Raw genomic sequence first — 144,179 nt, 5'->3', positions numbered from 1 at the left:
TTCCTTACAGTGAATGCTCTGTGAATTGTATACAAACTTGGTCAAATTGGCATGACATTTGAAGCGCTCCTTGCCATATTAAGTATGACATTGTGTCAAGCTTCCCAAAATTCCAATGTTTTGTCTAAAAAATAAATCACTTATTCTGAAGAACCTTCCTTGTCTTGGAGTCTTGTAAAATAATAAGGTTCTGGTAAGCAAATTACCAACACCGCCCAGTGCCATTCTAAGGCGCATGTGTAATCCCCAGTGCTCCAGTGGGTACCGGCGCATGCTCACATATGCACGTGCGATCGCAATGTTGACTGGTGGGTGCCATGACCCTGTGGCCTAGGGTGGGTCAAATTGTAAATCATAATCCACGAGTGGGAGATTGGAGCATGTGAGCTATGTGAGCAGGACGGAGGCGTGATTACAGCTTTTTCAGATGTGTGAGTAAAGTACCAGGTGCAGCTGCATTCCCTTGCCTTTGCAGAGCAGAGGCAGAAGAGTGATTTCTCCTGACAATGTCCTAAAATGGCTGCCATACAAGACCCTTAAGCTCCCCATAGGCGCGACGATTCTTCTTGCCGAACAACCCGACCCGACCGATCCTTCGAAATTATCGTGCGGTTAGTGGGATTCGAACGATCGTACATCTTACGATTTTTCGTCCGACATCTGTCAGGAAATTGATCGGCCAGGTCAAAAAATCTTTGTCGGCCCCAGTTCAATCTATCTATGTTTGCAGGGCCAAGCAGGCAGCTCCCCTTTGTTTTCCTGGCAAATTGGTCTTTTTAGTTGATGGAAAATTCGTACGATCGTTCTGAGAAGATCTTGGTCTCACGATCAGGATCTGATCTTTTAAAAATCACAACATCTATGGCCAGCTTTAATACAGTTCCAAGCCTCACTTTATCACAATGCAAGCACAGGAAGTGTGATCAGAGAAGCACGCATGAGGGCACTAGAGACTTAAGGACCGTCCCTGTAGTGGATAGGAAAAAGATGATTCATATGGCAGTGAGCTAGTTTATATCCCTAGAAAGGATCTCTAGTGGTGAGGTACCAGGAAAGGATAGGAATTAGTCCAGTGTAGAATGACAAAGCTAAATGCCATCCAGTACAAGGACCTTCAAATTAAGGCCCCAAATAAGGATAGAATTTAGTCTGTTTCAACAGAGCTAGCTATTTCCAATCCTCATAAAGGCCCTAACAATATATTAAAGGGGACCTGTCATCCTAAGAATTAACTCCAGATTCTTCTCTAGCATGTTAGTTGAGCAACATAAACTTTATTTACACTATATTTATTATTTAAATTTTGTTTCCTTCAGTCTTGGAATTACACATTCACAGCAAGCAGGCAGGAGACATTTTGTGGGAGGGGGATGAGTGGAAGACTGCATTTAACACCAGGGACGACCACTACGAATATCTTGTAATGCCCTTTGGTCTCTGTAATGCACCCGCAGTGTTCCAGGAATTTGTCAATGACATCTTTCGGGACCTGCTGGGGATATTCGTAGTGGTCTATCTTAATGATATGTTAATTTTCTCCTCTAACTTGGGTGAACATAGAAATCATGTTCGTGAGGTCTTGTGCAGACTCAGGGAGAATAATCTTTATGCAAACCTGGAGAAATGTATCTTTGAGGTTACTTCAGTTCAGTTTTTGGGGTTTAATAATTCCAGCAAGGGTCTTGAGATGGATCCAGGCAAAGTGAGAGCAGTACTGGATTGGACCCAACCCCAATCGTTGCTTGCAACCCAAAGGTTCCTAGGGTTTGCAAACTATTATCGTCAGTTTATTAAAAAAATTTCCCTAATTGTGGCCCCCATTACTGATTTGATTAAGAAGGGAGCTGACCCCAGCATTTGGCCTCCCGAAGCTGTACAAGCTTTTGACTTCCTCAAAAAGGAATTCAGTTCTGCCCCCATTCTTCGACACCCCGACACTGCACTTTCGTTTATAGTAGAGGTAGATGCTTCTGAAGTTGGGGCAGTCCTTTCTTAAAGGCATCCGATAACCAACAAAGTGCATCCCTGTGCTTTCAAGTGATTTCCCTACCCGCCCCTAATTTACATATGCAAATTAGGATTTGATTCTGCCAGGCACAAGGATTCGGTGCATCCCAAGTTCCAATTGACATAATGGGAAGCAACTTGCACATGTGTTTTTGTTGTCCATTGTGCCATATTCATAACAGGACCTGTGCACAACACTGACTTTCACTGTAAATGGAACAAAAATCCTTTACCTTAATCGTGGTTTCCAGTACACAGTCCAGTCTGCAATGGCTATTTTTTGACAGTGCCCGTACATGGTCAAATTGAAGCTTCAAGCCCAGTTCACTTGGTATCAATCAAACTGGTTTGAAAATACCATCAGACTTTGATTCAGCCCTTATTCAGTGGGCCTCCAGTTTGGCCACCTTTAGTCATGGTCCAAACTGTCCCCTGCTGCTACCATATTGTCCTTGACATGATTATGTTTAGTGAGACCAAAGCTAAACTTTAAATAGGTCAAGTGGTAACAACAGTGCCCTTTAGCACCAGAGCTCTGAAAACAAAAACAAAAAAACTACAAAAAAATACTACAAAAAAACAAACCCCCCAAAAAAACTACAAAAAAAATTATTTGGGGGCAAAGTAATTTGTAAAGGGCCTCTGGGAGCGGGACTGTGCAAAACTGTAATAACTGAAAAAAAACACCGAAATGTGTTCATAACATGCCAGATTTTGTAAAATGAACATGGTAATTAGGGGATGTGGCCACAAAAATCGTCGTGGTCAAAAAAAAATTGCCGTGCTAAGCGTGCCAACTTTTTTTTAGCCCTCTTTCTGTTTCTAAAATGTTGGGAGGTATGTGCTAGCATGGCTGATCACTTCTTGGGTGTAGAGCCAGTATAACCTCTCTGGCCCTGATTGGTGTTTCTTAGATGAAACTGTGCCGTAACATGTCTTTCCCCATTCAGTGCATCTATATAGAAGGCGCATAGCTCCTCTGTGCAATGCCACCAAGTCCCTCTTTACAGAACAGGATATAGAGCTAACTGAGCGCCCGAAACGCTAATCCTCACCCTACTATTTGCTCTCTCAACCCAGTAATGCTGTATTCCAGCTCAATGCATGGGGGGGAGGGGCGCCCAGTTTTAAATTTCCGTACCAGGGCCCTTAGGGGTCTAGTTACGCCACTGATCAGAATGTGTATTTTCCAAAAATATATGGTCTTTATGCTGTTAGGAGGCAAATCAGCAGCAGAGAAAATTCATTCATTCATATGCACTATTTATATTTGAGGTCCACACGTTCGCTGCTTTGGTATATATAGGAATATTGGGCATCAAACTGTTCAGTAGACCCTTGGCATAAATATTTAGTGTGTTATGCAATTGTATGTAAGAAATTGGGTGTAAGAACATGGTTCCTGTGTCCCCCTAATGACTGGAGAGAAAAGGATTTAAAGGTGAGAACATACATCTTCCTACATACATGCGGCCAATTGCAATATTGCAAGATTTTCAGAAATGTCGTAAAAAACGCTGCTTTTAGCATAGCTTTGCAGTATGCTAGTTTGGAGTAGAAAGGAAGATGTATGTACTCACAGGGGCGATCCTGGCCCCTCCACCGCCTGAGGCAGCAGCAGTTGCTGCCGCCCCCGTGCATTTACCTTTTTGCACCTGAGGGGATCCAGGAGGGCATCAGAGAGGGCCAGTACGTTAGCGCATAGAGCCTAACTGCCCTCTCTGTGCTAGAAGAGCCGAATTTCCGGTTTGAGAACTGGAAATCCGGCTCTTAAAGTACCAGGAGCGGAATTTTTGCTGCCCCTGGTACCTAGTGAGGCGCTGCCACCTGAGGCGACAGCCTCAACTCGCCTCATTGGCGAAGGGCCCCTGTGTACTCACCTTTAAATCCTTTTCTCTCCAGTCATTAGGGGGTCACAGGAACCATGGGGTAAAGGGCCCCTCCTACCAGGAGGCAGGACACTGCAGTGACATCAGAATTGCAGACCCTCCCACTACCCTTATACCTCTGTACTCAGCCAACCGTGCTTAGTTGTTCACAAAGAACTCAAACAAAGAACGGTACAGCTGAATTATTCAAAAACATGGCTGATAATGGAAAAGAGCTCCTGGGGGGGGAGTCCTGTGTCCCCTAACGACTGGAGAGAAAAGGATTTAATAGACAGTACATAAATCTTCCTTTCTCTCACGTCTAGGGGGACACAGGAACCATGGGGACATACCAACGATGCCTCTAACCAAGGGAGGAACTCATGAGGAAACCGCCGATTGGAGGATTTTTCGGCCAACGGCCACCTCTGCGGAAAGTGTTAAATTGTAAAAATTTTGTAAAGGTGTGTAAGGAGGTCCAGGTACCCACCTTGCAAACCTGATCCGCTGATGCAAAGTTCCTGTGGGCCCACAAAGCCCCAAAGCCCTAGTGGAATGGGCTCTCAATCGTAGAGGAGGTGTCCTCTTCTGCGCCAAGTAAGACCGTCTCACGGTTTCCTTGATTCAGCGGGCAAGTGTGGTTTTGGTAGCAGGGAGACCTTTTCCGGGAGCCCGAGGTAAGTCTCAGTTTTCCTGAAAGGTTTGATACAAGAAACATAACTTAAGTGCCCGGACAACATCCAAGCGATGGAGCCTTGCTTCCTTCTCATTCTTGGGATTGTTACAGAAGGAGGGCAAGACTATCTCAGCATTGATATGGAACAAGGTGGCCACCTTAGGGAGAAAGGTACCGTGCGGAGCACTGCTATGTCTTCCTTATTATTATGAGGAAGGGCAGTGAGCGGAGATCCGTCAAATGGATGTGATGGCCACCAAGAACACAGTCTTCCATGTGAGAAGGCAGAGGTCAATCAAGTCATGAAGTTCGAATGGAGGGTCCAGTATGGCATTAAGGACCAGATTGAGGTTCCACGGAGGAACGGGAATGCTGGAAGGGGGGAGCAACACGAGAGACCCCCTGTAAGAAGGTGCGAACATCCTCATTCAAGGCCAAGCGCTCCTGAAAGAGCACAGAGAGGGCTGAAATCTGCAATTTCACGGACCCAAGACAGAGTCCCTTGGACAACCCAGATTGTAGGAACTGTAGGACCGAGGGGATGTGGAACTCCTGAAAACAGAGGTTCTGTTGTGTGCACCAGGAGCGATAACAGTCCCACATTCTGTGGTAGATCTTGGAGGTGGCTGGCTTGTGAGCCTTGATCATGGTTATGATCACGTCCTCCGAAAGGCCTTTTTTTTTAGGATAGTGGCCTCAAGAGGCATCCTATTAAGGTGAAGAGCTGAGGGTCGTGGTTCCCGAATGGGCCCCTGTTGGAGAAGGTCATCTCACAGAGGCAGCACCACTGGAGGTTCCAGGGACAAAGCCAGGAGATCAGAGTACCAGGATCTCATGGGCCAGCACAGATCGACTACAATGGCTGTGGATGCTTCTCTGTGCATCTTTTTGAAAACTCATGGAAGCATAGGAAGCGGAGGGAAAACATAGGCTAGACGAAAGTACCAAGGGATGGTCATGGCATCTGCCCCATCTGCCAGAGGGTCCCTGTACCTTGTGAGGAACCGAGGGACCTTGCGATTGTGCCTAGTGGCCATGAGCTCTATCTGCGGCCCCCACCTGCGAGTCAGGAGACGAAAGGCATCCTGATGAAGTTCACATTCTCCGGGATCCACCGAGTGTATGCTGAGAAAATATGCCTCCCAGTTTGACATGCTGGGGAATCTCGAGAAGGTTTATCGGGAGTAGGTATTCTTCCGTATTCTTCCGCAGACCACCTGCCCTGAGAATGTCTGGCCTTGTGAGAGGCGGTTGGGAGTCAGCAACCAATCCAAGGACCTTCTGACTCGGTTGATAGTGAGATCCGTTGGAGTAGGGAGGTTCTGCGCCAATGTCTGAGAATCGTTGTTTGAAGCTGGCGGAGATGAAATTGAGCGAATGGCACAGCCTACATGGAGGAGATCAGGCCCAATTCTCTGATACAGAATTGCACTGTGGGAGATGGTCATGTCTTGAGTCATTGGATCATCAGTGGTAATTGTCGCACGAGAAATGTCGTATTCAAATTTACGTATAATATAATATATATTGTCGCTTGTCTATCGATATGATTCTCCACTAGGGATATATGATTCTCACCCACAATGAGTAAGTCTCTCTTGGATTTAAATAAATACTTACTCAAATCGAGCCTGGCCCCGAAGTTCCCCCTGGTCCTGACTTGAATCATTCAGATTCACTCAGGATTTTAACCAGACAGCTTTATTTGAGGTATACATTAATACAGAGTAATATAATACAGAGTATTAAATAATAGCTCATACGTCCTGAAAGCTTGTGAGGACATTGAGGGAACAATTAACAATACAACAGATGACCATTTTAACCATTTGTTCTTCCATGAGGCTGATCCAGAGGCATCCAATCATCATTCTTGTTTTAGCATAACTGAGTCACTATTTCCATCTTAGGGACAGACTCACAGTCTCAGTAGAATAGCCAAATAAGTGGCAAGTACTGTGTCAGCACAGTGTCCAGAATGGTATCTATGCTGTAGTTTCTGAAACTATATGTGTCTTTCTTGGCCTACTTGTGACATGAGACAACAGATGTATTCCTAGTTCTGTGCAAACATTCTACATTCTAATAACAGAATGGCCTTTAACCTTGAGCTTCTTCTACAACACAGCAATTCTGTACTAGTGTCATATTCTATAATCTTTGTTGTTTGATAACAACCACTTATGGCTTAAAAGTAAAGGTGGTGTATCTACAAAGAATCTACAAATAAACAAAAATATAGAAGATATGAGTACACAAATAAAGAAATAGTTTATATTAAAACAGGATGATGACTGGGGTGTATGTTATTGAAAATACAATAATAAATATTTCGAAAATGTATAACATTTATCATATAATTTATATATAGGCTGTCTGATTTATTTTTTTTTGTAAATATTTAGCATGCACACATATACACAATTATAAACATAAAAAGTTACACATAAGTAATTGCTGAGTAAGTAGAATTGTTATTTTCAACAGAATACTTTTATATGACTAGAAGAAGTTAACATTACCCTGGTAATGGTCTGCTTGTGTTTCACAATTACTGTGAGCACAAGGATTCCATCTTGAAGCAGTGGTATACAACCCACTTCTTCAGCTTCTTGAGTGTAATGGAATCTACTTCTGGTCTTCAAGATGGCGTCCAAGATGGCGACCGTCTGCCTCACCACATGGCTCCTGCTGGGCACAGGTCTATGACCTCACCTTGTTCCCACTCCAGGATTGGTCGTCGGCGACGGAACGGACGCCGGCGTCAGAATCGGGCGCCGGCGTCGAGACGTCAACGTGAGGACGCTGGCGTCTGCGTCTGACGCAAGCGCGTCAAAATTTGGCGCCAACTCAGAGACTATTTAAACGTACTTCCCCTGCCAATCCTTGCCCAACTATAGGTTCCTGCTACTGAGTTCCTGGGTGTTATTATCTATTTGATTCCTGTGTACCGATTCCTGCCTGTTCTTCGATTTTGCTTGTCTTCTGCCTGGTCTGACCATTTGCCTGTATTTTTTGACGATTCTTTGGATAAACCCTTTTGTACCTCGAACCTGGTCTGGTCTCCTCTTTGGTCTACACTATTACTGTGCCTTCGGGCCCGTTACAGTATAGTTGGGCCATGGACCCTTCGGAGGAGACTCCAGCTCCACCTGATGTCGGTGGCGCTATCCGCGGTTTGGCTTCCCGCATGCAGTCATACGAAGCCCAGCAGTCACACTTCGGTCAGGCTCTGGAAGCTATCCTAGACAAGTTGTCGGCATTGTCACCTGTGGCCCCGGTCCCTGTGGCCGTTTCTGCAAGCCCACTTCAGCCTTCGGAACCTCGCATTCCTGCGCCTCCCCTCTACAGCGGTGATCCTGATGCGTGCAGAGGTTTCATCAACCAGTGCCCTGCTGCCAGGTCAGTTTGCATCCGAACAAGCTAAAGTGGGGTACATGATTACTCGCCTGCAGGGGAAGGCTTTGGAGTGGGCATCACCTCTGTGGGAGAAGAGGGACACTTTGATTGACAACGCCAGTGCCTTCATCCGTGAACTTCGGGTTGTCTTTGATGCCCCTGGCCGAGCTACGGCATCCTCTGCTCGCCTGTTCCAGATTCAGCAAGGCACTCGCTCTGTTCCAGAGTACGCTATTGAGTTCCGCACCCTAGTGGCGGAGACCACCTGGAACAATGATGGGTACCATGCAGCCTTCTACAACGGCCTAGCCATGCGGATCAAAAACGACTTGGTCTCCCGGGAAATTCCTTCTCGGTGGGAGGATCTGGTGGCGCTGGCTATAAAAGTTGACACCCGACAGAGGGAATTTCAACTCGAGCTCGACAGAGAGCGTTCGAAGAAGTTTCCCCGGTTCCAACCCACCTTGGCTCCTCGCTTCCAGAGACCCCTACTCTTCAATCCGGCTTCTGCTTTCCCCTCTCCTACTCCTGCGGCTTCTGCTCCCTCTGTTCCATCTACTGAGGAACCCATGCAGATTGGACGGGCTCGTCTTTCCGAACAGGAGAAGCTACGGAGAAGGGCTGCCGGCCTATGCCTGTATTGTGGGGGCAAATCGCACTTCGCCCATGAGTGTCCTGTGAAGCCGGGAAACGCCAGCACCTAGGTAGGTTTGGGGAGACCTATCTGGGTGGTGTTTGTCATTCTCCCCAACCCTCTACTCAACGTTTCCTTCTTCCGGCACAGATCCAATTCGGTTCCCAGAAGATCCCAGTGCAAGCTTTCCTGGACTCTGGTGCTGCCGGAAATTTCATGGACAGAGTTTTTGCTGCTCGTTATGCGGTCCCCCTACAACCCTTGGCCTCTCCTCTGCGAGTCTTAGCTATTGATGACCGCCCTCTGTCTTCGGCCATTATTTCTCAAACCACCGCTGAACTTTCCCTTAGAGTGGGCACCATGCATCTGGAGAGATTGGCCTTTCTACTCATTGACTGCCCTTCAACTCCACTCGTTTTGGGGCTCCCCTGGTTGTGCACCCATAATCCAGTCATTGACTGGTCCTCCACTCAAGTCTCCCGCTGGAGCCCCTACTGCCAACGGAACTGTTTGCCTGCTGTACCCCTTATCAAAGTTTCTTCTGTTTCTTCCAAGTTGTTCCTTCCTTCCACCTATCAAGATTTTGCTGATGTCTTCAACAAGGGCTCAGCAGAGACCCTTCCTCCTCATCGACCCTATGACTGTCCGGTCGAACTTCTTCCTGGTTCCATGCCTCCCCGGGGTCGCACCTATCCTCTTTCCCCCCTCTGAGACGGCTGCCATGAAGACCTACATTCGGGAGAATCTCCAAAGAGGCTTCATCCGCCCTTCTTCCTCCCCTGCTGGTGCTGGATTTTTCTTTGTCGAAAAGAAGGACGGGGGTCTGCGACCATGCATCGACTATAGGGGGTTAAACAAAATCACCATTAAAAAACCGTTACCCTCTCCCCCTAATCTCCGAACTCTTCGATCAGTTAAGAGGGGCCAAGATCTTCACCAAGCTGGATCTTCGGGGTGCCTATAACCTCATTAGAGTTCGTGAAGGGGACGAATGGAAGACCGCCTTCAATACCCGAGATGGGCATTATGAATATCTAGTCATGCCATTTGGACTATGTAATGCCCCCGCGGTCTTCCAAGAGTTCGTGAATGATATATTCAGAGACCTGTTGGGGCAAAGTGTTGTTGTCTATCTGGATGACATTCTTGTCTTTTCCAAAAATCTCCACGAGCATCGCTCCCAAGTGAAGGAAGTTCTTCTTCGTCTAAGAAAGAATAATCTCTTCGCTAAATTGGAAAAGTGTTCGTTTGAAGTGTCCTCCTTCCCTTTTCTTGCGTACATCATCTCCCAGCAGGGTTTCGAGATGGATCCAGCCAAGGTTTCTGCAATTCTTGATTGGCCCCTCCCCACAAGTGTCAAGGCTATCCAGAGATTTATTGGCTTTGCCAATTACTACAGACAATTTATTAAAGGCTTCTCTTCCAAGATCTCTCCTATCCTGGCCCTCATCCGCAAAGGGGGTAAACCACAGCACTGGCCTCCTCTTGCCCTGGAAGCCTTTGAATCCCTGAAAACTGCCTTTTCTTCTGCACCTATTCTCAGACACCCTGATCTTCTTCTTCCCTTCTTCCTCGAAGTCGACGCCTCAGATGTGGGAGCTGGAGCTGTCTTGTCACAGAGATCATCCTTGGACGGGAAGTTACATCCCTGTGCATTCTTCTCTAAGAAGTTTTCCTCCTCCGAGCAGAACTACGATGTGGGGAATCGTGAGTTATTAGCAGTGAAACTCGCCCTGGAGGAGTGGAGACATTTACTGGAAGGATCCTCCATTCCCGTGACCATCTTTACAGACCATAAGAACCTTGAATTTATCCAGTCCCCCAAACGTTTGAATCCTCGACAAGCCAGATGGTCACTGTTCTTCTCCCGTTTTAACTTCGTCATCACCTTTCGTCCTGGCTCTAGAAATAGAAAGGCTGATGCTTTGTCTAGAAGTTTTGTTCCTGAAGCTCCCTGCTCCGAAGATCCTGAACCCATTGTGCCTTCCTCCAAGATCATCGCTGCCCTATTTCCCTCCTTGGCCTCGCAAATCTTTTCCGCCCAGGCTTCCGCCCCTGACAATATTCCTCTAGGGGTTGCCTTTGTTCCACCTGATTGTCGCCAGTCTATTCTATCCCAGGCTCACAGTTCTAAACAGGCCAGCCATCCCGGAGTGGAGAAGACCACCGAACTCCTTTCTCGCCTGGTATGGTTGCCATCCATGAGAAAGGATGTCAAAGACTTTGTTTCTTCTTGTACCATCTGTGCCATTTCCAAGTCTGGACATTCTCCTCCCAAAGGACTCCTTCTTCCATTACCCATTCCATCTCGTCCTTGGACTCATCTTGCCATGGATTTATTGTAGACCTGCCTTGTCTCCTCCGGTCACACTGTTATCTGGGTTGTCGTTGACAGGTTCAGTAAAATGGCTCATTTCATTCCCCTTCGCAAGCTTCCCTCTGCTCCTGAACTTTCCAAGCTTTCATCCAACATATTTTTCGTCTCCATGGGTTTCCTGCCGAGATCGTCTCTGACCGTGGCTCACAATTCGTATCCAGATTCTGGAGATCCTTGTGCAAAGCTCTCAACATTTCTTTACAATTCTCTTCTGCCTATCACCCACAGTCCAATGGAGCCGCTGAGAGAGTGAACCAGGCTTTGGAACAGTTTCTTCGCTGTCATGTTTCCCTGTGCCAAGACGACTGGTCAGATCTCCTTCCCTGGGCCGAGTTCGCCCATAATAACGCCTTGCATTCTTCCTCGCATCGGTCCCCTTTCTTCTGTGTCTACGGTCAGAACCCATTGGCATTTCCTCAGGATCTTCTCCTCACCAATGTTCCTGCCGCCAACGATCAGGCTGCCCACATGATGGCTATCTGGGCCGCTGTTGCCTCTAATCTGCAGAAGAGCTCTCTGGTCCAGAAGAGGTTTGCCGACAAGAAAAGGATTTCCGCTCCACCCTATGCTCCTGGTGACAAAGTTTGGCTTTCCACCCGTAACATCCGCCTGAAGATTCCTACCCCAAAACTTGGCCCCAGATTCATCGGTCCCTTTCCTGTCATTGAAATCATCAATCCGGTGGCGGTTCGTCTTCAACTCCCTCCAGAGATGCGGATCCCGAATGCCTTCCATGTCTCTCTCCTTAAACCTGCTGTGTCTTTTTCTTCTTCTTCTCCCCCAGCTCCAGTCCTGGTTGACGATCACCAGGAATTCGAGGTGAAGAGGATTTTGGACTCTCGTCTTTCCAGGGGCACTCTTCAATATCTCATCGAGTGGAAGGGGTTCGGTCCCGAGGAGTGCTCCTGGGTCAGGAGCTCAGATGTCCATGCGCCCATCTTGGTTCGCAGATTCCATAAGCTTTTCCCTCTCTCCCCTAGACTCGGTGGTCCTGAGGCCCCCCCTAAGGAGGGGGGTACTGTAATGGAATCTACTTCTGGTCTTCAAGATGGCGTCCAAGATGGCGTCCAAGATGGCGACCGTCTGCCTCACCACATGGCTCCTGCTGGGCACAGGTCTATGACCTCTCCTTGTTCCCACTCCACGATTGGTCGTCGGCGACGGAACGGACGCCGGCGTCAGAATCGGGCGCCGGCGTCGAGACGTCAACGTGAGGACGCTGGCGTCTGCGTCTGACGCAAGCGCGTCAAAATTTGGCGCCAACTCAGAGACTATTTAAACGTACTTCCCCTGCCAATCCTTGCCCAACTATAGGTTCCTGCTACTGAGTTCCTGGGTGTTATTATCTATTTGATTCCTGTGTACCGATTCCTGCCTGTTCTTCGATTTTGCTTGTCTTCTGCCTGGTCTGACCTTTTGCCTGTATTTTTTGACGATTCTTTGGATAAACCCTTTTGTACCTCGAACCTGGTCTGGTCTCCTCTTTGGTCTACACTATTACTGTGCCTTCGGGCCCGTTACATTGAGGTCCAACACCAGCCGGTATGACCCATACCTTTTGGGCACAATAAAAAGATTCAAATAGAATCAGTGAAAAAGTTGTGATGGTGGGACTGGAACAATCACCCCTGCTTCTCTCAAGGAATACGATTTCTAGCAAGGCTTTCCTATAGATGGGTTGTGTTAGGATTCTTGACATGAAAAAATGTTGCAGGGGAGGGGAAGACCACAGAATTCAAGCTGGTGCCCGAAATAAATGGTTTTGAGGACCAGGCGTCGTTGGTTTAACAGGCCCAGGTGTCTGCAAAAAGAAGGCGAGATGGTCTTGTAACTGCGTGCTCCCTGATTGTGAAAGGAGCGGCCTCTCCTGGGAGCGAATGCCCACTCCTCCTTTAATGCCGATTTTGGCTGGGGAAGCAGTGCTCTTTCTTCCCGTTTCCTGTGAGATAATCTTTTCTAGTTCCTCTGCAGATAGCTTGGATCCCTTAAAGGGAATGAAAATCAGTGACTTTTTAGAACTGAGGTCTGCTGACCATAATTTTAACCAGAGGGATCTGAGAGCGGCCACGGAGAGGGCAGAAGAATGCGAGACTAACTTGACTGCATCCAAGACCGCCTCCCCTACAAAGGCATTGGCCTCCAGTATATATGAGACCAGCTGGGAGACTTGAGGTGACACATCATCATCCTTAACAGTTGGAGGAGGGCATTGGTCCATGTGTCATGGCCCTGCTCAACCATGGGGATGCCAGGATCGGGAGAAACACTGAGCCGGAGGCTGAGAAGGTGGCCCTGAGCAAACAGAGTTTTTTATTGGTGGGGTCTTAAAGCGATACCGACACATTCCTATAAAAATCATAGGAACCTGTCCGTATCAAGTAAATGATGCACCTGTAATCATTCCCCTCAAAGCCACCCCAGCCCCTGCAAACCTGCACTAACCCAACCCTCCTACATTGCTAAAAGACCTTTTGAGCCGTTTCAATGATGCTGGGGCTGGGGCAGTGCGATCCTTCCATAGGCTGATTACCAATGAAAACAGGAATTCAGCCTATGGAATGATTGCTCCGCCCCCAGACCAGCTTCACTGAAGCAACCAGGAAAATCTGTTTGTAGTGTGAGCGGGTCGGCAGCACACAGGTTTGTAGGGCTGGGGGCGGCTTATACTTATACCTGTTTATACTGACACGTTCCTATGATTTTTGTAGGAACGTGTCAGTATCGCTTTAAACACGAAGCGTCAGCACCGGCAATGTTGTGGCTTTGGAAAGTCTAGATAACGGGACGGGAGGAGTGCTCCATTTGTCAATAAACTCCCTGGAAAAAGAGATACTGTTTTGATTTGCTCGAGGGCCAGGAAGGTAGCCGAGGAATTTGCGTGTTACTTAGAGATACGGACAGTCGGACACAAGAAATTAAACTCTTTTTTACATCATAATATTGCCTTTGAAAGCTACTTATAGCTTTGCCATAAAGTATTTGCAAAATGTTTTTACATTACCTGTCTGATGCCCCATGTTCCTGTATGAGGGGGCTGCCATATTTGTGCAGCAGGAGTCTGTTAATATTAGAAACTCTAACTGACAGGCTGAGATGGGACAGACAGGTTGGCAAAACAGTCAGGTTTAGAAACTTATATTAACAATTTTACAAAAATAAACCTCAGCAAAAAAACGATGAACATGACCTTTAGGTAACTTTTAATGTACATTCATATTTTAAAGAGTAGTTTTTTAGAGTCAGTATCACTTTAAAAGACAATCCAACCATAAATTAAAAAAAAAACCTACCCCCCTACCCTACATAGACCCCCTCCCCCGCCCAGCCTAGCTGCTTCTCCAGGCAAATGCCCCTGGTCTTTACTTACCTCTCTGTGCAGATTCTGTGCAGTGGCAGTCATCTTTCAACTCTTCAGTAATCTTCGGAATGAGAGCGGCATATCGGCAATTTCCATGACTTTCAACGCATGTACAGTTGTCGTGAAGCGGAAGATTGCTCCAACTGCACATGCACCGATATGCCGCCCTCATTCCGAAGCTTACTGAAGAGAAGATGGCTGCCGTGAACTCAGATGGACAGAATCTGCAACGAGAGGTAAGTAAAGGGGCATTTAACCGGGGTAGCAGCTAGGGAGGATCTATGTAGGTTAGGGTTTTTTACTTTAGGGCTGAATTTTCCTTTAAAGAGGTTTTTAGATGTGCTCTGTACAGAGTTCAGTTTGTAATACCTCCAAAACCAACCAAATGAGGTGGTCGACATTGAAAGGGGACTCAAAGGAGCTCTCACCCCCAGAGTCAGAGTCTGAATGGGCCAAAGAAACCACCTCCCCTTCACTGATCTCATCTTCAGAAGGGGAAGGACTGAGGGAAGGGGACTTAGGAATGGTGTCCTTTCTACCAGCATCACTTTTGCGTTTGTTGGAATTGTGGAATACACTGCAGACCTGACAGGGATTGAGAAAGTGAGACTGCCCATGCAGGCGCATCTGAGGAGGCCTGATCCAAAGAGGGCCCTGCTTGGGAAGCACATGCAGTGGGCTGGTCTGTAGTACCCACTGAAGGGGACTGGTCTGTTTGGCACTTGGGCTACAAGTTAAGCAAAATGGGTTAGCTTGGCCGTCCTTAAATTTGATTAGGCATTTCGAGCTCGCAAAAAAAGTAACCACCTGTGCAGGTTGCTACCTACCTTGGTGAATAAATACCCCCTGCCTTCAGCCATGTTGCAGAACAATGTACCCTACCTAGATAGTGTGTCTGCAATTCAACCCATCTAACATTGCTGAAGGGATGGGAGAGGGAGAGGCTGCAATCTGGTGCCTTCACCTGGAGTGAGTTGCAGATGGATCATTGCCCCTCAGAGGCACAGTAATCCCCCCCCCAACTCAAAAAAAAAATTCAGAGGCACAGTGATCCCCCCAACTCCACAGAAATTCAGAGGCACAGTGATCCCCCCAACGACACAGATTCAGAGGCGCAATGATCCTCCCCCCAGCTCCACAGAAATTCAGAGGGACAGTGACCCCCCCCAGCTCCACAGAAATTCTGAGGCACAGTGATCCCCCACCCCATCTCCACAGAAATTCAGTGGCACAGTAATCCCCCCCAACTCAACAGAAATTCAGAGGCACAGTGATCCCCCCCAATTCCACGGAAATTCAGAGGCACAGTGATCCCCCCCAACGCCACAGATTCAAAGGCACAGTGATCCCCCCCTCACCTACAGAGATTCAGAGGCACAGTTATCCCCCCCCCCAACTCCACAGAAATTCAGAGGCACAGGGATCCCCCCCAAACCCACAGAAATTAAGAGGCACAGTGATCCCCCCCAACTCCACAGAAATTCAGATTCACAGTGACCCCCCCAACTCCACAGAAATTCAGAAGCTCAGAAATCCCCCCAACATCACAGAAAATCAGAGGCACAGTGATCCCCCCAACACAACAGACTCAGAGGCACAGTGATCCCTCCTCACCCCGCAGAGATTCAGTGGCACAGTGACCCCCCCCCAACGCCACAGATTCAGAGGCACAGTGATCCCCACCAACTCCACAAAAATTCAGAGGCACAGTGGACCCCCCCAACTCCACAGAGATTCAGAGGCACAGTGATCCCCACCCCATCTCCACAGAAATTCAGTGGCACAGTAATCCCCCCCGAACTCAACAGAAATTCAGAGGCAAAGTGATCCCCCCCAATTCCAAAGAAATTCAGAGGCACAGTGATCCCCCAACGCCACAGATTCAGAGGCACAGTGACCCCCCCAACACCACAGAGATTCAGTGGCACAGTGATCCCCCCCAACTCCACAGAAATTCAGAGGCACAGTGATCCCCCCCAACTCCACAGAAATTCAGGGGCACAGTAATATCCCCCCCCAACTCAAAAGAAATTCAGAGGCACAGTGATCCCCCCAACTCCACAGAAATTCAGAGGCACAGTGATCCCCCCAACAACACAGATTCAGAGACGCAATGATCCTCCCCCCAGCTTCACAGAAATTCAGAGGCACATTGACCTCTCCCCAGCTCCACAGAAATTCTGAGGCACAGTGATCCACCCCCACCAACTCCACAGAAATTCAGAGGCACAGTGATCCCTCCTAACTCCACAGATTCAAAGACAAAGTGATCCCCCCCAACTCCACAGAAATTCAGAGGCACAGTGATCCCCCCAAACCCACAGAAATTAAGAGGCACAGTGATCCCCCCCAACTCCACAGATATTCAGATTCACAGTGACCCCCCCAACTCCACAGAAGTTCAGAAGCACAGTAATCCCCCCAACATCACAGAAATTCAGAGGCACAGTGATCCCCCCAACAACACAGATTCAGAGACGCAATGATCCTCCCCCCAGCTTCACAGAAATTCAGAGGCACATTGACCTCTCCCCAGCGCCACAGAAATTCTGAGGCACAGTGATCCACCCCCCCAACTCCACATAAATTCAGAGGCACAGTGATCCCTCCTAACTCCACAGATTCAAAGACACAGTGATCCCCCCCAACTCCACAGAAATTCAGAGGCACAGTGATCCCCCCAAACCCACAGAAATTAAGAGGCACAGTGATCCCCCCCAACTCCACAGATATTCAGATTCACAGTGACCCCCCCAACTCCACAGAAGTTCAGAAGCACAGTAATCCCCCCAACATCACAGAAATTCAGAGGCACAGTGATCCCCCAATGCAACAGATTCAGAGGCACAGTGATCCCCCCTCACCTACAGAGATTCAGAGGCACAGTTATCCCCCCCAACTCCACAGAAATTCAGAGGTACAGTGATCCCCCCCAAACCCACAGAAATTAAGAGGCAGAGTGATCCCCCCCAACTCCACAGAAATTCAGATTCACAGTGACCCCCCCAACTCCACAGAAATTCAGAAGCACAGTAATACCCCCAACATCACAGAAATTCAGAGGCATAGTGATCCCCCCAACGCAACAGATTCAGAGGCACAGTGATCCCTCCTCACCCCGCAGAGATTCAGTAGCACAGTGACCCCCCAGCTCCATAAAGATTCAGAGGCAGAGTGACCCCCCTAATGCCACAGATCTTCAGAAGCACAGTGAACCCCCCAACGCCACAGATTCAGAGGCACAGTGACCCCTCCAACTCCACAGAAATTCAGAGGCACAGTAATCCCCCCTCAACTCCACAGAAATTCAGAGGCACAGTGACCCCCACAACTCCACAGAAATTCAGAAGCTCAGTAATCCCCCAACATCACAGAAAATCAGAGGCACAGTGATCCCCCCAACGCAACAGATTCAGAGGCACAGTGATCCCTCCTCACCCCGCAGAGATTCAGTGGCACAGTGACCCCCCAACTCCACAGAGATTCAGAGGCAGAGTGACCCCCCCTAACGCCACAGAAATTCAGAAGCACAGTGACCCCCCCAACGCCACAGATTCAGAGGCACAGTGATCCCTACCAACTCCACAGAGATTCAGAGGCACAGTGATCCCCCACCCCATCTCCACAGAAATTCAGTGGCACAGTAATCCCCCCAACACAACAGAAATTCAGAGGCACAGTGATCCCCCCAATTCCACAGAAATTCAGGGGCACACTGATCCCCCCAACGCCACAGATTCAGATTCACAGTGACCCCCCCCCAACACCACAGAGATTCAGTGGCACAGTGATCCCCCCAACTCCACAGAAATTCAAAGGCACAGTAATCCCCCCCCAACTCAAAAGAAATTCAGAGGCACAGTGATCCCCCCCAACTCCACAGAAATTCAGAGGCACATTGATCACCCCAACGACACAGATTCAGAGGCGCAATGATCCTCCCCCCAGCTTCACAGAAATTCAGAGGCACATTGACCTCTCCCCAGCTCCACAAAAATTCTGAGGCACACTGATCCACCCCCCCCCCCCCAACTCCACAGAAATTCAGAGGCACAGTGATCCCTCCTAACTCCACAGATTCAAAGACACAGTGATCCCCCCCAACTCCACAGAAATTCAGAGGCACAGTGATCCCCCCAAACCCTCAGAAATTAAGAGGCACAGTGATCCCCCCCAACTCCACAGATATTCAGATTCACAGTGACCCCCCCAACTCCACAGAAATTCAGAAGCACAGTGACCCCCCCAACGCCACAGATTCAGAGGCACAGTGATCCCCAGCAACTCCACAAAAATTCAGAGGCACAGTGGACCCCCCCAACTCCACAGAGATTCAGAGGCACAGTGATCCCCCACCCCATCTCCACAGAAATTCAGAGGCACAGTGACCCCTCCAACTCCACAGAAATTCAGAGGCACAGTAATCCCCCCTCAACTCCACAGAAATTCAGAGGCACAGTGACCCCCACAACTCCACAGAAATTCAGAAGCTCAGTAATCCCCCAACATCACAGAAAATCAGAGGCACAGTGATCCCCCCAACGCAACAGATTCAGAGGCACAGTGATCCCTCCTCACCCCGCAGAGATTCAGTGGCACAGTGACCCCCCAACTCCACAGAGATTCAGAGGCAGAGTGACCCCCCCTAACGCCACAGAAATTCAGAAGCACAGTGACCCCCCCAACGCCACAGATTCAGAGGCACAGTGATCCCTACCAACTCCACAGAGATTCAGAGGCACAGTGATCCCCCACCCCATCTCCACAGAAATTCAGTGGCACAGTAATCCCCCCCAACTCAACAGAAATTCAGAGGCACAGTGATCCCCCCAATTCCACAGAAATTCAGGGGCACAGTGATCCCCCCAACACCACAGATTCAGATTCACAGTGACCCCCCCCCCCCAACACCACAGAGATTCAGTGGCACAGTGATCCCCCCAACTCCACAGAAATTCAAAGGCACAGTAATCCCCCCCCCCAACTCAAAAGAAATTCAGAGGCACAGTGATCCCCCCCAACTCCACAGAAATTCAGAGGCACATTGATCACCCCAACGACACAGATTCAGAGGCGCAATGATCCTCCCCCCAGCTTCACAGAAATTCAGAGGCACATTGACCTCTCCCCAGCTCCACAAAAATTCTGAGGCACACTGATCCACCCCCCCCCAACTCCACAGAAATTCAGAGGCACAGTGATCCCTCCTAACTCCACAGATTCAAAGACACAGTGATCCCCCCCAACTCCACAGAAATTCAGAGGCACAGTGATCCCCCCAAACCCTCAGAAATTAAGAGGCACAGTGATCCCCCCCAACTCCACAGATATTCAGATTCACAGTGACCCCCCAACTCCACAGAAATTCAGAAGCACAGTGACCCCCCCAACGCCACAGATTCAGAGGCACAGTGATCCCCAGCAACTCCACAAAAATTCAGAGGCACAGTGGACCCCCCCAACTCCACAGAGATTCAGAGGCACAGTGATCCCCCACCCCATCTCCACAGAAATTCAGTGGCACAGTAATCCCCCCCAACTCAACAGAAATTCAGAGGCACAGTGTTCCCCCCCAATTCCACAGAAATTCAGAGGCACAGTGATCCCCCCCAATGCCACAGATTCAGAGGCACAGTGACCCCCCCAACACCACAGAGATTCAGATTCACAGTGACCCCCCCAACTCCACAGAAATTCAGAAGCACAGTAATCAACCCAACATCACAGAAATTCAGAGGCGTAGTGATCCCCCCAACACAACAGATTCAGAGGAACAGTGATCCCTCCTCACCCCGCAGAGATTCAGTGGCACAGTGACCCCCCAACTCCACAGAGATTCAGAGGCAGAGTGACCCCCCTAACGCCACAGAAATTCAGAAGCACAGTGACCCCCCCAACTCCACAGAAATTCAGAGGCACATTGATCACCCCAACGACACAGATTCAGAGGCGCAATGATCCTCCCCCCAGCTTCACAGAAATTCAGAGGCACATTGACCTCTCCCCAGCTCCACAAAAATTCTGAGGCACACTGATCCACCCCCCCCCAACTCCACAGAAATTCAGAGGCACAGTGATCCCTCCTAACTCCACAGATTCAAAGACACAGTGATCCCCCCCAACTCCACAGAAATTCAGAGGCACAGTGATCCCCCCAAACCCTCAGAAATTAAGAGGCACAGTGATCCCCCCCAACTCCACAGATATTCAGATTCACAGTGACCCCCCCAACTCCACAGAAATTCAGAAGCACAGTGACCCCCCCAACGCCACAGATTCAGAGGCACAGTGATCCCCAGCAACTCCACAAAAATTCAGAGGCACAGTGGACCCCCCCAACTCCACAGAGATTCAGAGGCACAGTGATCCCCCACCCCATCTCCACAGAAATTCAGTGGCACAGTAATCCCCCCCAACTCAACAGAAATTCAGAGGCACAGTGTTCCCCCCCAATTCCACAGAAATTCAGAGGCACAGTGATCCCCCCCAATGCCACAGATTCAGAGGCACAGTGACCCCCCCAACACCACAGAGATTCAGATTCACAGTGACCCCCCCAACTCCACAGAAATTCAGAAGCACAGTAATCAACCCAACATCACAGAAATTCAGAGGCGTAGTGATCCCCCCAACACAACAGATTCAGAGGAACAGTGATCCCTCCTCACCCCGCAGAGATTCAGTGGCACAGTGACCCCCCAACTCCACAGAGATTCAGAGGCAGAGTGACCCCCCCTAACGCCACAGAAATTCAGAAGCACAGTGACCCCCCCAACGCCACAGATTCAGAGGCACAGTGATCCCCAGCAACTCCACAAAAATTCAGAGGCACAGTGGACCCCCCAACTCCATAGAGATTCAGAGGCACAGTGATCCCCCACCCCATCTCCACAGAAATTCAGTGGCACAGTAATCCCCCCCAACTCAACAGAAATTCAGAGGCACAGTGTTCCCCCCCAATTCCACAGAAATTCAGAGGCACAGTGATCCCCCCCAACGCCACAGATTCAGAGGCACAGTGACCCCCCCCAACTCCACAGAAATTCAGAGGCACAGTGATCCCCCCAACGACACAGATTCAGAGGCGCAATGATCCTCCCCCCAGCTTCACAGAAATTCAGAGGCACATTGACCTCTCCCCAGCTCCACAGAAATTCTGAGGCACAGTGATCCACCCCCCCAACTCCACAGAAATTCAGAGGCACAGTGATCCCTCCTAACTCCACAGATTCAAAGACACAGTGATCCCCCCAACTCCACAGAAATTCAGAGGCACAGTGATCCCCCCAAACCCACAGAAATTAAGAGGCACAGTGATCCCCCCCAACTCCACAGATATTCAGATTCACAGTGACCCCCCCCCAACTCCACATAAGTTCAGAAGCACAGTAATCCCCCCAAGATCACAGAAATTCAGAGGCACAGTGACCCCCCAACGCAAAAGATTCAGAGGCACAGTGATCCCCCCTCACCTACAGAGATTCAGAGGCACAGTTATCCCCCCCAACTCCACAGAAATTCAGAGGTACAGTGATCCCCCCAAACCCACAGAAATTAAGAGGCACAGTGATCCCCCCCAACTCCACAGAAATTCAGATTCACAATGACCCCCCCCCCAACTCCACAGAAATTCAGAAGCACAGTAATCCCCCCAACATCACAGAAATTCAGAGGCATAGTGATCCCCCCAATGCAACAGATTCAGAGGCACAGTGATCCCTCCTCACCCCGCAGAGATTCAGAGGCACAGTGACCCCCCAACTCCACAAAGATTCAGAGGCAGAGTGACCCCCCTAATGCCACAGAAATTCAGAAGCACAGTGACCCCCCCAACGCCACAGATTCAAAGGCACAGTGATCCCCCCCCAACTCCACAGAAATTCAGAGGTACAGTAATCCCCCCCTCAACTCCACAGAAATTCAGAGCCACAGTGACCCCCACAACTCCACAGAAAATCAGAGGCACAGTGATCCCCCCAACGCAACAGATTCAGAGGCACAGTGATCCCTCCTCACCCCGCAGAGATTCAGTGGCACAGTGACCCCCTAACTCCATAGAGATTCAAAGGCACAGTGACCCCCCTAACGCCACAGAAATTCAGAAGCACAGTGACCCCCCCAACGCCACAGATTCAGAGACACAGTGATTCCCACCAACTCCACAGAAATTCAGAGGCACAGTGGACCCCCCCAACTCCACAGAGATTCAGAGGCACAGTGATCCCCCACCCCATCTCCACAGAAATTCAGTGACACAGTAATCCCCCCCAACTCAACAGAAATTCAGAGGCACAGTGATCCCCCCAATTCTGCGGAAATTCAGAGGCATAGTGATCCCCCCAACGCCACAGATTCAAAGGTACAGTGATCCCCCCTCACCTACAGAGATTCAGAGGCTCAGTGATCCCCCCCAACTCCACAGAAATTCAGAGGCACAATGATCCCCCCCAAATCCACAGAAATTAGGAGGCACAGTTGTGACAAATACTGAGTGTGACCAAAATCGCCATCTACTGGTCCCATTTTATCCATAGCTAATTGACTAGTACACATCTAATCCAAGATGATGTTTCTTCTTTGTTCTACTTTCCCACCAAAAAGCTTTAAACAAAGGAGCTCCCAGGATAGCCCTCCAGAAGAGCTGGGCAAACCCCTCCAAGCAGAGCCGGGCCACACTGGGCGCCCTAGGCAACCTGGGCCGACGCTGCGCCGGCTGTGTGCGCGCATGCGCAAGTTGACGCTGGTGCGCATGCGCAAATTAACGCCGGCGCGCATGCGCGTGTTAACGCCGGCGCGCATGCTCAGAAGCATCAATCGACGTGCGCACATGCGCAGAAGCATCAATCGCCCACAGGAAGACGGAGAGTGAGAGGACCGGACATGGGGTAGGCGACAGAGCAGGTACGTGCCTGGCGCCCCCCCAGCTTTGCACCCTAGGCACGTGCCTACTCTGCCTACCCCTAGTTCCGGCCCTGCCTCCAAGGTATTTCCCCCTCCCCTAATGATGCAGCAGGGCCCCTGCCAATCAGACCTGCTTTGGTGGGGTTAACCAGAAGCAAGGCCGGCCTCCCAGCCAATCAACCCTAGGGGGTGGGAAAAGGCCAGATATACCAGAGGGGAGGTGTAACCTGGCCGCGGCAGGGCACCCTCCTCTGCAGTTCCTTGGAATTTATCCTAGCGGAGGCAGGAAGACTCCTTCCAACAGTTTTGATTTCCCTACCTCCCAGAGGACTGTTTATACCTGGATCCCCTTGAGTATCATTATTCTGTGGATTTACCCAAAGGCACTTTGCTCCTTACCCCTTTGAAATTGCCCAAAGGAACTGCCTGACTTTGTGTTTGGATATGCCTGGAGGGAGTGTGCATCTTGGTGTGGATTGCTCCAAGAGAAGCTCTTTATTTCTGACCGGGAGTGTTTTGGACTTGGGGATTTCACATGCTAATTCCGTGTTCTTGATCTACTGCTGTGTAAACCCTTCATACAAGTGTGGTATTTCCCTGTGTGTGCTAGTTGGTCATACGTCACACGTTTATGTGACAACAGTGATCCACCCCAACTCCACAGAAATTCAGATTCATAGTGACCCCCCCAACTCCACAGAAATTCAGAAGCACAGTAATACCCCCAACATCACAGAAATTCAGAGGCACAGTGATCCCTCCTCACCCCGCAGAGATTCAGTGGCACAGTGACCCCCCAACTCCACAGAGATTCAGAGGCAGAGTGACCCCCCTAACGCCACAGAAATTCAGAAGCACAGTGACCCCCCCAACGCCACAGATTCAGAGGCACAGTGATGCCCACCAACTCCACAAAAATTCAGAGGCACAGTGGACCCCCCAACTCCACAGAGATTCAGAGGCACAGTGATCCCCACCCCATCTCCACAGAAATTCAGTGGCACAGTAATCCCCCCCAACTCAACAGAAATTCAGAGGCACAGTGTTCCCCCCCAACTCCACAGAAATTCAGAAGGCAACAGTGATCCCCCAACGACACAGATTCAGAGGCTCAATGATCCTCCCCAGCTTCACAGAAATTCAGAGGCGCATTGACCTCTCCCCAGCTCCACAGAAATTCTGAGGCACAGTGATCCACCCCCCCCCCAACTCCACAGAAATTCAGAGGCACAGTGATCCCTCCTAACTCCACAGATTCAAAGACACAGTGATCCCCCCAACTCCACAGAAATTTAGAGGCACAGTGATCCCCCAAACCCACAGAAATTAAGAGGCACAGTGATCCCCCCCAACTCCACAGATATTCAGATTCACAGTGACCCCCCCAACTCCACAGAAGTTCAGAAGCACAGTAATCCCCCCAACATCACAGAAATTCAGAAGCACAGTGATCCCCCAACGCAACAGATTCAGAGGCACAGTTATCCCCCCCAACTCCACAGAAATTCAGAGGTACAGTGATCCCCCCCAAACCCACAGAAATTAAGAGGCACCAGTGATCCCCCCCAACTCCACAGAAATTCAGATTCACAGTGGACCCCCCCAACTCCACAGAAGTTCAGAAGCACAGTAATCCCCCCCAACATCACAGAAAATTCAGAAAGCACAGTGATCCCCCAACGCAACAGATTCAGAGGCACAGTTATCCCCCCCAACTCCACAGAAATTCAGAGGTACAGTGATCCCCCCGCCCGAACCCACAGAAATTAAGAGGCACAGTGATCCCCCCCAACTCCACAGAAATTCAGATTCACAGTGACCCCCCCCAACTCCACAGAAATTCAGAAACACAGTAATCAACCCAACATCACAGAAATTCAGAGGCATAGTGATCCCCCCAACGCAATAGATTCATAGGCACAGTGATCCCTCCTCACCCCGCAGAGATTCAGTGGCACAGTCACCCCCCCAACTCCACAGAGATTCAGAGGCTGAGTGACCCCCCCTAACGCCACAGAAATTCAGAAGCACAGTGACCCCCCCAACGCCACAGATTCAGAGGCACAGTGATCCCCACCAACTCCACAAAAAATTCAAGGCATCAGTGGAACCCCCCCAACTCCACAGAGATTCAGAGGCGCACGAGTGATCCTCCACCCCCACCCTTCTCCACAGAACATTCAGTGGCACAGTAATTCCCCCCCAACTCAACAGAAATTCAGAGGCACAGGTGTTCCCCCCATTCCACAGAAATTCAGAGGCACAGTGATACCCCCCAACCGCCACAGATTCAAGCAGGCACATGTGGACCCCTACCCCAACCACCAAGAGATTCAGTGGGCACAGTGAATCCCACCCAACTTCCACAGAATATCAGATTCAGGCAGGTGATCCCCCCAACTCCACAGAAATTCAGAGGGCACAGTAATCCCCCCCCAACTTCAAAAGAAATTCAGAGGCACAGTGATCCCCCCAGATTCAGAGGCACAATGATCCTCCCCCCAGCTTCACAGAAATTCAGAGGCACATTGACCTCTCCCCAGCTCCACAGAAATTCTGAGGCACAGTGATCCACCCCCCCAAACTCCACAGAAATTCAGATGCACAGTGATCCCTCCTAACTCCACAGATTCAAAGACACAGTGATCCCCCCCAACTCCACAGAAATTCAGAGGCACAGTGATCCCCCCAAACCCACAGAAATTAAGAGGCAACAGTGATCCCCCCAACTCCACAGATATTCAGATTCACAGTGACCCCCCAACTCCACAGAAGTTCAGAAGCACAGTAATCCCCCCAACATCACAGAAATTCAGAGGCACAGTGATCCCCCAATGCTACAGATTAAGAGGCACAGTGATCCCCCCTCACCTACAGAGATTCTGAGGCACAGTAATCCCCCCCTCAACTCCACAGAAATTCAGAGGCACAGTGACCCCCACAACTCCACAGAAATTCAGAGGCACAGTGATCCCCCCAATGCCACAGATTCAGAGGCAAGGTGATTCCCTCCTCACCCCACAGAGATTCAGAGGCACAGTGACCCCCACCCCCCCCCAACACCAAAGAAATTCAGAGGCACAGTGAGCCCCCCTATATCCACAGATTCAGAGGAACAGTGACCCCCCCCACCCTCACAGATTCAGAAGCACATTCCCCCCAATACCACAGAAAGAAGTGGCACAGTGATCCCACCAACCCACAGAAATTAGATTCACAGTGACCCCCCACTCCACAGAAATTCAGAAGGCACAGTAATCCTCCCAACATCACAGAAAATCAGAAGGCAATCATGTGACCCCCAACGCAACAGATGCAGAGCTAACAGCGATCATTCAACCCCGCAGAAGATTCAAGTGGCACAGCTGACCCCCAACTCCATAGAGATTCGAGGCACAGTGACCCCCCTAAGCGCACAGCAGAAATTCAAGAAGCACAGTGACCCCCCAACGCCACAGATTAGAGACAACATGTTCCCACGCAAAACTCCAACAAAAAATTCAGAGGCAACAGTGGACCCCCCCCAACTACCACAGAGATTCAGAGGCACAGTGATCCCCACCGCCACCAAACAGAAAATTCAGTGACACGTAAATCCCCCAACTCACAGAAATTCAGAGCCACAGTGATCCCACCCAATTCAGAAATTCAGAGGCATATGTGACCCCCCCAATGCCACAGGATCAAAAGGTACAGTGCCTCCCCCTCACCGATAAGAGAATCTCAGGAGGGCCAGATGATCCCCCCCAACTCCACAAGAAATTCAGAGAAGCACAAATGAATCCCCCCCTCAAATCCACAGAAACTTAGGAAAGGCACGTTTGTGACAAATACGAGTGTGACAATACCGAGTGCTGACCAAAAACCAAAAAATCCCATTTTAGTCCATAGGCTAATTGACTAGTTACAGACATCTAATGCCAAAGATGGTGTTCTTCTTTTTTGTCTACTTTCTCCACCAAAAAGCTTTAAACAAAGAGCTCCCAGATAGCCCTCCAGAAGAAAGCTGGGCAAACCCTCCAAGCAGAGCCGGGCCACACTGGTGCGCCCTAAGGGCAACCTGGCCGACCGCTTGCCCCGGCTGTGTAGCGCGCAGCGCAAGTTGAGCGCTGGCGCAGCATGCGCAAATTAACAGCCCGGCGAGCGCCCATGCCGCGTGTTAACGGCGCAAGCGTGCATGCTCCGAAGCACATCAAATCGACGTCGCACCATGCGCAGAGCATCAATCGCCTACAGGAAGAACGAAGAGTGAGAGGAACCGGACATGGGTAGGCGCAAGAGCAGGTACGTGCCTGGCGACCCCAGCTTGCGCCCTAGTACGTGCCTACTCTGCTACCCATAGTTCCGGCCCTAGCTCCACAGGGTACTTTCCCTCCCCTTAATGTGCAGCAGGGCCCCTGCCATCAGACCTCTTGGTGGGGCTAAACCAGAAGCAGGCGGCCTCGCCCAGCCAATCATAACGTAGGGGTGAGAAAAAGGCCAGATATACCAGAGGAGGAGGGATAGAGAGTTGTTGTTGTTCGTCTGGGTTAACCTGGCGCGGCAGGGCCCCTCCTCTGCGGTTCCTGGAATTTATCCTCACGCGGAGGCAGGAAAGTTCCTCCTTCCAACAGTTATGGATTTCCCTACCATTCCAAGAGGACTGTTTATAACCCTGATCTCCTTGAGTACGTTATTCTGGTGGAATTTAACCCAAAGGCAACTTTGCTCTTACCCCTTTGAAAAATTGCCCAAAAGGAATCTGACTTGGTGTTTGGGATATGCCTGGAGGAGTGTGCATCTTGTGTGGATTGCTCCAAAGAGAACATCTTTATTCTGACGCGGGTGGAGTGTTGGACATTGGGATTTCACATGCCTAATTCCGTGTTCTTGATTTCAACTGCTGTTTTTATACTAATATGAAATAAACTCCTGTGTAAACCCCTTCATAAGAGAGGGATTCCACCCCGCAAGTAGGATTCAGTTGGCAACAGTGACCCGCAAATCCAAACAGAGATTCAGAGGCTGAGTGACCCCCCTAAGCAAGCCGAAATTCAGAAGCATCAGTTGACCCCCCAACCGCCCACAGATTCAGAAGGGCACAGATGATCCCACGCAACTCCACAAAAATTCGAGCACAGTGGACCCCCACTCCACAGAGATTCAGAGGCAACAGTGATCCCCCACCCATCCTCCACTTCAGCGCCGTATACCATCACTAGAAATTCAGAGGCGATGTTCCCCCCATTCACAGATCAGAGGCACAGTGAATCCCAACGCACAGATTCAAGCAGCGCACAGTGACCCCCAAACCATGCAGAGATTCAGTGGCACAGTGGATCCCCAACTCCACAGAAATTATGATTCTAACAGTACGATCCCCCAACTCCACCAGCATTCAGCAGCACAGTATCCCCCCAACTCAAGACTCGAGGCACGTGATCCCCCCGATTCCAGAGGCCATGATCCCTCACCTCCCAGCTTAACAGAATTCAGCAGGCACATTTGACCTCATCCCAGCTCCACAGAATATTCTGCACGCGCCGTAGATCCACCCCCCAAACTCACAGTAAATTCGATGCACCAGTGAACCCTCTCTCCACAGATTCAAAGTACCACAGTGATCCCCAACTCCTAAGATAATCAGAGCACAGTGATCCCCAAAACCATCAGAAATTAAGAGGCATACAGTGATCCCGTCCCCAATCTCCCACATGATATTCAAGATCACAGTTTGACCCCAACTCACAGAATTCAGTAAGCGACAGGTAATCCCCCCAATCATCACAGTTAGAAATTCAAGCACATTCAGTTGATCCCCCCAATCTAATCAGATTAGAGTGCACAGTGATCCCCCTCTCTACCTTACAGAGATTTCCGAGGTCATACAGTAATCCCCCCTCAATCTCCAACATGAAATTCATAGGCACATGTGACCCCCAACTCACAGAAATTCAGAGGCACAGTGATCCCCTCCAATGCCAACAGATTCAAGAGGAAGGTGATTCCCTCCTCCACCCCACTAGAGATTCTAGAGGCACAGTGATCCACCACCCCCCCGAACACAAAAGAAATCTACGAGGCCCAATCGACAGCCTATCTCCATCAGATTTCAGCAGGAACAGTGACCCCCGCCTACAACTTACCACAGATTCATGAAGCACAGTGTTCCCTCCCCAATCCACAGAAAAGTAGTGGCACAGTGATCCCCCCTCCACCTCCACAGAAATTCAGATTCAACATGTGACCTTCTCCACTCCACAGAAATTCAGAGGCCCACACGTAAATCCTCCCAAATCACATGAAAATTAAGCACAGTGATCTCCTCGCCAACGCACACAGATGCAGAGGCAACAGTCGATCCCGTCTCACCCCAGAGATCAGGGCACCTGACCCCTTTCAACTCCATAGAGATTCAAAGGCACCAGTGGACCCCTAACGCCGACAGAAATTCAGAAGCACAGTGGACCCCCCAACGTCCACAGATTTCAGAGAGCCACAGTGATTCCCACCAACTCCACAAAATTTCAGAGGCACAGTGGACCCCCCCCAACTCCACAGAGATTCAGAGGCACAGTGATCCCCCACCCCATCTCAACAGAAATTCAGTGACACAGTAATCCCCCCCAACTCAACAGAAATTCAGAGGCACAGTGATCCCCCCAATTCCACGGAAATTCAGAGGCATAGTGGATCCCCCCCAATGCCACAGATTCAAAGGTACAGTGATCCCCCCTCACATACAGAGATTCAGAGGCTCAGTGATCCCCCCCAACTCCACAGAAATTCAGAGGCACAATGATCCCCCCCCAAATCCACAGAAATTAGGAGGCACAGTTGTGACAAATACTGAGTTGTGACAAATACTGAGTGTGACCAAAACCAAAATCCCATTTTATCCATAGCTAATTGACTAGTACACATCTAATCCAAGATGGTGTTTCTTCTTTGTTCTACTTTCCCACCAAAAAGCTTTAAACAAAGGAGCTCCCAGGATAGCCCTCCAGAAGAGCTGGGCAAACCCCTCCAAGCAGAGCCGGGCCACACTGGGTGGGCGCCCTAGGCAACCTGGGCCGACGCTGCGCCGGCTGTGTGCGCGCATGCGCAAGTTGACGCTGGCGCGCATGCGCAAATTAACGCCGGCGCGCATGCGCGTGTTAACGCCAGCGTGCATGCTCAGAAGCATCAATCGACGTGCGCACATGCGCAGAAGCATCAATCGCCTACAGGAAGACGGAGAGTGAGAGGACCGGACATGGGGTAGGCGACAGAGCAGGTACGTGCCTGGCGACCCCCAGCTTTGCGCCCTAGGTACGTGCCTACTCTGCCTACCCATAGTTCCGGCCCTGCCTCCAAGGTATTTCCCCCTCCCCTAATGATGCAGCAGGGCCCCTGCCAATCAGACCTGCTTTGGTGGGGCTAACCAGAAGCAAGGCCGGCCTCCCAGCCAATCAAACCTAGGGGGTGAGAAAAGGCCAGATATACCAGAGGGGAGGGATAGAGAGTTGTTGTTGTTCGTCTGGGGTGTAACCTGGCCGCGGCAGGGCACCCTCCTCTGCGGTTCCTTGGAATTTATCCTAGCGGAGGCAGGAAGTCTCCTTCCAACAGTTTGGATTTCCCTACCTCCCAGAGGACTGTTTATACCTGGATCTCCTTGAGTATCGTTATTCTGTGGATTTACCCAAAGGCACTTTGCTCCTTACCCCTTTGAAATTGCCCAAAGGAACTGCCTGACTTTGTGTTTGGATATGCCTGGAGGGAGTGTGCATCTTGGTGTGGATTGCTCCAAGAGAAGCTCTTTATTTCTGACCGGGAGTGTTTTGGACTTGGGGATTTCACATGCTAATTCCGTGTTCTTGATCAACTGCTTGTTTTATACAGTATATGAAATAAACTCCTGTGTAAACCCTTCATACAAGTGTGGTATTTCCCTGTGTGTGCTAGTTGGTCATACGTCACACGTTGATGTGACAACAGTGATCCACCCCAACTCCACAGAAATTCAGATTCATAGTGACCCCCCCAACTCCACAGAAATTCAGAAGCACAGTAATACCCCCAACATCACAGAAATTCAGAGGCACAGTGATCCCCCCAACGCAACAGATTTAGAGGCACAGTGATCCCTCCTCACCCCGCAGAGATTCAGTGGCACAATGACCCCCCAACTCCACAGAGATTCAGAGGCAGAGTGACCCCCCCTAACGCCACAGAAATTCAGAAGCACAGTGACCCCCCAACGCCACAGATTCAGAGGCACAGTGATCCCCACCAACTCCACAAAAATTCAGAGGCACAGTGGACCCCCCCCCCAACTCCACAGAGATTCAGAGGCACAGTGATCCCCCACCCCATCTCCACAGAAATTCAGTGGCACAGTAATCCCCCCCAACTCAACAGAAATTCAGAGGCACAGTGATCCCCCCCAATGCCACAGATTCAGATTCACAGTGCCCCCCCCAACACCACAGAGATTCAGTGGCACAGTGATCCCCCCCAACTCCACAGAAATTCAGAGGCACAGTGATCCCCCCCAACTCCACAGAAATTCAGAGGCACAGTAATCCCCCCCCAACTCAAAAGAAATTCAGAGGCACAGTGATCCCCCCAACTCCACAGAAATTCAGAGGCACAGTGATCCCCCCAACGACACAGATTCAGAGGAGCAATGATCCTCCCCCCAGCTTCACAGAAATTCAGAGGCACATTGACCTCTCCCCAGCTCCACAGAAATTCTGAGGCACAGTGATCCACCCCCCCAACTCCACAGAAATTCAGAGGCACAGTGATCCCTCCTAACTCCACAGATTCAAAGACACAGTGATCCCCCCCAACTCCACAGAAATTCAGAGGCACAGTGATCCCCCCAAACCCACAGAAATTAAGAGGCACAGTGATCCCCCCCCAACTCCACAGATATTCAGATTCACAGTGAACCCCCCCCAACTCCACAGAAGTTTAGAAGCACAGTAATCCCCCCAACATCACAGAAATTCAGAGGCACAGTGATCCCCCAACGCAACAGATTCAGAGGCACAATGATCCCCCCTCACCTACAGAGATTCAGAGGCACAGTTATCCCCCCAACTCCACAGAAATTCAGAGGTACAGTGATCCCCCCCCCACAGAAATTAAGATGCACAGTGATCCCCCCCAACTCCACAGAAATTCAGATTCACAGTGACCCCCCCCCAACTGCACAGAAATTCAGAAGCACAGTAATCAACCCAACATCACAGAAATTCAGAGGCATAGTGATCCCCCCAATGCAACAGATTCAGAGGCACAGTGATCCCTCCTCACCCTGCAGAGATTCAGTGGCACAGTGACCCCCCAACTCCACAGAGATTCAGAGGCAGAGTGACCCCCCCTAACGCCACAGAAATTCAGAAGTACAGTGATCCCCCCAATGCTACAAAAATTCAGAGGCACAGTGGTTCCCCACAACTACACAGAAATTCAGAGGCACAGTGATCCCCCCCCCAAGTCCACAGAAATCTGCCTCTTAATTTCTGTGGAGTTGAGAGGGGTAACTGTGCCTGTTAATGTTTGTGGTGTGAGGGGGGATCACTGTGCCTCTGAATCTGTGGAGTTGAGGGGGGGTCACTGTGCCTCTGAATTTCTGTGGAGTTGGGGGGATCACTGTGCCTATGAATTTCTGTGGAGTTGGGGGGATCACTGTGCCTAAGAATTCCTGTGGAGTTAGGGGTGGGGTCACTGTGCCTCCTAATCCCTGTGGAGTTGAGGGAGGGGATCACTGAATTTTTTGTGGGGTGAGGGGGGGATCACTGTGCCTCTAAATCAGTTGATTTGGCGGGAATCACTGTGCCTCTGAATTTCTGTGTAGTTGGGGGGAACCACTGTGCCTCTGAATTTCTGTGGAGATAGGGGGGGTCACTGTGCCTCAAAATTTCTTTGGTGTTCGGGTGGGAATCACGTTGCCTCTGACTCACCAATGCCACAGATTCAGAGGCAAGGTGATTCCTTCCTCACCTCACAGAGATTCAGTAGCACAGTGACCCCCCCCCACATCACTGTGCCTCTGTATATCTGTGGAGTTGGGGGGATCACTGTGCCTCTGAATTTCTTTTGAGTTGGGGTGGGGGATCACTGTGCCTCTGAATTTCTGTGGAGTTGGGGGGATCACTGTGCCTCTGAATTTCTGTGGAGTTGGGGGGGATCACTGTGCCACTGAATCTCTGTGGTGTTGGGGGGGATCACTGTGAATCTGAATCTGTGGCGTTGGGGGGGGATTACTGTGCCTCTGAATTTCTGTGGAGTTGGGGGGAATCACTGTGTCTCTGAATTTCTGTGGAGTTGGGGAGGTCACTGTGCCTCTGAATTTCTCTGTAGTTGGGGGGGATTACTGTGCCTCTGAATTTCTGTGAAGTTGGGGGGAATCACTGTGCCTCTGAATCTGTTGCATTGGGGGGGATCACTGTGCCTCTGAATTTCTGTGGAGTTGGGGGAATCACTGTGCCACTGGACAGTGACCCCTCAACTCCACAGAGATTCAGAGGTACAGTGACCTCCCCCCCCCAGAGATTCAGAGGCACAGTGACCCCCCCCAACTCCACAGGAATTCAGAGGAACAGCGATTTCCCCCAACTCCACAGATTCAGAGGCACAATGATCCCCCCTCACACCACAAACATTAACAGGCACAGTTACCCCTCCCCCCAACTTCACAGAGATTCAGAGGCACAGTGATCCCCCCCAACACCACAGATTCAGAAGCACAGAGACCCCCACAAAGCCACCGATTCAGAAGCACAGTGACCCCCCAACGCCTCAGATTCAGAGGCACAGTGATCCCCCCAAAATCTGCCTCTTAATTTCTATGGAGTTGGGGGGAATTTCTATGGAGTTGGGGGGAGGATCATTGTGACTCTGAATCTGTTTCGTTGGGGGGAGTCACTGTGCCTCTTAATTTCTGTGGTGTTGGGGGGGATCACTGTGCCTCTAAATTTCTGTGGAGTTGGGGGGGGATTACTGTGCCTCTGTATTTCTGTGGAGTTTGGGGAATCACTGTGCTTCTTAATTTCTGTGGAGTTGGGGGGATCACTGTGCCACTGAATCTCTGTGGTGTTGAGGGGGGTCACTGTGCCTCTGAATTTCTGTGGAGTTGGGGGGGATCACTGTGCCTCTGAATTTCTGTTGAGTTGGGGGGGATTACTGTGCCACTGAATTTCTGTGGAGATGGGGTGGGGGATCACTGTGCCTCTGAATCTCTGTGGAGTTGGGGGGGTCCACTGTGCCTCTGAATTTTTGTGGAGTTGGTGGGGATCACTGTGCCTCTGAATCTGTGGCGTTGGGGGGGTCACTTTGCTTCTGAATTTCTGTGGCGTTAGGGGGGGGTCACTCTGCCTCTGAATCTCTGTGGAGTTGGGGGATCACTGTGCCACTGAATCTCTGCGGGGTGAGGAGGGATCACTGTGCCTCTGAATCTGTTGCGTTGGGGGGATCACTGTGCCTCTGAATTTCTGTGATGTTGGGTTGATTACTGTGCTTCTGAATTTCTGTGGAGTTGGGGGGGTAAGTATGAATCTGAATTTCTGTGGAGTTGGGGTGGATCACTGTTGTCACGTAAACGTGTGACGTATGACCAACTAGTACACACAGGGAAATACCACACTTGTATGAAGGGTTTACACAGGAGTTTATTTCATATATAAAACAAGCAGTAGATCAAGAACATGGAATTAGCATGTGAAATCCCCAAGTCCAAACACTCCGGTCAGAAATAAAGAGCTTCTCTTGGAGCAATCCACACCAAGATGCACACTCCCTCCAGGCATATCCAAACACAAAGTCAGGCAGTTTCTTTGGGCAATTTCAAAGGGGTAAGGAGCAAAGTGCCTTTGGGTAAATCCACAGAATAACGATACTCAAGGGGATCCAGGTATAAACAGTCCTCTGGGAGGTAGGGAAATCAAAACTGTTGGAAGGAGTCTTCCTGCCTCCGCCAGGATAAATTCCAAGGAACCGCAGAGGAGGGTGCCCTGCCGCAGCCAGGTTACACCCCAGATGAACAACAACAACTCTCTATCCCTCCCCTCTGGTATATCTGGCCTTTTCCCACCCCCTAGGGTTGATTGGCTGGGAGGCCGGCCTTGCTTCTGGTTAACCCCACCCAAGCAGGTTTGATTGGCAGGGGCCCTGCTGCATCATTAGGGGAGGGGGAAATACCTTGGAGGGATTTGCCCAGCTCTTCTGGAGGGCTATCCTGGGAGCTCCTTTGTTTAAAGCTTTTTGGTGGGAAAGTAGAACAAAGAAGAAACACCATCTTGGATTAGATGTTACTAGTCAATTAGCTATGGATAAAATGGGACCTAGTAGAAGGCGATTTTGGTCACACTCAGTATTTGTCACAACTGTGCCTCCTAATTTCTGTGGATTTGGGGGGGGGGATCATTGTGCCTCTGAATTTCTGTGGAGTTGGGGGGGATCACTGAGCCTCTGAATCTCTGTAGGTGAGGGGGGATCACTGTACATTTGAATCTGTGGCATTGGCGGGGATCACTATGCCTCTGAATTTCCGTGGAATTGGGGGGATCACTGTGCCTCTGAATTTCTGTTGAGTTGGGGGGGGATTACTGTGTCACTGAATTTCTGTGGAGATGGGGTGGGGGATCACTGTGCCTCTGAATCTCCTGTGGAGTTGGGGGGGGGTCCACTGTGCCTCTGAATTTTTTGTGGAGTTGGTGGGAATCACTGTGTCTCTGAAATCTTGTGGCGTTGGGGGGTCACTGTGCTTCTGAATTTCTGTGGCGTTAGGGGGGTCACTGTGCCTTTGAATCTCTATGGAGTTGGTGGGTCACTGTGTCACTGAATCTCTGTGGGGTGAGGAGGGATCACTGTGCCTCTGAATCTGTTGCGTTGGGGGGATCACTGTGCCTCTGATTTTCTGTGATGTTGGGGGGATTACTGTGCCTCTGAATCTCTGTGGAGTTGGGGGGGGGTCCACTGTGCCTCTGAATTTTTGTGGAGTTGGTGGGAATCACTGTGTTTCTGAATCTGTGGCGTTGGGGGGGTCACTGTGCTTCTGAATTTCTGTGGCATTAGGGGGGTCACTCTGCCTCTGAATCTTTGTGGAGTTGGGGGGTCACTGTGCTACTGAATCTCTGCGGGGTGAGGAGGGATCACTGTGCCTCTGAATCTGTTGCGTTGGGGGGATCACTATGCCTCTGAATTTCTGTGATGTTGGGGGGATTACTGTGCTTCTGAACTTCTGTGGAGTTGGGGGGGGGTCACTGTGAATCTGAATATCTGTGGAGTTGGGGGGTCACTGAGCCTCTGAATCTCTGTAGGTGAGGGGGGATCACTGTACATTTGAATCTGTGGCATTGGCGGGGATCACTATGCCTCTGAATTTCCGTGGAATTGGGGGGATCACTGTGCCTCTGAATTTCTGTTGAGTTGGGGGGGATTACTGTGTCACTGAATTTCTGTGGAGATGGGGTGGGGGATCACTGTGCCTCTGAATCTCTGTGGAGTTGGGGGGGGGTCCACTGTGCCTCTGAATTTTTGTGGAGTTGGTGGGAATCACTGTGTCTCTGAATCTGTGGCGTTGGGGGGGTCACTGTGCTTCTGAATTTCTGTGGCGTTAGGGGGGTCACTGTGCCTTTGAATCTCTATGGAGTTGGTGGGTCACTGTGTCACTGAATCTCTGTGGGGTGAGGAGGGATCACTGTGCCTCTGAATCTGTTGCGTTGGGGAGATCACTGTGCCTCTGATTTTCTGTGATGTTGGGGGGATTACTGTGCCTCTGAATTTCTGTGGAGTTGGGGGGGTCACTGTGAATCTGAATTTCTGTGGAGTTGGGGGGGATAACTGTGCCACTTACTTTCTGTGGATTTGGGGGGGACCACTGTGCCTCTGAATCTGTGGTGTTGGGTGGTCACTGTGCTTCTGAATCTGTGGCTTTGGGGGGGTCACTGTTCCTCTGAATCTGTGGAGATAGGGGGGCTCACTGTGCCTCTGAATTTCTTTTGTGTTGGGGGGGCTGGGGGTCACTGTGTCTCTGAATCTCTGTGGGGTGAGGAGGGAATCACCTTGCCTCTGAATCTGTGGCATTGGGGGGATCACTGTACCTCTGAATTTCTGTGGAGTTGTGGGGGTCACTGTACCTCTGAATTTCTGTGGAGTTGAGGGGGGGATTACTGTGCCTCTGAATTTCTGTGGAGTTGGGGGGGATCACTGTGCCTCTGAATCTGTGGCGTTGGGGGGGTCACTGTGCTTCTGAATTTCTGTGGCATTAGGGGGGTCACTCTGCCTCTGAATCTTTGTGGAGTTGGGGGGTCACTGTGCTACTGAATCTCTGCGGGGTGAGGAGGGATCACTGTGCCTCTGAATCTGTTGCGTTGGGGGGATCACTATGCCTCTGAATTTCTGTGATGTTGGGGGGATTACTGTGCTTCTGAACTTCTGTGGAGTTGGGGGGGGGGGTCACTGTGAATCTGAATATCTGTGGAGTTGGGGGGTCACTGTGCCACTGAATCTCTGCTAGGTGAGGAGGGATCACTGTGCCTCTGAATCTGTTGCGTTGGGGGGATCACTGTGCCTCTGAATTTCTGTGATGTTGGGTTGATTACTGTGCTTCTGAATTTCTGTGGAGTTGGGGGGGTAAGTATGAATCTGAATTTCTGTGGAGTTGGGGTGGATCACTGTTGTCACGTAAACGTGTGACGTATGACCAACTAGCACACACAGGGAAATACCACACTTGTATGAAGGGTTTACACAGGAGTTTATTTCATATATAAAACAAGCAGTAGATCAAGAACACGGAATTAGCATGTGAAATCCCCAAGTCCAAAACACTCCCGGTCAGAAATAAAGAGCTTCTCTTGGAGCAATCCACACCAAGATGCACACTCCCTCCAGGCATATCCAAACACAAAGTCAGGCAGTTTCTTTGGGCAATTTCAAAGGGGTAAGGAGCAAAGTGTCTTTGGGTAAATCCACAGAATAACGATACTCAAGGGGATCCAGGTATAAACAGTCCTCTGGGAGGTAGGGAAATCAAAACTGTTGGAAGGAGTCTTCCTGCCTCCGCCAGGATAAATTCCAAGGAACCGCAGAGGAGGGTGCCCTGCCGCAGCCAGGTTACACCCCAGATGAACAACAACAACTCTCTATCCCTCCCCTCTGGTATATCTGGCCTTTTCCCACCCCCTAGGGTTGATTGGCTGGGAGGCCGGCCTTGCTTCTGGTTAACCCCACCCAAGCAGGTTTGATTGGCAGGGGCCCTGCTGCATCATTAGGGGAGGGGGAAATACCTTGGAGGGATTTGCCCAGCTCTTCTGGAGGGCTATCCTGGGAGCTCCTTTGTTTAAAGCTTTTTGGTGGGAAAGTAGAACAAAGAAGAAACACCATCTTGGATTAGATGTGTACTAGTCAATTAGCTATGGATAAAATGGGACCAGTAGAAGGCGATTTTGGTCACACTCAGTATTTGTCACAACTGTGCCTCCTAATTTCTGTGGATTTGGGGGGGGGATCATTGTGCCTCTGAATTTCTGTGGAGTTGGGGGGGATCACTGAGCCTCTGAATCTCTGTAGGTGAGGGGGGATCACTGTGCCTCTGAATTTCTGTGGAGTCGGGGGGGATTACTGTGCCTCTGAATTTCTGTAGAGTTGGGTGGGGGGATCACTGTGCCTCTGAATTTCTGTGGACTTGGGGGGGGATCACTGTGCCTCTGAATTTCTGTGTAGTTGGGGGGAACCACTGTGCCTCTGAATTTTTGTAGCATTGGGGGGATCACTGTACCTCTTAATTTCTGTGTAGTTGGGAGGGATCACTGTGCCTCTGAATTTCTGTGGAGTTGGGGGGGATTACTGTGCCTCTGAATTTCTATGGAGTTGGGGGAGGATCATTGTGCCTCTGAATCTGTTTCGTTGGGGGGATCACTGTGCCTCTTAATTTCGGTGGAGTTGGAGGGGATCACTGTGCCTCTGAATTTCTGTGGAGTTGGGGGGGGGATTACTGTGCCTCTGTATTTCTGTGGATTTGGGGGGATCACTGTGCCTCTTAATTTCTGTGGAGTTGGGGGGGATCACTGTGCCTCTGATCTCTGTGGGTGAGGGGGGGATCACTGTGCCTCTGAATCTGTGGCATTGGGGGGGGTCACTGTGCCTCTGAATTTCTGTGGAGTTGGGGGGGGGGATTAGTGTGCCTCTGAATTTCTGTGGTGTTGGGATGGATTACTGTGCTTCTGAATTTCTGTGGAGTTGGGAGGGATCACTGTGCCTCTGAATTTCTGTGGAGCTGGGGGGATCACTGTGCCTCTGAATTTCTGTGGAGTTGGGGTGGGATTACTGTGCCTCTGAATTTTTGTGGAGTTGGGGGGATCACTGTGCCTCTAAATTTCTGTGGAGTTGGGGGATCACTGTGCCTCTGAATTTCTGTGGTGTTGTGGGGGATCACAGTGCCTTTTAATTTCTGTGGAGTTGGGGGGGGGGGTTGCTGTGCCTTTGAATATCTGTGGAGTTGAGGGGGGATAACTGTGCCTCTAAATTTCTGTTGTGTTGAGGGGGATAACTGTGCCACTGAATTTCTGTGGAGATGGGGTGGGGGATCACTGTGCCTCTGAATCTCTGTGGAGTTGGGGGGGTCCACTTTGCCTCAGAATTTTTGTGACGTTGGAGGGATCTCTGTGCCTTTGAATTTCTGTGGAGTTGAGGGGGGATAACTGTGCCTATGAATTTCTGTGGAGTTGGGGGGGGATCACTGTGCCTCTGAATTTCTGTGTTGTTGTAGGGGGATCACGGTTCCTTTTAATTCATGTGGAGATTGGGGGGATTGCTGTGCTTTGAATTTCTGTGGAGTTGAGGGGGGATAACTGTGCCTCTGAATTTCTGTGGAGTTGGGGGGGATCACTGTGCCTCTGAATCTCTGTGGGGTGAGGGGGGATCACTGTGCCTTTGAATCTGTGTGCGTTGATTGGGGATCACTGTGGCTCTGAGTCTGTGGTGTTGGGGGGATCACTGTGCCACTGAATCTCTGTGGAGTTGGGGGGGTGGATCACTGTGCCTCTGGATCTCTGGCGGGGGTCACTGTGCCTCTGAATTTCTGTGGGGTGGGGGGGATCATAGTGCCTCTGAATCTGTGGAGTTGGGGGAAACCTTTGTTCCTCTTAATTTCTGTGGAGTTAGGGGGGTCACTGTGCCTCTGAATCTCTGGGGGGGAGGTCACTGTGTCTCTGAATTTCTGTGGGGTAAAGGGGGATCACTGTGCCTCTGAATCTGTGGAGTTGGGGGAAATCACTGTTCCTCTGAATTTCTGTGGAGTTGGGGGGAATCACTGTGCCTCTGAATCTGTTTAGTTGGGGGGATCACTGTGCCTCTGAATTTCTCTGGAGTTGGGGGGGGTCACTGTGCCTCTGAATTTCTGTGGAGTTGGGGGGGATCACTGTGGCTCTGAATCTCTGTGGATGAGGGGGGGGGATCACTGTGCCTCTGAATCTGTGGCGTTGGGGGGATCACTGTGCCTCTGAATTTCTGTGGAATTGGGGGGGATCACTGTGCCTCTGAATTTCTGTTGAGTTGGGGGGGATTACTGTGCCACTGAATTTCTGTGGAGATGGGATGGGGGATCACTGTGCCTCTGAATCTCTGTGGAGTTGGGGGGGTCCACTGTGCCTATGAATTTTTGTGGAGTTTGTGGGGATCACTGTGCCTCTGAATCTGTGGCGTTGGCGGGGGGCCACTGTGCCTCTGAATCTCTGTGGAGTTGAGGGGTCACTGTGCCACTGAATCTCTGCGGGGTGAGGAGGGATCACTGTGCCTCTGAATCTGTTGCTTGGGGGGACCACTGTGCCACTGAATTTCAGTGATGTTGGGGGAATTACTGTGCCTCTGAATTTCTGTGGATTTCGGGGGGATCACTGTGCCTCTGAATCTGAGGCGTTGGGGGGTCACTGTGCTTCTGAATCTATGGCTTTGTGGGGGTCACTGTGCTTCTGAATCTGTGGTGTTGGGGGGGATCACTGTGCCTCTGATTCTCTGTGAAGTTGGGGGGAGGGGTATTTGTGCCTGTAAATGTTTGTGGTGTGAGGGGGGATCACTGTGCCTCTGAATCTGTGGAGTTGGGGGGAGGGGTAACTGTGCCTGTTAATGTTTGTGGTGTGAGGGGGGATCACTGTGCCTCTGAATCTGTGGAGTTGGGGGGGGGTCACTGTGCCTCTGAATTTCTGTGGAGTTTGGGGGATCACTGTGCCTATGAATTTCTGTCGAATTGGGGTGAGGGGGGATCACTGTGCCTCTGAATCTGTGGATTTGGCGGGAATCACTGTGCCTCTGAATTTCTGTGTAGTTGGGGGGAACCACTGTGCCTCTGAATTTCTGTGGAGATAGGCGGGGATCACTGTGCCTCTGAATTTCTGTGGTGTTGTGGGGGATCACAGTGCCTTTTAATTTCTGTGGAGTTGGGGGGGTTGCTGTGCCTTTGAATATCTGTGGAGTTGAGGGGGGATAACTGTGCCTCTAAATTTCTGTTGTGTTGAGGGGGATAACTGTGCCACTGAATTTCTGTGGAGATGGGGTGGGGGATCACTGTGCCTCTGAATCTCTGTGGAGTTGGGGGGGTCCACTTTGCCTCAGAATTTTTGTGACGTTGGAAGGGATCTCTGTGCCTTTGAATTTCTGTGGAGTTGAGGGGGGATAACTGTGCCTATGAATTTCTGTGGAGTTGGGGGGGGGATCACTGTGCCTCTGAATTTCTGTGTTGTTGTAGGGGGATCACGGTTCCTTTTAATTCATGTGGAGATTGGGGGGATTGCTGTGCTTTGAATTTCTGTGGAGTTGAGGGGGGATAACTGTGCCTCTGAATTTCTGTGGAGTTGGGGGGGATCACTGTGCCTCTGAATCTCTGTGGATGAGGGGGGGATCACTGCGCCTCTGAATCTGTGGCGCTGGGGGGATCACTGTGCCTCTGAATTTCTGTGGAATTGGGGGGGATCACTGTGCCTCTGAATTTCTGTTGAGTTGGGGGGGATTACTGTGCCACTGAATTTCTGTGGAGATGGGATGGGGGATCACTGTGCCTCTGAATCTCTGTGGAGTTGGGGGGGTCCACTGTGCCTATGAATTTTTGTGGAGTTTGTGGGGATCACTGTGCCTCTGAATCTGTGGCGTTGGCTGGGGGCCACTGTGCCTCTAAATCTCTGTGGAGTTGAGGGGTCACTGTGCCACTGAATCTCTGCGGGGTGAGGAGGGATCACTGTGCCTCTGAATCTGTTGCTTGGGGGGACCAATGTGCCACTGAATTTCAGTGATGTTGGGGGAATTACTGTGCCTCTGAATTTCTGTGGATTTCGGGGGGATCACTGTGCCTCTGAATCTGTGGCGTTGGGGGGTCACTGTGCTTCTGAATCTGTGGTGTTGGGGGGGGGATCACTGTGCCTCTGATTCTCTGTGAAGTTGGGGGGAGGGGTATTTGTGCCTGTAAATGTTTGTGGTGTGAGGGGGGATCACTGTGCCTCTGAATCTGTGGAGTTGGGGGGAGGGGTAACTGTGCCTGTTAATGTTTGTGGTGTGAGGGGGGGATCACTGTGCCTCTGAATCTGTGGAGTTGGGGGGGTCACTGTGCCACTGAATTTCTGTGGAGTTCGGGGGATCACTGTGCCTATGAATTTCTGTGGAATTGGGGTGAGGGGGGGATCACTGTGCCTCTGAATCTGTGGATTTGGCGGGAATCACTGTGCCTCTGAATTTCTGTGTAGTTGGGGGGAACCACTGTGCCTCTGAATTTCTGTGGAGATAGGCGGGGATCACTGTGCCTCTGAATTTCTTTGGTGTTGGGGGGATCACCTTGCCTCTGAATCACCAATGCCACAGATTCAGAGGCAAGGTGATTCCCTCCTCACCTCACAGAGATTCAGTAGCACAGTGACCCCCCACATCACTGTGCCTCTGTATATCTGTGGAGTTGGGGGGGTCACTGTGCCTCTAAATTTCTGTGGAGTTGGGGGGGATCACTGTGCCTCGGAATTTCTGTGGAGTTGGGGGGGATCAATATGCCTCTGAATTTCTGTGGAGTTAGGGGGGGATTACTGTGCCTCTGAATTTCTGTAGAGTTGGGTGGGGGGGATCACCGTGCCTCTGAATTTCTGTGGAGTGGGGGGGGATCACTGTGCGTCTGAATCTGTGGCGTTGGGGGGATTACTGTGCATATGAAGTTCTGTGGAGTTGGGGGGATCATTGTGCCTCTGAATCTCTGTGCAGTTGAGGGAGGGGGATCACTGAATTTCTGTAGGGTGAGGGGGGGATCACTGTGCCTCTGAATCTGTGGATTTGGCGGGAATCACTGTGCCTCTGAATTTCTGTGTATTACATAGTAACATAGTTATTAACTACCTATCTGCCAGTTGTTCCAAAATGGCAATCGGACTAGTCCCTGGATCAACGTGGACTATGAGTTACTTCCCATAACCCTGTATTCCCTTTCTTGCTAAAAAGCTATCCAACTCCTTCTTAAAGCTATCTAATGTATCAGCCTGTACAACTGATTCAGGGAGAGAATTCCACGTCTTCACAGCTCTCACTGTAAAAAACCCCTTCCAAATATTTAGGTGGAACCTCTTTTCTTCTAATCGGAATGGGTGACCTCGTGTCAGCTGGAAAGACCTACTGGTAAATAAAGCATTAGAGAGATTATTATATGATCCCCTTATATATTTATACATAGTCATCATATCACCCCTTAAGCGCCTCTTCTCCAGCGTGAACATCCCCAATTTGGCCAGTCTTTCCTCATAGCTAAGATTTTCAATACCTTTTACCAGCTTAGTTGCCCTTCTCTATACCCTCTCTAATACAATAGTGTCCTGTTTGAGTGATGGAGACCAAAACTGTACGGCATATTCTAGATTGGGCCTTACAAGTGCTCTATACAGTGGAAGAATGACCCCCTCCTCCCTTGACTCTATGCCCCTTTTAATACAGCTCAAGATCTTATTTGCCCTTGATGCTGCTGACTGGCATTGCTTGCTACAGCCAAGTTTATCATCTACAAGGACTCCAAGGTCCTTTTCCATAATGGATTTGCCTAGTGCAGTCCCATTAAGGGTATAAGTGGCTTGGATATTTTTACATCCCAGGTACATGACTTTACATTTATCAACATTGAATCTCATTTGCCACTTAGCTGCCCAGATTGCCAGTTTGTCAAGATCATGTTGCAAGGATGCCACATCCTGGATGGAATTAATTGGGCTGGATAATTTTGTGTCATCTGCAAACACTGATACATTACTTACAACACCCTCCCCTAAGTCATTAATGAACAAGTTAAATAAATGTGGACCCAATACTGAGCCCTGGGGGACCCCACTAAGAACCTTACTCCAAGTAGAGAATGTCCCATTAACAACCACCCTCTGTACCCGATCCTATAGCCAGTTTCCTATCCATGTGCAAACGACTTCATTAAAGGAATTGTTCAGTGTAAAAATAAAAACTGGGTAAATAGATAGGCTGTGCAAAATAAAAAATGTTTCTAATATAGTTAGTTAGCCAAACATGTAATGTATAAAGGCTGGAGTGATTTGATGTATAACATGTCAGTCATAACACTGCTTTTCAGCTCTCTTGGTTTACACTGACTGGTTACCCTGGTTACCAGGCAGTAACCAATCAGAGACTTGAGGGGGGGCCACATGGGTCATATCTGTTGCTTTTGAATCTGAGCTGAATGCTGAGGATCAATTACAAACTCACTGAACAGAAATGTACCATGTGGCCCCCCTTCAAGTCGCTGACTAAATCAGAGTTATAGAGCTGAAAAGCAGGAAGTTGGATTCTGGCTGTTTTATTAGACATCTGTTCACTCCAGCCTTTATACATTACATTTTTGGCTTTAACTAACTATATTAGAAACATTTTTTATTTTGCACAGCCTATCTATTTACACAGTTTTTATTTTCACACTGAACTATTCCTTTAAGCCCAACAGACCTTAGTTTAGAAAGCAGTCGTTTGTGGGGCACAGTATCAAACGCTTTGGCAAAATCCAAATAGATCACATCTACTGCCCCCCCACTGTCCAGAATCTTACTTACCACATCATAAAATGCAATCAAATTCATCTGACATGACCTATCCTTCATAAAGCCATGCTGATTGTTGCTCATAATGCCATTCATTAGGACAAAATTTTGAATGTGATCCCTTAACAAGCCTGCAAATAATTTGCCCACCACAAGCGTCAAGCTTACTGGCCTATAATTGCCAGACTGAGATCATAATCCCTTTTTAAATATTGGAATAACATCAGCTTTTCTCCAATCCATAGGCATCATACCAGATGACAGTGAATCTGAGAAAATCAGAAATAAGCAGTGTCGGACTGGCCCGGCGGGACACCGGGAAAAAACCCGGTGGGCCCCGACCCTCGTGGGCCCCCGCCGGGCCAGACCCCCTCTCCCGATAATTCTATTTTGGGGAAAAAGTCTTCGCCGATGCGCAGTGCCTTCTGTGCATGCGCGGCGAGCGCCGCCACTCGCGCATGCGCGGCGAGCGCCGCCACTCGCCCATGCTCATATATGCTCACTGAGCGCTGAGCTCGGCGCGGCGCAGTAGAGGAACATGGGGTCGAAGGGGGGCCCTGGAACAACAGCCCCGGTGGGCCCCGGCCCTCCCAGTCCGACCCTGGAAATAAGGGCTGATCTAAAACTGAATTAAGCTCTCTTAGAACCCGGGGGTGTATGCCATCAGGCCCTGGAGCCTTGTTTACATTAATTTGTATTAAAGCTTTTTGAATCATATCCTGAGTCAGCCACTGAGTAGATTGAGCTGAACCATTCGTGCAGTTATTAAGTGAGCCTGTGAACCCAGACTCCTCTATTGTATACACTGAAGAAAAGAACCGATTTAACACATTTGCCTTATCTGTATCTGTTACAACCATACTGGTACCATTATTTAATGGAGCAACACTCTCAACCTGCATCTTTTTACTATTAATATATTTAAAAAACTTTTTAGGGTTAGTTTTCACCTCCACCGCAATTAACTCTTCATTTCTTTTCTTAGCCTTTCCGGTTGCTGATTTACAACATTTATTACAGTGTTTATATTCATTAAATGCAGCTTCTGTCCCTACAGATTTGTAGTTTTTAAATGCCTTTCTCTTCTTTCCCATTAACTTCTTTACTTCTGTATTAAGCCACACAGGATGATTCTTAGAGCTTCAACGTTTAGTCCTTAAGGGAATAAATTGAGAACAGTAATGATTTAATATCATTTTAAAGGACAACCATTTCTGTTCTGTGTTTTTAGCTGAAAACCTAATGCCCCAATCAATGCTCTGTAGGGCAGCCCTCAAGGCACTAAAATTAGCTTTTCCAAAATTCATGGTTTTTGTTGCCCCAGTATATTTTTGTTTTTTGCACCAGACATTGACATTAAAAGATATAACATTATGGTCACTATTACCCAGGGGTTCAATGACTTGCACATTTGCTATAAGTTCTGGGTCATTTGAGATCACTAAATCAAGAATAGCATTTTTTCTGGTAGACTCCTCAACAACCTGTGCTAAATAATTGTTGTGCAATAAGTTTATAAACTTGTTCCCATTAACTGAGCTGGCAGTACCATTGCTCCAGTCAATACCTGGGTAATTAAAATCCCCCATTATCATTACTTTAACTAAACTAGCAGCCTTTTCTATTTGCATTACTTTAACTAAACTAGCAGCCATTTCTATTTGCATTAGGAGCTTTGTCTCTTCCTCCTCACTTACATTAGGGGGTCTATAACATACTCCTACAATTAATTTGCTGGATTCTTTACAATTGGTGAAGAACTCCACCCATACGACTTCTGCCCGAAGTCTTCTGCACGAAACAGCCAAAAAAAGATACAATGTTTCTAATTTAATTGGCTCTTGGCAGAGAGCCCAGAATAGAACATTTGTAACAGTTTTGTCCCTTGGAAGAAGTTAGACTTACAGCTTAAAGGTCAATTCACCTTCATTAGCAAAACTTTAATAAAACATAAATACTACAGAAATGTGTTCAAATTTTCCTAACCTGGCAAATTTTGTAAAATGGGCATGGTAATAAGGGGGAGGTGGCCACAAAAAAATGGCGTGGTCAATAATATGCCACAACGCTACAAGCGGCAACTTTTTTTCTCCCTCTTTCTGTTTTCAGAATGTTGGAAATTTTGCACCCCAACTCCACAGAAATTCAGAAGCACAGTCAAACCCATTCACCCCTGTACAAACATCCAGCGACACAGTAAACTGCCCCACAACCAGCTAGACTAAAGGTTGCAACCTGCACCAAACCTACATTAGTATTACAAGTTGCCTGTTTGAATTTACCGCTCAATAATAGGTAATGCGCAATGGAGCGGTCACATGGTAGCGTCACGTGGTCGTGACGTCACGCAGGGCTTTTCCGAGGACAAGGGCGTGTGGGTTGTATGCTGAAAAATGCTTTGTGCAAGAGTTTTCCGGTATTTTGTGCGTTCTAACGTTTTCCTAGCTCAAAATAATTTCGAGAAGTATTGTGGTGCTCAAGGTTTATGTAGAGCCTTTTCTGATCATGGAAACAGAGAACATATTTTTGAAAGAGACCAACGTGAGGACGAGGAAGATTTTGTTTTTGCAGAATTCGCAGACCAGCTAGAAAGGGAAACTGAAGATAACTATGCGATGTGGCTACTAAAGGAGTATCAGAAGGCGAAAGACCTCAGACCAGGAAAGAAAGACCCCCACCTTCGTCCAGCATTACTAAAACAGGTATTTCACAACAGCGCTAGATGGAAGGACAGTTTTTACCAGGGTAACAACCCGCAGTGAGGGAGGTGGGGATTGTATGGGGGGGGGGGCGGCTTAGCCAAAAGGTAAAATTTCTGGGGAACATTTGGATTCCGAAGTGTTCGGTGCTGTTTCCGAAAATAGGATGTTATATTTTATGTGTAATTTTTGAGATGTACAATTGTGTTACTGTGTAACAGTTTTACTATGATAGGTGCACATTAAATGGATGGTTCGTTTTTAAGGTAACTTATTATGAGTTAGAACTGTCAATTTTAAGCAACTTTTCAATTGATTTTCATTATTTATTTTTGATAGTTTCATAGTTATTTGCCTTATTCTTCTGACTCTTTGCAGCTTTCAAATGTGCTCCACTGACTCCATTCTGAAAACAAATGCTCTGTAAGGCTACAAATGTACTGTTGTTGTTACTTTTTATTACTGATCCTTCTATTCCAGGGGTATGCAACCCGTGGCTCCGGAGCCTCAGGTGGCTCTTCATCCTGCTTGCTGTGGCTCGGTCTTGCAGCTTTGCCTGTCACGTTGTCTATATAGCCCTCGCACCTGCTGGCGGCTTCTTGAGTCCAGTTGCGAGGGCTGTAAAGACATCCCAGGAGTGACAGGCAAGACTGAGCCACAGCAAAATGAATCATCATGGTCCTTACCAAGGTCACACACTCAAGATGACAGAAGAGGGAAGATCAGCATGGAGCTTCAGAAACAGAAGTCACATTAAACTAGGGTTGCCACCTGGCTGGTATTTTACCGGCCTGGTCGGTAAAAATTATGGTTGATCCCAATGTTATTAATATGGAAAAATTTAAATATATAGGAAGCCGGTATTTTTTTCCAGAAAAGGTTGCAACCCTAAATTAAGCAGAGGAGAACACTAGCATTTAATAAGGCTATTAAGTGTTTCATTTATTTCAAAGTAGGCCTACACATACACACTGCACTTCTGTTGTATTCTGTTGTTGTGACAGTTAAAATTATAAAAAGGTTAAAAGTTTATAAGCTGTGTTATGTTTTGTGGCTCCAGACTATTTTTCTCTAGTGGTAGAGGGGGCAAAATGGCTCTTTTGATAGTAAAGGTTGCTGACCCCTGTTCTATTCAGACCCTCTCCTATTCATATTCCAGTCTCTTATTCAATTCTATACATGGTTGCTAGGGTAATTGGGAGCCTAGCACCCAGATTGTGGAAATTGCAAACTGGATAGCTGCTGAATAAAAAGCTAAACAACTCAAAAACCACAAATAAAACAATTGCAAATTGTCTCAGAATATCAATCTACATCATACTAAAAGTTATCTCAAAGGTGAACAAGCCCTTTAAAGGGGATATTTTCTTTTTTATAAACAGTTAACTTTTAACAATATTTGCAATTTGGTTTAATTTACAAAAATGTAGTGTTTTCAGTATAGCTACCTGGAAAGTTAGTGATGACAGATTCTTAGCAGTGATTTGCGAGAAGATCAAACGTCTATACCTGCACTTGATCTGCCAACCGACTTCCAACGCATCAGCCAATCAGATCAGAGAAATGCAAATATACAGGGCATTCATAGTAAAGATTAATACCTGCGCTTCCTGTTCTGTTGGAGATCCCTTAAAGGGGACATTTTGCATAACCTTCATATTCAGATTTGTGATTAATCTTTCCTCAAACAATGTAATGATGCAGAAGAAAAAACTTTTGAATGCATTTTACCTGCTAAAAGTGTCATTACATCAGAGCTGCATTGAGAACCTCTCAGGTCAGAAGCTAGGCTGAAATGAGAGATGGTCGTGTCTGTTCATTCTCTCACAGGAAATGGTAACAGCACTGACTTGAAATCACGGAGCACCGGCTGATTAAAACATCCATTTATTTAGAAACATAGTTAAAATTAGACAGAGCATGTTAGACCCAAAAGATCCATAGCTTTTACGCGTTTCGTGGTCAAACCACTTCCTCAGAAAGCTAATTTGTAACAACCTCAAGGTAACATTTAAAACCACACAGGCCACGCCCCCGCTAAAAACATTAACCCTATCTTGATTATCCCTCATGGTCATATATCAAGAAATGGGGGAAGTGTGCCACTAATGTGCGTAATGATAATAATCAATCTTAATGAACAATTTTAACTTAATAATGAATTAAATATTACATTATTTATCTCACATATTTGTATATTGGTGAACAAAGTCCACGTCCTCCCCAAAGTCCACAAGTCCCTTACTGATGTCAAAGGTCGACCAATTGTGGCCAGTATAGGATCTTTAAATGAAAATCTCTCAAAATATATCGATAGATTACTAATACCAATAGTTGAGAAATTGCCTACTTTCTTGAGAGACACGACAATGTGTATAAATTGCTTGAAAAATGTACAGTGGAGGGACACTTACAGATGGTTTTCTATGGATGTAACTGCACTTTATTCATCTATTGAGCATCATATGGGGCTTCAGGCGGTACAGTATTGGCTAGATTTTGAGAGCATTTTTCCGGAAATACAGAATAATTTCATACTTAAATCTATAGAATTTTTGCTGCATTCGAATTATTTTTGTTTTGATGGGGTTTTCTATCTCCAAAGATGTGGTGCCGCAATGGGCGCGTCCTTTGCGCCAACCTATGCCAACCTGTTCATGGGTTGGTGGGAGAGGCACCATATCTTTGGAGTTACTAACCCCTTCAGACACCAAATTATTCATTTCTTTAGATACATCGATGATTGCATTGGTATATGGGATGGGGACGAATATTCCTTGTCATTGTTTATTGAGTATTGTAATACTATAACCCGAGGTTTACAGTTTACGTATGAGACAAATAATAATTCTATACTTTTTTGGATATTACGTTTACAGTATTGAGTGATAGGATTGAGACCACCTTATATCGTAAACCTATTACAAGGAATACCCTGTTACACGCACAGAGTGGGCACCCTGTGGCCTGCTTACGTGGTATCCCTGTGGGCCAATTTCTGAGGCTACGGCGTATATGTTCTACCTGGGATGCCTTTCAGGAAAGAGCTATGGAGCTGTGGGATAGATTCTTGGAACGCGGATACGATACTAAGGATATTAAGGCAGCATATGAGAAGGCCGTTTCCAAAAATAGATCAGATTTGCTTAAACAAAATTTTAAACATCGTGCCAGAAAACACACTTCTAACTCAAATATACAGTTGAATGATCGAGATCAAAAGTCTAAATTACGTTTTTCCATGGTCTATAATCAAGATGCTTATCAGGTACAGCGTAGCGTACGACGCCATTGGAACATTTTGTTGCAGGACCCCATTCTCAAGGATGTTTTAGATCAATTTCCATCTTTTATTTTTAGGAAAGGCAAATCCTTAGCTGCTTTCTTATCCCCTAGTATGTACAACTCGAAATCATCAGACTCCCAAGCTGCATGGTTGCGCTACAAAGGCACTTATAAATGTGGGCGGAGTAGGTGCAAATCTTGCACACTTCTAAATGTCTCAACGTTTTTTCATAGTACGACTACTAAAAAACAATATGCTATTAAACAATATTACAATTGTCGCTCTAAAAATATAGTCTATCTCGCTACTTATGTTTGCGGTGCCCAATACGTGGGGAAAACTATACGGAGTGCAGGCACTAGGTGTTTAGAGCACCTATCAGCAGTTAATAGGGGAGATTCAAGATCAGCAATTGCTAAACATGCTATAGATTGTCATGATGGGGATTCATCCCCCTTTTCTTTCCAGATTATCGATAGTCCTAAAAAGAACATTAGAGGAGGTGATAAAGAGATGGCCTTACTAAGATTAGAAGCCTATTGGATCTTCGAGTTAAAAACAATAAATACACAGGGTGGATTGAATCGGGATTGGGAATTGACTTGCTTTTTCTGATTATAGTTGGTTTCGCTCGCTTTATTTGTGTATTAATTTTGCTTTATTTGGTTGTAATTTGATTTATTATATATATTCACATAAGGATTTATTTATTTCGTTATGATTTGATTATACAGTTAAAACTATATATATTAGTTGATAACATTTTAAGATATTTCTCAATATATATATTTTTTCGCTCCAATTCTTTGTTTGCCAATATACAAATATGTGAGATAAATAATGTAATATTTAATTCATTATTAAGTTAAAATTGTTCATTAAGATTTATTATTATCATTACGCACATTAGTGGCACACTTCCCCCATTTCTTGATATATGACCATGAGGGATAATCAAGATAGGGTTAATGTTTTTAGCGGGGGCGTGGCCTGTGTGGTTTTAAATGTTACCTTGAGGTTGTTACAAATTAGCTTTCTGAGGAAGTGATTTGACCACGAAACGCGTAAAAGCTATGGATCTTTTGGGTCTAACATGCTCTGTCTAATTTTAACTATGTTTCTAAATAAATGGATGTTTTAATCAGCCGGTGCTCCGTGATTTCAAGTTTTGGATAAGGACACACGCCTCGGGAGCGTTTCAACCACGCTGCAGCACAGCTTTTGTACATCGACGGGTTTTGTGAGTGCTCCCTACTGTCTTTTTTGTAACAGCACTGACTGACAGGCTGAGCTCTGCTGTAGCTTGGAAAACCACTCCCATCTCCCTGCCGTGCTGGAGCATCAGGACACAGTGACACGCCAAAGTACAGACAGTCCTATTGCAATCAGTGCTTGTGCGACAGTTGGAACAGCTACAGAGCAATGCAGACCCACAGCTATACGGTAGTTACTACACAGTACTGGAAGGAGCGACTGGCACACTGCTAAAGTTACGACTAGGTTGTCCAGATTCGCCCCTTGATATCCCAATGAAGCCAAATATTTACAGTATATGAGAGTCCTGTGCACACTGCTAAAGTTACGACTAGGTTGTCCAGATTCGCCCCTTGATATCCCAATGTAGCCAAATATTTACAGTATATGAGAGTCCTGTGCACAGTACTGAAAAGAGCGACTGGCACATCACTAGAGTTGATACAAGTATGTCCATTGGTGTTAGATTGCCCCTCGATATTGCGTGTGGCCCCGGGGCCCTTCAGGACTCACTGTCAGCATGCCACAGAGCTCCCGTGGTTATTGAGACTCAGGCAGTCAAACTTTCTAACTCCTCTGCTGGGTCACGTCCCCAATGGTTAGTTCCACTACAGCTTGAGGAGCCAGCCGAGCTCTAAAGAACAGCTGCGAGCGCCAGCGCTGCATTGACACGGCGCATTACCATGGCAACAGCGCAACTGACAGATGGGCAAGAGAAAACTGCTAGTTCCACAGAGCTGCGAGCGCCAGCGTTACCATGGCAACGGTGGATCTGACAGGCAGCCGGCAAGATCTCTGTCTAATGAAAGCACTCCTACGCTCAACTCAATGCGCTGTGTCAATGCAGCGCTGGCGCTCGCAGCTCTTCTGTAGAGCTCGGCTGGCGCTTCAAGCTGTACTGGAACTAACCGGTGTGGACGCGACCCAGCAGTGGAGTTAGAAAGTTTGACTGCCTGATTCTCAATGACCATGGGAGCTTTGTGGCATGCTGACAGTGAGTCCTGAAGGGCCCCGGGGCCACACGCAATATCGTGGGGCGATCTAACAGCAATGGACATACTTGTATCAATGTTAGTGATGTGCCAGTCGCTCTTTCCTGTACTGTGCATAGGACTCTCATATACTGTAAATATTTGGCTTTGCTGGGATAACAAGGGGCATATCTAACTGCAATGGACAGGTTAGTCACAACTTTAGCAGTGTGCTAGTCGCTCCTTCCAGTAAAGGACGCTCCATGCTAATTGTGCGCTCCATGCTAATCAGTGGCTGCTGCTCAGAAGAAAAAAACAGGGAACAGGGAGACGGCCGACGGCTGCCCGGCTCTCACCGGAGAGAAAACCTTGAAAGAAAATGAAACCAAAGGTATCCTTTCATTGCTTGTCACCTTCTGTCTTATGTTTTCAGTTAGTAAAATTTTTATGAAAAACTGTACAGATTATTATCTTCTTTTTAGTGCAGTTATTAGGGAGTTAAGTTATCCTTCACCCCTGGAAATAGGACAAAATCTTATCCTTTTCTATATAGTGCTGGCTACAGTTTACTCCCTTTTTTTTTTTTTTTTCTGGTCAAACGTTGTAAGGACAGTTTATTGTTTAATGCACAGATGATGAAAGTGCCCCTGAGGTAATGGAGCTTAGCAGCTTTTACACACTGAGGGCACTAAACTGATTATGGAACACCAGATACCCTTGGGCATGCTGAGCTGCTGTATCTGATAAGAGACAAGAGTGGCCTGATTGCACATCTCAGGCTAGCTAAGCAGCCATTTCCCCCCTCTCTATTGGCTGGAATATAGGTTCACGCGTATCAACCTGGACAAGATAAAAGCTCCCTCCTATTTGCTACAGCTTTAGTTACTTAGGCATTGAATGGAACTGAACTGGTTGTTTGCATGATTTATAATGTCCACATTAGGTGAGGCTTGCTTTGTACCCCACCTAAAGACAAGAGGGGCCCATAGAACAATGTAGACACTGATATTCTGAGACAATTTTCAATTGGTTTTCATTTTTAATTTGTGGTTTTTGAGTTACTTAGCTTTTTATTCAGCAGATCTCTGGTTTGCAATTTCTGTAATCTGGTTGCTAGCGTCCAAATTACCAAGCAATGGTTTAATGAGAGACTAGAATATGAATAGGAGAGGGTCTCAATAAAAAGTAGTAATAACAATAAATTTGTAGCCTTACAAAGCATTTGTTTTTTTGATGGGGTCAGTGACCCCTATTTGAAAGTTGGAAATAGCCAGAAGAAGGCAGCAAATAATTCACCCCCAAGTGATTGTATTTACTGTACTTACCTGAAACCCTCAGCAGAAACCTGCCCAGGGTTATTCCATTGAGCACCACGGAGCGCTCCTCTTCCGGCTTCTTCTTTCTTCCCGGGGCAGACACATGCACAGTAGAACTAAAAAGCTGACTTTTCATTAAAGTTGGGCTTTTCGCTCTACTGCGCATGTGCAGCTGCTCAAAGAAAGAGCAAGACGGAAGAGGATCACTCCATGGTGCTCACTGATACTGACACTAGAAATTTTCTTTTCAAAATATTAACTACATTAACAGTTACATATAGGTCACGTTGATCATTTTTTGCTGATCGTTCTGTTTTTGTAAGTTATTGTCACTTGAAGTTCCTAAACCTGTTTTGCCAACCTAACTGTCCCGTCTCAGGCTGTCAGAGTTTCTAATGCTAACCTACTACTGCTGCACAAATATGGCAGCCCCCTCATAGAGGAACATGGGGGTAAGAAAGGTAATGTAAAGCATCAGGCAAATACTTTTATGGCAAAACTATAAATAGCATTCAAAGATAATGTTATAAAAGGTTATTTTCTGGTGTTAGTATCTCTGTAAGGACAGCATCAGCCGACTACCTTAGATTACATTTCTACAATTTTGGAACGAAGACAGCCAAAACCTTGCCCAGCAGATACCCCTATTGCTTCAGGCCACATGCAGTCTTGCATGGTGTACAAGAATCGAGGGGGGAAACAGTTTTTCATGATAAAGTGACGTGGTAAGGATGGTGAAAGCAAGGGGCATGCTTAGGAATGAGCGCACAGGAGTAGCCAGAATGGGTTGTGCTATTTAAGATATTTAGCATGTCTCTGTTGTTTGAAATGTTTGTTGGGAAAGGCAAAAGTCAAGTGCTATATAAGTAGTTTGTGTGTTGAATAGCTTGATCTAAATACCAAGTTGTTTGTTGAAACATAGAGCTTAAAAGCAGTTTGTTGTGGTATTAACTTAGCTTTGATAGTTTTGGTTTAGAAAGATTTATTTACCCATTGTTGATTAGTCAGAATGTGTACTTTACAAAAATATATGGTTTCCTGCTGGTCTTTGTAGAGTTAGGGCGTCTTATGAGACATACTGCACTTGCAGGATACAGCATCAGCTGAGATGGCTGCCAAGAAAATTCATATGCACTATTTTTATTTGGGGTTTGTACATACCACATTCTTTGGTATATCTATGCATATTGGGCATCAAACTGTTTAGTAGACCCTTGGAGGTCATTTAGGGTGGCTTACCATTGTATGTAAGAAATTCGGTGAAATAAATGCGGCAAATTGCAATAATTTTACCCAATTTTCAGAAATGTCATAGAAACCACTGCCTTTAGTATAGCTTTGCAGTTTGGAGTAGAAAGACATAATTATCCATTTTGGATTCGTTAGAATATGTACTTTTTAAAAAGTTTTGGGTGGTCTTTGTAGAGCTAGGGGGTCTTGTGGCACATAATACACAGTCAGGGGGCTTTTTTCACAGAAGACGAATTGGCAACCAAAAAAATTCATATGCCCTATTTTAATTTGGCGTCCGTACATGCCAGCTGTTTTATTATATTGCTTTATTATATCTATGCATATTGGGCATCAAACTGTTTAGTAGACCCTTGGCGGTCATTTAGGGTGGCTTACCATTGTATGTAAGAAATTTTAAGTAGGCTTCAAACTCTTTTAAGTAGGCTTCAAACTTGTTTTCTGGTGGGAGTGTACCTGAGAATAGTGCAGTAAAGTTGCTGTATACCATTGAATTCTGAATAACAGATTAGTTTTGAGCTGATTGGATCTTGTAAAGATGTACAAGATGATGGGTTAAATTTGACACATTTGTGCTGATATTTATATTGCTTGACAATACATAATACTCTCCCTCTACCCAAAAATAGTTTTTTTTGTTTTTTTTTGTGTAGAGGGGTGCATATGAAAAATAATGCATGAATTACAAAACATCAATCGTTAAGTTATTTGTAAATGTAATTACAGTTAAAAGCAATGTTTGTTTAAACCTGTTCGTTGGGTCTGCATTGTTAATGTTCTCTGTACTCCTGACTCTAACTGATGAAACAGTCAAATACCACTTTCAATAGCAAATTTACAAATAACGTTAAAACCATTGAAAATGCTTAGTTTTTTGTATACAGGTAAAATGCTAAGAATTACGTCTTTTTCACTTTGCAAAAATAGTTTTTGGCTGGCCCTTTGAATTGTATGTCTAAGTGATGTTTGTGGGTTCTATGTCTGCAATTAAAAGGTGCTGCAATTTTGATCAGTACACACCCATGTTTATTGCTTTAAGGAGCATATGACAATGCACTTGAAATTGCCCTGCATGTCATTATGCCAACAAATGCAAAATGTCTGTTTTGTTGTGTCAAGGTTAACTTGTGTGGCATAGATCAAAGAGGCTTCCGATCTACATAAAACAACAATGTACTATTTTATTTATGTGTGCCATAGATTTTACATTTGTTGGCATTAAATAATGCTATTGTACTCTGGTGAGATAATGCATTCCTGTGTTTTTCAGAAATTCCTGGGACTTTAGTTGTGAATTTAAAGGGATTCTGTCATGATTATACTTAAATTACACTGCTTACATTCCAAATAATTCACTCTACCATTTAAAATTGTATTCTTGAACCAACAAATGTATTTCTTTAGCTGTAATGTTGGCATGGAGACCGCCATCTTAGTGCATTGTGCCTGTATTTGAGCTTTGAGAAGGATCCATCTCTTCTGGATAGAAAAGCTTTTTAGACATATTGTTTCTCCCCTTCTCATTATACTGTACTTTAATATGACCAAAATCATACCCCCTGGCCCCACTTAGTAGTAGACATGAGAATAGCACCCAAGCAGGAAAAAGCAAGGGAGTACTTAAGGGGGCTAAAGCTCTCTCTGCTACGCCCCCCCCATTATATAATTTATGATCTGGAGTTATTGTTCATGGAAGCCAGTTTAACATTATTTATAAGTGAATACTGTTTGTATATATTCAGTGCAGAATTGTGCTGGAGCAGCACTATTAACTGATGCGTTTTTAAAAAACATGGTTTCCTGTGACAGTATCCCTTTCAAAAAAAAAAATTGTGGTTCATAGTCCATTTGAGACATGTTTCCCATATGTTTACTGCATAGCAAATCACTATTAATTTTGATAACATGATTTACTTTTTTTGTTCTCTTGTAGATTAAAACGCTCCATCCATTCATAGAGCTAAAACCTGGAAATCATAGGCCAGATCTGGATGAAGAACTAGTGTTTACTGATGCTGGTTTCACTTATGTAATACAGAAACTCCAGTTTCATTCAGATGATGGGAACAGTAAGAGGCAACATAAAATATATGGTAATCCAGATCCTAATTTACCTGTAAGTGGAGAGCAGTGCACAGGATGTGGTGCAGTACTGCATTCGGTTGAAACTTCTTTGCCAGGATACCTACCATCTGAGAAGTATGCAAGCTTTCTTCAAGTCCGAGACTCCAATGAGCTAATGTGCCAACGGTGCTTCCTACTTAACCATCATCAACAGGCATTGGATGTTAAAGTTTCACAAGAGGAATACAAATCCATTGTACAAAGCATTAAGACAAAAAAGGGCCTTGTATTGTTCATGGTGGATATGCTTGATATTCCAGATTCCATTTTTCCAGATTTAATTGATATTATTGGCGAAAACAAAAGCATTCTAGTCCTGGGTAATAAAGTTGACTTACTTCCTGGGGATTCTCCGGGTTACCTTAAGTACCTCAAAGGTCAGCTTCACGACTATTGTACCAAAGCAGGAATTAATAGGACAGGAAATATGACAGATGTACATTTATTAAGTGCAAAAACTGGTTATGGAGTGGAAGAATTGATATCAAAGCTGCAGCAATCCTGGAAATACAAAGGTGATGTGTATTTGGTAGGAGCTACAAATGCAGGCAAATCTACTTTATTCAATACATTTCTGCTATCTGATTACTGTAAAGAAAAGGCATCAGAGACAATAAAAAAAGCGACAATCTCTCCATGGCCAGGTAATTGCAAGCAATTCAGAAGGATCGTTTTATCTTCTTTAAATACATTAGAATTTGTATAATTGTATACAATTGTCTGTTGTACAGTTCTACAGAATAACGTGGATGCTTAATAAACACATTGTAATATAGTACTGTAGATGAGATTGAAAAAAGTTCCTTATAATCAAAATTATTTCCAATTGATAATGAAGCCATAACTCGCATCTTCATGAAGCAATCATCCTCATTTTCTAGTTTTGTCTTGATTGCTGCTTTAAAACACTTGTAACATTAATATGCTTTAAAAGAAGCAGTAGTCCCTTTACATTTCCCTTTACATAGTCCCTTTACATTTAAACCCTATATTTTCCTACCATGGATATACATTGGCCATATCTCTCCCTCCCAAACATTATCAGTTGTACTGCCCCTTTGTTTGCCAGCACTGTCACATTTTTCAAAGACAATTAGCCATTTTCCCTCTGAAAGTATCTGCAAACAGCACACAGACACTCTAAAGTTCATGCAATCAAGATTGCAGACTTACACAGGCAGAACTTAATTTTCATAAAACATTTTGCTTGGATTGATCACTGTAATGGTTAAGCTGAGCTCAGGAAAGATGGCTTGGAGAAAAATAGAAGCAGGCTGCTAGAAAAGAGTATCTATGTGAACCAGCAATGCTGTGTTTTCACAGTTAAGACTGGAAGGTGTGTTAAGTAACCTCAGTTGATAAGAACTCAGCATGCCCATTAGCCCACAGCCAAAGTAAATTATTGAGGCACAGGGCCCAGTGGGTTAGAGGAGGAGAAGGAATGCTAAGTGATGAAGTGGGTACTATTTACCTTTTAAAAACCAGTGTGGCAGATATTTCAATGTTTCTAAGAGGCTTGTTGGGTGGGGGGGTTATATGTCCTATCTGAGAGATTGCGCTTCTCACAAGCAATGTTAAGAAGACAGTGGAAACTGTGGGATATTAATTTGTGACTGAGAGACTGGTATAGGGAGGAGGGATCTGATTTTCTGGAGAACTGGGCTGATTTTTCAGTTGACTACAGGCCCTTTGCCAGGGTTGGTTTGCACCTCGATGATGGGTCAGCTGCTTTTTGGGGAGGGGAGGATGTCTAAAAAAAATTCAGATTGTTGGTACATGACAGCTCAGAAACTAGCATATCAAAATCAGAACTATCAGAATTAAAAGCAGCCCTGTAGCATCAGATTATTTTGAATTGAAGACTCATTCTTGTTCCCGACTTGCTAGCTGTTTACATGGACCCAAAGTGGATTTGTATATATCAAATAGAACAAGAAGTGATGAATTTCAGTCCAACGCAGTGGGTTGCTGCAAAATCAGTGCTTTTATTGAACACAACATGTTTCGAGCTAGGCTCTTTATCAAGTGTAATACAAAAGAAACACCATACAACCCTATATAGTTTAAACCCACCCATCATTAGTAGTGATCGGATGCAGGTTATTGCTTTTAGGTAATTATTCAGCCTGACCACATTCGGAAAAAGTTATACAGACGTATATACAAAGTTCCGTAGTGTGTAGACCATTTCCATATTAATCACAGCACGAAACATAACTGTGCAATTCCAAATCCATGAAGTGGAAAGTGAATCTGTAAATATGACATATTAAAAATTACATTAAAAACGCTTAAAAACAATTACCTGGGTACTGCTCTTAGAGCCTACCTTGAGCCAGCTAAATTTAGTCATAGGACATCAAACGATATCTCAATATCTATAATTAAATAGAAACATTCTTACCCTTAAGTAGAGAATTTCACATTCATAATATTAGTCAATAAGTATCCATTTTATCTGGAAGGGAAAAGATCAAAAATTGTATCAAAAGGATTACTGAATATGTTACAAGACATATATTGTATCAATTTCACAGGAAGCTGCTAATACTCCAGTGTTCATTTAGACCTTCTGGATGTAAGCTATTCAATTTTTTAATCCACTTTGCTTCTTCCTGAAGTAATAATTTAAGCATATTGCCCCCTCTCTGTGCTTTACAGATCACGTCTATCACCTGCCATTTGAGCTGTGATAAGTTATGTTTAAAGGAAGAGAATTGTCTTGAAATGGGCGTATCTGTTTGAGTCCCTGCTTTAAAATTACGTATGTTGGATCTATGTTCTTTGATTCTCTCTTTAACTGGACGAGATGTTTTTCCTATATATACTAGTCCACACGGGCATTTCAAGAAATATACCACGTTTGAACTTTCACACGTAGCATAGGAATGAAGATTTAATCCCTTGCCGTTAATGGGATGGTGTACAACTTCCCCCTTAATGATAGATGAACAGCATATGCAACTAAGGCATGGGAAGGTTCCCTTTTTTGGTGGTCCTTGAAAGAGGGACTGTGATTTATTGGGCTTACGAGGTTCTGCTGGACACAATTTATCACGTAGTGTCTGTCCTCTAGTATAGCAAAACAATGGGATTTCATTGCAATGACGTTTCAGTGATTTATCATGTTGCAACATAGGCCAAAACTTTTTGATCACCTTTTCAATCTGAGCGCTTGAAAATTTACTGACAAATGTCATTCTTTTGTTATTTTTTGGTACAGGTTTATGGGCTAGTAATTCACTTCTAGATGTGGCTCCTACTTCATTTGCGATTTTATATAGACTATGTAAATTATACCCTTTAACTTTAAATCTGTTAACGAGCGTATCAGCAGCCTCCCAATATCTAGTATCATCCGAGGCACTCCGCCTTGCTCTCAAAAACTGACTTTTTGGAATCGCTGCAATGCAGCGAGGATTGTGATAACTAGAAGCATGGAGAAGGCTGTTACGATCCGTAACCTTTTGATACAAGGCTGTCTCAATAATACCTTGGTTAAGCGTTAGTTTTACATCAAGAAAGTTAAAGGAAAACTATACCCCCAAAATGAATACTTAAGCAACAGATAGTTTATATCAAATTGAATGAAATATTAAAGAATCTTACCAAACTGGAATATATATTTACATAAATATTGCCCTTTTACATCTCTTGCCTTGAGCCACCATTTCGTGATGGTCTCTGTGCTGTCTCAGAGATCATCTGACCAGAAATACTAAAACACTTACTGTAACAGGAAGAAGTGAGGAAGCAAAAGGCAGAACTCTGTCTGTTAATTGGCTCATGTGACCTTACATGTGGTTAGTATGTGTGCACAGTGAATCTTACGATCTCAGGGGGCGGCCCTTATTTTTTAAAATGGCAATTTTCTATTTATGATTACCCAATGGCACATACTACTAATAAAGTATATTATTATGATAATGGTTCATTTACATGAAGCAGGGTTTTACACATGAGCTGTTTTACTCAGTATCTTTTAATAGAGACCTACATTGTTTGGGGGGTATAGTTTTCCTTTAAGAGAATGGGTCGAAATCTCTAAGGTGAATTTAACTGAAGGGTGTTTAGTATTAGCCTTATTTACCATATCCTGAAAACCAGCGATATCTCCCTTCCATATAATCAATATATCATCCACAAACCTAAGGTAAAGTGCAATGTGCTCTTTAAATTCTGCATTAAGGAAAAAAAAAATTTCCAACTTGTGGACGAATAAATTTGTAATGAGGGAGCGACCTGCCGCCCCCATCGATGTACCTTGACATTGCCAGTAAAATTTGTCTTCAAATCTGAAATAATTGCGTTTCAATATCAGTGTTAAACAATCAATTAGGAAATACAGCATAGTGTGTGTTAAGTTTGTTTCAAGAAGACACTGTTCAATATGCATGATTCCCTCATCTTGAGGTATAGATGTATATAATACACAAAAGCCATGAATATCCTGTAAATTATATCCTTATAAACGGTGAATAGTGATGTCATCAGTTATAAATGGTGAGTAGTGATGTCATTTCTGTCACATGACTCACTAAAATTTGTGTATTATAATAAATAAAGTACCCCCAGTTGTAAAATATGAGGATATTAGAAGTTACCTCGGAGTTCCATGACCTGTATAAAAACACTCGGCCTTCGGCCTCGTGTTTTTATATGGTCATGAAACTCCTCGGTAACTTATAATATCCTTATATTTTACAAGAGGGGGTACTTTATTCACTATATAAACTGACAATGTCAATACTGCATAAGGTACAATTAGTGTCTAACACATCCAATGTAGACAATTTTTGTAATAATTTGTTTGTATCCTTTAAACAGCAAGGAATTTTTTGCGCTAATGGTTGCAAGTATGAATCCACGTATTTTGATAATGGCTCCAAAACGGACCCTATCCCAGAGACGATCGACCGCCCCGGGGGATTTATCGAGGTTTTGTGTACTTTGGGAAGGAGATAAAGAACTGGTACACGAGGCTGATCAACCAAGAGAAAATCTTTGATGTCTGACGTTATAAGCCCACTATTGAAAGCATCAGTCACCAAAGACATGATCTCCTTTTGTATATCGAATACTGGATCTTTCCCAATAAGTTTATAGTGTCCAGGTGTCAATAATTGACGATATGCTTCTTCAATATACATATGTTTGTCCATGAGTACAATACCACCACCCTTGTCAGCGTTTTTAATTACTAACGAATTATTAGATTGTAAGTTTTGTAATGCCTGTCTCTCACCATATGACAGGTTGAAGTTAGATTTAGCCACACTAGGTTTCTCACAAATTTTTTTTAACTTCAGCAGTAACTACTTTCTCAAACGCTGACAAGGTGGTGTTCTGTACTGGTGGGATAAACTGGTGGGATTGTAAGTTTTGTAATGCCTGTCTCTCACCATATGACAGGTTGAAGTTAGATTTAGCCACACTAGGTTTCTCACAAATTTTTTTTAACTTCAGCAGTAACTACTTTCTCAAACGCTGACAAGGTGGTGTTCTGTACTGGTGGGATAAACGTGCTTTTTTTCTTTAAAGTTTCTACAACAGTGTTATCAGTTGCATTATTTTCAAACCAGATTTTAAGTTTCAATTTCCGTAACAGTTTGTTAAAGTCAATCTCCCAGTTCAAAAGGTCCATGTTGTATGCTGGAACGAATCCTAACCCCCTGTTTAAAACCGATCTTTCCTCTGGGGACAAAACATGGGAGGAAATATTGATAACTAAATCAGTTACCTCTTCTGCTTGTTCCGTTGTATATACGTCTGTATAACTTTTTTCGAATGTGGTCAGGCTGAATAATTACCTAACAGCAATAACCTGCATCCGATCACTACTAATGATGGGTGTGGTTTAAACAATATAGGGTTGTATGGTATTTCTTTTGTATTACACTTGATAAAGAGCCTAGCTCGAAACATGTGTTGAATAAAAGCACTGATTTTGCAGCAACCCACTGCGTTGGACTGAAATTCATCACTTCTTATTCTATTTGATATTGGCTTCATTGGACGGAAGCATAGTGATTGAACAGTCTGGTCGGTTTTAAACAGGGGGTTAGGATTCGTTCCAGCATACAACATGGACCTTTTGAACTGGGAGATTGACTTTAACAAACTGTTAAGGAAATTGAAACTTAAAATCTGGTTTGAAAATAATGCAACTGATAACACTGTTGTAGAAACTTTAAAGAAAAAAAGTACGTTTATCCCACCAGTACAGAACACCACCTTGTCAGCGTTTGAGAAAGTAGTTACTGCTGAAGTTAAAAAAATTTGGGAGAAACCTAGTGTGGCTAAATCTAACTTCAACCTGTCATATGGTGAGAGACAAAGTACGATATGAACAGCACCACAATTGTAATAGAAGTTAAAATACCTTTATTGCTCAAGTGACGGGCATTACCGCAACGTTTCAGGCCTCATTTGGCCCTTTTTCAAGCTTGAAAAAGGGCCAAATGAGGCCTGAAACGTTGCGGTAATGCCCGTCACTTGAGCAATAAAGGCATTTTAACTTCTATTACAATTGTGGTGCTGTTCATATCGTACTTTGACTGCATTTGCTGGTGGAAAGTGGCCACTGGAGAACTTGCACCCATCCAAAGAAAGTAAGAAGATTTAACAAAGTTGTGCTGACTATTTTTGTCTGCATATGGTGAGAGACAGGCATTACAAAACTTACAATTTAATAATTCGTTAGTAATTAAAAACGCTGACAAGGGTGGTGGTATTGTACTCATGGACAAACATATGTATATTGAAGAAGCATATCGTCAATTATTGACACCTGGACACTATAAACTTATTGGAAAAGATCCAGTATTCGATATACAAAAGGAGATCATGTCTTTGGTGACTGATGCTTTCAATAGTGGGCTTATAACGTCAGACATCAAAGATTTTCTCTTGGTTGATCAGCCTCGTGTACCAGTTCTTTATCTCCTTCCCAAAGTACACAAAACCTTGATAAATCCCCCGGGGCGGCCGATCGTCTCTGGGATAGGGTCCGTTTTGGAGCCGTTATCAAAATACGTGGATTCATACTTGCAACCATTAGCGCAAAAAATTCCTTGCTGTTTAAAGGATACAAACGAATTATTACAAAAATTGTCTACGTTGGATGTGTTAGACACTAATTGTACCTTATGCAGTATTGACATTGTCAGTTTATATACATCTATACCTCAAGATGAGGGAATCATGCATATTGAAGAGTGTCTTCTTGAAACAAACTTAACACACACTATGGTGTATTTCCTAATTGATTGTTTAACACTGATATTGAAACGCAATTATTTCAGATTTGAAGACAAATTTTACTGGCAATGTCAAGGTACATCGATTGGGGCGGCGGTTGCTCCCTCATTTGCGAATTTATTCGTCCACAAGTTGGAAAAAATTTTTTCCTTAATGCAGAATTTAAAGAGCACATTGCACTTTACCTCAGGTTTGTGGACGATATCTTGATTATATGGAAGGGAGATATCTCTGGTTTTCAGGATATGGTAAATAAGGCTAATACTAAACACCCTTCAGTTAAATTCACCTTAGAGATTTCGACCCATTCTCTTAACTTTCTTGATGTAAAACTAACGCTTAAAGGGGACCCGTCACCCAAACAAAATTATTCCAAATCCTAGTTTATCATGTTAGTCAAGCAAAATGAACTTTAATTACACTGTATAAATTATTTGAATATTGTTTCCATCAGTCTGGGAACTCATAATTATAGCAACCAGGAAGGAGCCATTTTGTGGACACTGTTATTAAGGCAAGCCTTGTATTATCTCAGAATCTTGTTGTGCACCAGGGGACAGGGACCCAATGTCCATCCTCATGCACTGGTTACACAATTAAATTAAGAGAGCTAAAAAAGAGATTAAAAAATTGAATATCTTACATCCAGAAGGTCTAAATGAACACTGGAGTATTAGCAGCTTCCTGTGAAATTGATACAATATATATCTTGTAACATATTCAGTAATCATTTTGATACAATTTTTGATCTTTTCCCTTCCAGATAAAATGGATACTTATTGACTAATATTATGAATGTGAAATTCTCTACTTAAGGGTAAGAATGTTTCTATGTAATTATAGATATTGAGATCGTTTGATGTCCTATGACTAAATTTAGCTGGCTCAGGGTAGACTCTAAGAGCAGTACCCAGGTAATTGTTTTTAAGTGTTTTTAATGTAATTTTTAATATGTCATATTTACAGATTGTATGGTGTTTCTTTTGTATTACACTTGATAAAGAGCCTAGCTCGAAACATGTTGTGTTGAATAAAAGCACTGATTTTGCAGCAACCCACTGCGTTGGACTGAAATTCATCACTTCTTGTTCTATTTGATATTGGCTTCATTGGACGGAAACATAGTGATTGAACAGTCTGGTCGAATCCACTCTATTTTGTCTTGGATTTGTGTATATATATATATATATATATATATATATATATATATATATATATATATATATATATATATATATATATATATATATATATATATATATATATATATATATATATATATAATCCTGGATTCGGTGCTATATATATATATAGCACCGAATCCAGGATTTTATATATATATATATATATATATATATAGCACCGAATCCAGGATTCGATTCGGCCTTTTTCAGCAGGATTCGGCCGAATCCTTCTGCCCAGCCGATCCGAATCATAATTTGCATATGCAAATTAGGGGCGGGAGGGAAATTGCATGACTTTTTGTCAGAAAACAAGGAAGTAAAAAATGTTTTCCCCTTACCACCCCTAATTTGCATATGCAAATTAGGGTTCGGATTCGGTTCGGTATTCGGCCGAATCTTTCACGAAGGATTCGGGGGTTCGGCCGAATCCAAAAAAGTGGATTCGGTGCATACCTAATAAATATATATATATATATATATATATATATATATATATATATATATATATATATATATATATATATATATATATATATATATATATATATATATATGGGTCTAGACCAGTTCAGTGCTGTCCAATGGGCAGGCTGCATCTGCCCCCACCCTACACCCCCTTATGTAGTCCTCCATTAAAGTCTGACTGCTTTGAATGCTTATCTTGGTATAAACTTCAAAGGGTATCATAACTGGGATCAACTGGCTTCTGCATTGGTCACATTTCAGATTCAGGCTATGAAAGATCTGCATTTTTCACACCTGTAAGATCTTGTACTGTTCACACCTGTAGCACCTTGCATTGATCAAACCTCAGACTGTCAGTGCCCACATTGTTCACCTTCACAACTTGTACAGAGTGTACAATAACAATGTCAGTGCTGCTCCTACATAGTATAGTACATACTGTTCATCTGGTTCTGATAGATCTCCTACTCTGCTCTCCCTATGCCTGCTCTACCCTACTTGTGTATGCCATACTCTGCCTATGTCTTACCCTGCCTGCGTGTGCCATACTTTGCTTGCCCTATGCTGCCTATGTGTGCTATACTCTCCCTGCCCTATTCTGCCTGTTTATGCCATATTCTGCCCTAAACTGCATAGAGGGTGCAATACTCTGCTTGCCATATGTTGCCTGTGTATGCCATACTCTGCCTGCCCTACTCTGCATGTGTATGCCATATTCTGCCTGTCCTATGCTGCCTGTGTGTCATATTCAGCCTGTTCTATGCTTCCTATGTGTGCTCCTACATACTCTGACTGCTCTATACTGCCTGTGTGTGCCATACTCTGCTTGACTTATGGTGCCTGTGTGTGCCATATTCTGCCTGCCCTACACTGCATGTGTGTGTCACAATCTGCCTTTAGAAATGCCTGTTAGGGAACTTCAAGGTGTTTAATCATGTACTGGAGGTTGCTGAGCTATCCTAGAAATGTTGTACATTATGTGTTGGGCTTTTAACAGCCCAAGGCAACCACAGCCCTTTAGCAGTAAAGATCTGTGCTCCCAAATATTTCCCAGTAGCCCCCATCTTCTTTTCTGCTTGTTCACTTTATATGCTCTGTGCTGCTGTCAGTTACTGAGCTTAGGGACCTACACACAATGTACTGTATATACAGAATTGAAATGTCATAATATAAGGCCGATTAGTGCTTAATACAGAAAATGCCTATGCTTAGATTCTCAACAGCTGCTCAGAGCCCACTGAGAATGTGAGTTTCAGACACTTTCCAAGATGGTGACCCCCTGTAAAAAGTTTGAAATCCTGGATCATTGCTGCTATTGAGATGCTAAAACTTTAGGCTCGTACATTAAGAGAAGTATGTAAAATATTCCATTTTAACCATATTCATTTTTAGGGGTTAGTTCTCCTTTAATATGGCATTAACTTTTTTTCACATAAGCGATGAATGATATAAATGTAGTAAGCACAAACCATTTGGTTTTTTGCAGTTGTACCTCCATTAATGTGGTTTATATTCTTAACATTTCTTGTGATAACATGGATGTGGTTTAAAGTAGGGGTGGTTTAAAAAAGGGTGTAGTCAACAGTGCCTTTAATTATCAGCCCTCCACCATGTAGGCCAGAAAAATTCTGGCCTTCGGTATCAAAGAATTTGGGCTGCACTGGTCTAGATGAATGTATGGATCCCACGCCAATTTTAGGTGACTAATATTCAAATTAGGTATGTTTCCATGGTCAAGATGTGATATATCTCACATTTAAATTTACATTCAAAAAGGGGGATTAAAAATTTGAATGGAACCAAAGAAATTTGAGAATTCAAATTTACTATTCAACACTTAATAAAACTGTCCCTTATTGTTTTATATTTTAAGTTATTTAATAACATCTAGATAAACATTTGAGACAAAATTACATAGAATGTGTTTCTTGTAAAAACACTATAGAGCTAATTTACAGCTGTAGTTGTGGTTGCATACAGTTAATCACAATTATTGTCCGAATATATGCCATTCATTAAAGGTACTTTCGTCTGTAGACTCTCCTTGAACTTCCACATAGATGCGTTCGGTGCTGCCTGTTTTTTTCCCCCTTACCATATCGCTGGCAATGGCATCAGCTGCTTCACAAGTAGCATAAACAATAAATTTGTAGCATAACAAAGCATTTGTTTTTAGATGATGTCAGTGATACCCATTTGAAAGCTAGAAAGGATTGGAAGAAGGCAGATAATTCAAAAACTATAAAAACAAACAAACAATGAAGTCCAATTTAAAAGTTGCTTCTAATTCCTCATTCTATAACATACTAAGGGTTAATTTAAAAGTGAACCACCCTTTTACCAACAATGTTAAAATGCATAGTTCTGCAAAGAGGTTTAGGCAAAGGGTTTGTTCTTCTGTTTGGTCATGCAGCTAAAATGTCTTGCAAGATGGTGGTGACATCATCATTACATGACCTCACTGCCCAGATCTGCACCGCCAAAGTAATGATGCAGAAGTCATTACAGCTTCGCAGCACATTCTAAATAAAGTCAATACCCAATAGTAGACTTTTATTTTTTGCTATTTATATAGTGTCAACACATATTACACAGTACTTTGCAAGATAATTATTTACATCAGTCTCTACCACCAGTTAATCTTTATATTTTGGGGCATGGGAGTACCCAGAGGAAACCCATCTGAACTTTTCTATTGTCAGACTTTATAACTGACTACAAGACATAACTGGAATTTTTATTGGTACAGGTATAGGACCCGTTCTCCAGATATTCGAATCTTTGCATAATTTGGATCTTCATACCTTAAGTCTTCTAGAAGATCAAGTAAACATTAATTAAACCCATTACTGGTTTTGCTTTCAATAATGATTAATTATATCTTATTTTGAATCAAGTACTAGGTACTATTTTATTTTTACAGAGAAAAAGGAAATCATTTTTGAAAATTTGGATTATTTGATTATAATGGAGTCTATGGGAGACAGCCTTTCCGTAATTCAGAGCTTTCTGGATAATGTTTCCGGATAACAGGTCCTATACCTGTACCTAATCCAGTATAATGAAATTGCAATATTATTTATTCTGGTTTAAATGTCCTTCCTTTAGTTATGGCACTGAGGATATAACACTGAAGTTTTGGATGGGGTTTTCTTTCATGTTTTAAAGAACTGGTTCTCTTTAACCATTTCTTTATTGCCTCCTTGGCTTTTAGTAGTAATTATGTTTTACAATAACTCCGTAAGGGGATGTTCCCCAGTCATCTGTTTATACTATACATTTCTGTGATGTATGTGGTATCATGTGGGTTAGGTGAGATCATACTTCTTCCTAAACATTTTTATATTACTTTGATTAAAAAAAAAAAAAACCTTATGTATAGTTCCACTGTATGATCTGTTCTCAAGATGTTTCACTTTGTGCTGGAGAATTACAACCAGGTGCTTAAATTGGTTAATTTAGTTTTCATGCTTATCTTAAAGGGGAACTATCGTGAACATGAAAATGTGATATAAGCTTCCTCATATTGAAGTAAGAAACTTTCTAAATACAATCAATTTAAAATTCTGCATTGTTCTGAAATACTCAAGTTTATATTCACTATTCCTCTCTCAGCATCTGTTTCTCTTCATTCTGTCTTCATGCAGAAGTTGGGTGTCAGATGAATGATCCAATATATCTTACAGTGGGGGCTTCCTTTCCTAGCAGAGATATTCGAGCTCTCTCAAATAACTGATTCCAGTACAAACAAAATCTAACAAAATTATTGCCTTTTGCACAAATTCTGCATGTACAGAGACAGGATTTCTGGTGATTTTAATAGAGTGAGCTCTATTAAAATAGAATGACACCCAATTCCTGAATGAAGACAGAATGAGGAAAAACAGATGCTGAGAGAGGAATAGTGAAGATAAACTTCATTATTTCAGAAACGGAACAGAATTTTTAATTGGTTGTATTTAGAAAGTTACTTATTTCTGTGTGATGAAGCTTATATTAATTTTTGCGATAGTTCCCCTTTAAAGCAATTGTCTATTGTGTGTTCCTGCTGATCTGTTCTTTGACTTATTATTTATTTATTTATTTTTACAGGCACCACATTAAACTTGCTGAAGTTTCCTATTGTCAATCCTAAACCATACAGAATGTTTCAGCGTCAAAGGAGATTAAAAGAGGATTTTTCTAAAACAGAAGACGATTTAAGTGAAGAAGAACAAAAACTTTTGAAGACTCTTAAAAAACACAGTTATGTTGTAGGTTTGTAAATATTTTCACTTTTTATTTAAGAAGCTGTTTTACAGAAATGTAAGCCACAATTAATTACTAAGTAATTATTGTTGTATAGTTCATGAAAGCACCTTTGCTTGATATTGTTATATGGCATTCTGCCATACAGAATTCATGAGTTTTAGTTTGTGTTGTTACAAGGCTTTTGTCATGGCCATTTGCTTCTGGCTGGCAGAATATTATGCCTTCAGAGAAAGAGAGGGCAAGAGAGAGAAAAAGGATAAAAGAAATATAAGGTAAACAAGAACTAAAGTGACAGGTAAGCATAAACTCCTTCTACCAACCCTACTCCGTAATGTACCTAACCTTGGCCTGGCCCTAGTGCAGGATGCTCAACTGGGCCCCCTCGGTGGAAGTGGTGCAAAAAAACTTCTGCCCTGTTTCTCTGGCAGAAAAGAAAAATAAGGATTGCACACTCTATTAAATCAAAAAGAAAATGTATTACATGCTAGTTACACTACATGGCAACAGCATGTTGCCCTACGCGTTTCAACCTCAAAAGGTCTTCATCAGGGGTACAAAAATAATAAAAAAAGGCAGAAAGAATTATACATTCATCTTGGTTAAATACCTTGTGTAATGTAAGTCACATCATTGGAAAACAGCATCAGCGCGTGTGATGTCACTTCAGCTGCCCACAATGATCAATATAAACCACGTGCATTATGAGAACACTTCAATAACTTCAATAATTTCTTCTGGGGGTGGTATTGATAAGAATACCTCACTTTTGAGGAGAGAGGTCAGAATGGATTTTCCACCTTGACACTGTAACCCCTATGGGATTAAATGATATATTAAATCTATCCTGCTTTTTGCAGACAAGATAACTCTGATATAGTGGCCTATGCTCAACTTTTGGAAACGCTATAAGACTCCAGTTACCCCCCTGGTATGTATGACGGTTCCTGTGGACATAATTGTTGTGGTATATTTCTCTTGAGTAATATATTTCTCTTTTTGTTTTAGGGGATGCTCTCTCCCCCAAAATGTGCTATATATTCTCTGGAATTTTCTGTTCAAGATGATGGACCAAAGGGGCGAAATATGTGGCTATTTTTGTTAGAAATAATTGTTCCTTGTATTGATATTATATACACAGTGTTTCTTATAGTCTATATTTATTCAATGTCTTATTATGGCCCTGTAGTTCCATTTATAGGTAGACTTCCGCATTGTGGAGCGCATTTGTATTCCAGATCATATTCCATAGTGCTATTTGATGCCTTTTTTGAAGCGGTAGTGACGTCATATGTATTGTAGCGATCATGATGTGATCGTTATTGAACAGACTATATCAGTAGAATTCTATTTAGGTGCACTAGCAACTTGCTATTACACCTTTATATCTGTTTTGATATTTCCCCTCCTTGTGATGGCCTTTTAGCCCTTCAGAAGTAACCACTTCCGCTCGCTGGAACGCATTTGCATTCTGGAAGTGTTCCCATAATGCACGTGGTTCATATTGATCATTGTGGGCAGCGGAAGTGACATCACACGCGCTGATGCGCGCTTGTTTTCCAATGATGTGAATTACATTACACAATGTATTTAACCAAGATGAATGTATAATTCTTTCTACCTTTTTTTATTATTTTTGTGCCCCTGATGAAGACCTTTTGAGGTCGAAACGTGTAGGGCGACAGGCTGTTGCCATGTGGCCTGCCATGTAATAAATCCTTATTTTTCTTTTATGCATAATTTATTTGGAGACTTCAGGTGGGCAGCCTCCTTTAGGATTAGCAGCTTGTAGATATTTGGATTTTTTGTATTGTTTGCTTTATAACTAAGGAGTGTGCCTCTTCAGCTTTTTATGTTTGGTTTATTTCTCTGGCAGGCCTAGAGGGGTGTGGACCCATGTGCAGTTGCACCTCCTGTCGTTCCATTAAAGGGCACCTATCACAGCCAAAATCAAACACATATTAACAATCTGACCAGTACAAGCTAAACACGTTTAATCAAACCACATATATCGTTTCTTGAAAAAACTGCAGGTTTAAAAAAAATCCCTTACTTTGTCAAATGGGTTCTTTCACTGAGGGAGGCCATACTGTGACTATAACAGAGACTCTAATATGCAAATTTCAGGAGCATGCTAAGATTGTAACACTGCTTTGAGTATTCTACCCAGAATGCCTTGTTTAAGTAAACTCCTCCACTAGAAGTATCAGGAGATTTCCCTACCTTGTCCCCTGCTGGTAAAGTCATTATGCAAATGAAGGGCACACAGTAACTTCCAGCAGGTGGCAGCACTACTGAACAGCAGCTAACACACAGGTTTGGCTGATTTGAAAATAGCTTAGAAGGGTTGATAAGCAAGCAAGGAATTTCAACTGAGCATGTGCAAGATTTCAGAGCTACAGTTGGCTGGGAAGATATAGGTAGGAGGAGCCAGTGAAATCCAAGATGGCTGCCTCAGCTAAAACTGCAGTGGAGATAGGGGAGATCTTGCAGAAGGAATAGTGAGCTGATCATTTACATTATACAAACAATTCTAACTGTTTTAAAAATCGGATTTCTTGAACTTTCACATAGTGTATTTACTTAGGAAATGATTTTGGTCGTGATTGGTGCCCTCTAATGACTCCACATCTCTCAAAAATGAAAAAGCTCTGACAATCCACTCAAATCTTAAAACCAGTAGTGGGACTACTAGTGGAGAACAGTGCACTGTAGGAGAAAGTATTGATCATTTAGAGAACAACATGATTGAGAGTAGCACTTGTAGACTTAAACAATACTTTGGAGGAGCAGGTTCAATATCTTAAAATTAACAGATTTTGAAAAATACTGGAGGAATATATAAAACTGGATATCGACAGATTATTTCAAGGTACTATTGCCACAGACCCCAAGAATTTACAAATTGACTGTGTACATCACATTCTAAAAGCCAAATCAGCCCTTGCAATCAGTATATTGGGATAGCAATGGTACACTCTTATCCTGTAAAGGAGACATTACTGAAAGCAGCTCGCTACTCACTTTGTGCCAGAAATACACACACATCATATTACACCGCACTCACAGGTCTTTGGTGATGAGCAAAAAAATATAAGTTTATTGAACCGACGTTGCGATCTCTGAGACCTTTATCAAGGTCTCTTGATAAAAGTCTCTGTTGAGACATAAACGTCACTCATACAGTCCTCTGCAGAAAGAAGTTCACTTCTGCCTAAGCACACAATATAAGAGCACATATCAGTGGGCATTCCCAGTAAAGCTAGTGATTCAGAGTGAGGCAGATCCATATAGCCTAGTCACCATAAAAAAAAAAAAGCCGGCCCTTTATAGTAGGTTGGCAACTCTGTTTGAATTTGAGTATGTTATAGAATGGTCAAGTCTAAGAAACTTTTGAATTGCCCTTCATTATTTTTATTTTTTTGTTTTTTAATTATTTGCCTCCTTCTGACTCTTTCCAGTTTTCCACTGACCCCATCTAAAAACAATTGCTTTCATAGGCTGCAAATTTAATGTTATTCCTACTTTTTATTATTTAACTTTCTATTCAGGGGCTCTCCCATTCATATTCTAGTCTCTTATTCAAATCAGTGCATGGTTGCAAGGGTAATTTGGACCCTAGCAACCAGAGTGCTGAAACTGCAAACTGGAGCGCTGCTGAATAAAAAGGTTAAATAACTCAAAAACCACAAATAATATAACATGAAAACCAATTGTAATTTGTCAGAATATCACTCTCTACATCATACTAAAAATTACTTATAGCTGAAAAACCCTTTTAACTGAGCGATAAATTGGACATTACTCACATAACACTACTTCAGCACCCACACACATACAGCCTGATTGGTGAAACAGATATTGGTGGCTTGCAAAGTTGTAAAATCCTCCTACCGATGCAGTAATTATCTAAAGCCCTGGTATTTAACACTGACCCATTGTCTTATGGTTGCACCTATTTTGAGACTTCTATGCTTTGAGACACAAAGACAAGTTTGATTTTACCATGTAAAATGGTTAATTCTTATCTGATCAACACACAATATGCTTGGAGCTGGACCGGTCTAACATACCCCACCAGACTTTGGGGTTTCAAAAATAATGCTTTCCAAAAGAGTTCCTTAAACTTTACTGGCTTACATACCAAAACTACTGACAACAAATTTAGTAGGGTCCAAAATCTTAGAAGCATAGATAGACTATAGTGAACACCGACTCTCTTTTATTAACACTTTCAGGCCCAGCCCTATGTCTAGGCGGTCGATACTTCCCAAAATGTCTGAATGATAAAAAGTTCTATGAACAGTTTTTATTTTCAAATGTTTATAAAACATGCATATGATGTATATGCCATGGGACTTTCCAGATGCCACCACAGCTTGAAAAAATAACATTGCGAAGTGCTTCTTGGTTAATGAAAGAGGCCTTGAGAGTGAAGAGTGAAGCTTTTGGAAATAAAAGTACATTTCATTGCAAGAAAGTTTTTATTGTTGTTAAATTTTCCAGATGTGCCAAAATAACTATATAGCAGCGTGCAAGTCACCGAACATAGCAACACAAACCAAAAATGTAGAAGACCGCACTTACGGGACTTATAAATCAATTCACTATCATTTATTCTAGGCAAACATAGGTACTAATACTTAAGTATGTTAGTCCTACAATAAATTATAGTGAATTTCTCAGTAAATATATTTCTAATGGGCTATTGAAATGAAATTTATAACAGATGTCAGTAACAACCCAAGTAATAGACACATACAAAGAAATCAAAACAAAAAAGTCCATACATTAATTTATGTGCAATAAAGTAAAATGACACGGGATAAGTATTGAACACATGACAAAAAAGAGGTGCAAAAAGGCTTGGAAAGCCCAGAAACCTGCTGAAATATTTTTAGTCAGTATTTATAAAGCAATCCTGCCCCCTATCAGTGTAAATTAATATTAGCTGGTTTAGTCCTAATTGGTGGCCTATTAAAAGGTTTCTCATTACCAAGGTATTGAACAAGAAGCATCTTATGATGGGTAAAAGAGAAGAGCTCTCAAGACCTTTGCAACCTTATTGTTGCAAAACCTACTGATGGCATTGGTTACAGACATATTTCTAACCTTCTGAATGTTCCAGTTGGCACCATTGTCCCATAATCTGGAAGTGGAAAGAACATTTCACCTTAAACCGGCCACGACTAGGCACTCCTTGCACAATTTCTGAAAGAGAAGTCAAAACTATAATCAGAAGAGTTGTCCAAGAGCCAAGGATCACTCACGGAGAGCCTCAGAAAGACCTTCAAATAGCAGGTAAAGTTGTTTCAAAGAAAACAAAAAGTAATGCACTCGTCCGATATGGCCTCTATGCACGCTGTGAAGAAGAAGCATGTTGAAGCTTGTTTAATGTTTGCTATATGACATTTGGACAATGAAATTCTTGGTGAATATAGCCTGGTTAGATGAGACCAAAATGTAACTCTTTATTTAGAGAACAGCAAAGTTTGGAGGTGGGAACATCATGGTGTAGTGCTGTTTTTCAGCATATGGTACTGGCAGACTTCATTTAATTGAAGGAAGGATGAATTGAGAAATGTACTAGGACATTCTTGATAAGAATCTGCTGCCATCTGCCAGGATGCTGAAGATGAAACAAGAAACAGAGTGAACAACAAGACAATGATTCCAAACACACAGCCAAGGAAACTCTCAATTGGTTTCAGAGAAAAAAATAAAGCTGCTAGAATGGTCCATTCAATGGCCCAACTTGAATCCTATTGAAAATCTATGGAAAGAACTGAAGATCAGAGTTTATAGAAGATGCCCCTGGAACCTTCAAGGTTTGAAGACTGTTTGTGTGGAACAATGGGCCAAAATCACACCTGAGTAATGCATGCAAGTAGGAGTTTCTCCTTATAGCAGGAGCCTTGAAGTTGTCATTTCCAACAAAGGCTTTTCTACTAAGTATTAAATACATTTCAGTAAGCATGTTCAATACTTATTCTCTGTGTCATTCCACTTTATTACACATGACTTAGTTTATGGATTTAATTGTTTTTATTTCTTTGTACGTTTGGACTACTTGTGATGTTACCAACATTTGGTGTAAATTTATATATTGTTTGTTTGTTCAGGGACAAACGTGCAATATTTATCACACAGCTCTGCAGGAGGTACTAATAAAAGGCAATTAAGTGCCATTAACAATATAGAAGTCTGTGTGCCTGCACTCTCACACTCCTCCCTGGAGTTCCTTTTCCTACCAGAAGTTTGTGTATGTGTGGGATAGAAGGGGAGGATATTAATTTTGTGCAGAAAATACGGTAGCTGTGTATGCCCAAAGCCCTCTTTGAAAGTTTCTGAAAGTAATAGATGCTTTGTTGCAATGTCACTTCCGGTCCATCGACTTCACACCCGGTGAATGCGCACTTTCTAGGTGTGGACCAAAGAAGGTGGAATATGTTGGAGAGCCTGGGCTGCCCAGAAAAAGGGCAAAATGTTCTCCTCACAGAATATATCCAGGTTATATTGTGTATGTATTGTGACTTTTTATAGGCAGGGGATTTCAAAGAGGGGTTACTAGCCATTTAATATTATATGGAAGAAGAATACAGTCTAGTGCACTAAACTTGTAGACCTTAACCAATAGAGCCAACTCACATCTGTTTTCTTAGTTCAGATGTTATTGATTGATCTAGTCCATCAAATATTTGGAATAAAAATTTTCCTCTCATAATTATTTGGCCTCTTTGGCTTTGTTAGGAAAGCACAGTTGTAACAACAGAAGAAACAGACCCTGCTGTTTTAGTTGGTGCCATGAGTGTGAAAGAACGAGTGGGCTCTGAATAGTTTTAAAATGTATAATACTAAAATAGGTCAACTTATAGTTTTGGTCCTCTATAAATAATTTGCTATTGGGGTTAGTAACATCTAAGAACTGGATAGCTATAGGTTAACCAAGACTTCTGCCTATTATTTTAAAAAATCTAGCTGTATATATTTTACTTAATATATGTTGGGACAAAGGTCTCTAAGCCATTTACTGCCTAGTGATTTTGAACAAACAAATGCACTTAAAGGACCAGTAACATCAAATTATTTTTTCATTAGTATAGAATGAAAAATAAGCACCAAGGCAAATAAAACTTTTAAATTGCAAACCCTTTATTAAGAGAGAACTTACCAAAACTCCACTTCCGCTCCTCTTCTAAAATGGCGAAAGGGCAGTGTTCGATTTCTTCTCCTATTCTTCCCCTATTCCCAGCAGCAGGTACTGGGAGAGCCGAACCACTTACTCCCCGTCGATGTGCCCATCTGAGTGTGCCTGGGGCTGGCAGTCCCCGCTGCTGCAGGAGAAGGTGGAGAAGCCATGTAGGCACGCGACAATTTTAGACTCCGGTTGTTACTCTGAGCTCGCTGCTAACGATTCGGACTTCGGCTCCAGCTTCTGGCTCTCCGGCAGCAAGGGCTAGCTGCAGAATCCATGGATGAGGTGGGAGAGCGGAACCACTTGCTCCCAGTCAATGCGCTACCATTCTGCAGACAGGCTGAATGGTAGTAGTAGGCTGGATGTTTGCGGGTAGCAGTGGCCAGTGTATTTAGTAAAAAAAAAAAAAAACGAGCCGGTAGCACTCCCGGCTCAAAGGCAGAGCGGAATCCTTTTCTCTTTATTGACTGCCAAGCCAAAGTTTGCAGGAGCTGTCGAGCGCTTCCACGTCCTCCCGGGAGAGTGCACTTGGCCGTGTGAAAAGCAATGTAGTTGATCTCCTTGAGTTTGCGCAGCTCCTCCACGTCGCACTGGTTCTTCTTCACTTGCAAGTGATCCATGTGCTTGTGTACTGTGGTCCTGGGGATATTCTTCAGCAGATCGGTGCGCCTGCATGGCTCCTCCACCTTCTACTACTACCATTCAGCCTGTCTGCGGAATGGTAGCGCATCCACCTTATCCATGGATTCTGGAGCCAGCACTTGCCTCCTCTTCTTTCTTGTCGGAGGCGGAAAGGCTGGAGTCGAAGTCCCACTGCTGGGAATAGGGGAAGCGCTGCAGAGCAGACCTCAGCCTCCTTCACAAACTGTCACTAGAATAGCCAAGGAGGAGAAATCGAATACCGATGCATGGATGGTCGCCCTTTCGCCGTTTTAGAAGAGGAGTGGAAGTGGAGTTTTGGTAAGGCTTTGCAATCTAAAAGTTTTATTTGCCTTGTTGTTTATTTTTCGTTCTATGCTAACGAATTTTGAACTGGTCCTTTAACTTTTCACCATTTTGTGCTAGAGCCATCAATTAAGGGCAAAGAAATGTAAGATCTGAACTAATAACTTAACAGAGATGTTTTTGTTTTTCTAGGTAGAGTGGGGAGAACTTCAACAAAAGGTCAAAAAACAACCCAAAAAGATATTGAATTTGATGCAGAATGGCTTTCTTTCGGCACTGAGGATAATGCAGAGCATTCTTGTTTATCAGAAAATTTAAGAAAAACCAACCAGTTTACATACAACGAGCTAAAAGATGCGCATTGGTTTTATGACACTCCTGGAATTATAAAAGATGGCTGTGTATGTTTTCCTTATGTTTCCAACTGGGTATAACATAGATATGCAGGCTTTATCCCTGGTTTGTGTGTGTGTGTGTATGTATGTATATATATATATATATATATATATATATATATATATATATATATATATATATATATATATATATATATATATATATATATATATATATATATATTATATATAGATATAGATATAGATAGATATAGACAGATATAGACGAGAGAGAGAAAAAAAAACTTTGTCCGGATGAGGAAAATCCGATCCCACCAATAAACATCTGCATGTGACACAATTGGGACATCTGTAACATCCTGGTTTACGTTGGGAGGAAAGCCAGTTATCTTTTTTGGTTCTACCATAAAAGTCTGTTTTTACGAGTTTATCCCTCAAACTTCTGTTCCGCCTGTAGCCAAACATTAGGAGTTTGGTACAATGTCAATGTCTTATCCATGTTTATTATTGGCCAATTATTATAGACAGACTGTCTCAGAAATTCAGAGTTAGAGGAGTAAGTGGTGGAAAAAACCAATAGGGAATCAGCTTTGTTGGCCTTGGGTTTGTCCAGCAATAAGTCTTCCTGTGTAAATTTGCTTGAGAATAGCCCATTGAGTAGCTTGGTGTTGTAGCCCCTTTTTTAGAATCTGCGATATGTCTCCTGCAATTTGTGTTGTGCTGTGGCAGGATCACTGTTATTCCTGATGGTCCTCAGGAACTGCGAGTATGGGATACCCCGTATGGTCGAAGATGGGTGGTTACTGGCAGCATGTAAGATTGTGTTGCGATCTGTTGCTTCGCGAAATAGGCGTATACCTAATGAGTCCCCTGTTCTAAAGATCTGTAGATCTAAAAAATCTATAGTGAGTAGATTGTATGTAATTGTTAGTCTAATAGGGGAAGTCATTTGGTTAAGGTACTCATAAAAGTAGATAAGAGAGCCTTTGGTGCCAGTCCACATAAGGAACAGGTCATCGATTTAACATAAGTATATTAGTATCTCAGAGCCAGTTTTTGGAGCAATGTGCTCCTGCTCATACTTAAGCATGAAAAGATTAGCATAGATGACCCTCACACATAACTATTTTAGATTTGAGGATGCTTTCTACCTACAGACATAGGGAACCGCCATGGGAAGTACACCTGCCCCCTCATAAGGGGTGAGTGGAGGAGCGACTTTTAAAGCTGCTCTCCCAGCTCGCTCAGAAGCCCCTAGGCAACGAGCAGACCGGGTCGTATAGTGGCTCCTGGGGCTCGATCTTCCAGGGGCCCCAATGGCGCAGCAGACACATGGGGCTGCTGCTGCCTGCTCCATACCCGACTTTCTACTCACCATTGCGAAAAGTGTATTCACTGCTCAATAACTTTTGTATGTTGTTTTTGTGATTATATTGCAATTTTGGTTGAATGTAGTTTGCTATTCAAACTGTGATTCTGAATGCTGATTACACTAGGCAAAAAAAAACATTGATTTTTGTTTGATTTAAGTGATTTTATAGCATTTCGCTCTATTTGTTCGTTTTGCCCATGGAAATTTTGTCTGCTGTATATCCATTTGGGGCTCTCTATGGCGACATAGTTTGGTTTATCTAAGCATATTGGGCATCAAGCTGTTCAGTAGACCCTTGGCGTTCATAATTAGGATGCCTTTTGCTGGTACTTTACAAAATGTGGGGTATGTAATGGGGTAAAATGCAAGCTTTGTGACTATTTTTAGAAATTTTAAAAAAAAAGCGTTATGTTTAGCACAGCTTTACGGTTTGGTAGTTTGCAGTAGAAAGATGTATTTACCCATTTTAGATTCATCATATATATATCAAGTAATATAAAGGCCAATATTGGAGCAAAGTTTCCCCTTTAAATGGGCAAAACATATCAGATATTTAGGAGTAACTATTACCCCAAACATGACAGAATTCTACTATATACTACTTTTTATTCCAGCTCGTTCAAGAACCTACTAGGAATAACTCTCTTTTGGACCTTGTAATAACTAACAATACTGAACTCATCTCTAACATTTGTGTGGGTGAGCATTTAGGGAATAGTGATCATAACATGGTCTCCTTTGAGATTCTGTTGCAGAAGCAATTCTATAAACACTAAATTTCAGACGTGCAAACTTTGACAGTATAAGGGCATCTCTGCAACATATTAAGTGGGAAATGCTTTTCACAGGGTTAAACACAGAACAAAAATGGGAAGTCTTTAAAATGCTGCTTGATAAATATACTTGTCAGTATATTCCACTTGTAAGCAAGGAACGTCGTTGCAAAGCAAAACGTTTTTGGTTCAATAGAAGCGTTGGTGTTGAGGTGGGTAAGAAAAGAGGTGCTTTTAAGGCTTTCAAGTTAGCTGGTACAGCCGAAACATTTATAAGGTACAAGGAGGCCAATAAATCATGCAAAGAAGCTATAAGGCAAGCTAAAATTGCTATAGAAAAGGATATTGCAGCAAGCAGTAAAAAAATCCAAAATTATTTTTTAAATATGTTAATAGTAAAAAAATGAATCAGGAAGGGGTGGGACCCTTACTATCAGAGGGGGGTCAGCTGGTTGATGAAAACAAAATAAAAGCGCAGATTCTGAACTCATATTTTTCATCTGTCTACACAAATGAGGAACCAGTAAGTGAAGGTTTCCTTCTTAACAGTCCCAATTCTAGTAATACAACTAATGATGCATAGTTCACACATGAAGAAATTCAAAAGAGACTAGAACATGTTAAGATTATCAAAGGTCCAGGGCCAAATGGTATTCATCCCAGGGTAATTAGCGAGCTTAGCTCTGTGATTGCCAAACCTCTTTACTTAATTTTTCAGGATTCATTGAGATCTGGCATAGTGCCGAGAGACTGGCGAATTGCTAATGTGGTGCCTCTATTCAAAAAAGGATCCCGTTCTCAGCCTCAAAACTATAGGCCAGTTAGTCTGACATCAGTGGTAGGAAAGCTTTTCGAAGGGTTAATAAAGGATAAGATACTGGACTTCATAGCAAATCATAATACTATGAGTTTGTGCCAGCATGGTTTTATGCGTAATAGATCTTGCCAGACTAACTTAATTTCTTTTTATGAGAATGTAAGTAGAGACCTCGATTCTGGGATGGCAGTGGATGTGATTTACTTAGACTTTGCTAAAGCATTTGATATAGTGCCACACAAAAGGTTACTGGTTAAATTAAGGAATGTTGGCCTGGAACATAGTATTTGTACCTGGATAGAGAACTGGCTAAAATATAGACTACAAAGAGTGGTGGTAAATGGAACATTTTCTAATTGGACCAGTGTTGTTAGTGGAGTACCACAGGGCTCTGTACTAGGTCCCTTGCTTTTCAACTTGTTTATTAATGACCTGGAGGTGGGCATTGAAAGTACTGTTTCTATTTTTGCAGATGATACTAAATTGTGCAGAACTATAGGTTCCATGCAGGATGCTGCCACTTTGCAGAGTGATTTGTCTAAACTGGAAAACTGGGCAGCAAACTGGAAAATGAGGTTCAATGTTGATAAATGCAAGGTTATGCACTTTGGCAAAAATAATATAAATGCAAGTTATACACTAAATGGCAGTGTGTTGGGAGTTACCTTAAATGAGAAGGATCTAGATAACACGTTGTCTCATTCTGGGCAGTGTCATTCTGTGGCTACTAAAGCAAATAAAGTTCTTGCATAAAAAAGGGCATTAACTCAAGGGATGAAAACATAATTATGCCTCTTTATAGGTCCCTGGTAAGGCCTCATCTGGAGTATGCAGTGCAGTTTTGGACTCCAGTCCTTAAGAGGGATATAAATGAGCTGGAGAGAGTGCTGAGACATGCAACTAAATTGGTTAGAGGGACAGAAGACTTAAAGGTAGACTGTCAAGGTTGGGGTTGTTTTCTCTGGAAAAAAGGCGCTTGCGAGGGGACAGGATTACACTTTACAAGTACATTAGAGGACATTATAGACAAATAGCAGGGGACCTTTTTACCCATAAAGTGGATCACCGTACCAGTGGCCACCCCTTTAGACTAGAAGAAAATAACTTTCATTTGAAGCAACGTAGGGGGTTTTTCACAGTCAGGACAGTGAGGTTGTGGAATGCACTGCCGGGTGATGTTGTGATGTGTGATTCAGTTAATGCCTTTAAGAATGGCTTGGATAATTTTTTGGACAGACATAATATCAAAGGCTATTGTGATACTAAGCTCTATAGTTAGTATAGGTATGGGTATATAGAATTTAATTAAAAGTAGGGAGGGGTGTGTGTATGGATGCTGGGTTTTCATTTGGAGGGGTTGAACTTGATGGACTTAGTCTTTTTTCAACCCGATTTAACTAACTATGTAACTATATAAACTTTACTTCTCTATTAGCATTAGCACAGGAAATGGCTGAGAAGAATACAAGCAATTAAAATGACTTTAATGACAACATTTTATTTTTATTTACAATCTTTAAAGAAAATAAAGAAAAAGTACCCCGTATAATTCCAAACTCTTTAAGTGCACCACCCTGTAATTATACTGCGGCTTGTAAATTCTATTTTTAGAATTTAAATCAAGTTAAAATTAATTGTTAACTAATACCTAAATTATAGGTGATACTTATTGTGTTAGAGTGCTTGGTGCCTGGTAGGAAAATCATAAATCTTAAAAAAACGTATATTATCGATTTGAAGGAAATAAATCCTTAAGGATTACAAGTGCTAGTGCTTCCAAAATCAGGAGATTTAATCAATCCTTAACAACAGTGTATAAATATAAAGTGTCAAGTGCTTCAATTAAATCGTTCAAAATTACTAAAATTCCTTAAAAGTACAGATGCAATTACTCAGATAACCATAAAAGGCTTAATTGATTTCCTGGAGCACTTGAATTCATTAATTAGAAGGATGATGAAAAGTATAGATGGTGGAGCTGTCTCAAAATCCCTATCTCAATTTTTTTTTTCTCTTTACCAATAATGATACCAGGGGTTTTCTTTAAAAAAATTAAAACACTGATCAAAAAATTTGTGTGGGCAGGTAAACCCTCCAGGATTCAGTATAGACCATTAATATACTACCAAAAGAGAGGGGGGGGGTTAGCTACCAGATGGCATCTCACTCCAGCTAAATTAAAAAATATATTTCCAGATAATCCAGACATATGTTGGAGATGTGGCCAAGAAATAGGAACACAAGCCCATATATGGTATAAGTGTGAGGCTCTGAAGGAATACTGGGGTAAGATACTACAAGCAATAGCTGAAATTACACATATTACAATTAATGAGAAGGATATAACATTAATCTTGTTAAATATAGTTATGGAAAAAAACAGCAAATACTGTAGCATGTCGGACTCCCTTACCTTGCACTTGTTAAATGCAGCCAGATCCTTCAAGGAATTGTTCAGTGTAAAAATAAAAACTGGGTAAATAGATAGGCTGTGCCAAATAAAAAATGTTTCTAATATAGTTAGCCAAAAATGTAATTTATACATTACATTTTTGGCTAACTATATTAGAAACATTTTTTATTTGGCACAGCCTATCTATTTACCCAGTTTTTATACATATCAGGTCAAAATATGTATTTCTAAATTGTCAATTGTCCTGTGTATATTAGGCAGTGTATCTTTTAGAATTTTTTTCTGTACCCAGTTTCTTTCAGAAAAACAGTTTTTAGAAAAATAAATAATAATAAAGAAAAAAAGTTTGCATACTTTTAGGGGGTCTCATGTCACATAATACACATACCGGGTGCTTATATTGTAGTAGCCAGAGTGTCATACGTTAGAATTCATATGCACTATTTGGATTTGGGGGTCTCTGTATGCCGCAAAGTTTGGTAATACTAAGCATATTGGGCATCAAACTGTTTAGTAGACCCCAGGCATTCATATTTAGGATGCTTTATGCTGGTAATGATGCATGGTCGCTACGATGCTGGAAAGTTGAAGCTTTGAGCCAATTTTCAGGTATTTCACCAAAACCGCCAATTTAGGGAAAGCCTTGCGAATTAGTAGTTTGGAGCAAAAAGGCATGGGTGCCCATTTTAGATTCAGTAGAATGTGTACGTTCCAAAAATATATGGTTTTGGGGGTAAACATATTTCTGTGTTTTTACCCCACAAAAAATGCAGTCAATGTTTGGATTTTTCATTAGCTGAAGTTACCAACAGGACTATTTGTATGCGCTAACTTCATTTTGGGGCCTCTAAATGCCTGATACTTTGGTAATCCTATGCACAATGGGCACCAAACTGTTTGGAGGACCCCTGGCAATCATTTAGGGTGCTTTTTCTTGGTACATAATGATACATGGGCGATATGATGCTGGAAATTTGAAGCTTTGAGGAAATCTAAATTTCTTATTTTATGTAATATTGTCTATATTTTACTAGCTGTAAAGTTTGACAAAACTTATTTCTGTCCCCGTCCCACGTCACTTCCGGTTTGATGGTGGTCGGCAGGTTGCGGATCCGGTTGCAGATAAGGCCGTTGAGGGTCCAGGTCAGGTAGCGGATCAAAGTGGTTAAATATGGGGGCTGCGGGGTAGGGTCCGGGTCTTAGAAATTGGTTCCGCGCAGGACTCTAGTCAATGTGTTGATTTTTCATTAGCTGACGTTACCCACAGGAATATTTGTATGCAAAGTTCATTTTGGGGCCTCAAAATGCCAGATACTTTGGTAAACCTATTCACAATGGGAACCAAACTGTTTGGAGGACCCCTGGCAACCATATTTAGGGTGCTTTTTCTTGGTACGTAATGATACATGGGTGATATGATGCTAGAAAGTTGATCCTTTGAGGCAATTTTCAGATATTTCACCAAAACCGACAATTTTGAGAAAGCCTAGCGACTCTGTAGTTTAGTGCAGAAAGGCATGGGTACCCATTTTATATTCGGTAGAATGTGTCCTTTCCAAAAATATATGGTTTTGGGGGTTAAACCTATATTTCTGTGTTTTTACCCCACAAAAATTGCAGTCAATGTTTTGCTTTTTCAGTAATTGAAGTTACCCACAGGACTATTTGTATGCGCTAACTTCATAATGGGGTCTCTAAATGCCAGATACTTTGGTAAACTATGCACAATGGACATCAAACTGTTCAGTGGACCCCTGGCAATCATATTCAGGGTACTTTTTCTTGGTACCTAATACAGTGTGGGATATGCGGAGCAGCAAAATAAAACCTTTGAAGGGATTTTTCAGAATTTTGATGTATTTTTATAAAAACTGCTACATTCAGACAAGCTTTGATGTTTGGTAGTTAGGAGTAGAGAGACATAGTTACCCTTTTTGGAATCGGCAGAATGCGTACTTTTCAAAAATAAATGGTTTTCTGGGGTAAACCTACTGTTTCAGAATTGTTTTGCTTTATAATCTAAAGTATGCCGTTTTCTGCCTTCGTGTCAAATTAATTATTTTCAGGCAATTTTTAGTGACCGTAATGCTGGTAATTCTAAGAGTATACATGGCAGGCCAAACGCCTTATAAATACTGTGTGTTAAGGCAAACTTGGACTATGTTGTACATGTTGCTCGAAGTAGTGAAATCTGATTTGCAACTTCAGCATCACCATGTCACTAAAATGTCACTCGTTTAAACAATCAAAAAGTTATATGGGCAATCTAATTATGTGTTCATATGCAATATTATTTTTGCCTTGGTAAATCTTTACCCACATTGTGGTATCTATTGGTGCATGCTGTCCGTCATTTTTCAACAGCAAATTATGTAAATGTAAGTCCTCTGTTTTAACCAAGTGATTTTTTTCTCTTCTTTTGTGCCTTCTTTATACCACAATGTGCAAAAAATTTGCAAAAAGGCAAATCTGGGAGCTGGGACCAGTTAGTACTAAAATGGGCTAGGGTCTAAATACAAATATAAAACAATTCCTTGTAAGTGGTACCTTCACATGATTGTATTTATTTTATGCTTTAATATTTTCATTTTCTAAAATATGTTTAGCACTGAGCTGTGATTGTTCAAAGGCATATTATGCATATTTAGAGGAATATGGCTTGGTTCTTGCGTGTATGTATGTATAACTTTATTTGTAAAGCACTGTTAATGAGGCACAGCGCTGTATAGTACATAAAAATGCACAAGGTAAGGCATAGTCAGCAGGCACTGGACTATGCTAATGTTCCAGTGCTTCAAAAGTTAGGCTCTGTTTTTTCTTGAAGAGATTGACAGAGCATTTCTTACAGAGAAATTCAGGGATGGAATTCCAGAGGTAAGGAGCAGCAAGATATAAGGGTTTGAGACAAGAGGTGGCAGTGGATTAGGTGTGAAGAGAAGGTGACTCTGAGAGGAGCGGAGAAGAGGACCAGGAATATGTAGCGAGACGAGAAGAAATGCAGTGAGGAGCAGAGGAGTGAAGGGCTTTGAATGTTAGTAGAAAGGTTTTATATGCTATCTTTTGCTTAACAGGCAGCCATGCTAAGGATTTTAGTTGGGGTGAAGCAGGTTCCCTTTTAGGGGAGAGCAGAAGATCCTGGTAACAGAGTTTAAGATTGATTGGAGGGGAGAGAGATTGGAGTCAGGAAGACCGGTTAGGAGGAGATTGCAATTATCTAAACGGGATAAGATAAGGGCAAGGATTAGTGTTTGGTTGTTGTTTGTGAAAGAAAGGGCATATCTTGGCTATATTGCCGAGGAAGAAACGTCAGGTTTCTGCAGTATTAATGTGACTAATGTGATTAGAGAAGGAGAGGGACTGGTCAAAGACGACCCCCAAGCAGCGTGCTGAGTTAACTGTGTTAATGGTTATGCCATCAATAGTAAAGGTAAAAGGAAGAGAAGGGCTTGGCTTGGGTGGAAAGACCATGAGATCAGTCTTGGCTAAGTTGAGCTTGAGGTGGAGTTGGTTCATCCAGGAAGAGATAGCTATTGAGTAGTCTGTGATCTTGGTTTCAACGTCAGCAGTTAGTGAGGGGGTGTCTAAATATATCTGAATGTCATTGGCATACTGGTGGTATTTAAGGCCAAATTAAGATATAAGGTCTCCTAAAGAGAGAGTGTACAAGGAGAACAAAAGAGGACCAAATAGAGAACCTAGAGGCACCCCCATATTAAGATGGAAGGGGCAGAGGATTCGTTTGCAAATATAACATAGAAGGAGTGGTTCGAAAGGTAGGAATAGAACCAGGCTTCAGCTTGATCACGGATACCAATTCAATGGAGAATTTGCATTAGAACAGAATGGTTAACGGCATCAAAAGCAGAAGATAAGTCCAGGAGAATGAGAATAGAGAAATTCCTTTGGCCTTAGCAGTCTGGAGATCATTTGCAACTCCACATAAGCCAGTCTCGGTGGAGTGTGCAGGTCGAAAGGCAGACTGCATAGGGTACAGTTGGACTGCATGCACATTGCTGGTCTTTTAAGATATTTTCTAAGTTGTTTTTCTTTAGGTACTTAACTTTTTAAAGGATAAAGAAGTAAAAGCTGTATTACCAACAAAAGCAATCATCCCTCGGACATTTATACTCTCACCTGGTATGACACTGTTTCTGGGGGCTTTGGGACGTATTGATTTTTTACAAGTAAGTAAAACTTTTGTTTACACAAGCATGAACTTGAGATACTGATACTTTGGGTTTTAATTTAAAATTTCTTATATTAATGTCTGTATACAAATTACAAATAAATACCCTTTTGTTATAGTGCTATTTTATTTTTAACATTAGCTTTAATATTGATATCTAATTGTCTTTCTTTAGAGCTTTCGATTTTATATATTTATATGCTGTGGCTTGTGGGCCATTAGCTTCGATCCTATGAGGAATATTTATCAATTTTAGTGGGGGAAGCAATTCTACATTTCTGAGTTTTTTTGTTTTTTTTTATAGTATATTTAAGAAAAAACTTGGTCAGAATAGCCCTTGTTGGATTTTGTCTTGGAAAAAAAGCCACACATAAACAAAAGTCACTTTGTTCCATTTTCATTGAGGCTTGAGGGAAAGTATAATAATGTTTCATGTAGAAACAATATTGCATTTTTTTCCCAAGGAAAAGCTTCCTTCTGTCTGTAATTCCTTATTTTCATGGTAAATGGTCATATAAAATTCTGGTTCATCACAGCATGTTAACATTCTGTCCTGTTAATGCACAGCAGTTTGAAATACGATTCAATGAAAACCAAATCAAGTAAGTTTAAGTGAAATATTTAAAAATACAGTAGTATTCACATATGAATATGTGTGAAAAATCATAGCAATTTTCTCTCTAAAATTATCCAAATTAACGGAAAGATTCTTTATCCGGTAAACCCAAGGCCACGAGCATTCTGGATAACAGGTCCCATACCTGTACTAGTATTCTTATGTATATTGCATAATTTGAACCTGGATATTTTAAGTGTGTGAGATTTTCTTTGTTGTCCTTTATTTAATGAAGCATCTGAATTCAATTTTGCAACCTGAATTTTCAGGGTAAAAGGTCAGCATGGTTTTCGGTTATTGCTTCAAACTTGCTTCCAGTCCACATAACCAGCTTTGATAAAGCTGATGACATATACAAGAAGCATGCCGGTGGAACATTACTTGGTGTAAGTCCGTTTTATTTATATTTCTTTTACAGTTTGCAACTGTATTATTGTGGGAATAGCATGTGGAAAAGTTTTTCATATAGAGAAGGGCAAAATAATTATTATGCAACCAACCAGTTGGTTAAAGTTTTATTAATGAAATAACCTGACATAGATATTATGGTTAGTTTGTATAAATATCCAAAGTTTAAAGGGGCAATTCACTTGCATCCACATTTATTGACTTTACTGAGGTATTTAATAAGTGTGGGAATGAAGTCAGTGGAAACAATATGGTGTCCACAATTGGCAAACACAGACTTTTCTTCAGGCTTGCTATAATAAAAGTAAGCAGTTTTGTACAGAATGTATATGGTGTTTGTCAAGGGGCTAGAGTACATAGTAATTTGGGAAAGTTATACATTATGGCATTTTTTGTCCTTTTAGGACAAGGAAACTGCTACTGATTAAATGCATGCATTTTTTATATATCACCCCAGTTAAACTTGCTAAATTAGATAGGTTGGACACAAATAGGTGTAGAGAGGACCTGGCAGACTTGTTTCACTTAATTCTGGTCCTGCCCAATACCTACCATCTACTGGAAGGAAGTCTATATTTTGATAAAAAAAAATATTTTTCACCATAGACCCAAAGTTATGCTTCTTTGTCTGATGAATCCTATTGCTCAGTAGAAATAAATAGGAAATCTAGTTAGACTCTGTAGATCCTTCACTAAAAAAAATGTTCTAGCATTGGAGAGGCCTATCTCCTCCTACAGTTCCAAGTGGCATAATCATGATAAAATAATCCCTTTAACTAAACTAGCATACCTGGGTCACTCCTGACATTGAGGCAAGATGGACATCCTTGACATAGGCTACTAGGGGTCCTTCATGACCATTGCTCACACAGTCAAATACCCTCTGACTTTCCAAATGTTTCCACATACGTTCATACTCCATTATGAGTTTGAGCTTGGAGTCAGAAAAGGCTATTTTTCACCTCTCTGAAGCAAATTGGAAAGACTTCAGAGTTTTTTTCTCATTTGTATCAACTAGTAGTTACAGAGATCTTTATTGAAATTTTTATAGTAAAAACTTGTAAGCACTTCCTTCAATGCGGCCACCGTAGTCTATAAAACTACATCAGACAAACCGTTCAGCACACTCGCAAACTTTACCCACGATCCAGAGGAAGGACAAAAAAGCCCATCTGAAGCCTCTCCAATTTGCCTCAGAGGGGGAAAAAAATCCTTCCTGACTCCAAAATGGCAATCGGACTAGTCCCTGGATCAACTTGTACTATGAGCTATCTCCCATAACCCTGTATTCCCTCACTTGCTAAAAAGCAATCAAACCCCTTCTTAAAGCTATCTCATGTATCAGCTTGTACAACTGATTCAGGGAGAGAATTCAACATCTTCACAGCTCTCACTGTAAAAAAAAAAAAAAAACCCTTCCGAATATTTAGGCAGAACCTCTTTTCTTCTAATCGGAATGGGTGACCTTGTGTCAGCTGGAAAGACCTGCTGGTAAATAAAGCATTAGAGAAATTATTATATGATCCCCTTATATATTTATAAATAGTTATCATATCTCCCCTTAAGCGCCTCTTATCCAGCGTGAACATCCCCAATTTGGCCAATCTTTCCTCATAGCTAAGATTTTCCATACCTTTCACCAGCTTAGTTGCCCTTCTCTGTACCCTCTCTAATACAATAATGTCCTGTTTAAGTGATGGAGACCAAAACTGTACGGCATATTCTAGATGGGACCTTACAAGTGCTCTATACAGTGGTATAATGACCCCCTCCTCCCGTGACTCTATGCTCCTTTTAATACAGCTCAAGACCTTATTTGCCCTTGATGCTGCTGACTGGTATTGCCAAGTTTATCATCTATAAGGAGTCAAGGTCCTTTTCCATGATGGATTTGCCTAGTGCAGTCCCATTAAATGTATAAGTGGCTTGGATATTTTTACATCCCAGGTGCATGACTTTACATTTATCAACATTGCCACCCTCCCCTAAGTCATTAATGAACAAATTAAATAAAAGTGGACCCAATACTGAGCCCTGAGGGCCCCCACTAAGAACCTTACTCCAAGTAGAGAATGTACCATTAACAACCACCCTCTGTACCCGATCCTGTAGCCAGTTTCCTATCCATGTGCAAACGACTTCATTAAAGGAGAAGGAAAGGTTAAAACTAAGTAAGCCTTATCAGAAAGGTCCATCTAAATATACCAGTAAACCCCCAAAATAATGCTGCTCTGAGTCCTCTGTCAAAAGAAACACAGCATTTCTTTCCTTCTATTGTGTACACATGGGCTTCTGTATCAGACTTCCTGCCTTCAGCTTAAACCTCATTGCCCTGGGCAAGAGCATGCTCAGTTTGCTCCTCTTCCCCACCCCCTCCCTTCTCTACTGTAATCTGAGCCCAGAGCAGGGAGAGACTCAGGCAGGAAGTGATGTCACACCATGTTAATACTGCAGCTCCTATCCTAAACAAACAGAGAGTTTCTAGAGCTTTTTACTCAGGTATGGTAAAACATTCTACAGAATAAATATAGCATTCTAGTTTGCACTATTGCAGCTAATCTATTGGCAATAAAATGCCTCCGTAGCTTTCCTTCTCCTTTAAGCCCAACAGACCTTAGTTTAGAAAGCTGTCGTTTATGGGGCACGGTAAAAAACACTTTGGCAAAATCCAAATAGATCACATCTACTGCCACCCACTGTCCAGCATCTTACTTACCTCATCATAAAAAGCAATCAAATTTGTCTGACATGACCTATCCTTCATCAAGCCATGCTGATTGCTGTTCATAATGCCATTCACTAGGACAAAATTTTGAATGCAATCCCTTACCAAGCCTTCAAATAATTTGCCCACCACAGATGTCAAACTTACTGGCCTATAATTGCCAGCTGATATCGTAATCCCATTTTAAATATTGGAATAAAATCAGCTTTTCTCCAATCCATAGGCACCATACCAGATGAAAGCGAATCTGAAAAAATCAGAAATAGGCGCTGATCTCAAACTGAACTAAGCTCTCTTAGAACCCGGGGGTGTATGCCATCAGGCCCTGGAGCCTAGTTTACATTAATTTTTATTAGAGCTTTATGAATCATATCCTGAGTCAGCCACTGACTAGATTGGGCTGAGCCATTAGTGCAGCTATAAAGTGAGCCTGTGAGCATTTTTGCCTTTTCTGTATCTGTTACAACCATACTGGTCCTATTAACTTCTTTACTTCTGTATTAAGCCACAGAAGTATTCTTTTAAAGCATTCTGTAACTTGTTAAAACTGTGTATAAATCATGAAATAATGATATAAAGGAGATTCTTTTTCCAAAAAAAAAGCAATGCATATTTCTTTTCTAAATTATTCTAAAGAATAAACTGCATGCTTTCCTATAAAATAATTAATAGTGTGAATTTTGGCTTGGCAAGGCTATCTATAAATTAAAAATATTCCTTGAAGTTAACCTCAACTTTCTTTTTCTAGGTTCCAACTGGAGGAGAGGAGCGAATGAAAGAGTTTCCACTCCTTTTTCCACAGGATATTAAGCTAAAAGGCATTGGGGCCTCTAGAGCTGTTGCTGATATCAAGCTTTCTACTGCAGGTTGTTGACTTAAATTGTTTTAAACGGGCCATTTCTATAAAAGACCCTGCATATTTATAGGTGCTAAAATTAACTGGTCCCCTCTGACTTGAATTTTTAAATCCTTTTTTTTAATTCCAATTAACTTAAATTCATTAAGAATATAAATTATTTAATATTGGTTTGTTAGTGTTCAGCAATCTGTAACATGCAGTTGTCATGCAGCACATTTTAGGGGTTGTTCACCTTCCAACACTTTTTTCAGTTCAGTTAGTTTCAGTTTACCAGACTTCCAGACTTTTTCCAATTAGCTTTGTATTTTCCGTGTGACTGTTTTTCTAATATTGAAGTGTAAAGTTTCATTTATCACCTTCTAAAGCAGCTCGGGTGAGGGGGGAGGGGTTCGTCGACCCTGTAAACCAGTGATCCCCAACCAGTAGCTCGTGAGCAACATGTTGCTCTCCAACCCCTTGGATGTTGCTCTCGGTGTCCTCAAAGCAGGTGCTTATTTTTTAATTCCAGGCTTGGAGTTAAGTTTTAGTTGTATAAAAATTAAGTATAGTGACAAGTAGAGCCTCCTGTAGGCTGCCAGTCCACATTAGGGGCTAACTAATAGCCAATCACAGTCCTTATTTGGCACCCCAAGAGACTTTTTCATGCTTGTGTTGCTCCCCAACTCTTTTTACATTTGCATGTGGCTCACGGGTAAAAAAGGTTGGGGACCCCTGCTGTAAACTGTTCTAAATTGATAAATTTAGTTTATACATTTCTTATCTTTGCCCATGCTGAGCAGAATCCCTGATTTTAATTAACCCTTTAACCGCCAAGTGGTTCAGAGCTCAGGCTGCCAAGAACGTACCCTGTACATTCTCCTGCAGCTGAGCCCTTCTCTCTGCATCGACGACTTTTGCCACCACTGCGGAGAGTCAGGAGGGAAGACAGCAATTGTACAAAGTCGGCGAGCACTCCAAGCCACACAAGAAGTTTAAAATCAAGAATTTTATTTCAAAAGGTTAAAAACAAAACACCTGACGCATTTCTTATCCACGGTACGTAGTCCTAGGCAAAGCACTCAGGGGTGCCCATTGGCTTATTTAAATCTAAAAAGCGGACATTACATCATAAATTATTTAATTGAAAAGTCAAACAGTTTAACCCTTGAAATTGATTCCAACACATACGCTTTATGTAATTTCATAATTCATTTGATAAAATTAATACATATTATGACTATAATTGATAAGCGATAATGGAATGCAAAAAGTTCATTACAAAATTGAAGACAGCCCCCTGGGCAACAAGGCTGGGGGGCTGTCAAGTTGGATCTGCGACTCGCTCGCAGATCTGACTTCACAGTAGTAGATGTGCCATGTATGGCGCTTCTGCTACTTCCTTACATCCTCCACGTTGCACACCCGCCAACTCACTTCCTGCTGGGCAGTAATTCTGACACGCTGCCTTGGACTCCTCCATCGGTTCCAGCAATCCTCCTGCTACAAAAACGGTAAGTGCACGTTTTTTACATCCATGCACTTAAACCAAAGCACTTTGTACACTTATTTACACAAATATGTATACACACAAACTCACAAGCAGGTTTTTTTTTTTTTTACTTATTTATTGTACCGCTTGTTATTTTGACAGTGTGGATAATCGATTTTGGCCACTAATTACGCTGTCGGATTAATTATTTTATTTCATTGATTTGCGCTATTTTTGTGGTTTTATTGCAATTCTATCCCTGCATTATTGTTCCTTATGTATCTTTAATATAGTTTTGCTGTTTGGTGCTTTGGTATAGAAAGATATATTTTACTTTGTTTGATCCGCCAGAATATATGCTTTCCAGAAATCTGTTTTTTTTGGGGGGTCTTTTTACATTTTTTGGGTCTTATGGCACATAACGCACAGTTGGGGCTCTTTTTTCTGCAGCTTAGTTAGCTAGTATGAAAATTCATATGCATGTTTTTCATTTGGGGTCCATACACAACACATACTTTGGTAAATCTATGCATATTGGGCATCAAACTATTCAGAAGACCTCTGACGTCCATATTTAGGGTGATTCTTCTTTTTATGTAAAACATTGTCGTTATCTTTGTTGGATTTGTCAGAATGTGGACTTTCCTAAAATATATGGTTTTGGGGGGTCTTTGCTGTGTCTTGAGGCACATAATATGAAGTCACGGGTCTATGTTCACAGAAGGCGAATTGGCAGCAGAGAAAACTCCTATGTACTATTTTTGTATAATTCTTTTTATTTTAGTAAAGAAACAAGTTGTGAATTTCAGGAAGAGTGGTTACTGGACATCCCAGTCCGATGTATGCAAATTCAGATGTTAATAAACAGGCATTCCTGTGTATAAAATGGAATCCAGATAATTTCTTTCCAATGTAGCAAATTACATTGCCTAGCAATGTGAAGTGCTATGAGAGAAGTAAAAGCTGTGATACAAATTACATAACAGAAGACAAATAACAATAACAAATAAAAATGTTGTCTGAATCAAAAAATAAGGAATAAGGAAGTGCATGGGTGAGCTGTGGCGGAGAATACGTTTGGAACCTCTAGGTTAAAAGCGACACTATGAGATGCTCCAAAAAATAAAAAAAAAATTATTAGTTACAAATACCTCTGTAGGCTAGCCAAGGGTTCCAGACTTTATTGTGACGTTTCAGTTTACCAGTGCGACGGCTGGTTAATTGTTCAAGCACAAGAACAGTATCCAGTTTAACTTTTACCATTTGAACGTCTATGAAAGGGGATTTCCAAGTTTTAGCAATTATCTGCTTTGCGGCAGAGAATATATGTGTCACTAGAGTTCTGGTATATTTATTTCCCCCTGTAATATGTTCAGTGAGGATGGCGTCCGATGTGTCTTTTCGTAATGGAAGACCAGTAACATTAGTGCTCATAGAATAGATTCTGATCCAGAATCTTGAGACTTTTGGGCATTCCCACCAGATGTGCAGAAAAGAGCCAACTTGTCCACAATTTCTGAAGCAGAGAGACGATAATGATGGGTACCATTTAGATAATGTGGTAGGAACTAGATTCCATTGATGAAGCACCTTTTGGGAAGTCTCCTGAATCAGAACATTAATAAAACAATGTGTGGAGGCAGAAATAATGTCTGACCATGTATCGTTGTCATAACAAACTTTCAGGTCTCGTTCCCAGCGACGGACAAATGGCAAGTCTTTAATGTCAGTTTGATGAACCATATCCTATATAATAAAGTGCAAGTGTCTCTGCGTCCAGTCCCTGTGTCCGTGGAATTCGCTACTGCGCATGTGCGGCGCATGTGTTGCCACCCGGCCGGTATTTTAGCTGAATCCCTGTCCCCCCAGTGGGGCCCCTGAATCCCTGTCCCCCCAGTGGGGTCCCTGAATCCCTGTGCCAGCAGCAGGTAGGGGCCCCATATCACCTCCAGTCCCTGTGGCCAGTGAGAGTCGCAGCACAGAGAGCCGGTCCCAGTCGCACCTGTTAGTCTCCATGGTTCGTGTCCGTCAGTCTCGCCGAATGGAAGAGGAGGGCGGGACTAAAGCGTTTAGACTGGGTGGGTGCCTAGAGAACTGTCGAAAGGGGTTGGTGCGGGGATTTGACGGCGGAGTGGGCGTGGCTGTGCTGAGGAGAGTCTGAGACCTTCTGTGAGTTCGTGTCCGTCTGACTGACCTGTAACATGGGAGCCCAGATTAGCACAGTAAGTCGCTCTCCCACCCTAGCAACCCATACACCCGCCTCCCAACACTTTAACCGCGCCCCTCCCACTCCCTGGCACCTGCTGTAGCCTCAGTCCTGGGCCTGTCACTCCAATTGCCTCACTTCCTGTCACGTCCCCCCAGTGGGGCCCCTGAATACCTGTGCCAGCAGCAGGTAGGGGCGCCTTATCACCTCCAGTCCCTGCGGCCAGTGAGAGTCGCAGTACAGAGAGCCGGTCCCAGTCGCACCTGTTAGTCTCCATGGTTCGTGTCCGTCAGTCTCGCCGAATGGAAGAGGAGGGCGGGACTAAAGCATTTAGACTGGGTGGGTGCCTAGAGAACTGTCAAAAGGGGTTGGTGCGGGGATTTGACGGTGGAGTGGGCGTGGCTGTGCTGCGGAGAGTCTGAGACCTTCTGTGAGTTTGTGTCTGACTGACCTGTAACATGGGGGCCCAGATTAGCACAGTAAGTCGCTCTCCCACCCTAGCAACCCATACACCCGCCTCCCAACGCTTTAACTGCGCCCCTCCCACTCCCTGGCACCTGCTGTAGCCTCAGTCCTGGGCCTGTCACTCCAATTGCCTCAATTCCTGTCACTGGGACGTTCCATTCAATCATGGGGGGGGTTGAGCTGCTGGGGCCTCGGGCAAGTGCGCGTTTAGGGCCCCTCTTACCTGACAGGAACCCCACTGACCCCTCTGAGTTCCAGGGCTCCCCCAAACCTTGAGGATAATGATCTGTATCTCAGACAGGAACCCGCTGACCCCTCTATATTCCAGGGCTCCCCCAAACCTTGAGGATAATGATAAAGTCTGATAGGCCCTGTATATATAACCTTCTTAAAGGAGCCTTCTCCCTTTAAATGAACTGTGGGATATTCTGAGACAATTTGTAATTGGTTTTTATTATTTGTGGTTTTTCAGTTATTTAGCTTTTTATTCAGCAGCTCTCCAGTTTGTCATTTCAGCAGTCTGGTTGCTAGGGTCCTAATTCCCCTAGCAACCATGCCAAGAGGCTGAAATATGAATAGGAGGGGCCTATCCTATATAATAAACGGGCGCTAGAACATATGTAGTCAAACATTTATAAAAACAGAATTGTTCACTTCTCTGTGTTTCAGATACTTCCTGCCCCCCTGTGCATGCACCTACATTTTCTGGTGCTGCAGTGCGTGATAGTCTGAAGTGCCAGCTTCTTGAAACACATGTAAGGTGATCTGCTCCACTTGGTGAAGGTTTGGAGTTTGACACCAATTATAGGTGCCTTTGTACTAAGTCTACAAAGAAGGGGGTTCTAGCGCCCGTTAATTTAACGGGCTTAATGTCTAGTAGTTATATAATGTAGAGATTGATTTTTTCTGAGGAAGGACTTGCAGAAACATAAGTTCAAATGGGGTTATGAAGTTGCGAATTTGGAGATAATGGTAAACTTCTTGGGAAGGCAAGTCATAGTGATCTTTAAGTTGTTGAAGGGTAGCCAAAGGTGTTTGCTTTGTCAATGAATAAATTGTAGTTAGGCTGTGTTGCTCCCACCAGAGAAAGTCTTTTCGAGAAAGTCCTGGTATGAACTTCGGGTTTGCAAAAAAACTGAGAGCAGGGTTAGAGGGAGATAACAGATTGTATCGGGTCCTAAATCTCCGCCACAGCTCGAGGGAATGAATAATAATCGGATTGGATTGATTGCTTATAGGTATATATTTAAGCCATAAGACATTCTCAGTGTATCCAGAATTCAATTCCTCGAACTCAATATCAACCCATAACGGGGCATCAGCCCCCCCATACCATATGGTCAGTTGGCTGAATTGCGCTGCTAAATAATATAGATGGAGATGGGGTATACCAAGACCTCATTTTTGCCTATTACGGGAAGCCACAGTAAAGCTAAGGCGGGCCTTCTTATTGTCCCAGACAAATTTGTTATAGGATTTTTGTAAATGTTCTAGAATGCCTTTGGGAGGGGCAACCGGGAGGGTTCTGAATAGGTAAAGCAATAGGGGGAAAGCTGTCATCTTTAGTGCGTTCACCCTACCTAGCCAGGACAATTTTAATTTTGACCAAGAGGCAATCATGCCTAACAGTTTCTGAGAGACGCGTTTGTAATTACCTAAGGCGAGGGAGCTATAATCTGGAAAAAGGTGAACCTCCAGATATTTAATGCTCCGCTTTTGCCATTTAAAGTGGAAATTTATTTCAAGCAGTTTCACTATATTATGGGGTAAAGTGAGGTTCAAAGCTTCTGTCTTTGCTTGGTTAATTTGGAGCCCTGAGAGTGTGGCAAAATTATGTATGGTCTCTTATAGGCGGGGGAGAGTAGTCATTGGATGTGAGATCGTCATTAGGATATTGTCTGCGTATAATATACAACGATGATCAGTTTGCCCGATCTTAATACCTGATATTTTGGGTGACTACGAATTGCTATAGCTAAGAGTTCGATGGCTAGGGCAAACAGCAGGGGTGACAAAGGGCAGCCCTGCCGTGTGCCCCTGCCAATCACAAACCGGTCTGAAAAAAAAACGCTGTGATGAACCCAAGCTTTAGGGAAATTGTATAAAGCAGCTATAACCTTAAGAAATGATAGGGGGAAAGCCATACTTGGTAAGTACTTTCATTAAGAATTTCCAGGAGATAGAGTCAAAAGCTTTTTCTAGGTCTATCGACAAGAGCATAGAGGGAATGTTTCTGGCTTTAGCTATACTAATTAAGTTAAGAGCTCTACGTATATTATCAGAGCCCTGTCTGCCTGGAATAAACCCAGATTGGTCTTTGTGAATTATAGTGTGGAGATATTTATTCAGCCTGGTTGCCAAAATCTTGGCTAATAGTTTGTCTATATTCAGAATGGAAATTGGTCTAAAGTTTCTACAGTCTGTGGGGTCTTAACCTGGTTTTGGAATTACTGCTATTTGTGCAGAAAGGGATTCAGGATCACAGACAGAAATTCCTTGCATAATGTTGTTAATTAGAGTATGGAGCAGAGGGATTCATTTGGGGGCTAGCAATTTATAATATTTACTTGTTAAGCCATCCGGCCCAGGTGATTTATTTAATTTTAAATTTTGAATTGCCAATTTGATTTCTTCGGATTCAATAGGATCAGATAGAGAAGTTATCTGTTGGGTTGAAAGGTGTGGCAAATTGTGAGCATCTAGAAATGTGTTTAGAGCTTGTGAGGAGGGGTCCAGTTGTTGAGAGTAGAGGGACTGGTAAAAGTGAGCAAATTCCTCCACTATTTTAGATGGATTGGCCATTAGGGAGCCGGTACGTGTGCGAATCTGGGTGAAAGAGGGGCGTGAATATTTACCATTTAAGTGTCTGGCCAACATTGTGTCAGCTTTATTCGATTTCTGGAAATATTTTTGTTTAATCCATTGTAATTTTTGAATTTCTTTTTCTGTTAAATGTAAAATGATTTCAATTCTAAGGGTATCTATTTGTCTCCGTAGGGATGCATTATTGGGGCAGGCTTTATGTTGGGCCTCAAGTGATTGCAAAGTAGCCATTTGGTGTTTCAGTTTCCGTTCCCTTTCTTTTATCAGTTTAGATTTCAATTGTATGAGTATTCCTCAGATATAAGCCTTATGAGCTGCCCACAGAGTAGACTGATTGATTTTGGGGGTGTTGTTGGCTATATAGTATTGGTCAAGTTCTGTAGCGATAAAATCAATCTTAGCTGGAGAGGACTGTAGGGAATCATCTAATCTCCAGTGGAATACCATCGGGACATTGACTAAGTTAGATAATTTGAGCGTTACTATCGAATGATCAGACCACGGACAGGATTTAATTGCTGAGTTAAGAATTAATGGAACAGTCGGTTTATGTATCAAAAAGGTATCGATGCGAGAATGTGAGTTATGAGGGGGAGTATAGAAAGTATAATCTTTTTTTAGCTGGGTGGAGTTCCCTCCAAGCGTCTACCCAAGAGAAATGATCTAGTAATTTGGCAAAATTGAATGTCTTTTCTGGAGTGGCTTGGGGCAAATGGGTACCTGTCCATGCAGGGGTTTACCACCTCATTGAAGTCGCCCCCCAATAATACTGAGCCCCTGCTTTCTTCCTCCAGTAACTTAAAGAAGTCTTTATAGAAAGCTATTTGGTTTTCGTTAGGGCCATACACGACTGCCAATGTGACCAAATTATCTTGAAGTAGCCCCACGAGTATAAGGTATCTGCCTTCTGGATCTACTATAGAGGACTGGAGATTGAAATTTAGATGTTTGTGAAGGCAAATGGCTACTCTGTTTTTTATCTGCAGAGGCCTCTAATCCGTATATAATTACGGCAAGATCGATTTTCTCCATCCTCGACACGGTCGTGCAGGTCTGAGAGTTGGGTTTGCAGTTTTAAAATGGTTGATTCTTTATTGTTGAGCCTGTAGACTATCTCGTCCACTTTATCCTCAACTGCAGTAGTACGATTACCCAGTTCTTTAAGCTCCTGCGTCATGTGTTCCGTGATTTTATCCGCCACCAAAGCTAATTCCACTTGTAAAAGTTGCTTAAAGCGACCGATGAGAGTAGCGTCCCCAGAGTACACTTGTGGGGCCCCATGATCAGAGTCGGGTTGGTCTGACTCATGCGTAGTGTGGAGAAGTGCGCGGAGACTAAGCTGCCATTTTGAGCGATGCCCGTTGCGGTGGAGAAGGCGAGACTGGTAGAGGTTTCCGCTTTGAAGTCGAAGATTTTTTAGCCTTGAGGTTCTTTTGCATGATATAAGTAAGCACACACCAGTAAGTCCTCGTTAAGTGCGCATATGGGTGCTAAAATTGTAGACTAGGGGAGATTGTGGATGCACACCTAAGGCCAATTTCAAAAAGTTTAAAGCCCTGTCTAAATGATTCAAGTAAATATGCAAGTGCATGTAATTTTGAAACAGGGTTTTTTTGTTACAAAGTTATGATCATAATATTGATAAGCCACCATACCACGTCAAGGTAAAACCCCACATGGTGGTCCCTAACTTATTTATCTTTAGTCATAGTAAAAAAGGAACATTACCTCTCTGTAGTAACAATTCTTTATGTAAACATCTCCTGTGCTTTGGTTTCAAACTCTGTGCTAAATCTTCCCCCGCCAACTGCTAAGCGGCTTTTAAGTGGGAGAGACTGCCTTAACCAACGCCCATTTTAGAAAAGTAGAAGTCAGGTGTTGTAATTAAAGACAAAGTAGAGTGATATGTGCAGTTGCACAATAGTGTGTATACATGTGTAAGTGAAATGTGAAGGTGTGTATGGTAGTGGTAAGGGAAAGTGTATGTGTATTTGGGAGTATGTATGAAAGTAAGCATAGAATGAAAGGGTGTAAAAGAGAAATAAATGAAGGACACAATAAGTGTGTGTACATAGAGAAGTGTCTAATGGGACGTTGGTTTTTTCACGGCTAGATCCTCCCATGCCGCTAGCATCTATGGCTTTTAAGGGAGACAGATTGCACAAACCAAGGCACAACAAGTGAGGGGGACCACCAAAAGTAAAAAGGGGTGGGTATGAGGGTGCAATAACCACATGAGCTTAGCCAAAGCTCCTGGCAAATACAAGACTAGGGGAGATTGTGGATGCACACCTAAGGCCAATTTCAAAAAGTTTAAAGCCCTGTCAAAATTATTCAAGTAAATATGCAAGTGCAGATGCAAGTGCATAGAGTCCTACTCTATGCATATTGGGTTTCAAACTGTTCAGTAGACCCTTGGCATCGATATTTATGGTGTTTTACAATTTTATGTAAGAAATTGGGTGAGATAAATGCGGCCAATTGTAATATTTTTAGGCGATTTTCAGAAATGTAAAAAAAACGTTTTTATCACCAAATTTAGGAAAGGCTTGCGACTTGGTACTTTGGAGTACAAAGACATGCATACCCAATTTGGATTCGCGGGAATATGTACTTTCCGAAAATATATGGTTTTCTGGGATGAACTTTTTTCTACCTTTGCCCCCCCCCCAAAACTATGTAAATGTGTTTATTGTGCCGTACCTGAAATGACAGACCATATGGGGGTCTTACTTTTGGGGCCCCTATATGCCACGTGCTTGGGTACACCTATACATATTGGACATCAAACTGTTCAGAGGACCCTAGGCTTTCATATTTGGGGTGATTTCTCTTGATACCTAAAAGTATGTGGGAAATACGATGATGCAGGGTGGAAATTTTTAGGTGATTTTTAGAAATGTCACCAAATGTAGGAATGGTTTGTGGCCAGGCCCGGACTGGCAATGTATCTGTTCGGGAAAATGCCAGAGGGGCCGCTCAATATTTTATTGAAGTGGGCCACTCCTGATCTCCTTTTAGAAACTGAATCCGGAGGGCTCTAGGACCGCTCCTCCACCACATCTCCCACTGTGGCTCCGCCCCTTCTACTACTCTGTTCTCATGCTGCCGTGCTGTTTGCAGGCCCTCCCTGCCATCAGGGGAGGACAGCTGAACGAACTTTACTAATGTGGTAAGAAGGGGAGTCTTTTATCATTCATACTGGTATAACTATTCTATCTCTTTCTTGTATGAAACTTTATAGACCCAAGATGGCATGTTTTCTCTATAACTCCACTAATACTCTGAAAAGCTCCTTTGACTGTTAATACTATCTTCTGTCCCTGGACTTTTCTTTCTCCCCAGTTGTCCATGTGTCTAACTGCTGCTTCCCTTCATATGTCCTTTTGCTACTTCAAATTTAACTTAGCTAAAACCAAACTCCTTTTTTTTCTCTCTAGCATAAACCTTATTGCTGCTTTTTCTTTATCAGGGCCTCCACTATTATTTCATGTAACCAGGTTTTCTGACATGGAGTCATATGTTTCTGTTCTCTCCTTCACCTCATATGTACAGCCTCTTAGATCATACATCCTAATAACATTGCCAAAGCACATCTCCTTCTTACTTGCACTCTGTCTCTCTGCACTCTCTATCTGTCCACCAATAACGTTTTTTTTTAACTTTTATGGGGGCCCCTAACCACCAATTGTTTTTTTTTAACTTGTATGGGGGGTCCCTGGCAACCAATGGGTTTTTATTGTTTGTTTTAGCGCCCATGTTTGTGTGGCTTTTTTTTTACTGTGGTTTCGGGTCAGGGACTGTCATCTAGATTATGTAGGTACCCAGCAGAATGAAATGTAAAAAAGAACGTGGCTACATGGGGATTTTTTTTGTGAATAAACAGTAGCAAGTGAGCAAAGTTTTCATTTGAAATCCATTAAAACAAAGTCACTAAATGGCTTCATTTAGGTCTGTGCAAGTTTAACAGAACAATTTGAGTTCATTCTGGAATACCTTTACAGCACATGATTAGCTACCTGATCATCAGGTTTAGCTAAATTAGTGTTACCAATAAAAATATACTTTCTGTAATATTTTTTTATATTTCTATTATATTCAAACCATATTCATCCCTTCCCACTACTGAAAGCATTGGTTGAGCTGCAGAAAGCAAGCATTTGTTTATGCTTATACATTTTGGAAGTTTTACCCCAATATAGGAGTGGATGTGTACAAGTCAGAACATCCCGTGTTTACACGTTGGCTGCTTTGATTTTTTTGCCCGGGCTGCTGTTTACCCCCAGTCCGGCCTTGTTTGTGGCTTGGTACTTTGAAATAGAAAGACATGCATACCCAATTTAGATTTGCGGGAATGTGTACTTTCCGAAAATATATGGTTTTCTGGGTTGAACGTAACTTTGCCCCCTCCCCCAAACTATGTAAATGTGTTGGTTTTGCAGTATCTGGAATTGCAGAACTGATAGCTCAAATGGGGTGTCTACATTTTAGGGCCCCTGTATACAACATGCTTAGGTACACCTATACATATTGGGCATCAAACTGTTCAGTGGACCCCAGGCTTTCATATTTTTTATATATAGATATATAGATATATATATAGATATATATATATATATATATATATATATATATATATATATATATATATATATATATATATATATATATATATATATATATATATATATATATATATATAGATATCCATTGGTAGAAAGCAGCGCACTCTGGAATTTTTAAAAGTTTAATTTATTTTTCAAATTTTAAAAAAATATTTTACATGTATCGACATTTCGGTCCTGGTCTTAGACCGTTCTCAATATGTCATCTTGAGAACGGTCTAAGACCAGGACCGTAACGTCGATACATGTAAAATATTTTTTAAAATTTGATAAATAAATCAAACTTTTAAAAATTCCAGAGTGCGCTGCTTTCTACTAATGGATATCTGAATAATTGACACGGCAGCAGCACCTGGTACTTGATTATCCGAAGGTGTACGAGAGACTTATTTTGTGTTTTTATATATATATATATATATATATATATATATATATATATATATATATATATATATATATATATATATATATATATATATATATATTGTTTTCCTGGGTAAACTAAAATACCGCCGCTTGACCGTAGATGTTCACATTTAGGACAAAACGGCTGGCAGAGAAAGGATTAAAGGCAGCTGTTAAAATTGATACAATAGTTGCTGATACTCCAAAGATGCTGCTGAGGAATGTTGCAACATTGTAACAGTTTAGAGCAGTGATCCCCAACCCCTTGGATGTTGCTCTCAGTGGCCTCAAAGCAGGTGCTTATTTTTAAATTCCTGGCTTGGGCACAAGTTTTGGTTGTATGAAAACCAGATGTACTACCAACCAGACCCACCTGTAGGCTGCTAGTCCACATAGGGGGCTACCAATAGCCAATCACAGCCCTTATTTGGCACCACCCAGGAACATTTGTAATGCTTGTTTTGCTCCCCAACTCTTTTTACATCTGAATGTTGCTCACAGGTGAAAAAGGTTGGGGACCTCTGGTTTAGAGTCTGCATCTCAATTACTGAGCTGCCAGATTGAAGCACCAGGACAGTGACATTAAACTTAACCTTTTGGAAAAATGGTAAATATGGAAATTAATTGAAAAACAGTCTTTATTTCTAGTGAAAACAATTGAACTTCGAAAAAGTGTTTGGAAGGTGAACAGCCCATTTAACTGTGTTGGCAGTATTATTGCTTCAATCAATATCATGGTAATTAAAATCCCCAGCGTTGCAATCTTTCTGTTTGCATACAGGAGCAGAGCCTCTTTCCCTTTTGTTTTGATGTAGGGGGTTCAACCCTCTCATTCTTTCCCATTCTTATGTCATGCTTAACTCATTCTTAACAGAAATACTGCTACTGCTTTTATATTTCCCACACCCCTACAAAACAAGGAATACCCCTCTATATTTACTGCCCATTTGCATGACGTTTTGTTATGTTTCAGCAATGCCAAACATTGGTGGCCAGGGGCCTTAATGGTCCCAGGTTCCTCATTAAAAAAGAAACCTATTTCTAATATATATTTATTTAAAAATCCATAACGATTTTATCCCTTGCCTGCGATTCCCTCCTTGCTCCACTAGCTCTAATTACTGATTACAAAACTTTAGACAGCTCTAGCTAAACCATCATCTCTTAAGTTCTGGACAGCATGCAGGGCTGTTTCTGACAAGTTAGCTTTAGTAAGAAGCCAAGGTATGAAACAAAGCCATGTTTGCTCTAATTTGCAGTGCAGCAGTAAAGAGTGACTGAAGTTTATCAAAGCACAAGTCACATGACTGAGGGCACCTGGGAAACTAACAACATGTCTAGCCCCGTGTCAAATTTCAAAATGAAATATAAAAGAATGTGTTTGCTCTTTTTAAAAACAGATTTCAATGCAGTACTCTGCTGGAGGAGTGCTATTAACTGGTGCATTTTGTAAAAAACATGTTTTTCCATGACAGAATGTTTTTAAGGAAGGCCCTGCAGTACTGCACTTACTTGGATTAGTTGTGCCCACATTGTGAGTGAGCTGCAGACTTTGGAAGGGAGGACAGGAATTTGAGTGCTTGCAACTTTTGTCATAGAAGTTGATGTCCCTTTTGAGCAGCACAGGGACTGGACTAATCCAAATAAGGGCAGTGCAGCCGGGCTCCCCTTAAGATCCAAAAACCCACATGTCCTAGTACAACTGCCCCTCTCCCCCCAGCCCCCCTAGAGTCATTCTGTGTATTATGATTCTGAGTGGATTGGATTGGCTTTTGATTGGGCTACCAGCTCTAATTGTTGCAGGAGCTGTTTGAGTATATCAGGCTTTTAAATATTTTCAAAAAAAGGAAAAAAATTCAAAAAATTCATTTCAGGACTTGGGGCTTCTGATACTGAAAATGTAAATCTTTTTGCCCAAAAAGGTATCTGACTATGCTTTTATGCCTTGCTGTATATGTTGCATTTTTAAGGTACAAAACATTCTAGATATATGATCATGTGATATCTATCCTTTTCTTTTCTAGGCTGGATTGCTGTTACAGCTCACTCAGGAGAACAACTTTATTTGAGGTGTTATACCCCAAAAGGAGCTACATTAACCATTCGTCAGCCTCCACTTTTGCCACTAATCGTTAATATTAAAGGAGAGAGGCTTAGAAAGGGGCCAGCCTACACTACTAAAAAGCCTCCTTGTCTTGTAAAAAATTTGAAATAGAATTTTGACCATGAAGTGTGATTCTAGGCTTATGACAAGAGGTTTTTTCACTATAGGGTTTATGTAACGTTTTCCTCAAAGGGGACATTTTACATAATGCTCATCTTTGGTTATGTTATTGTTCCTTTCTTACAATATGTAGTGATGTAGAAAAAAAACTGTTTTTAAAAATGCCATTATATCAGAGCTGCACAGAGATGTTTACTCCTCTGCGTCTATGCTGAAATGAGGAGTGGGTGTGGCTCTTCTTTCCCCCACAGGAAATTATCACACTGACTGACAGGCTGAACACACACACAGCAGGGAAAGCCCCTCCCAGGTTCCTGCCCATGTCTCCCCAGCCTGCAAACACATGCTGTTCCTGCACACTGTTATTTATTTTTATCATATTAGAGAAAAACATCTGCAGGTTTGGTTTATCTCTAACTTCCTGCAACTAATTACAGAATCAGCATATTATTTGATACAGAAGAACCCAAGTAAATGTTTTGTGCTTTCTGTGCCACACTCATTTGAAAAATTGCACGGTGCACCCATTAAAAAAAATTAAAAGGCTTTGATTTATTTTCATATGTGCTGTACATATGGGAGGACGTAGCCGATTGTGTAGGTGGTGATTGGGGGAGGTGAATGGGAAGGCAGCAGAGTGGTGATCGAGTTAGGTGGACAGGGAAGGCAGCAGGAATGCAATCGGGGGAAGGCAAAAGCAATAGTGTAGGAAGGCAATGTGGGGAAGTGAATGGGGAAAGCAGCGAGGAGGAGGAGGAGATAATGCAAAAAAGAAGGGGGAGGGCAGCGTGGAGCTGAACAGGGAAGCAGCAGCGCTGCAGTGGAGACAGCAGGAAAGTGATCAGATTAGGTGAGCAAAGAACACAGCAGGAATGCCATCGAGAAGGCAGCAGAAATGCCATTGTGGAGGCGATCAGGGAAGAGAGTGGGGGAAACATTCTTCAGTGGGGAGGTGAATGCGGAAGGCAGCAGGGAAGAGATCATAGAAAGCAGTCGGGAGAAGAACATGGCCAATGAACAGGGGAGGCAAGAGTGTAGGCGATTAGGACACATGATGACGAGGCAGCCAGGGCAGGACTAAAAGGACTGACGTAAGCAAAAAAGTACCTCCCACATCTGCCAACCCAGTCCTGCCTAAGTGGATATGCTGTTGCTTCTGGCTTTGTAACAGTCGTCGGCCGCTGAGAGATATGGAGAGGAGACTTGGACCGGAAGTATGTGAAAGGGGTGGGCTAAGTGCTGTGTTTTCAATTTTTGATATAAATTTGACCTGAAATGTGCAAAAATAAAAATGTTTTCTTCTATTTCATGTTCATTAGCATATTTTAGTGCACTCTGAAATGTTATGGTATAAGTCCCCTTTAAATTGAAATTGCCACTCTACCTGTACATTTATTTAGATTTGTCATGAAGTAATAACAATAAGGAATGTGTCAATAAGTCAACCAAAAAGCATATTTATTAAAAGGTATGTTATATTTTTAATTTTTACATTTTCCTCTAATATTGTGGTAAACTGGCATTGTTTCATGAGATTCTATGGTAAATTTGGGAGTAAATACAGTATATCTACCACACTCCTATACATTCATTGCCAATATTAAAGGGGTTGCTCACCTTTGAGTATTATGTAGGGATTGATTCTGAGACAATTTGCAATTGGTTTTCATTTTTTATTTTGTGGTTTTTCAGTTATTTAGCTTTTTATTCAGCAGCAAATTATCCTAGCAACCATGCATTGATTTGAATGAGAATATGGAATATTAATAGGGGAGGGTTGGAACAGAAAAACTTGTAATAAAAAGTAGCATTAACAATAAATGTGTAGCTTTAGAGATGATTTGTTTTTAGAGGGGGCTCAGTGACCCCCTTTTGAAAGCTAGAAAGAGTAAGAAGAAGGCATATAATTCAAACTATAAAAAATAAATCATGAAGACCAATTGAAAAGTTTTTAGAAATAAGAAACACTGATGTTGCTGGATATTGTCACTGCTTTCTTTGTGTTACCGCCTTTAAAGGGGCGGTACATCTTCAAGTTAACTTTTAGTATCATGTAGAATGTTTAGTTCTCCGCAACCTTTCATTTGACCTTCATTAGTTCTTTTTTTATAGTTTTTGATTTATTTGCCGCCTTCTGACTCTTTCCAGCTTTCAAATGGGGTTACTGATGCAATCTTAATTTGAAAGGCTACAAATCTATTGTTAGTGCTACTTTTTATTAGTTATCTTTCTATTCAAGCCCTCTTCTATTCATATTCCAGTCTCTTATTTAAATCAATGCATGGTTGCTAGGGTAATTTGGATCCTGAAATTGCATACTAGAGAGCTGCTGAAAAAGCTAAATAACTCAAAAACCACAAATAATCAAAAATGAAAACCGATTGCAAATTGTCTCAGAATATTACTCACTACATCCTATTCAAAGTTAATTAAAGGTGAACCCCTTTACTAAAGCCATGCACTTAAAGGGATACTGTCATGGGAAAAAAAATTTCAAAAGACATATTGTCAGTTTCCCAGCTGCCCCTTTTTTCCCCCAGCAGCCAAACAAAAGAACAATGGGAAGGTAACCAGATAGCAGCTCCATACACACAAGATAACAGCTGCCTGGTAGATGTAAGAACAGCACTTAATAGTAAAACCCCATGTCTCACTGAGACACATTCAGTTACATTGAGAAGGAAAAACAGCAGCCTGCCAGAAAGCATTTCTCTCCTAAAGTGCAGGCACAAGTCACATGACCAGGGGCAGCTGGGAAATTGACAAAATGTCTAGCCCCATGTCGGATTTCAATTGAATATAAAAAAATCTGTTTGCTCTTTTGAGAAATGGATTTCAGTGCAGAATTCTGTTGGAGCAGCACTATTAACAGATTCATTTTGAAAAGATTTTTTTTCCCATGACAGTATCCCTTTAAGTTTAAAGAAAGGTACATGTATAGCACAACTATTCTGGGCCTTTGGTGACCACTTTAGTGGGAGTGTTTTAACCCTTGCCACAACATAGATTCTATATTGTCACTCATGGTGTCAACAACCTGCTGGTTGCCAGCCTGGTCCCAGAGGTGCATGAATGGAATAGAGCATAAGACAGGAAAATGATTAATAAGTAACGGTACATGAGCAATCAACACATATTGGGGGCTAAATTGATCTTGAGCATTTGATGAAGCATCCAAGAAACAGTGTGCTGTGCAGTTAAAGGGAAACTATAGCTCTAAACATTTTAGGTCTTTAAAATATATCCCATAAAACAGCCCAAATATAATGTTTCAGCTTTCAAATGGTTACTTAACTCAGGACCTTTCTTATTCATATTCTGCCATTCAAACTCTTGCCTGTGTAAATTAGATCCTTGTAACCAAATAGCTTCTGAAATTTGAAACTGGAGAGCTGTTGAACAAAAATGAAATAATTAAAAAAAAAAAAAAACACACACCAGAGAAGAGAAGACTATTGGCAAATTGTCTCAGTATTTCTGTCAAAATCATATTGAAAGTTAAAGGGGGGGTTCACCTTCAGCTTTGAGTATGTTCTAGAATGGCCAATTTTTTTTATAGTTTTTAATTATTTGCCTTTTTCTTCTATTTCCAGTTTTCAAATGGTGGTCACTGACCCCAATGGCTCTGTAAGGCTATAAATGTATTATTGTTGCTACTTTTTTTACTCTTCTTTCTATTCAAGTCCACTCAATCATGTTTTTATTGTTCTGCCTCCTTCCAACTTTCAAATGGGGGTTATTTAACTCAGGACCTTTCTTCATTCATATTCTGCCATTCAAACTATTGCCTGGGTAAATTAGATCGTTGTAACCAAACAGCTTCTGAAATTTCAAATTGGAGTGCTCACCCCATCTAATAAGTAAGGTTGAAAAAAGACACACGTCCATCAAGTTCAACCTTTTAGTTTTTTTTTTATCTGCCTAGCTGCTAGTTGATCCAGAGGAAGACAAAAAACCCATCTGAAGCCTCTCCAATTTGCCTTAGATGGGGAAATTTTCCTTCCTGACTCCAAAATGGCAATCGGACTAGTCCCTGGATAAACTTGAACTATGAGCTATCTCCCATAACCCTGTATTTCCTCACTTGCTAAAAAGCAATCCAACCCCTTCTTAAAGCTGTCTAATGTATCAGCCTGTACAACTGATTCAGGGAGAGAATTCCACATCGTCACAGCTCTCACTGTAAAAAACCCCTTCCGAATATTTAGGCAGAACCTCTTTTCTTGTAATCGGAATGGGTGACCTTGTGTCAGCTGGAAAGACCTACTGGTAAATAAAGCATTAGATTATTATACGATCCCCTTATATATTTATACATAGTTATCATATTACCCCTTAAGCGCCTCTTCTCCAGCGTGAACATCCCCAATTTGGCCAGTCTTTCCTCATAGCTAAGATTTTCCATACCTTTCACCAGCTTAGTTGCCCTTCTCTGTACCCTCTCTAATACAATAATGTCCTGTTTGAGTGATGGAGACCAAAACTGTACGGCATACTCTAGATGGGGCCTTACAAGTGCTCTATACAGTGCAAGAATGACCCCCTCCTCCCGTGACTCTATGACCCTTTTAATACAGCTCAAGACCTTATTTGCCTTTGATACTGCTGACTGGCATTGCTTGCTACAGCCAAGTTTATCATCTAAAAGGACTCCAATGTCCTTTTCCATAATGGATTTGCCTAGTGCAGTCCCATTAAGGGTATAAGTGGCTTGGATATTCTTACATCCCAGGTGCATGACTTTACATTTATCAACATTGAATCTCATTTGCCACTTAGATCCAGATTGCCAGTTTGTCAAGATCTTGTTGCAAGGATGCCACATCCTGGATAGAATTAATTGGGCTGGATAGTTTTGTGTCATATGCAAACACTGATACATTACTTACAACACCCTCCCCTAAGTCATTAATGAACAAGTTATTTAAATAAAAGTGGACCTAATACCGAGCCCTGGGGGACCCCACTAAGAACCTTACTTCAAGTAGAGAATGTACCATTAACAACCACCCTCTGTACCCGATCCTGTAGCCAGTTTCCTATCCATGTGCAAACGTCTTCATTAATAGGGATGTAGCGAACGTCGGAAAAAAAGTTCGCGAACATATTCGCGAACTTGCGCAAAAATGCGAGCGGTTCGCGAACGGTTCGCGAACCCCATAGACTTCAATGGGAAGGCGAACTTTAACATCTAAAAAAAAAATTTCTGGCCAGAAAAATGATTTTAAAGTTGTTTAAAGGGTGCAACGACCTGGACAGTGGCATGCCAGAGGGGGATCAAGGGCAAAAATGTATCTGAAAAATCTGCCTGTGTGTGCTTGGAAGAGATAGTGTAGGGGGAGAGCTGTTAGTGATTTCAGGGACAGATGATAGTAAGTTTGCTGGCTAGTAATCTGCTTGATACTGCTCTGTATTGGAGGGACAGAAGTCTGCAGGGATTTGAGGGACATTTTAGCTTAGGTAGCTTTGCTGGCTAGTAATCTACTGTTCTCTAAATGCTGAAAATAGTCATTTTTTGCCATACGTTGACCTTGTAGGCATTGTTTGCCCAGTTTTTTTGGTCGCAGCCACTGAAGCACAGTTGCCAGAAAAAATATGCCATATAAATGCTGAAAATAGTCATTTTTTGCCATATACGTTGAGTCAACGTATGGCAAAAAATGACTATTTTCAGCATTTATATGGCATATTTTTTCTGGCCTCTGTGCTTCAGTGGCTGCGGCCAAAAAAACTGGGCAAACAATGCCTACAAGGTCAACGTCGTTGACCTTGTAGGCATTGTTTGCCCAGTTTTTTTTGGCCGCAGCCACTGAAGCACAGAGGCCAGAAAAAATATGCCATATAAATGCTGAAAATAGTCATTTTTTTGGTCGCAGCCACTGAAGCACAGTTGCCAGAAAAATTATGCCATATAAATGCTGAAAATATAAATTTTTTTGGTTGCAGCCACTGAAGCACAGAGGCCAGAAAAATTATGCCATATAAATGCTGAAAATATAAATTTTTTTGGTTGCAGCCACTGAAGCACAGAGGCCAGAAAAATTATGCCATATAAATGCTGAAAATATGCATTTTTTTGGTCGCAGCCACTGAAGCACAGTTGCCAGAAAAAATATGCCATATAAATGCTGAAAATAGTCATTTTTTGCCATACGTTGACCTTGTAGACATCGTTTGCCCAGTTTTTTTGGTTGCAGCCACTGAAGCACAGAGGCCAGAAAAAATTAAACCAGTAGGGTTTGCACCCTAGTTTGTAACGGTGGCGGAGGGAGGAGGACGCTAAAGGACAGCTGTGTGTGGAGTCATGAGGCTTGAAGAGAAGGACAGCTGCATAGAAGTCAGAACAAGTCTTCCGGCGTGCAGTAACCCTCCGAGATCCACCCCTCATTCATTTTAATAAAGGTCAGGTAATCTACACTTTTGTGACCTAGGCGAGTTCTCTTCTCAGTTACAATCCCTCCTGCTGCACTGAAGGTCCTTTCTGAGAGCACACTTGAGGCTGGGCAAGACAAGAGGTTCATGGCAAATTGTGACAGCTCTGGCCACAGATCAAGCCTGCACACCCAGTAGTCCAGGGTTCATCGCTCCTCAGAGTGTCGATATCTGCAGTTAATGCCAGGTAGTCCGCTACCTGCCGGTCGAGGCGTTCTTTGAGGGTGGATCCAGAAGGGTTGTGGCGCTGCCTTGGACAGAAAAACATTTGCATGTCTGACGTTACAGACTGGCCAAAGGGCTTTGTCCTTGCAGGTGCGCTCGTGGCAGGATTACTGGCACCTCTGCCCCTGGAATGTTGATGAGTTCCTGAAGTGACATCACCCTTAAAAGCATTGTACAACATGTTTTGCAGGCTGGTTTGTAAATGCCGCATCTTTTCGGACTTGTGGTATGTTGGTAACATTTCTGACACTTTATGCTTGTACCGAGGGTCTAGTAGCGTTGCGACCCAGTACAGGTCCTTCTCCTTAAGCCTCTTGATACGGGGGTCCTTCAACAGGCATGACAGCATGAAAGACCCCATTCTCACAAGGTTGGATGCAGAGCTATCCATCTCCGCTTCCTCATTATCAAGGACTGCATCATCCACGGTCTCCTCCCCCCAGCCACGTACAAGACCAGGGGTCCCCAAAAGGTCACCACTAGCCCCCTGGGAAGCCTGCTCCTGTTGGTCCTCCTCCTCCACAAAGCCACCTTCCTCCTCTGACTCCACTTCTGGCACCTCTCCCTGCGTTGCAGCAGGTGCCTGGGTTCGTTCTGGTGATTCCGACCAGAAATCGCGCGCTTCCAGCTCCTCGTCACGCTGGTCTACAGCCTCATCTGTCACTCGTCGCACGGCACGCTCCAGGAAGAAAGCGAAGGGTATTAGGTCGCTGATGGTGCCTTCGGTGCGACTGACCATATTTGTCACCTCTTCAAAAGGTCGCATGAGCCTGCAGGCATCGCTTATAAGCACCCAGTAACGGGGGGAAAAAATCCCCAGCTCTGCAGATCCAGTCCTACCACCCAGTTCAAAAAGGTACTCGTTGACGGCCCTTTGTTGTTGCAGCAGACGTTCCAACATAAGGAGCGTTGAATTCCAGCGAGTCTGGCTGTCAGAAATCAAACGCCTGACTGGCATGTTGTAGCGCTGCTGAATGTCAGCAAGGCGTGCCATGGCTGTGTAGGAACGTCTGAAATGGGCCGACACCTTTCTGGACTGGGTGAGAACGTCCTGGAATCCTGGGTACTTGGAGACAAAACGTTGGACTATTAAATTTAACACATGTGCCATGCAGGGCACATGTGTTAAATTGCCCAGTCTCAACGCTGCCAACAGATTGCTTCCATTGTCACACACCACTTTTTCCGATCTGCAGTTGGTGTGGGGTCAGCCACCGATCGGCCTGTGACTGCAGAGATGACAGGAGTACAGATCCGGTATGGTTTTTGCTTTCCAGGCACGTCATCCCCAAGACAGCGTTACAACGGCGTACCTGGCACGTCGAATAGCCTAGGGGGAGCTGGGGGTGCACAGGTGTGGAGGAGGAGAAGGAGGACCCAGCAGCAGAGTAAGAAGAAGAAGAGGAAGAAGACGAGGTAGAGAGCGAAGGAGGAGTAGAGGTGGTGGCAGAACCGCGTGCAATCCGTGGCGGTGACACCAACTCCACTGTTGTTGTTGAGCTACCCATTCCCTGCTTCCCAGCCATTACCAAGTTCACCCAGTGGGCAGTGTAGGTGACATACCTGCCCTGACCATGCTTGGAGGACCATGCGTCAGTAGTCATATGGACCTTTGGCCCAACACTAAGTGACAGAGATGCAGTAACTTGGCTCTGCACATGTTGGTACAGGTGTGGTATTCCCTTTTTAGAAAAAAAATTGCGGCTGGGTACCTTCCACTGCGGTGTCCCAATTGCTACAAATTTGCGGAAGGCCTCAGAGTCCACCAGCTGGTATGGTAAAAGCTGGCGGGCTAAGAGTGCAGACAAGCCAGCTGTCAGACATTGGCTTCTTACGCTCAAACATGGCCTTCACAGAAACTTGGCTGGTGGCAGATGACTGGGAATGGGAACAGGTGGTCAAGGTGGAAGGCGGAGTGGAGGGTGGTTCAGACGGGTCAAGGAGAGCAGAGGTAGAGCAGTAAGATGCTGGACCAGAAGGAGTGTGGCTTTTAGTTTGCATGTTGCCTTTGAGGTGTTGCTCCCAAAGTGCTTTGTGCTTGCCGCTCATGTGCCTTCGCATAGAAGTTGTACCTATGTGGCTGTTGGGCTTACCAAGGCTCAGTTTCTGACTGCACTCATTGCAAATTACAATGCTTTTGTCAGAGGCACACACATTAAAAAAATCCCACACTGCTGACTTTTTGGAAGTGTGCGATCTGGCGGTAACAGTAGAAGTTGGCGGCATTGGCGGGTGCGTTGGCCGGCTGAACACAGGTGCCGATACATGTTGTTGCCCTACTGATCCCTGCGGGCTGTCCTCCCTGCTTCTTCTAAGTCTTATTCTCCTACTGCCTCTCTGACTCTCCGTCTCTCCATCTGAACTACCCTCCTCTTGCTCTCTTCTACTAGGCACCCACAAAACATCAATCTCCTCATCATCATTCTCCTCAGATGCATCAATTTCTTCTGACACATCACAGAAGGAAGCAGCAGCGGGGACCTCCTCCTCATCACTCATTATGTCCATCTCTATCGTGTTCTCTGCCAGAATTAAATCTGGTGTAAGGTCCTCATCTCCTTCATCTTCTTCTGGCAATAATGGTTGCGCATTACTCAGTTCAAGAAACTCATGGGAAAATAACTCCTCTGACTCCAGTGAAGAAGGGGCACCGGTGGTGGAGGAAGTGTTACGTGGGGTGGCCATAGCAGTGGAGGATGAGGAGGATGTTGTGGTAAAGTTAGAAACGGTAGAGGATGGGGTGTGCTGTGTAAGCCAGTCAACTACCTCTTCAGCATTTTGGGAGTTCAGGGTCATTGGCTTTTTAAAACTGGGCAATTTGCTAGGGCCACAGGATTGCATAGCAGCACGGCCCCTAGCACGGCCTCTGCGTGGCGGCCTGCCTTTGCCTGGCATTATTTTTAAAAAAACAAACAACAACAAAAACTCAGTTGGTTTTTCTGGAAACGATAATACACACAGCTAGATGGCAGTTTGAAGAAAACAGTGTGCAAATAATGCCTACAAGGTCAACGTATACACTACTACAGCGGTGGATACGGATTACGTAAAATATATGAATGCTGCTTGAAAAAAAGTAACTCAAGTGGTTTTTCTAGAGACGATAATATTATCAATATTTAGACAAAATGTGAACAAGCTCACACAGCTAGATGGCGGGTTGAAGAAACAGTGTGCAAATAATGCCTACAAGGTCAACGTATACACTACTACAGCGGTGGATACGGATTACGTAAAATATATGAATGCTGCTTGAAAAAAAGTAACTCAAGTGGTTTTTCTAGAGACGATAATATTATCAATATTTAGACAGAATGTGAACAAGGTCACACAGCTAGATGGCGGGTTGAAGAAAACAGTGTGCAAATAATGCCTACAAGGTCAACGTATACACTACTACAGCGGTGGATACGGATTACGTAAAATATATGAATGCTGCTTGAAAAAAAGTAACTCAAGTGGTTTTTCTAGAGACGATAATATTATCAATATTTAGACAAAATGTGAACAAGCTCACACAGCTAGATGGCGGGTTGAAGAAAACACTGTGCAAATAATGCCTACAAGGTCAACGTATACACTACTACAGCGGTGGATACGGATTACGTAAAATATATTATGGCTGCTTGAAAAAAGTCACTCCGGTGTTTTTTCTGGAGACGGTAATATTATGGATATTTAGACAGAATGTGAACAAGGTCACACAGCTAGATGGCGGGTTGAAGAAAACAGTGTGCAAATAATGCCTACAAGGTCAACGTATACACTACTACAGCGGTGGATACGGATTACGTAAAATATATGAATGCTGCTTGAAAAAAAGTAACTCAAGTGGTTTTTCTAGAGACGATAATATTATCAATATTTAGACAAAATGTGAACAAGCTCACACAGCTAGATGGCGGGTTGAAGAAAACACTGTGCAAATAATGCCTACAAGGTCAACGTATACACTACTACAGCGGTGGATACGGATTACGTAAAATATATTATGGCTGCTTGAAAAAAGTCACTCCGGTGTTTTTTCTGGAGACGGTAATATTATGGATATTTAGACAGAATGTGAACAAGGTCACACAGCTAGATGGCGGGTTGAAGAAAACAGTGTGCAAATAATGCCTACAAGGTCAACGTATACACTACTACAGCGGTGGATACGGATTACGTAAAAAATATATGAATGCTGCTTGAAAAAAAGTAACTCAAGTGGTTTTCTAGAGACGATAATATTATCAATATTTAGACAAAATGTGAACAAGCTCACACAGCTAGATGGCGGGTTGAAGAAAACACTGTGCAAATAATGCCTACAAGGTCAACGTATACACTACTACAGCGGTGGATACGGATTACGTAAAATATATTATGGCTGCTTGAAAAAAGTCACTCCGGTGTTTTTTCTGGAGACGGTAATATTATGGATATTTAGACAGAATGTGAACAAGGTCACACAGCTAGATGGCAGTTGGTTGAATAACACACTGGGCAAAAAATGCCTACAGGGCAAATAATGCCTAAAAGGTCAACTTATACACTACTACAGCGGTAGTAAAATAAAAAAAAGTAAAATAAAAAAAAAATGAATATTAAAAAAAAAAAATTAAAGTTGGTGCTGCTGAACTACTAGGAGCAGCAGATTAGCACACCAGTCCCACTCCCCAACACTGCTAGACTAATAGCACTGGGCTCTTATAGTAGTAGTAGTAGTAGTAGTAAAACAACAAAAAAATAAATAAAAGCAGTCCTTACAAGGACTACTGTTATTGCAGCAGTCAGCAGATGAGATCAGAAGCAGGACAGCTGCCCACAGCAGCTACATACAGAGCACTGCAGTAGAAGGTAGATTACTAGCCAGCAAAGCTACCTAAGCTTAAATGTCCCTCAAACCCCTGCAGACTTCTGTCCCTCCAATAACAGAGCAGTATCAAAACGATTACTAGCCAGCAAACTTTCAACTGTCCCTGAAATCACTAACAGGCAGCAGCTCTCTCCCTACACTATCTCTTCAGCACACACAGGCAGAGTGAAAAAACGCTGCAGGGCTTCGGTTTTTATAGGGAAGGGGAGTGGTCCAGGGGAGAGCTTCCTGATTGGCTGCCATGTACCTGCTGGTCTGGGGTGAGAGGGCAAAAAAAAGCGCCAACAATGGCGAACCCAAAATGGCGAACGTCGCGCGACGTTCGCGAACTTCCGGCGAGCGCGAACACCCGATGTTCGCGCGAACAAGTTCGCCGGCGAACAGTTCGCGACATCTCTATTCATTAAGCCCAGATGAAAGTGAATATGAGAAAATCAGAAATAGAGGCTGGTCTAAAACTGAACTAAGCTCTCTTAGAACCCGAGGGTGTATGCCATCAGGCCCTGGAGCCTTGTTTACATAAATTTTTATTAAAGCTTTATGAATCATATCCTGAGTCAGCCACTGACTCGATTGAGCTAAGCCATTAGTACAGCTATAAGATGAGCCTTGGAACTCAGACTCCTCTATTGTATACACTGATGAAAAGAACTGATTTAGCACATTTGTCTTTTTTGTATCTGTTACAACCATACTGGTACCATAATTTAATGGAGCAACACTCTCAACCTGCTTTTTTTTACTATTAATATATTTAAAAAACTTTTTAGGGTTAGTTTTCACCTCCACAGCAATTAACTCTTCATTTCCTTTCTTTACCTTCTGGATTGCTGATTTACAACATTTATTACAGTGTTTATATTCATTAAATGCAGCTTTTGTCCCAACAGATTTGTAGTTTATAAATGCCTTTCTCTTCTTTCCAATTAACTTCTTTACTTCTGTATTAAGCCACATAGGATGATTCTTAGAGCTTCTACATTTACTCCTTAAGGGAATAAATTGAGAACAGTAATGATTTAATATCATTTTAAATGACAACCATTTCTGTTCTGTGTTTTTAGCTGAAAACGTAATGCCCCAATCAATGCTCTGTAGGGCAGCCCTCAAGGCACTAAAGTTAGCTTTAGTAAAATTCATGTTTTTCGTTGCCCCAATATATATTTGTTTTTTGCACCAGACATTAAATGATATAACATTATGGTCACTATTACCCAAGGGTTCAATGACTTGCACATTTGCTATAAGTTCTGGGTCATATGAGATCACTAGATCCAGAATAGCATTTTTTATGGTAGGCTCCTCAACAACCTGTGCCATAAAATTGTCATGCAGCAAGTTTATAAACTTGTTCCCATTAACTGATCTGGCAGTACTGTTGCTCCAGTCAATATCTGGGTAAAATCCACCATTATCATTACTTTACCCAGACTAGCATCCTTTTCTATTTGCATCAGGAGCTTAGCCTCCTCCTCGTCACTTAATTAATTGTAGGCGTATGCTATAGACCCCCTAATGTAAGTGACGAGGAGGAGGCGAAGCTCCTCATGCAAATAGAAATGGCTGCTAGTTTGGGTAAAATAATGATAAAGGGAGATTTTAATTACCCAGATATTGACTGGAGCAACAGTACTGGCAGATCAGTTTATGGGAACAAATTTATAAACTTGTTGCATGACAATTTTATGGCACAGGTTGTTGAGGAGCCTACCAGAAAAAATGCTATTATGGATTTAGTGATCTTAAATGACCCAGAACTTATAGCAAATGTGCAAGTCATTGAACCCTTGGGTAATAGTGATCATAATGTTATATCATCTAATGTCTGATGCAAAAAACAAATATATACTGGGCCAACAAAAACCATGAATTTTGGAAAAGCTAATTTTAGTGCCTGAGGGCTGCCCTACAGAGTATTGATTGGGGCATTAAGTTTTCAGCTAAAAACACAGGACAGAAATGGTTGTCATTTAAAATGATATTAAATCATTACTGTTCTCAATTTATTCCCTTAAGAAGTAAATGTAGAAGCTCTAAGAATCATCCTATGTAGCTTAATACAGAAGTAAAGAAGTTAATAGGGAAGAAGAGAAAGGCATTTAAAAACTACAAATCTGTTGGGACAGAAGCTGCACTTAATGAATATAAACACTGTAATAAATGTTGTAAATCAGCAATCCGGAAAGGCAAAAAAGGGAAAAGAAGAGATAATTGCGATGGAGGTGAAAACTAACCCTAAAAAGTTTTTTAAATATATTAATAGTAAAAAGATGCAGGTTGAGAGTGTTGCTCCATTAAATAATGGTACCAGTATGGTTGTAACAGATACAGAAAAGGCAAATGTGTTAAATCAGTTCTTTTCTTCAGTGTATACAATAGAGGAGTCTGAGCTCCCAGGCTCACTTTATAGCTGCACTAATGGCTCAGCTCAATCTAGTCAGTGGCTGACTCAGGATATGATTCATAAAGTTTTAATAAAAATTAATGTAAACAAGGCTCCAGGGCCTGATGGCATACACCCCGGGTTCTAAGAGAGCTTAGTTCAGTTTTAGACGAGCCCCTATTTCTGATTTTCTCCGATTCACTTTCATCTGGTATGGTGCCTATGGATTGGAGAAAAGCTGATGTTATTTCAATATTTAAAAAGGGATTACGATCTCAGCCTGGCAATTATAGGCCAGTAAGCTTGACATCTGTGGTGGGCAAATTATTTGAAGGCTTGTTAAGGGATCACATTCAAAATTTTGTCCAAGTGAATGGCATTATGAGCAGCAATCAGCATGGCTTTATGAAGGATAGGTCATGTCAGACAAATTTGATTGCTTTTTATGATGAGGTAAGTAAGATGCTGAACAGTGGGGGGGCAGTAGATGTGATCTATTTGGATTTTGCCAAAGTGTTTGACACTATGCCCCACAAACGACTGCTTTAATAGCTTTAATAAAAATTAATGTAAACAAGGCTCCAGGGCCTGATGGCATACACCCTCGGGTTCTAAGAGAGCTTAGTTCAGTTTTAGACCAGCCTCTATTTCTGATTTTCTCATATTCACTTTCATCTGGGCTTAATGAAGACGTTTGCACATGGATAGGAAACTGGCTACAGGATCGGGTACAGAGGGTGGTTGTTAATGGTACATTATCTACTTGGAGTAAGGTTCTTAGTGGGGTCCCCCAGGGCTCGGTGTTAGGTCCACTTTTATTTAACTTGTTCATTAATGACTTAGGGGAGGGTGTTGTAAGTAATGTATCCGTGTTTGCAGATGATACAAAACTATCCAGCCCAATTAATTCCATCCAGGATGTGGCATCCTTGCAACATGATCTTGACAAACTGGCAATCTGGGCTGCTAAGTGGCAAATGAGATTCAATGTTGATAAATGTAAAGTCATGCACCTGGGATGTAAAAATATCCAAGCCACTTATATCCTTAATGGCTTTTAATTAGCTAGGAGGAAAGACTGGCCAAATTGGGGATGTTCACGCTGGAGAAGAGGCGCTTAAGGGGTGATGTGATAACTATGTATAAATATATAAGGTGATCATATAATAATCTCTCTAATGCTATATTTACCAGTAGGTCTTTCCAGCTGACACAAGGTCATCCATTCCGATTAGAAGAAAAGAGGTTCCGCCTAAATATTCGGAAGGGGTTTTTTCTACAGTGAGAGCTGTGAAGATGTGGAATTCTCTCCCTGAATCAGTTGCACTGGCTGATGCATTAGATAGCTTTAAGAAGGGTTTGGATGGCTTTTTAGCAAGTGAGGGAATACAGGGTTATGGGAGATAGCTCATAGTACAAGTTCATCCAGGGACTAGTCCGATTGCCATTTTGGAGTCAGGAAGGAATTTTTCCCCCTCTGAGGCAAATTGGTGAGGCTTCAGATGGTTTTTTTTGCCTTCCTCTGGATCAACTGGCAGGCAGATATAATAATAAAAAAAAAGGTTGAACTTGATGGACGTGTGTCTTTTTCAACCTTACTTACTATGTAACTGAGATTATTAAAGTGGAAGGGAAAGCAAATCAAATGCTTGACAGCATATTGGCAGAAATGGGTATGGGCTATATTATCTGGAAACCAATGACTCGGATACCTCAAAAATGACACTATTTTGACTAATATGCGTTATCTTTGTAATAATGGCAGTGTCTTGATAACTAAGCTGGCATAATTACACACTGATAGTAAATGGAAACAATATGATATGTTTTGTAGTAGCCCTGAGGTATGCTGCTTAACAGAAAGAAAATTCTAGCTCACAAGCATTTCAGATAATAGTTCTATAACCTATATACGAATCAGAATTTTTAATATTATGCTGGTATACTGCTACTTTTTCTGTCACCAGTTTTTGGAGTGCCTGTGTACACAAAGATATTAACAAGAGTAGGGAAACTAGAATGGTGAAAGGTCTAAATAACAAATTATTTTAGGAGAAGGGCAATAGGATACAAACATAATTCAGTGCCTTGCATGTGTAATCAACTCTTAGATTTTTCCAAGTTTTTGTATTTTATAATCTGGGATAAAAACGGAATTTAATTGGGATTTTATGTCAACAATCAACACAAAATAGTACATATGTCAGTGAATTTATATAGTAAATAAAGTACCCCTTCATGTAAAATATAAGAATATTATAAAAGTTACCGAGGACTTCCATGACTATATAAAAGTATTTTTATACAGGTCATGGAACTTCAAGGTGACTTCTAATATCCTCATATTTTGCAACAGGGGGTATTTTATTTATTATAATACACGTTTCAGTGAGTCATGTGAAATTACATCACTAAGCTTTCATTATAACCAATGACATCACTAAGCAAACTAATTTACAGGCTATTCATGGCTCTTGTGTTTGGATTGGTTCAATAGAGCAATTTGAAAAACAAAAACAAATTTTGTAATGAAGAGTTGGTCAGCAGTGTCTCAGCAGTCTGAAGCCCGAAGAAACCACAGCAAAGGCTCTCTGGTGACCTGCATTTCAAATTCTTTGGTGGGCAGGGGGTGCATTTGTACTGTACTGTACATTGTTAGCTGTGTGGCACTTTGAATGTTTTTTAGCCTGCTTGAGCCACAGCTTTTCCCATACAGACAAACCTTGATTTTACATTTTCCAGTGGAACAGGAAAAAAAAAGGTAGGGAGCATTTTTTTTTATCAGGAAGGCTGTTACAAACATGATAGCCTAATTTTGTAGTCATAAGTGTGACATGGAGGCTGCACAGTTTTAATGGCGTGTGTTATAGAATGTCCTATTTGTAGCAACAATTGGTCTTCATATTTTAACTTTATTAATTATTTGCTACCTCTTTCTGCTTTCAAGTGGTGGTCACTTACTATTGCTCTGAAAGACTACAAATGTATTGTTATTCCGTTATTCATAGTCTCTCATTCAAGCCTCTGCCTGGTTTCTAGGCTAAATAAGACCCTAGCAACCAGATAGCTGCAGAACAAAAAACTATATAACTGAAAATCCACAAATAATGAATAATGCCAAGTTGATTTTTTTCTTTTAAATATTTTTATTTTTCATATATAAAATAAAACATAAGTGATTGCTTAAACATTTGTAACACCTATTTGGGCTGCATAGCCCACAAATAGTTCAACTGTCCAGCTAGCAGTAGAAGCATGGGTTACACTGCAACTTACACAACATGGTCAGGGCCTTCGCCATGTGGAAGTGTTCCCTCTATGGTGTAGTGCAACGACATCCCCCAGGCTACTGTGCATACAACAAAAGATGGGCGCCAGGAGGTTCTTGCAGTAAAACAGAAAACGGTTTATTTAACTATGCATGAGGCAAGTGACCACAGGTTTAGTACTCACGCAGGAGCTGAGGCAATAGCACATAGCACACAGAGCTGCAGGCATTAGGCATTTCTCACAAAGGAAAGATCTCCATTAGGCATTTGCAGTATTCACACACATTCCCTCCTGGAAGTTCTCAGGAAAGCAGCTTCTACCCTTACAGTCCCTCTTCACTGAGGTCCCTGACGAGGCACACACAGAGCCTCTGGGAAGCTACTCCCTTACTGCAAATCCTTGTTGGAGCTTCAGCTGCTCTTTCTCTCTAACCTCTCTGCCTTTCTCTCCTAGAGAGACTATGACAAGTCTGCCCTAGTGTAACTATTCCTCATTCACTGGGTTTCCATGGGCCTAGCTGTACCCAAGCTCCACTGAGCACACCCAGCTGGATCACCATCCACAGGCCAAAGAGGAAGTGGCCACTCCCTACACACACTATATAGCAGTGTAGCAGGGGAGTGTCATTCTCTCCTGGCAGATCACTCTAAGAAAAAGGTGGGGGCCTTAAAGCTGCAGGGCAGATTAACCCGTAGGGGCCCCTACACATTGATCAGGAGCTGCAGATACTGGACAATCCCCAGTCTGCAGGGATATTATGACACAGAATGCAATGTTTTCCTTAATCCTTAATCGTTTTTATGAATAACAATAATGTTATTTGTGGGTACTGTTATTTTTCTGCACTCACACTGGTATAAACAATTATAGGTTAAATTTGTCTTACATGCTGTGTTAGAGTGGAAGAGGAAGAAAGCAAGTAATTTCCTGTTACAATTTTTCGCCAAGATATCTGGATCTTTGATTTATGTAGGAGTAGTGGTAGGAAATTAACCCGGTGTTAAATTCCTGTATGTATGCCAGGTATTCCATACTTTGTAACAAGTTTTCTGTGAGTCATTTTTTTGCTAGTGAGTTTCTCCAAAATTAGGACATTATTAATCCTTGCCTTAACTGAAAGTCTAGGACAGAGGATTTCCAGGCAGCTGCTATGACTTGTTTTGAGGCTGAGAAAATATGCATTATCATTTTCCTGAGATATTTATTAGCTCCTGCAATTCTCTTATGGAGAGAGTTAAGCCTGTAACATTTGTAATTAGTGTGTAAATGCGAATCCAAAATCGGACAGCTTTGGCTCATTCCCACCCTATGTGCATAAAAGTTCCTTGCTGGCAGTTTTTGAAGCATAATGGGGAACATGTGGGGTACCATTGATGTAGTACATTTTGGGATGTTTCCTGGATTGTTACATACACATTACAAGGTACATTATCCTTGATAATATTGGCCCACTGGTCCTTCTCCATGCATATACGCTGAACGAATCTCAGCTCTTTCAAAGGAGTTAAGTGGGTAAAATGATTGTATTGAGTTGATATCGCCTGATTTTGAGTAAGTATTTGTAAGCACATTTTTTTTCAAATATTGTTGGATTAAGAAATTGTTTCTCTTTCCACAAAGATCTTGTATAACTCCTAATTTGGAGGTATCTCCGAAATTCACTCTGTGGAATATTGTAAGATTCCTGTAGTTGTCGCCATGACAGTAATTTATTTATTTTGGTTAAGGCGTAGATAGAGTGGAGGTTATTTTGTTTTCACCATTGATAACATCCTTCCATTACTCCTGGGAGGAAATCCATATTTAAATCAAAGTTGGCTGCTGGTGTATTTTGGGAAATCATTTTGTGAGATGTAGTGATTGATTTTCAGACTTTATGTTAATGTAGTAATATTGGATTGCGGCCAATTCTTTGAGCGGGTGGTTTGTGTAACGTACAGTATCCCACAACCCAGAGTAAACCCCAATGTCCCGGGCTCGGCTCACTCTTCGGCCTATAACCGCCGACTTTCACGCCGGGAGGAGCCCTCCGCTACTCGGATGCCGCCAGGACTTAATAGTGAGGAGACTGAGGGAAGAACTCTGGGCGAGCAAGGGAACGTAACGTAAAGTTTATCAAAGTCCAGGAACGGGCCGAGTCAAAACCAATCGGGAATGCAGTACAAAATCGGTAAGCAGCATAGTAATCGAGGTCACAGGCCGGGTCAGCAACTAACAGGGTCGAAGTACAGAACGGAATCCAAAGAGTAGTCAGGAACAAGCCAAAGGGTCAGGGCAGGCGGAAATCAAACAGGAATCAGGGATAGCCAAGGTCACAACAAGAATCACAGAAATAATCGCACCCAGGAACCATATACAGAACCTACGTTGGGCAAGGCACAAAAGGACTGATAGCCCTTTAAACACTTGAATTTGGCGCCATTGGACGCTGGCGAATCAGCGCCTGTGCAAACACGCCAACGCAATTGCGCCAGCGTGCCTGCGCCTTTCATTCTCGCGCATGCGCGCCGCACGCTCCATAGGAGCCGGCGCCTGGGGCCTAGCCGCATCGGCGGTGCGAGACGGGCGTCCCCGTCGAGGGGGCGGCAGGTGTCCCTGCCGTCCCCTGGGTAAGTTTCTTACATTACCCCCCCTCCAGAGGGGGCCACTGGACCCTTAGGTTTGTTGGGAAATTTTGAATGAAACCAACCTATCCGCCTTAACATCAGAGGCGAAAACCCAGGATCTCTCCTCAGGACCATAACCCTTCCAATGAACCAGATATTGGAGTTTACCCCTAGAGATACGAGAGTCAATCAATCTGTGAACCAAGAATTCAGATTGACCCTCAACAGAAATAGGAGGAGGAGGAGAATTCTGACGTACCACTCTAGCGGGTCTCAACAGAGATACATGGAAGGAATTAAAAATCTTGAGTTCGCGAGGAAGATTTAACCTGAAAGTACATGGGTTGATAACATCAGATATAGAGAAAGGACCGATAAATTTGGGACCCAGTTTGGCTGAAGGGACTTTCAGAGAAATGTTTTTGGAGGAGAGCCAAACCTTGTCACCAACCTGATACACCGGAGAATCTCTCCGATGTTTGTCTGAAGCCTTCTTCTGAGCAGCTACTGCAGAAGATAATGACTTCTGAACCTCCTGCCAGGTCTTAGAAAATTCTTCCACAAAGGAATTAACAGCAGGAAGATCACATGAACCTGAGAATGAAAAAACTCTGGCATGAAGACCAAACACCGTGAAAAAAGGAGACTTGCCAGTGGAGGAATGAATGGCATTGTTATAGGCAAATTCGGCCCACGGAAGAAAATTAACCCAAAGTGCCTGATTGCAGGAGACATAACATCTAAGATATTGTTCCAGAGTCTGATTTGTCCTCTCAGTCTGACCATTGGTCTGGGGATGATATGCGGAAGAGAAAGACAAATCAGTACCCATTAATGTACAAAAAGCCCGCCAGAATCTGGACACAAATTGAACCCCCCTATCAGACACAATATTGAGAGGAGCCCCGTGAAACTTAAATATATGGACAATGAAAAGTTCAGCTAGAGTCTTGGCAGAGGGAAGGGTAGAAAGAGGAATAAAATGAGACATTTTACTAAAACGGTACACCACTACCCAGATAACAGTATGCCCATTCGATGGAGGTAATTCTACAATGAAATCCATGGATATATGAGTCCAAGGTTTCTCAGGAATAGGAAGTGACTGCAGCAACCCTTGAGGTAAAGATCTAGATGGCTTAGATCGTTGGCAGACTGGGCATGACTCAATATATTTGGCAACGTCTTGTCTTAAAGTCGGCCACCAGAGAGTACGAGACAACAAATCGCAAGTCTTCGCACAACCCGGATGACCAGCCACTTTAGAATCATGAGTCTCGTGAAAGACTGCTTCACGTAAATTACTAGGAACAAATAACTTGCCCACTGGAATATCAGGAGGGGAATCTACCTGGGCATTCGACAAGGAGGTAGAGAGATCCGGACTCAAGGCTGCCACAATCACCTCCTTAGGAACAATAGGGACTGGTTCCAAATCCTCCCTAGGCTTGGAGACAAAACTTCTAGAAAGGGCATCTGCTTTCAGATTCCTTTCTGCAGGCCTGTAGGTGATGAGAAAATTAAAACGTGAGAAAAACAATGACCACCTGGCTTGACGAGGATTTAACCGTTTAGCAGATTCTATGTACAACAGATTTTTATGATCTGTGAACACAGAAACCGTATGCTTGGCACCCTCAAGGAGATGTCTCCATTTCTCAAATGCCAATTTAATGGCCAATATCGTAGTTGACCTCAGCAGAGGAAAATTTTTTTGAGAAAAAGGCACATGGGTGAATTTTACCGGAGACAGGATGTCGTTGAGATAATACTGCTCCGGCACCGATCTCAGACGCATCAACCTCAACAATAAAAGGCAAAGATGAGTCTGGATGCCGGAGAACTGGAGCAGAAATGAAGGCCTCTTTTAAGAGACCAAAGGCCTCAACAGTAATTGGGGCCACCAATTTGGAAAAATTCAGAATGAATTGCCTATAATAATTAGCGAATCCTAGAAATCTCTGGATCGCTTTCAAAGAAAGAGGTTGTGCCCACTGCTGAATTGCTTGGACTTTAGTGGGCTCCATCTCAAGACCAGTTTGGGAAATAATATATCCAAGGAAAGGTACAGCAGAGACTTCGAAGAGACATTTCTCAAGCTTAGCATACAAATGATTCTGCCTTAACCTGGAAAGAACCTCCCGAACATGAGCACGATGAGAAAACAAATTCGAAGAAAAAATTAGAATGTCGTCTAAATACACAACGACAAACCGACCCAAAAGATCACGGAAGATATCGTTAACCAGTTCTTGAAAAACAGCGGGGGCATTACACAGACCAAATGGCATTACCAAGTATTCATAATGCCCATCTCGGGTATTAAAAGCGGTTTTCCACTCGTCCCCCTCCCTTATCCTGATTAGATTATAGGCACCCCTTAGATCCAATTTGGAAAAAATAACAGCCCCCTTCACTCTATCAAAGAGTTCAGAGATTAAAGGGAGAGGGTAACGATTCTTGACCGTGATCTTATTTAACCCTCTATAATCGATACAGGGTCTAAGAGTCCCATCCTTCTTCTTGACAAAAAAAAAACCCAGCCCCCGCAGGGGAAGAAGAAGGTCTAATGAACCCCCGCTCCAAATTCTCTTTAATATATTCTTCCATGGCTAAAGACTCGGGGAGAGAAAAAGGATATGTCCTACCCTTGGGAGGAGAAGACCCAGACAATTCAATAGCGCAGTCATAGGGTCTATGGGGGGGTAAGGATTCGGCTGCTTTTTTACAGAAAACATCGGAAAAAGCGGCATAACAAGGAGGGAGACCCTTTAAAGAAGTAGCGGCCAGGGTCTGGACAGACTTAACACAAGAATACATACATGCAGGACTCCAATTCAAAATTTTACCAGAGGGCCAATCAACCTGGGGATTATGACCTTGTAACCAGGGAAGGCCTAAAATGACTGGAGTCTGTGGGCACTCGGTAATGAAAAATGAAAGGGATTCAAAATGATCGGAAATGGACATGTGAATAACCTTAGATTGAGTAGATACTAGTCCGGAACCCAAAGATCTACCATCAATGGTGGATAACCTGAAAGATGGAACCTGTGGTTCCCAGGGAATACCATGTTTTTGAATAAACCCAGAATCCAAAAAATGACCCGCTGCCCCAGAATCCAAAAAGGCAGAGCTCTGCACACAACCACTGTCCCAACTCAAAAGAACCGGAATTAAAATTTGAGAAGATTGGGGAGTAGAAACGACATCACCTAAGCAAGACTCCCCAGACCCGCTTAGGTTCTGTCGTTTCCCGGTCTTTTGGGACAGGTGTTGCGAAAGTGCCCCTTATCCCCACAATACAGACATAACCCATTATTCCTCCTACGAACCCTCTCCTCGGAAGAGAGACGAGTAGAACCAATCTTCATAGGTTCTTCTAAAGATCTAGGAAAGACTTGTGGGGTGTTAAAGACATTTACAGAAGGAGGTGTAACATAGGTAACCTGCTCTTCCTGGAGTCTCTCTCTATGCCTTCGATCAATCTGGATAGCCAGATGCATGAGAGAATCCAGAGAAGACTGTGTAGGAAAATTTACAAGACTATCTTTAATAGCCGGAGCCAAACCAACCCTGAATTGACTCATAAGAGCCGTATCATTCCAGCCCGTCTCTACCGCCCAACGGCGGAATTCAGTACAATAATCCCATGCCCGTCATTTGCCTTGTTTAAGGGCACGTATGGCTGCGTCGGCAGAAGCGGCACGATCAGGATCATCGTAAATTATAGCCATAGCATTAAAGAAAGCCTCTAAAGAGTGCCGGGCTGGATCCCTACGAGACAAACTAAATGCCCAGAGCTGGGCATCACCCTGTAAGAGCGTAACTACAAAATTCACCCTAGATTCTTCAGTAGGGAAAGAATAGGGTAAAAAACTGAAATGTAGCTTACAGGCCTCTTGAAAAGTAAAAAACTTACTTCGATCCCCAGCAAACTTTTCGGGGAAAGGAACCTTGGGCTCATGGAAGGTACTACCTGTAGGTGGAGGTAGAGAAGTGCTTGCCTGAGTAGTAGGATTACTCGGACCAGGAACAGGCTGTTGCTGCATCATGTCAAGTCTGGAAGAAAGACCGTGAAGACATTGCACAATATAGTCTTGCTTGTCCTCTTGTTCACCAAGCCTCTGTAGAAGATTCGCTAGAATCGCTTCCGAAGGAGTGGTGGAAGCAGTAGCTTCAGCTGGCTCCATCTTCTTAGTTTTTTAGGCCCAACGTAATGTAACGTACAGTATCCCACAACCCAGAGTAAACCCCAATGTCCCGGGCTCGGCTCACGCTTCGGCCTATAACCGCCGCCTTTCACGTCGGGAGGAGCCCTCCGCTACTCGGATGCCGCCAGGACTTAATAGTGAGGAGACTGAGGGAAGAACTCTGGGCGAGCAAGGGAACGTAACGTAAAGTTTATCAAAGTCCAGGAACGGGCCGAGTCAAAACCAATCCGGAATGCAGTACAAAATCGGTAAGCAGCAGAGTAGTGAGAAAGATTCTGCTTTCCGGTGAGTATGGATTTTCTTGATAATTTGGCTAATAAGAGCAAATTCAAGTTTGATATCCCTCATAGTGTTATGTCTGATGCAGAGATATGGTCAGATCTGTATACTCAATGTATGAATGCTAATATGTTGGTAGAGAAAAAAGATATTTCATTTTCCAGATTGAAACATAAAATTCAGAATGTAATGCTATTAGTGAAAATGTTTAATACGTTAATGTGTTCAGAGAGGAAGGAAAATGATGTAGAAAAGATTACTACTCCAGATAAGAGAGGAGTAGAATGTGACAGAGTTAGCAATGATTGTCTGGCTGAGGAAATTTCTAAGCATGAACTTAGACTGTCAGAAATAGAGTCAGTTTTGCAAAGGAATAACCAGGTTTCGGTTATTACAAAGGAACAGAGATCCATGTTTGTTCCGCATCTCAATAATCCAGAATTAGACTGTGACAGGGCAAAACTGCAATTAAAAATTAATAAACAGTTATTTAAAATTGTGAAAGAGATTCCACATTTCAACCCCAAGTTAAATGTCCTCATGATTTCTGATCTATTTGAATCTCATATAGAGAAATATGATTTAAGTGAGGAACAAAAGAACAAAGTGTTTAAACTTTGGGTGCCATTACAGATTTCCCATAGGTTATCAATACCAGTGACTGAGCCAGAGATTGATATAGATGGGAATCTAATTTATGGCTCTAGAAGGGAGAGGCTTTTGAAGCTTAATTATATAATTAATGGAGAAGAGTTTTTTTTAACACTGCACTGCTTAATGATCGTAAGACCTCCATAGACGATGACCCATTTGTGTTTATGGGTATATTTAAGCAAGCGTACAGGCTGGTTATGGGTATTAAAGAAGATCAAGTTCCTGACGAAATGGTGAGAGCTTTTGTAAATAAGTTTCAATACTTATATACAGGAGCTGTTGTCCATGCTTCAATGTTTAACACTCTTACAGAAGCAGCCACTTACATTGATAAGTATAGGAGACATCTTGTACTGCAGAGCTCAGACCCCTCAAACAAGCACGTGATCAGAGAAATATGCCAAACAAAAGAAGTAGGTATGAAACCGCATAAGCAGGCCTATTGTTTTTTTTGTGGGAAATTAGGTCATCTAATAAGGAAATGTTTTCTACCAGAAAGTCCATGAAACATATAAAACGGAAAATATATCATACTGATAAAGATTCTGGAATTATACAAGAGAAAGTTCAGGCAAAGCAACTAGATGCACAGAATGGCCACTCCCAATGTCCCATAGACAGACCAGTCTGTCCTTACAAAAGACCTAGGGCTGAAGACAAAAGGAGTTACTCTTTGTTAATGAAAACAAGGAATAATTACTGAATAGGGCTAGAGAAATGTTAGTACTTATTCTTTAAAGGTTGGAGAAAGTGTGAGTAAATAAATATGATTGGATAAAATTTTTGAGAAAGTAATATTTACATGGAATTATGTAGTCATTTTAAACTGTAATTGGGATTGGGATGTGTTTTTACTATATAGCAGGAAAAGTGAAGTTTAATATGTATTAACTGTTTTATACTGTAGAATATCTTCAACTCCCTATTTAGACAAATGGCAGGTTAAGATTATTAAATAGCTATTTTGTCAGTGGAATTATAAATATCAGAAGAATTATATCTTGTTTTATTTCTAATATAAATTGTAAAGTGTGTCTATATGTAGCATGGTTTCTAATGTATAAGCAATATTTTTGTATATAGCCAAACATTAGAAAGTATTTTTTTTTATATTTTATAGCGAAATATTGTATTGGTTATAAGAAAGACTGGGAAGATTTAAAGGAAATCCAGTGAGCAAGTTGTGAATGATTTTTTGTAAGTTTCAAATCAATTTGGTGCATTGTGGCACCAGCATTGTTTTCTTGTCTGGATTCCAATCTACCCACCCCCATCTTTGGGTGTCATGTTATGTTTATTTTTTTAACCAGAACAAAGAGGATATTTTGCTTCCACTGATCTAAATATCTTAAATAGTAATATCCATAGAAGTTCAAGTGGGACTGATATTGATGTTTCATAATCAAATCAGATTCACAAATGTTTAGATGTTGACTTGGTTTTTCCCAAATTATAAATCTATACATTGAATATTCTAACTTGTAAAATTTGGCTCTAAAGAGCACACTGGTAATACTCAGGTTACACCACTGAGTGATTTACATAACTGTTCAACCAGAACATGGTGTTTATGTAATGAACATATGTCTACAGTATAAAAGGGGGGCAGATAGACAAATCTTATTTCCTAAATACTGCTTTATATTTCCATGTAAATTGCTAATAAATTTAGGGACACTAATTACAGTGATTTTTTTATATATTTGCCAATGATGCAATTATTTCACTTACCTTTGCTGAATAAGTACAGAGCTAAAAGATTAAATACATCTTAGTATATAATGGGATTAGTATGTTTCACATAAAAAGATAACAAATTTAAGTGTGAGGCAGGAAGCATGGGAACAAAAGCATTTGCTAGTGGGATTCACAAGAAAGTAAAGGCTAAAGCTTAAGCCCAGGATATGTAAATGTTGGAAAGATACATTTCATGAAGGACTAAAGAATGTGCTCTAACTTGTTTATGATTATTGTAGGATATGGATTCCTTTTCTACATTAAAACATCATGGATAAAGAGGATATAAAGGAGAAGCTTTCTTGTAGTACATAAAGGGGGAAAGCATGCATGATATGTAGATTTGTGTGAAAATTATTTTTACATTGGAAAATGTAAAGACTCACATGAGCATGTTTGCATGGTAGTAATGTAATAAACTCTAACATCAACTAATTTGATCTTAGTTGACTACACTATGCATAACTTTTATTTTTTTAGGTGCACATATGGAAATCCTGCGCAGGTCAATGAATTGGCAATTTTTTTTTAAACATACATGATAATGTACGTATTGATATGATCAGGTTAAGGAAAATAAATTTAAAGAGTACTATATATACATCTTATAAACCTTTGATAGTTTATACGGCATAGTTGATAGAAGTATGAAATGTATCTAGAAAGATAGTTTTATAGAAATGTCATCCTTGAGGTATATTTCTAAGATGTGTTATTTTAACAACGGTCAACTTTTATGCAGACAGGATTTATTAAAGCATGGGGCAAATGCTGGAAATAGAATTTTATTTGAACATACAACTCCTATATCATACATGGATATCATTTAAGTGTTCTTGAGGGTACATTTAACTGTAACTGATGTTTAAGGTGGTCTACAAAATGGAATACACTTATTTTGACTATGTGCAGTTATTTGCTTTAATAACCTATATCTGATTTATTGGTTGTATACCTTTGGTTTTAAGAATGTCTTTGGCATCAAATGACATGAGGTCACATAGTTGACCTTTGGTAATTAAAGCTCATGAGAACGGTGTTATAAATGTTTTTATTTTTTTATGAGATGTGATAATTATAAGGTATAAATTATACGTGTTCTGAGTCAGTTTTGACATCATTCTTATAAACATTAAGGAAAACAAGAAGACCTCAAGATAACAGTAAAGTGCTTTCATCAGAGAAAACAATTAACTTTGTTTGCCTCTTACAAACATGATATTTAAGGACAATGTATATTCTCACAACTATTTGCAAAAATAGGAGAACTGTTTGTTCCCATGTCTAATATATCTGCTGTGCAAAGTAAAATTAAAGTTAGGAATTAATTAAATACACATATTAATAAAGTTTCCCTTCACATGTAATTATACCGAAACCAGGAAATAGATATTGTTTACAACATTTTTAAGGAAAGGTTAAAATGGACAACTAGTTTTTATATGGACTCATATGAATGTTTTTTTTTATCCATTGGGAATGTGAATACATAGTTTATGTTTGGTAATATTTTGTTTTTATGCATTCACAAAAGGTTTAAGTGATTTCACTGTGGAAATCATTATTTGAATGTGAGATGTATTTAATTTACAGTATAATATCATATTCATGAGAATGGCATGGTAAGACAGTGATCGTAGTTTAGATTAAATAAATAAGTGCAGCTTTTGCACTAGCTATAGATCGAAATGGATGAAATTCTGTGAGACTATGGAAGAGACAATTGAAATTGGAAGAGGAGCACCATCGTTTAAGGAGAAATGCAGGTTCCAGAAGTAAAGTGGTTTGTAATATGGACTGTGATTCAGGATGACTTAACTGAAGGATATCAATAATTTCATCAAAAATTATTTTCATTCTGAACTATAAGAACTTTTTACAAAGTGTCTCAATCTTTTTAAATTTGCCTTTGTCTGGTTCCATTACTGAAAGTCTGCAGTTTTCCAAGAGCCTGCCAAAGACTGTGATGTCTATTGCTTATTCAAGTCACACCTTCGATTCACACTGTATGGAATAAAATATGATTGTTCTGTATCAGGGTAACTGCAAAGTGACCAGGGGCCTTAAAAATGGCATTCATAATACATGTACTGGTGCAATTCCCTGATTCTATACAGATGATTCGTGATTGATCAACTATGGAAGTCAAGGCTTACATCTGCCAGACCACAGGGTCTTAGGAAGCCTCTGCATAGACAAAGGACATCTGGCATCAATCATAAGAGGAATGTTTGCCATATATTGTGTTACAAAAGAAATTAAATGACTGTAACTTCATGAAAGGGACTACCAGAACAGAGTACTTAGCTCTTAATTTTCCATTTTTGATGTTTATGGACACATTTTATTGCAAGATCGTGAAAGGTGTGATAAAAAATTAAATGTCAACTACAACTAAACACAGTGATATGAGTAAAGGCTGTAATGAAAGATTTTTAAATCCACATCAGGAGGACATGTCTGAATAACTAGAGGATGGAACCAACTTTAGAATATAGATAGGATATTTTTAATTCTGGTGAACTATCACTACTTACCATCTCATTACATGATATTAAATCAATTATATTATGTTATTTGCATCAGACATTTGAAATATGAAAATATTTCTGGATGTCTTTTGGGATGTAGTTTCAAGGACTATGGGATAATAGGTTCTTGGCAAGTGAAATGTGCAAAGGGGGATTTGTTAAATATTGGGTATTGGAAAAATTCCAGTATTGATTAAGATTGAATATGTTTCATTTATGCACTCATGACTTGTCATCCACACATCTTTCACACACTGGTTCCCATACTCCATTTGTTCCTCAAGTCTGGAGGGTTTAGGTTACAGTTAACATATGGAATGTGTTATGGGTAGGCTGGGGGAGGTGTACCTCACAAGTTTTGAATATATCCCTGGACAAAGAGAAGTTTGCTCTCTCTCACACTGGACATACACACAGACACACACTGACTCTCACACAATACAGACATACACAAAACATTTATACAACATCTTGATACATACATATTATTTTGGTAGGCTGTCAATAGAGCATTTGACTGGCTAGGTATCTGTTAATTTGTATGTATTTTCTGTAACACATTTTTACACATTAAATATATTTAAATATCTCCTTGGTGAGTGGTGTTTGTTGACCATAGACCATAGAACCATACAAATTATTTAATAAGACATTAGGTTTTACACAGACAAATACTGCAGAAAAGGAAAGAGCAACCTGAACAATTGTTTTCCCAATTCTTGCACTCTCTTTCTGCCTAGGCTATAACTGAATGGAGTGCCAAAGGGGTGCAACCTTTTCTGGGAATAAATACTGGCTTTTCTACATTTTTATCTTTTAATACCTTTGGCATTAAGCATAATGTCAGTTATGTACAAAATTGCAACAAAACCAGCACTGACTTGCTTAGAAATGTATGTAACTTACACATCTAGCTGTGCCAGTAGGGCTGCCACCTCACCCCTTTAAAACCAAACACATATGGAATCCGCAGCCTGCATGGCTAATTAACAATTCATTTAGATGCATGCTGCAGACTGAACTGATTTATGTGCAGCCATGTATCATGCATCTAAATGAATTGCTAATTAGCCATGCAGGCTGTGGATTCCATATTTGTTTGGTTTTAAAGGAGTGAGGTGTCAGCCCTAAGTGACAGGCAGAGCAATGTAATAAGGGCAGGTAGATTTTGTGCTCTCTCCCAGGGGGCTGTAATTCACATAGGAAACCGATACCTTTTTTTCCCGGAGAACCTGAATGGTTACGTGTTCCGCTTCTGGAACAAGATTTAGAGCTCTAAATACCAAAAAAATGAAAAATGATATAGGGATTTATACCAGAAAAATATTTTACTTTATGCTCAAAAACTCATTTGGAAAGCCTCAAGTTCATACAAATAGTCCCGGAAGTCACGTCAACTGCTGAATAATGATTTTTTTATGAGGTAAATACACAAAATAATACATTGACCCCCCCAAATAATATATTTCAGGAAAGTACAAATGCCATCTCCCATAGTATCCATTATAATCCAATAATTCTAATTTTTAAAAATAATTTCCTTTTTTTCTCTATAATAATAAAACAGTACATTGTACTTGATCCCAAATAAGATATAATTAATCCTTATTGGAAGCAAAATCAGCCTATTGGGTTTATTTAATGTTTACATGATTTTCTAGTAGACTTAAGGTATGAAGATCCAAATTATGGAAAGATCCATTATCCATAAAACTCCAGATCCCAAGCACCTGGATCCCCCCATCTGCACAGTTGAAGTCTCTGCAGCACACAGCCCACACTCCCCCTCCCACTCACAAACTTGTAACAGTTTCTCTTCAGTACCAGAATGCTGCTCAAATTCCCCAGCACAGCCCGGCACAGGAAGCAGTGGCAGATTGACAGCAAACATAGCCAATAGGAGTTAAGTTAGCTGCCAGTACAATGTGTGATGTCATATAAGAAAGAGGAAGTGAACACTGTAGTGTTTTTGGGGGTCAGTGACCCCCTCCCAGCACAGGGTCCATGTGGAACTGAAGGATTAGTACGGGGAAAATTCTGAGGTGAATATCTCTTGAACTGTACTTTTTCTGTTAACTATTTCTATTTTCTATGAATAGTTTGTTCTATTAATGTGAACTGTTAGATTTGTCAATTTGCTACAAAGGTGAACAACCCCTTTAAGAGTGTCTTGCTCTATTAGTGCCTATATGAGTTTATCCGTTGTTTTATGACAATTTATCAGCTGGTTGATTTGGGCTGCTATAACGTAATTTTTTAAATCCAGAATTCCCAATCCTCCTTTATTCCTGTGTCTGGCAGCTACTGAGAATTCTAGTCTGGCTTTTTTCCATCACACAAGAAATTGTTCATGGCTTTTTGTAAAGATCCTAGCATACCTGATGTTGGAGAAACTGGAAAAATCCTAAACCGATATACTGTAATAGATGTGGTAAGGCTGACGTTTTTAGGGCTGTAATCCTTCCTATTCAAGATAGTTAAAAGTTGTTCCAGGAGGTAATCAGGTGATGTATCTTTGGGATGTTTTATTATTGTTAGATTGTGACAATGACTCATAGTCCCGGTATATATCCACTCCTAGGTATTGTAGTTTGTTTGATTCCCATTGAAGCTGAAAGTCAATTTCTAAAAGTTTGATTAGATGTTTAGGCAGGTTGATGTTAAGAGCTTCTGTTTTATTGGTATTTACTGTAGACCTGAAATACTGTCCTGTAACAGTGAGGAGAGTGATGTCATAGGTTTTGATATGGCATAATATCATCGGTGTATATCATACATTTATAGTCAATGTCTCCCAGTCTGACATCAGTTATTTTGGTCTGTGCCCATATTGATATAGCAAGGGGTTCGATGGCTAGGGAAAATAGCAGGCGGGACAAAGGGCACCCCTTCCATGTGCCCCGACCAATAGAAAAAATAGGGGACTGGTAGCCCATATGATTCACCTGTGCTGTCAGATGTCATATAGGGCTAAAATGACATGAGAAAAGGGGTTGAAAAACCATAGTGTGTTAGGGTTTTCCGTATATATGTCCAAGAAATCATATTGAAAGCCTTTTCTAGATCAAGTGATAATAGCATAGAAAAGATATCATTATTTTTTGACAGGTGCATTAAATTAATAATTCTACATATGTTATAAGTCACAGGTATAAAACCAGATTGGTCTCTTTGTATTAAAGTGTCTAGGAAAGAATTCAATATGGTGGCCATTATTTTCGCTAATAATTTGATATTAAGAATATAAATTGGTCTAAAATTTTTACAGTTTGTATGGTCTTTGCCTGGTTTGGGGATCACCTCAATTTGGTCGAATTTGTGAGTGCCTTGTAGGATATCGTTAAATAATCTATGGAGCCATGGTATTAAAAGAGATGCGAAAGTCTTATAATATTTTTCCGTGAGGCCGTCTGGGCCTGGGGATTTCTTTACCTTGAGCATCTTTATTGCTTGTTGTATTTCCTGTGACTCAATGGGGGAGGACAATATATTTCTTTGATCCTGTGTGAGAAGTGGGGTATTGTGTTTATTTAAGAAATTGTCTATTTTTGATTAATCCTGGTAAAAGTGACTAAATTCTTGAACTATTTTGACTGGATTAGAAGTGATGTGGCCATTTTTATTTCTAATTTTCTAATTTGTGTAATATTTGTAGTATTTATTTGACAGTCTATGGGCCAACATGCTATCTGCTTTGTTAGCTTTTTGAAAATATTTTTGTTTTACCCATTGCATTTGTTTGCCATTTTTTTCAGTTAATAATAGGATTACCTCAGTTCAAATCTGCATTTGTGCAGTGAGATCCTTTATTTCTTTTTAATTTTTGCTTTATTTAGTCTTTTGTTTGTATTAAGATTCCTCTTATGTGTGCCTTGTGGGCTGACCATAGGATAGGGCTACTAGTATTTAGGGTATCATTAGTCTGAAAATATTGTTTCAGTTCTTTGCCTACATTTTCTAAATAAGTTATCATCTAGTCTCCAGTCTCTAGTTAACCAGGTTAGATATATGTAATGTCACTAAAGAATAATCTGACCATGCACAGGTGCGAATTTTAGATTGTGTGACCTGTGTAAGTATTTATTAGTTTATCATGAACATATCTATCCTTGAATAAGAGTTATGTGGCAGAGAGAAAAAAGTAAAGTGTTTTAGATGGGGTGACATTCTCTTCAAGCATCTGCTAACATATATTTCCCTAACAATTTTGTAAAATAATGTGAATTATGCATTCTTTTTGTTTGTGCATGTGCTTGTGCATATGATTGCCTGACTTTTTTTATGTAAGATTATCTTTAGTGATTTTATGAACATAGCATGAATTAAGAAAGGAATAGGAGAATGGAAAGGGCGATAGGGGGGTGGGCATTCCCTTTAGTTTACTGTACTGGTACGTCAGTACATCTATTGACATCTTCAGCCCTAAAGAAGTATGCGAGAGCAGCGCATCACTATATGCCAGTATGTGTCTATTGCGAACACCTTCAGCACACAGGCAGCAGTATAGACCAAGTGGCAGATCATTTCACTAATGTGCCCAAATATTACTGCTACAGCTATGCAATTCCTGATCGCACTATGCTGGTGGGCTGCATTATTTCATGATGGAGGCTGAGGGCCGGTGTAAATTTGAAAATGAGCCGCAAGTGGCCAGACTTTGGACCTGCCTGGTGTAGTATATATATAAAAGGCTATAGTTAGGAGGACCAGGGAAAATAAAAAAGGAGCAAGGGCATGTCTGTTTGACAGGATTTAAAAGGCGATATAACAGTGTAGCAGAGTGAGGCGTGACAGGCTGATCAGCTGGGTTTGATTAGCCTCAAGTGGTTAATCAGTAGCCTTTAAAACCCAGGCTGATCAGGAGCTCTGACTGTGAGAGACACAGAGAGAGGTCTGGCAACTTGAAGTATTGAAGTCTATGCATACATAGACACACTGTTACCTGCTCAGAAGTTTATTAACTTGCTGCCATTGTGTTTTTGGTGAACTGTTATTGCTGCTGAAAGCTGTTTTTGTTGTTTAAGGGTCTGACCACACAAGCAGATTCGGGGAAATTAGTCGCCTCAGCGACAAATCTCCCCTTCTTTGGGGCGACAATCTCCCCGATCTGCCTGCCCTCCGCTGGCTTAAATGAAAATTGCCTGGGGGAATGCACACGCGGCGCTTCGTTTTCTGAAGTAGTAGGAAAACAAAGCGCCGTGTCTGCATTCCCCCAGGCTATTTTCATTTTAGCCGGCGGAGGGCAAGGGAAGGCAGTTCAGGGAGATTGTCGCCCCGAAAAAGAAGAGATTTGTCGCTGGGGTGACTAATCCTCCCCGAATCTGCTTGTGTGGCCTGACCCTAAACTGTTTTTTGGAAGAAAACTGCCTTTCCTGGTCATCCCCAGGCAACATATTTTAAAACACACGGGTAATCTGTTGCTGCCGGCTGAAATAGAAGCTATTTTTCTTTGAGACTGGAGGGCAGTGAATGGGGGCTTATGTTTGTAGAGGCTTAGTTCTTCTGTAAGCACTTTGCAAAGTGTTCAGTCCTTACAAACTTAAATAACAATAAAGATTAATGGCAATATATGCCTTACGAACTTTACAATTTGCTTCACTTCATAACCCCAACCAGGAAAGTCTAGGGAAATGTGGTTAAATAGTGTGAAAATCAAATTAAAACCAGTTAAAACTACATGCACATATTCGTAGTGGATGTTTCAGCATAATATCAAAATCTCTCACTGATGTCCATTGGTTTGCACTGTTTCTGAAGTAGAAAAATGCTGGCGTTCTCTCACTGCAGCATGGTGACTTTCGAGGAGAAGTTTGCGCATTTATATTTTATCTCTAAACACTTTATTCACTTTTTTTCCCAGGGGGAATCACTAACGTGTTTCATTGATTAGACTTTCGGATGTGACTCCGATTATTTGTGGTTTTCGAGTTATTTAGTGTTTTATTCAGCAGCTCAGTTTGCAATTTCAGCTATAAGGTCCAAATGACCTTAGCAACCATGCACTGATTAAATAAGAGACTAGATTATAATTAGGAGAGGACCCGAATATAAAGAGAGTAATAAAAATTAGCAATAACAATAAATGTGTAGTCTAACAGAGATTTTGTCTTTTTAGATGGGGTCAGTGACCCCATTTGAAAGCTGGAAGAAAAAGGTAAACCATTAAAAAAACAAATAAAAAAAATAAATAAATAATAAAGACTAATTGAATTGGCCAGTCCATAACATACTAAAAGTTCACTTAACGATGAACCACCCCTTTAAAGTATTTATCAGTGGCTACTATAAGTGTAGGAACTTGCTTGTGTGGACATTTTGGTTAAGGGTATTCCTGATGTTTTAAGATAGAAAAAGTTGTTTGTTGAGAATGGGTACCTTTGGTTGTGGGGAGTGTGCGCATTGCACAGGAATTATACGAGACTAGAATATAATTAGGAGATGACCCGAATATAAAGAAAGTAATAATAATTAGCAATAACAATAAAAGTGTAGTCTTACAGAGATTTTGTTTTTTAGGTGGGTTCAGTGACCCCATTTGAAAGCTGGAAAAAGAAGGCAAACAATTAAAAAAAATAAACAAATAAAATAAAAAAAAATAAACAATAAAGACTAATTGAATTGGCTAGTCCATACCATACTAAAGGTTCACTTAACGATGAACCACCCCTTTAACCCTTTAAGTGCCACAGAACGTTCTGTGGCAAAGTAACTTGAAATGCCACAGATCGTAGATTCTACGTTCTGCAGCATTTGCAGGTTTGGGAACGGAGAAGCAGCTTGTAAAGCCGCTCTCTCCGTTCCGA

The 144,179-nt window shown here is 42.6% G+C and overlaps 1 protein-coding gene and 1 long non-coding RNA gene across 3 annotated transcripts; both read left to right on the top strand.

Annotated features, from left to right (window-relative positions):
- The first annotated feature begins 47,555 nt into the window (after positions 1-47,555).
- noa1.L (nitric oxide associated 1 L homeolog) lies at positions 47,556-109,491 on the top strand. 2 transcript variants are annotated; one of them, XM_018253942.2, is made up of 8 exons: positions 47,556-47,950; positions 57,959-58,793; positions 71,151-71,315; positions 79,639-79,847; positions 89,230-89,361; positions 90,249-90,365; positions 93,861-93,978; positions 107,988-109,491. In XM_018253942.2, the coding sequence occupies exons 1-8, from the start codon at positions 47,642-47,644 to the stop codon at positions 108,176-108,178; spliced, it is 2,076 nt and encodes a 691-aa protein (XP_018109431.1). In that variant the 5' UTR covers positions 47,556-47,641; the 3' UTR covers positions 108,179-109,491. The 2 variants fall into 2 exon arrangements, with proteins under 2 accessions (XP_018109431.1, XP_018109432.1); XM_018253943.2 differs by lacking the exon at positions 89,230-89,361.
- Positions 71,322-73,037, top strand: LOC121393166. The gene is made up of 2 exons (XR_005960785.1): positions 71,322-72,237; positions 72,315-73,037. It is a non-coding gene; the product is annotated as an uncharacterized LOC121393166 (long non-coding RNA).
- Positions 109,492-144,179: the final 34,688 nt, after the last annotated feature.

Source organism: Xenopus laevis, chromosome 1L (assembly GCF_017654675.1).
Source record: "Xenopus laevis strain J_2021 chromosome 1L, Xenopus_laevis_v10.1, whole genome shotgun sequence".
NCBI classification, from domain to species: Eukaryota; Metazoa; Chordata; class Amphibia; order Anura; family Pipidae; genus Xenopus; species Xenopus laevis.
Note: the sequence above shows the minus strand (reverse complement) of the source record. Positions and strands in the feature narration are given on the sequence as shown.

Bases quoted from the DNA above. Each gene is read 5' to 3' on its own strand.
- noa1.L (XM_018253942.2), top strand. From the start codon at position 47,642: ATGCTTTGTGCAAGAGTTTTCCGGTATTTTGTGCGTTCTAACGTTTTC. The intron at 71,316-79,638 runs GTTTGTAAATAT...TTGTTTTTCTAG, and splicing joins AAAACACAGTTATGTTGTAG to GTAGAGTGGGGAGAACTTCA. The intron at 90,366-93,860 runs GTAAGTCCGTTT...TTCTTTTTCTAG, and splicing joins CCGGTGGAACATTACTTGGT to GTTCCAACTGGAGGAGAGGA.